The sequence below is a fragment of the Simochromis diagramma genome, unplaced genomic scaffold (genome assembly GCF_900408965.1).
Source record: "Simochromis diagramma unplaced genomic scaffold, fSimDia1.1 OVJJ01000514.1, whole genome shotgun sequence".
NCBI lineage: Eukaryota > Metazoa > Chordata > Actinopteri > Cichliformes > Cichlidae > Simochromis > Simochromis diagramma.
In genome coordinates, this window is record NW_024387346.1 from 333,173 (window position 1) to 476,546 (window position 143,374).

Sequence of the window (143,374 nt, forward strand, 5' to 3'; positions counted from 1 at the left end):
TTTTTTTTTTTTTTTTTTACTTTTTAACTTTCTATTTACTCAGGTTATCTTTGTCTAATGTTAAAATTTGGTTTTAACATTTAAGTTTGACAAAAGACTAAGAAATGAGACTGGTGAAAAATTTCACAGCACATTAAAAAATAAGGGAAAGTATAATAGGTTGATTTAGTGGATCTTTAGTTTAAAATCTTTTTTTACTTTAGTATTATGTTTTGTTTTTGTCTTTGAAGTCACTTAATATGCATGCACTGGACAGAAATGGCATTCCTGTAGAATGTCCATATAGTGAAAGCAGATACCAGAAGTTCAGATACAGGTCTGTTGACCACCAAATGTAAACAACAAGACTGAATAAAATCAAAGACAGAGCCAGATTTGTGAATGTTTAATACAATAATACAGAAAACGGCTGTACAGTATACAGTGCACACTCTCACACTTTCTCTCACACAAACTCACACTCAAAATCTCACCCACACACAGAGTCAAAGAGCACACAATAACTATAGCACACATTGCATTAACAAACACAGTGCTCACAGAATCTAAAGAGCTTTGACTTTCGGCCATTTTGGCTCCGGCCTTTGACTCATTGTCCATTGCTATAGAAACTGGTGTTTCTCTTGTCACCATGTTGATTCTATGGCACTTTTCTTTATTCACAGCCAGGTGGAGCAACAGGGGCCCAGCACAGGAACAACAAGAGCTGCCTGAACTCTGGGCTCCTGTCGATTTAAAGGTAAATCTTATTTATTTACTCATGATCACACTTCCTTGGACTCAGTGTTCATTATCATTTTCCATCAGAGTGCTCATCTCCACAATCTCTACAACGATGGAGAGTACAGTGTAATGCTATTCTATGGGTATATTGGCCCAGAATACGATAAGATGGCCCATGTTTTGTTTTTTAAAAAAAGGTCACATGTAAACATGTAAAGAAATTCACACCGATTCACTGCTGCTGCTCTGCTCTCTGTGCGTTCAAACTGCCACTGTGTTATGTTTGGATTTTTACTGCTATTAGCCATGGAATAGGTAAAGCCAGCTGAATGGCAGTCATAGCTTTTTAGCTCCCGTATGTAACATTTTTCAAGTGAAACAGACTCTTCAGTCAGGGCTCAGATACAGATTTGGGATCAACCGTTTATTACAATCAGTTGTAACACAGAACTGACTCTGATTTGATCCTACAGATGAGCTCTGATGTCTTTTTTGGAGATTGCAAAGTACTTGGTTAGGCTCAGCAGCCAGCAAATCCCTCATTAAATCTTTGTTAATCTTTAGTTACCAAGCCTCTTGCCTTGGAGCTAATCCTTTCTATTAGCTTTCTTATGTACAGCTCCCCCCTTCACCTTCAACCTAACCAGTAAACATTTAAAAAGATACTAATTAAATAAGCAAATTCAATATCAGCCTCATGTCAAAAGTGGAAAAGAAATAATAAATTACATGCTGTTTCCATGTAGTGTATTAATAGCATATTGTTTAATGTTAAACTAGAATTTGTTGAAATGTATACTGTCAAATGTGAAAGCAAGAACATGTGATATTTTAGATTATTCGAGTGTTGAGCAGCAGCTCATGACAGCTGTCAAACCATATTCTGTGATCTGTGAGATCTGTGAACTGCAGCAGAGCAGCAACTAGGTCACCTGCAGGTAATGTTCACTACATTGTGCACGCAAACATTAGTTATGCATATAATACAAAGTTTATTTAATTTGTATTACTTTGAGGAGGCATGTTAGACAGCAGCAGAAAAAGTCAGGGCGGGGTTAATGAATATTATGTCATAATATTCATCACGTTGTAATTGAGATTTGATAAGAAAATGAATTGAGTGATTCAGTTTCAATAAAATGCTCTTGAATCAAATACACCACTGATGGTGTAAACAAGCTGTGAATAACATCCACACTCTGTCCTTCTACACAATGGCTATATGGTTTTTTGCTTAGCTACATTTAACACTAAGCTAATTAAGCTTGTGGTATGATTTCTATAACCAAACTGAGCTTGACAAAACATAAATAACTGACATTTGAGATTACATTTTTATACTGTGCATTTAAAAAGCATCGTGACTGACAACACTTCCTGTCTCTGTCGCATGTTAGTATTTAGGACAAATATTACAGTGTAACCAGGACTGCAAATATTCACTATATCCAGGTCTGTAGATGCCTCCTTTTATGTTACGTTAAAAGACTGCATACAGGAGACCTCCATTTGGTATATATTGCTAACTTGTTAGCACTGTAAATTGACCAATGCAAGTAGGTCCATGGATTTTTTCCTTTGCAAATAAACTGAAAAATTTCATAACTTGTACATCACTTTCTACAATGTAACATTTGTAATGTCTTCTGTACAAAGTGCTGGGATATTTTACACACCTGGTAGTCTACAGCTTCTCTAATAGCCATCAGCTATGCTATCAGAATGCTAATATGCTGTCAGTGATAGTGGTAATATACATAAGTTTTGTTTGTGTAATGCTTAAGGTTTATGGCATTTATGGTTTATCTTAGTTTCGCTCTCTAACATTTGCTAATTAGCACTAAGCACAACTTGCAGAGGGGTACTGGGCATCAACCACCTGGCACACATTTTGGAAAGTTTCTCGGCCGATGCTAGTGCAAGACCAAAAGTTAGAGGTTCCAGTTTGCTGAATAACTGCTAACATTTTTGCCCCAAAAGCGTTAGTAATGGCCAGGTATGGTTTAGCCCCAAAAAATAGCCTAAGTCGTGCATGCCAGAAGAAATAATTCTGTATGGTATTAATAATCTCAGCATAGTCAATTATGCCAATATGCAATTGGCCCCATTTAGCTTGCTACTTAGGCGGTACGATAAACAACTGCTGCAACATCATCCAACATGTTTTTGTTTGACATCATGGGTAGAAGTGTGAGATAAAAAGGAGTAGGAACAAAGAACAGAGCAGCAATCACTTTTCACGCTCATATTATAAGTTTAAAACATCACACCTGTTGTTGTGCTCAGCTGCATTAACAAAACCTCGACAACTGCTTCTTAACAGCTCAGTTAATTATTATTCCTAACAGACATTCAGTCTCCCATCTCCCTGAATAGGGTTTTTAAGCCGCTCCTCACTCTTTGGTTTTGACCTGCCTGCCTCTGTTTTTATTTAAATGATGACATCTATTTCACAGACAGCATTCCTCTGAATCTCTAATAAAATCACAACACATTTTCACCACTGTTAATGGGCCATGAAGCTGCTAAGAAGCTGTTATCTAATGAATCTTTTCACTCTGAATATTTTCATGGTCAGTTGTAAAAAAAAATCCCCAAAAAAACAAAGGTCTAGTGGCCCTTTTCAAAGTCACTGAAGGACCACTTAGTCAGCTGCTGTGTTTAAACAGAGAGTGTGAACTCTGCACGGCAACGCCCTGTTGCCAGGGTCGTCTGCCACAGTCAAATACAGTGGTACGTTTGGCAGAGGGCAGTCAGGCGTTTTCAGGCACTTCATCATCTTCTTTCTCCTCCTCTGGGGCCTCCCCTGTAAAGGTTACCACAGCTAAAGGTGAGTTTGAGGGTTAAATGTCAGGAAGTTGTTACGTTTGTTGTCAAGTTCATACCATTCAACATTTGGTCTGGTGACTTGTCATGAGATTCACCAGGAGGTGAGCAGTCAGAGTTCTGTGGCTGATCGGCAGCGGGTCCATCAGGAGTACGATGGCTGGTTGAGGCATGTGATTGGAGGTCCACGCTTTCTTTTTCTTCTTGCGCCTTGCTGGCTAGCTCTGTTCACAATAGGCAAACACAGGAAAATACATAAATTTTCAACTGGGAAAAATTTTTTTTTCCATCAAATCTGGGGATCTTCTTCAAGCCTGGGCCCTTGATGGTTTGAGACTCTTAGCTGTTTCTAGGACTAGTGTTGGAGAAGTTTACACTCAGTTCAGTGTTTTTTGCATCTGATATTTGGTGGATATTTACATTAATGGCAAAGCTTGTGTGTAGATACATCACCACAACAACCTGACTCGCAGTTTCCAATATCAGAATCTATCTCAGAAGATGAGACACTTTCCCACTATATTACATTCCCAGTATATTAGATATGATATGTGGTGCTAAGCCAAAAATCACACCTAACTCAAATGTTGACTACCCTAAGGTAAACAGGTGGCACTTGCACAAAACTTTAGAAAAAGGTGAACAAATCTCAGTTCAACAATTTAACCTCTCACTGTATTGTGATCATGTCAACAAGGAAAAAATGACTTCGCAGTGGAAAAAAGCATATCGATTTTGTTGGGATATTTATCGGCAGCACCGTTATTAAATTTTTTTGTCTTACAAATTACAGCAGTCCACAGCTGAGTGTGTGAAACAAGCACAACAAGGCTAAAAGCACAAAGATGGTAGCTTATATTAAAATAAGGGTACAATTTTCTCAAGAGCATGTTTTATAAAATTGCAGACAAACATTTTCTCCAAAGAGTGTGAGATTATTATATTATCTTATGCCACGTTAGACCCCTAATTAAAGATTGTGAAATCATTATGTAGTTTTAGTTTGCATTATTCTCCTGACTTAGAAGAAGGTGATAATTATTACAGTTATTAAACTGATTTGTATTACATTAGACTGCTGATTTATTGTGAATGAATGATATTGTTTTATGATGCATTATACTGCTGAGGTATGAGTATTGTATGGAATAAAAGATTGTTGATTGAGCATTTATACACCGAGTATTGTCTTTCCTTCAGCCCAAAGATCAAAAGAATTGTGAGAATTGAACAATTGACATTTGTTACACTGAAAAACATCTCGTTTTTTGAGAAATCACTTATAGATTGTTGGATGCTTTGTCTTATAATGTCCAAAAGCGCAAAACAAAGTAATAACACTCCAAATAAAACAATTTTTTTCTAAATTTGGTTGTAGAAACTTTACCTCGAATGATTCTGAGTTTCTTGAATATTTGTTTGTGACTGTATGTGTACCGTGCACAGATAGTTCTTTCCATCTGTCCTTGTTGCTGGTAATGACACCAGAGAGGTGCAGCTTCAGTGCCAGCAGATCAATGGCTGTCAGGGAAAAGTCCATCTGTCCATCATCACTGTTCCCATGGCGAACACTACTGTGTCTCTGCACTGACTCCACGGTAACTGAACCGCTTCCTGTTAGACTGAAACAGAGAGAGAGGTGTAAAGCGATGAGAGGGACTGCCTTTTCCACCTTGGATGTATTAATGTATTAAGGAAAATTCCATATTGCATTGATTAAATAAAACCTGGTGAATGAGCAATACTTTTTTTCTACATGGCCAAAAACTTTACATTTCTATGAGAAAAACAATGTTACTTGATTTTGTGCAGTGATGACCTGCCCTCACACACCGATCAACATATGCTGTAGTCGAGGCATTTCCTGTGGACATTTAGCTGATTTAAGGTTGGGACTGTTACTGGTTGTTGTACCATCAAGTTATATTTTACCCTCTTTGCCCACTATGTGGTCTTGAAGAACACCAATTACTATTTGTGTCATGTATCTGTACATCGTGCTATGTACAGGTGTGCATCCATGTCCTGCATGCAGCTCTCTCCCTAGTTTCCTGTCAGTTCTCTGTACTAATAAAGATTGTATAATAAAGACAAAAATGGCAAAACAAAAGAAACCCAAATAAATCTTTTTTTTTTTTAAGAAAAGAATAAGTAGTTGTACAGTTGAATGATTAGACTGGGTTTCACAGTTTCTGGTCTAAGACCAGCCTATTTTCAATGATTTTTCATCCAAAATCATCAAGTATGAATAAAAATGACTTTATGCAGTGTTGTAAAAACAATTACAAGTTTGTACAACCAGCTTCTGCAGCAGTAACTTACAGTAATAATTATCTGTATGACTTTATCAGTTTCTCACATTGCTGTTAATGTATTTGAGTCCACTATACTTTATAACATTGCTTTAGTTGACTGAGGTTTGTGGGCATCTGTTTATGCACAGTGCCACCACAGATTTCAATCGGGCTGAGGTCTGGACTTCCAAAGACTTGTTCTGATGTGGATTAAGAGTTTCAGCTGTTATCAAGTCTGTTGCTTTTCTTTTGTTGTGGTTATTCACTGAGGAATCGTTCATGTTAAAAACCTTGTGTCTAATACACATGTTGAATAAGTCACTGAGCTTACAGCAGTAATAGCAGCAGTACCTGGATCTCCTGTTTCCAGTCTCTCTGGCCTTCCTGTCCTCTTCTATTAGAGGACCAATCACTTTCTCTGTCGTGTCAATCAGTACACTGAAGGTTGGCTCCACAATGAAGTCTATGAAACCTGAATCCCAAGAGAAATGTTAGGATAATAGAAGAAGAGAGAGCAAAATATATAACAAGCGCATCTGTTACGTGTCTGCAGGCTGCATGTTTTCTTTCCCTCTCCTTTTGTTTGCCACTCCCTTAGGTACGCAGACTGCAGGCTGATGTCTTTTTGTTAGAAACACTAGGTAAGTAGGTTGGTGCCACCCATGCAATTTTGAGCTTGTTTTGAGTTGAGGTTTAGGGTCTTTCCCCCCTGTTTTTGTTTTTCTAGGATAATAGCTCAGCTAAGTTTTGGTTTTGCCTTTTTGGTGGGTTTTTTGGCACAACCTAACTGTCCCTTTCTCCCCCACGTTTGTTGTTTGAATTTGGGTTATTTATTTTGTGAGAGCGCTGCCATTAAACTTTTTTTATAACACCTGTACCAGGTTTCCAGAGTCGTTGTGTCATCCCCTCCTGCCCTCGAGGAGACGTAACAGCATCATTACTAATAATAACTTAATACTGGTTCTTTTTCTTATAATAAATCACTACCAGATAGTAAACATGAGAATAAAGTTTCAACAGCTGTTTGCAAATCCAGCACAAGTTTATGAAGTCCTTTCTCATTGTGACTCTTACCTATCTGAGACTGGGCAATCATCGTAGCTTTACGGTCACAGAGAGGAGAAAACGGGAGCCCAAGTTCAACCTCTTTATCTCCCTGGAAACAATGTAGAAAGTGGGACAATATAACACTGTGTCTTCAAGTACTCAAGTTAACTTTATGGGATTTGCATTCAGTTTCTGCTTGAGCCTTAAACAATAAAACACAATGGAGACATCCTCCTCATGGAAATAAGCTAAAATATCTCCATCATTACAACATGGGCAATAGAGTCTTTCAGTGTTTCAGAGTGCTTCAGTGATAACACAAAAATGTATTCTTACTGATACAAGTTGACTGGAATTCGTTGGGTGGACTCAAAAAAGTTAAGTGTTGTATAACAAAACAAACAGCTCTGCAGCACCCAGGTCATCACCTGTAACTGCTACAGAGCTCATACAGTTTCTAGTAATAATGTCAATTATGTCGGCTATGACAACTGAAAAAGATTTTATTAATTCTAAATGGCTAATTAGGCTAACGTTGCCTTTATTTGTTAATGCAGCAACAATTAGCAAATTTTTCTTTACTGGTTGATTTATTTTTAACATGGCACCAAATTAATTTTGCAGTAGGCATTACAAAGAGAAGGGTATCACAATTCTGTGTTATTATATGGAGAAATCCTGTTTTAAAGAACCTTCTAAATTGTTGCTAAGCCATGATGGGACAGTGACAGTGACAGTGCCTGTGTTACACTGATTTTTAGTGTTTTGTTGATTTGATAGTTGATTTTAAAGTCCACGAGCATCCCCACAAATGAGAACCCTCACTGACAGATGTTTGTACCTGTCTAAAAAATTCCTCCATCAGACTGTGGGTCCAGCGGTAGTGCAGCGGCCATGCTTTGGCTGGATGGCTGATGTCTGCAGCATGAAGCATCAGAGACAAAACCTTCACTTTGTCTATACTGGAAAGGAAAAGGAAACAAAATCATTTCATTAATATCCATCAATCAAAAAGAAACTATATTACCTTGACTAAAAACTGAGCATCTACATTTTTGGACCTGTAGAAGATCAGCAAAAATGTCTTTTGAGAATGACTTGTGAAGGAAGGAAACTGCTCTGCTACAGCTTCCCATATGTTATGTGAACAGTGCTGTGCCTTTTTGTATTTTGATCATATTGTGCAGACTGTACAGTTCTGCCCGCTGCTGCAGCAACAAAAGAAGAACCAGCGTGTTGACAGGCTGATGACAGCGTCTTCCCCCAAAATCCATCCAAGCGTGAGCTGAGAATCACGACAGCTGCCAGCACCCCCTCCATACACACTCAGACACGCTTACACACAGAGACACACAGATACACATGGACACACCTCCGCAGGTCCAGCAGGACTGACAAACATAGAGGAGATACTGGACTCTGGTACTATTCCTGTGATAGCTCCTACAGGAACGCACAGGGCAATCTGGTCCAGCAGCCTGCAGGAGCTTATGTTGGGCCTTTTCACCACACTCCCACAGATGATCTGGTCGTCTCTGTCAGATAGACTAGCCTTGCACAGTCTGCCGGAAAATCTTTTATGAAACTGCAGAGGAATCTAATTTTACATGTTTGAGTGGGAAAAGTCATTTTTGTGTGAAGAATGAAAAGTATTTGTAGTTCAGAGTATCAGCGGGTTTAGAAATGGTAAATATTAGATTTTTAAGATGAAATTGAAGAACTCTATTTACATAAGAAAGCCAGAAAGACATGTTTTCACTTAGAGAATTTTATTTACCTAAAAGGTTCTTAGAAGTCTTACAAAGTTCAGGGTTAAATTAGCCACAGGCTCGATATAAAACAATGTGGCGACCTGAGACAATAGAAAGCGAACGACAACTTCAAGAGACAACGGCCGAAACAACCATCAGTGTACAAGAAGTGGGCCTACTGGAGAAAAACCTTTTCTACACCTCTATAGTGAGCCACTAAAGTGACTACCAGTGAGAGTGAAAAATATTGTTGACTGACATACATCAGCCGGAGCATCTGCAGGCGACCAGCTGTCAGCTTCAAAGCAATGTGCAACAAGCCTTACTTAATCTTTCTAATCTCCAGCTCAGGGCATAAATCTGGTCACAAAAGGAAATCTCTGAGAAAAAGATGAGTTCTCCTATTCACTTTATCAGTCTACAGTCTCAGCTTGATAGTTTAGCAACATATTGAATACAACATGATGTTCATTTTGTAAATTATCAACTTCATCAGAGGGGAAAGGGGGATGAAGGAGAGTATGCCTTACTTCCCAGTGTGACTTCCCAGTGATTGACTGGTAATAGCTACTACACCATGTGTGCCCAGTATGTCTTGGTTACTATGCTCAGCTGGAGGTTTTAAGACGGGACCTCACTAACAAATGGGTGACATGATGGTGGCACCTGTTTGCTAACACAGGAACTAATTTCATGCCATCGACACAGCACCATCTTAAACATAATTAGCTGCTACATCTGTTGCGGTGTTAGCTTTCACAGCTGTAAGCCGACCGTTATCGTGCGCTTTCCTCCACCAAACCTAAGCCAACAAATAAGTGATATTTTTCACGGCACGATTTTATAACTAAAGGCTTTCAGGTTTATCGTTTCTTCCAATGACAGACTGCAGACATTCTAAAGTGATATGAGCCAACATTATCTGGAGTCACCAATATGTTGTACAAACTAACCAAAAACATTATCTATAATATCTTATCTGCTAGCAGGACCCTCTCCTGAATCAATTTTATTGGCAATCAAGGCCTCAATTTTGCATGTGGTAGAAATTAAGGATCTGCAAATATCCTGTTTAATAGTACAATAAATTGACTTTTTCCAGTTTGCCAGTTACACAACATTTGTGGCCACAGCAGGACATGACGTTATTTTCATGTGGTGGAAATAAACTGATAGAATGAATCCGTTTCTTTTTACTTTTCCATCTGAACTGGAAAAGTTTGGTCACAATGATACATTTATGCAAAATAATATATTTATTTATTAAATAAAGTTGTGGAAAATATGAAAAGTACACAAAGGCATGGATACATTATGTTATGTTAACAAAACATAATGTATCATTGGCTATCACTGATCTAATGATAGCCAGTTACAAAGGTCAAAGGTCACTAATAATGGCTAGAGTTCTGACCTGTGTGTCTGTGTTAGGGCATTCCTCATGGTCTTGATCTGCTGGAAATGACAGGACATGTCTGTTGACATCACCATCTCTATCACCAGAGACCTCAGCTCCCTATGAAAAATAAATAAACAAACACATCCAGTAATCACCCATCAGGTCTCATCAAAGAGCCCACACCTCTGAAAGTTTGTCAACTTGACATTGTCGCGACGCTGTGGGAACTCAACTTCTTTTGGGTTCAAAAAACAAGTCAAGTAAATAATTAAAGTTTAGGATTAGGCATTGATTTTTGGTTAGGGTTGGGTAAACGGCTAGGGAAAGCATTATGTCAATGAGATGTCCCCACAAGGATATGAGTACACACAGTGTGTGCGTGTGTGTGCGTGTGTGTGTGTTCACATATATCATGCAAGGTTGGGGCACTAACCAGACTTCACACTAACACATGAGGATCTGTGTCATCATGTGATGAAAACTCTGTTTCTGAAAACAATACTAGCTGTATAGAAAACACTTTAACCAAGGAAACATATTTAAAATATTTTCAGTCACCTGATTTTTACAGAATCTGCTGGGAATTCTGTAAATGTCATCAGAACAGTAAGTATTTTAAAATAGCCCTTTCTTTGTCTCTTAGAGAATGAGTTCTGTACATCAACACAAAGGACACAAAGTGGAGTTTTGTATGTAGTTGTGATGTCAAAGCTCAGGGTAAGGGCATTTAGGTGCATTGAGATGGAAGCACAAACATCAAGAATTGGCAGTAAGGGCAAACCTCCAGTCATCTTTGTTCAGGTTGACCAGGATATTCATGTCTTCTTCGGCCATCAGCCTGTAGGCAGCGCTGACATGATAGTTCTCCAGCACTGACCTGTCATTGTACAGAATGGCCACTTCCGACCTGACAGACAGACACAACATCCAATCAGATATCTTCTGCAGTTTGTATACAGAAGCCGCAACATCAGCAGGTTTCCTGTTGTTCCCCTACTTAAGATTCACATCTATTCTTTTAATATTTTAAACCACACTTGCTGAAATTTTTGAAAAAAAAAAAAAAAAAGAAGGGTGGGGGGACTCCAGATGAATCCCACTGTGTTATTCCTAGCGCCTCCTTAAACCTGTCACCATGCTTTTGAATCAAGCATCTGGAACTCTGTTGGATGAATTCACAACTCACCCAATGAACTGGCAGATTCCCATTGTTTTATTATGTAAGATAGATGGTTTTCATGAGTCTTTAAACACAGGCCTAATTCATATGTTATGTACTACGTGACAAACTTTATATTGTTAACTTTATATTGTGTTTAGTGTTAAATGTCAAATATCAATTATCTTAAGTTAATTATCTTGAGAAAAACTGTCCCTGTCAAATCAGATCCCCTGATAACCTACATGAAGTGTTACCATCTACATTACCTGGTGTGGATGTGGAAGTTGTTGGTGGTTCCTGTGTGTTCAAAGTCGTGAATTGCTGCGGCAAAAACCATTGCAAGAATTTCCAACTCGCTCAGCCAGTGCTGCACACATACACACACATCATTAGTTAGCTTCTATAGACAACTGTCTTTGCAAGCCATGTGCAGGCAAGCACAGTTGCACAACAAGATTGTGACAAAATGATATCCACATAGGTGTTTTTGAAAATCTACTTGTCTTTGTGTGGGCTAATTTAAGGTTTGGACATCAGCAACGTTTTGGAAAATGAGGACATGCTGCGTGGTCCTAGGAAAGACTGTTTGAGGATTCAGCTTTTAAGAATCTGGTTTAGGTTAACAGCAGTGTAAAGGGATGCCAGAGGTTCCCCACAAAAAGATGTGCACGTGTGTGTGTGTGTTACCATCAGTCCAGTGTGTAGCATCAGGAAGTGGGCAGTCTGAGTGACATCAGCGGCATGAATAAGGTTGTGGTAGGGGTTCCTGTGTTTGCTGTAACCGTTCTCAAGCGCTTCAACAAACTGCACCAGAGCCTGCACAGGAATCTGAACACAAAACTGTAAGTTAGCACAAAGACTAAATGTACTTTCCCCAGTATTAAGTTCGCCCACCACCAGATTTGAACAAAATTAAACTGCGAGTACCCTGAACCTGTTGATGAGGTCATAGCGGGTCAGAAGGTCGTAGACTAGGAACTTGAGGGCGTGCTCTCCTGTGGCCTCGTGGAAGGCAAAGACATCAAAGGACCACTGATCCACCTCCTGAGAAATGCATCAACAAATACCATCTCACATGTAAGGTATGATTACAGCAGGGGGGTGTGACATAAAGCTGGTGAGACCTTAGTGAAATGAAGATTTCTGCCAGTAGAGGGCACTGTCCTGATAATGTCTGCTCAAACAGGAAGGATCTAAAACTCAGATTAATTTTCACATTTACTTACACAATTACATTTAAAGCCTCTCATTGGGTCGTGCTTTGCATCATGCAAGAAGCGTGGACTAGAATAATTCAATTTTTTTCTAAGTTTGTAGACAACAGGAAGTGCAGAGGAGGAAACATATATCATTAATGTACTAAACCTACATTGTCCTTCACCACAGTGTCTTGCCTTTCTCCACTTCCTTCATTTATTGTTTATCTCCTCTTTTCCTTCTCTGCTTCGTTTTTTTGTCTATATTTCATTTTCATGCCTTCCTTCCTAATAACCTCTTACTATCCAAAGCACTTCTGTTTCCTGCTTTCAGTCACTGTTTTTGGTTTTTCCACCCTTCTTTTCTTTATCTTACTTTCTTTTTTCCCTGGTAAGCTATCCAGGCTGTACCTCGCCTTTTGTCCTTTGACAGCTAGGACATAGGCTCCAACACCCTCCCCCAATCCTGACTTGGACAAGGGTTTAAAAAGGCTGGTTGGCTAGCTGGCGGGATTGGATGGATGTTTTATTAGCTCCTTTTATTTCCGCCTTCCCTTTACAGCTTTACCTTTTTCTTGTGCTTCCCCTCATACTCTTCCCAAATCCCACTTTTTCTTCTCTTCCAAATGTCCTCTCTCATCTCCTTTCATTGCTATATCTTTACTTCATTCCTTTCCTCCCAACCAGGTCCTCACTTCCTTCTCTGTCTCCTTTATCATTACCCCTCTCAGTCTCTCTCTAGCGTCTCCTTTCCTTTTTGCAATTCGTATTTCTTTCCTACTTCCTGTTCTTCCTCTTGTTTTCCTCTCACTTTCTTCCCCTTTTTGTCTATTTCTTATTTCCCATTCCCAAGTCCTCCCTGACTCATTCACTCATTCATTCCTCTTTTCTTTTCACATTGCCTCCTTTCCATTTCAACTACCTTACTTTTTTACCCTCCTTGTCATTCTCACGTTCCTCTTTTCATCATCCTGGATTGCTTTTCCCTGCGTTTCCTACCTTCTTACACACTTTCTTACCTCTTCCAGTCTTTTTGTCATTCTTTATTTTGTTTCATTTTTTGTTTTTCTCTCCCTTCATTTCCTTTTAAGGCTCTGAACTCAGAACTCTTACTGAAAAGGTTTTATTTTTTTTCAATTGCTAATCAAACGCAGGTTTAATACAATAAATTGTCACCTGCTGCCAGTGGGAACGCAGCAGTAATTTTTACCTTCAGAGCTGTCAAAGCTGTGGGAGGATAGGTCAGACCAGCCATGTTGGACGTCCGTCTGTACATCCTGTTGTCACACACACAGATAAAAATATCACGCACTAATTTCACACATTGATACAGGCAGTGGCATGCATATAAACACTCCCCGCACAGACCCCCTCCAGCCACCCTCCTCCACAGTTTGTGACCAGGATGGATTGTTTGTTGTCATGGTAACCGTATTCTAAACACACACACAGACACACTCAAACACTCACAGACACACAATGAGCGCTGCTTCGGTGCAGCAGATATTTTTTGATTTCATGCGTCATTAAGCTGCAGCAGATGAACTGATACCGTTCTATCACTGCGAGTCATTTACAATATAATAATAGTGGACTTCACAGTTTCCCTATATGATCTCCATCCCCAGCTCTCTTGCAGGCTAACATTGTTACACTTCATGTTGGACCCTTTAATCACATCTGCGGTGGAGTCAGCCGGATGTTCTGCCGTTTATTTTGAAGAAAATCTATGACTGTTCTCTGTTCTGTCTGCAGGTGTTCCAGATTTCTGCTGCAGATAAAAATAACTGAAATGACTAAACATCTGAAAGTGTTCATTTGAAACAATCATTTGACAGAATTCTGCGACGCCTCACTGCTTTTCTGAACATGTATAACAAGTTTTAAGATAAATTAACATATAGAGCACTAGGCTCAGAGATTAAGAGAAACCTCTGCATGTCAGTGAAGTGGCAGGAAATACATTTATGACGTTACTGTAAAGATAAGATACAGTTACATTAAAAAGTATACTTTTCATGTTGTTTATGGCTCTTCAACATCATATAAAAACAATTCACATATCCAAGAAAACTGCAGGTGCTGGACTATGGAAGAAAAATGTCAATAGCAATAAAAGGCTAAAGTCTGCACAGCACTGTTTTCTCAGCAGTCTTTTATCAATAAAGGTCTGTCATGGTAAGCTTGGGTTCCTGTTTTTAGTTCATTTAAGGGCTGAAAAATGAAGTAAATTCAACATGTCATAAAATGCAGATCTTCTAAATAACCAAAAGTGAGTCAATCCTCATAGACTCACATGTTTAGCTGTAATTGCAAGCACTCTGAAACCCTGCACTGTAACCTATGGCATAACTTGGCATGCACCTCCCTAGAAATGTAACTAAATATTGTGATTGGCCTGTTCAAATTCCTAATGTGCATTTCCTGCTACTTTTTCACAGAAGTTTGTTAATTTATCAGTGACAGAATAAAAATCATTGACTAAATATTGTCATGATCTGAGTGATGTCTGGTGTTTTTCTGTTTGGGTCCTGTGTTCTCCTGTGTCCACCTATGTGCCCTGATTGCTCACCTCCTTCTCTCATCTTCAATCTAACATCTCTGGAAAGAGATGTTAGGGATTATGTAGCCAACTGTTCCATCTCTGCACGCAGTCAGAGTAACTCCCAGCAACCCTCAGGTTTACTCAAACCGCTAGCTACACCTCACAGGCCCTGGTCCCAAGTTACTTTGGACTTCATTACCAGGCTACCCATCTCCTCTCCATAATAGGCCGGTTCTCAAAGTTCGCTCATTTTGTTGCTCTTCAGAAATTACCCACTGCTACCAAAACCACCCAACTGCTTATTGATCATGTTTCAGGCTCCATGGCATTCCGCTGAAGATCGTTTTGGACAGGGGTCCTCAGTTCACCTCCCAGGTCTGGAAGATCTTCACTGCAGTGGGAGCCAACGTCAGCCTCAGTTCCAGGTTTCACCTGCGGACCGACGGTCTGACCAAGAGGCTCAATCAAGAGTTGGAATTGGCTCCGTTTTATTATGACACAAAACTCAGCCATCTGGTCCTCACAGTTCCCATGAGTAGAGTACAGAACAACTCACTCACCTTATCTGCTACTGTCTCTCACCTTTCAACGTATCCTTAGGTTACCACCTGCCTGTCTGTAGAAGCAGATCTCACTGTTCCTTCCATCTAGCACCACCTGCAGATAGCGCATTTAGGCCCAGAGGCCGTACTCCGAACAGTCGATCAGCACTGCCACTATGCAGATTGCCTCCAAACACCCACTCTCAGATATGAACTAGGACAAAAGGTTTGATTAGCCACTAAAGATATTCATCTTAAGGCCATCTCTTGCAAGCTCGCTCCCTGTTTTATTGGATGATATGAGATCGAGATTGTCATCAGCCTTTCAGTGGTTAAACTCAAGCTTCAAGCATCCATGCACATCCATCCCACATTCCACATCTCCCAGGTCATGCCCGTCAACTACAGTCCATTGTGGCTTTTGTTCTCCTGCCAAGCCTCTGATTAAACTTACCCGCAGTGCAATCTCCTAGGGGTAGGCAACTCCAGGCCTCAAGTGCCGGTGTCCTGCAGGTTTTAGATGTGTCCTTGATGCAACACAGCTGATTTAAATGGCTAAATGACCTCCTCAACATGTCTTGAAGTTCTCCTGGTAATGAACTAATCATTTGATTAAGTTAACCCAGGGTGATATCTAAAACCTGCAGGACACCGGCACTCGAGGCCTGAAGTTGCCTACCCCTGCCCTAGACGCTGGCTCATGGTAAAATCCACCAAGTCCTCTTGCAAACTCTTTCCCCAGAAATGCAACTACTCACTGTTCTCAATTGCCTGACCTCCTGCTCACATCATAAACTTGTCTTGTAAAGTATGTGCACACCAATGTGCTGCGCTTTTGTGAAAAATTCATCTGACAGACTTGGAACTACAAGCACACTTGTTGCCAAATAATGATCTGAATGGTCAGATCTGTCAATGCTGGCTGTGTGGCAGGCAGGAGTAGGACCTAAACGCAGGACTCAAACACAAAGGGATAACTAAAAGAGGCAGCTTTTATGTGTTGTATCAAAATACTCAGATACTAAATTCACAAAAACAAAACCTAACGCTAGAAAATGAAAACACGAAACTGGAAGAAAACTCGAGGAAGTGATGGACACGAGGAGCCCAGGAGAACACACAGCAACATGGACAACACAACAACAAGTAGAGGAAGACAGGGGACTTAAATGCACAAAGACTAATGAGGGGCTAGGAAACAGGAGGAAACATGGCTGGTAGTAATCAGGCACAATGAGACAGGGAGAAGGGAAACTGAACTCACTGAACACAGGACGAGAGACTGTCAAAATAAAACAGGAAAGACACTGAGACGCAGACTAAGAGACAAGGGCTTGACACTGGGACCAGGGGAGAAACAGAAGCAGAGAACAAGACAGAATGAGGACACAGAGAGGATGAGAGATATGACGGACTGGGGAGAACACAGACAAGACCAAGATGACCACAGCATGAAAGGGAGGAGACTAAATGAACACAAATCTAAGAACTAGAAATAGAAATGACAAAACTAGGAAGATATGTAATATTTGAATGTAATATGTCCAAATGTTACACACTGAAAGTGTTAAATTTTGAGGAAGAAAACAAAGAAAGAAAGATTCTGGGTTCATCCAAGTCTCACAAGAAGGCAGCAAGAGGGAGAATTTAATTAATGGTTTGATCCAGGATTTGAAGCTGTATCACCACCGCATTCACACATATTTCAGGATGTGAGTGGGGAAGTTTGAACTCTTGTTGGCAGAGTTGGAAACAACTTCTGAGGAGGCAGAGAAATCATTTCAGAGAGCCGACTGGCCAGAGTAGTGTCTAGCTGTGTTTCTGGGGTTAGTATTATTTTACTATTACCATATAATTGTACCTGTGCCTACTTTGAGCGACGAGCACACTTGTTACCACATACAGTGGTCTGATTGGGTCAGATCTGTTATTTTGGAGCTGAGAAATAGCAAGAATCAAGCTTGGTTTGAAAAAATAAATGCTAAAATACTCTATATTCAGTGAAATGATACGGTCAGTGTGAAAGGTTGCAGTAAGTACAGGTGAGTACAAAAAATATTTTCATGCACAAAATATTTGTGCAAAAGTACAAAAGTCTTTAGAGTCAAACAGCAGGATAAATTGTCATCTGACTGTTTTATCTTCCTTTACCACCTTACTGTTTTTCTTCTCAGATTGCTCTTTCCCTGCCTTTGGTACCTGTCTACTTTTCTACAGCCTTTTTTCAATTTTTCTTTTGTTTTTGTTTTTTTCTCAATTTCTGTTTAAGGTTCTGAGCTGTGAAAAAAAATGAGCTCTGACTGAAAAGGTTTTTATTTGTTTTAACTTCTGATCAAATGTCGGTTTAATACAATAAAATGTCACCTCCTGCCAGCGAGACAGCCGCAATCGTTTCTACCTTCAGGGTCAGAATATTCCAGAAAACTCTCTCCAAGTGCTGGACTACAAAAGAAAAATGTCAATAGCAAGAGAAAGGCAAAGTGTGCATAGTCCTGTGCTCCTACAATTATTAATAATTACCTGTCATGATAAGCTGTTTTTAGTTCATTTAGCTCTATGGATAGTTTCCGCCTGCACAATATTATGGTCCCCATTAGAGTCACACAGCAGGATAAAATGGGGTATGCTTTACTGTGTGATTGACGAGTTGCTGCAGTATGAGGGTGAGTGTAGAATTCCTCAGTTTCTAAGTCAGACCCAACATTTATGAAATGTAATCATATGAATGCCTCAACATTGAATCTGGTCCACATGTACCTGCAAGAGCATTCACAAGGTCCAGCTGTGGAACTGGATTTGAGTCACAGTCAGTGCTGGAACTCATCCCCTGGTGTTCAGGACCTATAAACCAAACTAGGAAAGCCACTTCACTTTGGAGCTGGCTTTGTGTGCAAAAAGATGATCAGGTTCTAGCGAGGGGCGAGTGCAACTAGAAGATCAGTATTGTCTACAGTGTGGTTGTATGTTGAAGTCTTAACCCTCTCGAGGCAGGCATTGCCGATTTGCAACAATTAAAAACTAACAACCTGATTACCCCACATACATATTTTATGAGGTTTTTTTTACTCAGAAGTACCACTGCAGGACTGCAGAAAAAGTTTAATTTGAGCCTGAGAGGGTTAAGAGTAAAGTAAGGTCATTTTAAAAAACAAGCAAACACACAAAAACACCCAAAGTGGAGAGTATAGTTATCGGAAGTTCATTTGTGGAGTGTGGCATACTGTTCATAGTAATTCTTTTTCTGGAAATCAGGGAGGAGGTAAGGGTGGACTGATGGGTCAACCAAACGTGAAAGCCTGAGTCCCTCGCACTTCACGTTGCTAATGGTGAATTTTAATGGCAGCATTGACATTCCAGACTCTTTTCACATTGCTAGTCTCTTCCTGAGTAAGTATAAAACTTATAGTTATTTACAATTCAACATTCATTTTTGACTCTGAATTGACTCACTCCTCCCCTGTGACCCTAAATTGGATAAGTGGATGAAAACCGATGAATGAATGGGTGGATTGTGGGTTATTATGCTTACATAAAACTGGAATATCAATATATCAGTTGAGAAGTTGCAGCAAATTATTAATATTGTAAAGGTTTGTGAATTGTCCTGCAGGACTCAGTTCATGTTTATAACATGTTTTTTTGTTTGTTTGTTTTTTGTAACAGTCTTATTATATAAGGATATAATGGGCGATGTCAAAGTTACTTCATTATTTTCTAGGTCAGAGCACCTGGGAGGACATAAAGGAAGAAAGTGAGTCAGTATATAAATTCGTTCCAAGCTCTGCAGCCATTTTAATCCTTGAATAGGTCTGTTAACAGCTAATGGAGTGTGAAGCAGAGGTACTTAGAGTTTTCTGCAGTTTTATACACACTGAACAATGATTTAAAATGAGATTTACAAAGCTTAACTAATGCCTGCTATGTTTAATGGCCATTAGCAGCAGTTAGAGTGAGAATCTCATTGCTGGTGCAGTTGCGAAGACACTTTCTCTATTCATGAGCATTTATTTTGAATTCACAAAACCTGAATGCAGGCTTTTGGAGAAATTATGGGACTGAAACAATTTGTGAATTTCTTTTCTTCACACTACCACTCCATGCAGTATTTCTAGCATGCTTATTAGTGAATACAAGCTTTCTGTTTAGCTGATCAGAGCAACATTTACCTCTCTACAAATATCCCAGCCTGCACTGCATGAACAATGCTCCTGAATCTTGGCTTCTCTTCAGGGCGACGCTTGGCCACACCCATCTTCCTGCTGAAGGTGCACGCCAGCCAGTCACGCACCTCGCTTGGTACCGACTCTGCCTGCAAGTCACTGAGCTCATCTTCAGTGTCCAGCAGGCGCCTGCAGAGAGAAACAGTCACATTTTTGGCAACTGCTGATAAAGCTTTATTTTCTATACAGCCATTCATTCAACAGCCTGCTCAGGCTCACCTGGTCTCATCGGTGTAAACAGCATCCAGCATGGCAGCTGCAAGCTCCAAGTGCCTCCGGAGTTCCTGCAGGTCCACCATACCACGGTCCATCTGCTCCAAGACCGCCTTCAGCCTGACAGCACAAACAAATATACAGTGCATTACACTAATTGAGCAAACAGTAGAAAAACAAGTAAATGATGCAAAGTTATTCAGAAGTTGGACGCCCAGTGTTAAAGGGCTAGGTAACATTTAAAATCCTGTCAGGACCACTTTATTTGAAAGGAGATTGTTGTCTATATCTGCAGTAACTCATATTTGTCTGTACAGTTCTGTTCTGTATGTCCATGTGCATACACTGAAAGCTAAGAGGTAAAAAGAATGCAACAAAGGCCCCTAACACAGCAGAGCAGGCATCGGTTAGAAAACATATGGCATTAATTAACGGCATGTAACGCTTTAGCTGGAGGGAATCTGGGTTGCGAAGCAGCTTGCAGAGGCAGCAGTATCTGTATGGAAGGTGAAGCATCTTAAATATGAGTGAGTAGAATAAATTGAAGAATGTCAGCCTGGGCATCAGCTGATCTGATGGAACTGCAGGCTGAGCTTTACTGTCCAGCCTGACAGAACTAATGTTATGCTCAATTTTCTGTTAGATGCAGTTTAGTCACAAACACAACAAGCACTTTTAATTCGGTTATATGGCATTGATTTTATACTTTAATATAGTCAGGTATCTTCTTTTTCTTCATGGCTGCTGTGGATATCATTCCTCATATTTACAGCATATTTACATTTCTAAACATTCCGGAACTTTGGCACATTCCGGAATTCCGAACATTCCGGAACTTTGGCACATTCCGGAATTCCGAACATTCCGGAACTATGTAGTTTGTGCTGCAGAACTGTCAAAGTACTCTTGCCTCTTTTCAAGTATTTTTGCTTTTTTGTTTCCCTCAGTGTCAACTTGAGTTATTTTTATCACTGTGGAGCTAAATTTATCAGCTAGGAGGTCGTTTTCGGTATGTCTGTTCTCAGCTGAAATCAGAAATTATGTGTCATCATGACTCTTTTTTTTTTTTAAATTACCCGATCATTCAGGCCTAGTTCCACAGTGTCTCAGTGAAAGGTGTGGTACTTCTCTTTGTTCAGGGTGCAGATGTCCAGCTGCAATTACCATGTTTCTCTATATGTTTGATTCTGGAATTGTTTCCCCTTCTCCTCCCTGAGTCTGGTTCTACTAGTGATTTCTTATTATCAGGATGTCCTGAAAACTCCCTGAAAAGAACTTAAGTTAATCCAAAATGCTGCAGCAAGAGTACTGACAGGGACTAGAAAGAGAGAGCAGATTTCTTCTATATTGGCTTCTCTTCATAGGCTCCCTATTAAATCCAGAATCAAATTGAAAATCCTGTTCAAGGTCTTAAATAATCAGGCCCCATCTTATCTTAATGACCTTATAGTACCATATCACCCCATTACAGCACTTCACTCTCGCACTGCAGGCCTACTTGTTGTTCCTAGAGTATTTATAAGTAGTATGCAAGGCAGAGCCTCTAGCTTTCAGGCCCCTCTTTTGTGGAAACAGCTTGGGAGTTTGGATTCAGGAGACAGACACTATCTCTACTTTTAAGATTTGGTTTAAAAAAATGTTGATATGTCCTTTTTGATAAAGTTTATAGTTATTGTTGGACCAGGTGACCCTAAATCCTCCCTTAGTTATGCTACAATAAGTTTAGGCTGCTGAGGGATTCCTGTGAAGCACTGAGCGTTTCTTCTTCAGAATCAGAATCAGAATACTTTATTAATCCCGAAGGAAATTATAGGTTACAGCAGGCAGCACACTAATGGCGCATGCACACTTACAAAGTGCTTCATTCACCTTTTTCACTCACCATGTGTTTTATATATGAAGGGCCAGGAGTGACAATAGTCTGTATTTGATTATCAGTTAGTATTAATCTCTGGTTTCTTCCACAGCATATCTTTAATCATCACCCCCAATTGGTTGCAGCAGATGGCCGCCCCTCCTTGAGCCTGGGTCTGCCGGAGGTTTCTTTCTGTTAAAAGGGAATTTTTCCTTCCTGCTGTCACCAAGGGCATGAACATAGCGGGCTGTGTGATAGTTAGGGTTCTTTCTAAAACTATAGGATCTTAACCTTACAATATAAAGCCCCTGGAGGTGATTGTAGTTGTAAATTGGTGTCATTTAAACAAAACTTAATCAAAATGAATTGAACTGTATGCCATAAATCAGGGTGAATTTTGTTTGTGGTGTCAGATATGTAGTTCCTACATTATAACAGTATTGTGAATGATACAGAATGACTATCGCTAATAAACTGTCTGTTAACGTGAAGTGCATCACTCAAAACCCGTGTAACGCTCCGTCTGCTTTACTATACTAAATACTGTACTTCACTGGATTTAAATGTACATATAATGTAAATGTGTATGATATCCTGCACCTCACGACATCAGTGATATGCTTTTAGTCTGCCTGCAGTCTTCACACACCTGCTACTGTAACTGGTGGATTTTCATTCTTAGCACCCACACAGCTGCTGTCCTGTTCACACCACAGAACCAGAACATGAAAATCTGCTTCCTCCAGATGGACACATGACACGCTGCCTCCTGTCAGTCAGCTGACACCCACAGAAAACGACTGGAGTCTCCTCCAGGAAATAAACACGCTGCCTTGTAGAGTGCATCTTCCTTGCGTCTTTGCCAGCCAACAGCGCCCTTATGCCAGTTTGAAAAGTTCTCAGATGGGATGACCTATGACTTACTTTTAAATGATGAAATCAGATTAAGTTACATATCACAAACTAATGGCTTCATTGAAACAGAATTTGTGCAAACTGTTTGAAAGTCATTAGAGGTTAATTATAAGCATTTAAAAGCACTTATAAGCCCTCCAGGCTTCATGAAAGACAATTAGTGCTCTTGTTTGGATGTTGTCTGCCTTTTCTTCTATTTTCTGTCAAGAGAAGTGGTTCAGTAATGTTGACGTCCTGTCTCTGGGGAGGCCAATCCATGACTGATACGGTTCTAATGTGTGGTTTTCTATCCAGTTATGCTTTTACTCCACTGGCAGTAGTTGATACTAATCATCAAGTTTTCCAGATGGTATTGCCTGGTGGATCAAAATCTACTATTCTGCATTCATAATTCCAGGTTTTGACAGCCACCCTTCCACTGAGATCTGATGAGCCTTTGGCAATCAGTAGATCAACTGAAAGGCCAGGCCAGATGCATCTGTCGGGTCCTGTATTAGGTCTTTGCCCAAGGACATGACTCTCAGATACAGTTCATTTGCTGTAGATTTGCTGTAGTTTTTTAGGCCTGCTACTTCAAATCAAATCAAATCAAATCAATTTATTTATATAGCACTTTTCACAGAATAAAAACCACAAAGTGCTTCACAGTAATATAAAACAGAAATACATAAAATACATTAATAATCAAACATACAGCACAAATCTAATTAAAAGCCAATCTAAATAAATGAGTCTTAAGCTGCTTTTTAAAAGAATAAATACAATCAAGGCAACATAATGATGGAGGGAGAGCATTCCACAACCTGGGGGCCACCGCTCTAAAAGATCTATCACCTGGTCTTAAAACGAGTTTGTGGGACTAACAACACCTTTGATTAGATGATCTCAGACTGCGAGAGGGAACGTGGGGTTCTAAAAGATCAGAAATGTAGGCAGGGGCATCACAATTCAAAGCTTTAAAAGTCAGTATCAAGATTTTAAAATGAATTCTAAAATGTACTGGAAGCCAGTGTAATGAACGTAACACTGGTGTAATGTGCTCTCTTTTTCGTGTCTTAGTTAAAAGCCTTGCAGCAGCATTCTGGACTAACTGGAGACGGTCAAGATTCCTTTTGCTCAAACAAAGAAAAAGACTGTTACAATAATCTAAGCGAGATGAAGTAAAAGCATGAATAACCATTTCTAACTCAGATTTAGACAGCAAAGTTCGCAGTTTGGAGATGTTTCTTAGCTGAAAAAGGCCATTCCTAATCAAGTGGCGACAGTGTTGTTCTAGGGACATGGCAGAATCAAAGATCACACCAAGGTACCTGAGGCTCAGGATGACAGATGAGCCAAGAGAACCAGGATGCTGTTTGATACTTATTCTTTTGTCCTCCACTTGTACAAGTTTACAGCAAATAGCTCTCTGGGAATCGTCATGTTGGTAAACAAATACTATTTTATACCTGTCAAATTATTATTATTATTATTCACATTTTTCATACATTCAATTAAAGAAATGAGAAGAAATTACATGTTTTTCCCCATCTACAAACAATGTGATCACTTGATTTAAATTGGTTCTTTACTGAGACACTGGTTCATTCCTTGAGGTAGGTTTCTTATTTAAGCTTGAATGACTTGACTTTTAAATTTTTTGCAGGGTGGTATTTGTATTTTTACTGAGGTAAACGATCTAAAAGAAATTCTAAAAAGTTCGTCCAGATAACCTAAAAGAGGTATTACGGCCAGCAAGAATGTTTAATCTGGAAGGATGGATGGAAATGTTGGTCATCTTTAACTGCAGTATAAAGTGATATTTTTTATGTAGCAGACTGTCGACAGGGTGATTTAAAGACTCTGCTGTGTCCAAGCCTTTTAACATTGCCATGGTGACCTACCACCACCCTGTAAACTGGATGAAATTTGTTTTAGTTGCCATGGTAACAGCTGAAGTCAGAGTAGGAGATGGTGAGAAAGATAACTTCAAGACTAGAGAGATTGTGATTCAGGTGCGTCATTTTCAGGTGTCAACAAAACACCATCTGTTTTCTTTTTTAATAACTTGAAATATTCCATGTTATTATTAGTTATTAGTAGTAGTAGCTGCTGAGTTTTACAAATGTCACTGTAGGTTAGAGGTTTCTAATGCAGTGCGTTTAAAGCTGTTTCAGTAAAAGACACAACCCCAACCACAAAGGTGAAGTCCCTGTATTCAGTAAGACTTGAAAATAGCCGGAGGCCTTTCTGTGTGGAGTTTGCATGTTCTCCCCATGTTTTCCATGGGTTCTCTCCAGGTACTCTGGCTTCCTCCCACAGATAAAAGACAGGTTAGGTTAGGTTAACTGGTGATTTCTAAATTGCTCATGCGAATGGTTGTCTGTCCCTCTGTGTTAGGCCTGTGTCACAGTGGCAATCTTTTTAGGATGTACCCCCCCTCTCGGCCTATGGTAGTTGGAATAGGCTCCAGCTTCCCAGCAACCCTGATAAGGATAAGCGGAATAAAATGGATGGATGGAGCAAAGCAGCCATAGGGTTGTTTTCCAAGTGACATCTATTTAACTGGACAAATGGAAGACACCCCCTGCTGGTAATTAGAAAGAATGACTTCAAGAGTTCTGGATCCAAGATGTCTATGGCTACGTTCACACTGCAGGTGTTAATGCTCAATTCCGATTTTTTGATCAAATCCGATTTTTTTGTCTGCTTGTTCACACTACAAATAAAATAGTGTGAACGCTCAAAGCGGCCCGCATGCGCAAAAGATGTCACACACAACGCGCTCTGTTTAGACCCAGAGCAAACAATATTTGACTGATGGCCCTTAATATAAAGACTTCGGACTTTACGTTTCCCAATTTTTGCTTTAAGTTATTTTGTTATTTACATAATAATGTAAATAACCTAATAATTATCCTTATTGCTGTTTTAGAGGAGCGGTGCTTCAAAGGATAGTTGCAGATTTCTGTCAGAATCTGCAGATTATACAGTACAAATAAAATGTTCACGTTTCTCCAACGTTGTCTTCCCAACAGTTTCACTGACATCTACGCTGGATGGCCAGGAAGCGTTCGCGATGTCTTATCGGGCGCTTCTCCGGCGCTGATAATTGGCGTCTGTCTTGTGTCAGTGACGTAAAAGACGGATTTAATGCGACATGACAGCAGTCGCTTTCTAAAACATCGGATATGTATTGGATTCAGTACCACATACAAAAGTGACCCAGATCAGATTTGAAAATATCGGATTTGTGCCGTTCACACTGTCACACTATGATCGGATATGGGTCGCATAGGGTCAAAAAAATCGGATTTGACGCGCTTTCGCCTGCAGTGTGAATGTAGCCTAAGTTTACAGTCTACAGTCACAAAGCTAAAAGCAATATCCCCTGAGAACACACACATTTACAGTCAGATTTGTTTTAAAATTACACAAAATACGTAAAGAAATAGGGAGGGTCTTTTTAAAGAGCTGAAACATGTTTTAGTGTTGCACGTCAAACAAGGCCTCCCTCTGGGAGTGTATCTGTTTTAGACAAAGACAAAGTTATTTTTTCTTTTAAATTTCAGGGTAAAGCAAGTAGTACCTTTTATGTGTCGATGATGGTTTCCACAATTCTAAAATAACATGCTAATTCATTTTCATATTTTTATGATGCATAATGAGCTCAGTGTGCTTTTATGGTGAAAAAAATCTTTGTGCACTTAATTATCAAAGACTTACTCAAAACAACTGCAGAAAGGATTTAATCATGAATCGGAAAATATAGACTGCCAGTCAAAAGTTTGGAAACATCTTCTCATTTAATATTTTTTCTTTATTTTTTACTACTTTCAACATACATAGATACATACTGAAGAAGAAGAAGGAGAGTGATGGAGTGCTGCGCCAGATAGCTTGGCTTTCACAGTCATCTGACCTAAAGCAAAGGGTGGCTATTTTGAAGAATCTAAAATATAAAACTTGTTTTGAGTTAATTCACACACATTCATAGTCCTGATGCCTTCAATGAGAATCTACAATCTAAATAGTCGTGAAAATAAAGAAAAACCTATAAAATAGAAGATGTGTCCAAGCTTTTGACTGGTAGTGTAAGTTTCATAGACCAAAAGACCAAGGGAATGTTATTAAATATCTACACTTTTCACTTCTACACTTTTATAAAGAAGAAAAAAGCAAAAACATCTGCAGTTTAGAGAAGCTGATTTTTTTTCTCTATTTTGTATTTTTAATTTTTCATTCATGCTTGTCAGTTGTCACAATGATTTTCCGCTAAACAAATACACAAGAATACAACTAATTGTTTCAACTCTCCATAAAAACAATTGTGCGTGTATGTGTGTGCCAGTGCGTGCCTTACCTTTGCGATGTACTTTTATATTTCTGCCTGTAAACAAACAAGAACAAACAAGAGTTAATCAAATTGGCCACTCACATGGTGAGTTTCAGGCTAGGTTAGAAGGCACACCTTGAAACAAACATGCAGACTAACAAAGATATTTCTTCTCTGAATAAAGTCTTATCTTCATCAACAAAAACACATCTTCACATTGGAACTAATAAATAAACCATAGAGTATTCAGAAGCTTGAATAAATGTCTATATTGGTATATACAGATATATTTCATTTGTACTGAACTACTCATTAAATTAACAACATGATGTATTTTAAAAGACTTTTTACGAGACCAGATTGCTCCTATAGTGGCCATCAGAAGGTACTTAAGGTACTTTGGCACATTGGATTCACGTTTTAGACCTTGATGGCACGTCCATCATTTATATACAGTTTATGAGTGCACACCAAAGCTACCTGCACTAATGTCAGTGGGTTAGGTGGAAATGCTGCTTGGATTTACTGAAGTGAGTCAGGGGGCTGCATTACAGAGAGCAAACTCAAACACTGCATGCGAAAAGCAAACTGTCATTTCCATTAACCTCGAGACAGATGAGAATGACATGCAACCACGGGAGCGTTACACAACAAAAATGGCAACTGCTGTTGCCTCGAAAGGCTTAGAAGACACATAAAGCTAAACCATACATACATGATACATGGCCAACATACTCAAAAACTGTTTGTCCTCTGTGTTAAGTCTTTTAAAATGTCCCTCATTCCAATAAAATCTGAAAAGTCTGAAAGAGACCGGTTAGTAAATCATGTTTTCTACCCATTTTGTGTGCAAGGGTGGCTCAGACAAGCACTCCAAAGCACTGGAGCAGAGGTTTTCGTTCTGGGAATTGAGCCGTCCCAGCAGGGTGTCAAAGAGTTGAACATGGAGAGCGGAGGTGAAAGGAACCCATGAATGCTGGGTATTTTGTGGAGATTGGTGGCTGATTTGGTTGCTTTTCAACACTGTCAGAGGTTCCAGCAACAGCAGTGGCTCATGGAGGTAATTTAGGTACTTTAAACCCGTTAGTAGCAGATTGCAGCAATTTGCATCAAACATGGAGCTTCCTATGAGTCATAACACAGCCAAATATGAACACATAGATATGATACACCTCCTTTTAGATTCAGTGTACGAAGGATAGTAGCATATTCTGCAGGCATCATAAATGAATATGTCATCTTGATAAGCAGCCTGTGAATCCTCACATTTCTATGTTTCCTTTTGTAATAGGCACATGCCAAAGAAGAACAGCAGATAGACTGCTAACAATGAAAAAAACTACAGCAGTTTAAGTGAATGACTGACTCTGTGTTACAACACAATTCATGTTTATATCACCAAAAAAACCCAAATTATTAGAACCCTACACAAAGAATAATCATGACTTAAAAGGGATTCAGGGGTTTACTGTCAGCTTTTTCTGTCCTACATCAACCAGGGATCGCACATACCCTATCAAGTTGTTTTTTCTTTGAATATATTTCTAGTGTCACACTCCATTTCAGACTCCATTTTTCTCATTCATTTCTCTGAGCGTGATGGCTGACAATGATGTCACTGCCTCCAGCTCAACATTTGAATTCACTGAGGTTGATTCCTGTCTTACGCCAAAGGGGGCGGGAATATTTTCCCAAAAAGTTGCATCAATAAAGTGGTTGGAAGCTTCTAAATGTGCTAGTGCAGACAACCTTTCCCTTTCCCTCTAAAACACAGATGCCTCATAGTAAGGTCCAATCTGGGGAAGCAGCACCTGTTAAATGATTTATTGTTAATTTTGTGAAACTGTGAAGCACATGATTACATTTTACCGCTGTTATGTGGTGAAGGATGCAAAGCAAGGCCAGTCCATGCAGACTGTTCTCTGATAAAGACAGAGGCCAAATTAATGAACAGGGTGCCTAAATATAACTTTGTACTGACAAATGATTTGCTGGATGAAATATTAGTCTGCAGATATTTGTAGCGATGAAAGGTTAAAGAATCTAACATTCCAATCGTGATATTGGGCGTGCAGGTTAAAGCTGTGTCACATGTAAAGAAACATATGATATGTTGTATGTGTGTTTGGGATGGATTTTCAAGTAAATGACCAAATTCCTATAAATGCTGACATCTGACAGATACACACATTTCTGGCAATAATGAAAAAGCTCTCTTACAACTAATGTGTCATGTATGGAAGATCACCTTTGTTACATTTTCACCACACAAGGTCAATGATGTATAGGAGACAAATTTTAAGTTTTTTTGCTGCCTAAATTAAACCAAGTACGTGTTGCTGACTAAAGCACACGGAGCAGGGAGAGAAACCAGAACACAAGCAGTATTTGACATGATGGGATGGAAACACATATTAAATAAATATTGACTTTTTAAAAAGAAGTTTAAGGTTCCTTTTCTTTCTTTTTCGCCTCTCTTAGCTATTTTGCTGTTTGTTTGTTGTCATTTTTCTGCTTATTTTGTGTCTTTTTGCAGTCATTTTGTGTCTCATTTTTTATTATATATCTCTTTGTGCTCGGTTCCCTTCTCTTTAAAGTTTGTCTTTGATGTCTCGTGAGTCTGCAGATATTTTTTGCCACCATTTTAACCCTCTCAGGCTCAAATTAAACTTTTTGTTACTAATGCACAACCAAGTCCTGCAGTGGTACTTCTGAGTAAAAGAAAACTCATAAAATATGTATGTGGGGTAATCAGGTTGTTAGTTTTTAACTGTTGCAAATCGGCAACGCCTGCCTTGAGAGGGTTAAGTCATATTACATATTTGTGTCTCCTTCAAAGAATTATTTTGTGTCTTTATGATGTTGTTTTTTGCCACTTTTTAGTCATTTCTATTGCTTTTTAGTCATTTTATGTCTCCTAGAAGTTGTTTTGTGCTACTTTGCAGTAAATTTTTGTCCCTTTGTAGACATTTTATGTCTTTTTGAAGTGTTTTTGTGTCACTTTTTAGTTTTTTCCCACTATACATTGGACGTTGGATAGACATGCAGATCTGATCTATATTGGGTCCATTGGTCCATAGCCAATTCCGTCCAAACTAAGTCCACAATTTGGGCGTCCAGCCATGACCCACTTTGGCCATCAATATGACATTCAATGTTTGAACTTTGGACTGAGGACATCTATAACAGGTACAGGAAATTTACATGGTTAATAAATCTAAAGGTGTCCATACATCCTTCATCTGCTGATCAGAAGGTTTGTGGTTCGATCCCTGGCTCCCCCAGTCTGCATGCCAAATATCCTTGGGCTTTTTACACAACATCACTCTTTCCAAATCAGGCCAAAGAGGTGGTACTGGTGAAGTAGTAAGATTTTAATGTTAATTTACATGTTTTCTCACCTTTGATAAATATGCCCAAATCCAATTTGGAAAGTGTTACCACTTCATTACATGTTATGAGGTCAGAAAAAAGGGGACAAAATAGACCTGATTTTGCTACTATTAAAACCATGCAAAACAAAGTCAATGTCACCAAAATGCAAGCATTAAATCATGCGTCACCGAACCTAAACACCTATTGGAATGTAAATTTGAACAGCAGATTACCCCACAAGTAGATGACGACGATCTAAACGCTCCATTTGGTCTGAAATTAGCCAGTCACAGCTCTGGAATCTGACCCCAGCAACTAATCACAGCTCTGACACGTCTCAGCTTTGAAATGCGACTGTAGAGACCTGTTATTTCATGGTCGAATGGTAATTGTACGCCGGCCTGCGTGGGCGGATCAGAGCTGAATTACAAAGCTGTATAAGGCACGCTGATCAGTGCCAGGTCGCTGCATTGTTTTCTTAGTCAGAGAAAACTCTCCAGCACGCGGCAGCAGCAATAGTGACAGGTGAGGACAGAGAGTTTCTGGAGAATGACTCACCCCCCTATCATGACTTTTACAGGGTGACGCCTTCAGCGAAAGAATTTGCATTTTGCGTCTTTACCTCTTTTTTTTTCTTTGTCCTTGTACCAATTGTTTTGTGATTTCACCTACACATTTTCTTCTCTGCATCATTAACACTGAGCTTGTGGAATGTATTTTATTTTGTGCACTGTTCTGTTTGCAATGCATCACTGCAGGGTGTGTGTGTGTGTGTGTGTGTGTGTGTGTGTGTGTGTGTGTGTGTGTGTGTGTGTGTGCGTGTGTGTGTTTGATGGTTAACTCCATCTAACCCGCCCACGTCTAGACCAAGTGTCCTGGAGAAAAAAGCTGAACCTCCATTAAATTGAAGCAGTGCACACACACTACACAGTATCAGCCTTTTGTTGTTTAGTTTCTTAACCACCTCATCAGGGTGGCTTCAGATTGGTCCTAAATTTAATTTTTGAAGCATGACAACAAGCCAGACATGCAAAAACCATTATAAAGATTAGTTTTTGCTTAATCTGACCTGGACAGTCTGGTACTTCTTTTAATACATCCTCAGATGGCAGAACGTTTTTTTCATAGCTGAGCTTTCTCAGCTGATTTCTGCTCTTTAATGTGTCCAAAAAAAAGTTATTTTTTGCTTTTGTTTTTACACTTTACACTTCCTCTGTAATTCCACTCAGCTTCTCACCAAAGCCTACTGATAATAAAAATTATGCATCTCAATGTGTAAAAAAGAAAGAAAAAAAAACAAAAGTAAATGAAAAGCTGTTCTATTCTCTTTTTGTCCTTTTCTAGTTTACTGCATCGAAATGTTCTGCTGTTACCACGGAAACTGGGGGAAATTTTCAAAAATAAACGAATAAATAAATATCTCCACACTTTTTTGTTTTCTTGTCAAACAGCTTTAAGCTCTGTGATTAATTTATGGATGAACTTTATGTCTGCCAGGAAGAAATAATATTGTAATGAACACAAAGACACAATCGCTCACACAAAGAAACAGCTGGTTTTGTGACCACTTGAATGGGTCTTAATCTTGTATTCATTCATGCTTGCTCTATTTAATTTAGACAAAGTTCATGATAATTTGTACATTTCAGAAACTTGCTTTAACAGGTGTCACAGGTTATAATAGAGAAGTCAATGTCACAAGGCCCTTCTAAATACAGAGTCCCCAAACTTAGGGAGGGTTGTGCCTGGAAAGGTCAACAGTGGCAGGCAGAATGTCTATAAATGGAACAGCAGCTCTGCTCTGCTCTGATGATAGCGATACAAATGTACCTGGCAGTAACATGATGAAGTAACCTTAATACTTTTTTTTTAATCAAACAAAAATTTGCAGTCTATGAAAAAGAAATGTAACAACAAGGCTTCTCTTTATTTTATTTTTTTCTTTTCATTTTTGGTAACTGCACATATGAAGACTCAAAGTCAGAACGACTATATTCAAAAACAGATTGTCTTTTCGTTTGTTTATATTCGGTTGCATGGCTCTTGTCTGAGAACCTCACCACCCTTTCTATAGCATATGGATTGCAGGTAAGCTTGGCTTTGTGGTCTGTCTGAACTAAGTCAAACTTAATTTAATTCTATTCTATTTATATATATATGCAACATGCTTTATATTGTAAGATAAAGAGAAAACCCCAACAATCACATGACCCCCTATGAGCAAGCACTTAGTGACAGTGGGAGGAAAAATTCCATTTTAGCAGGAAGAAAACCTCCAGGAGAATCAGACTTAGTGAGGGGCATCCATCTGCCATGACTGTTTAGGGCTGAGGGGAGGGAGACAGGAGGTTCAGAGATACTGTTATTCAGGGAGGAATGTGATGTGAATGTCCATAGAGTTTTTCACAACCTCTCAGCCCATACTTATTGAGATATTTCCATTTGTGGTGCACCACTCAACAGACTGAAACATATAATAATGATTATGCTAATTTCAATGGGGAAGCTCTATATCCACTCGTCTGCCTGCATCCCTCGGGGTTTGGCGCTGCTAGTCTATTCTTCACATTACTTCCACTTTCCTGTGGTGTCAAACTTAATTTTGTTGTCATCACTTTGGCCCAAACATTTTCTTGCTTGTCTTCTGCGAGCTCTGTCCTGTGTGCTTTAAATCTTACTACTTTTCTGCCTTTCAGATCCTCATTCGTGCAACCAGCCTCCTCCAAATCTCCACCTCATCCTCGCCAGAATAGAGATCCTCCAAGTCTTCACCTGCTTCACCTCGCTGCCATCCTTCCTACCAGCGTTGGACTCTGTTCTACTACAAAGACTGATCGGAGTCTAATTGCCAAACAATTATTAATCAAGCTCCATATTTCAATAAATCATTGAGAACTATTCATTCAAATGGTCTCTCCTTAGTCACTGCTACTTTGCAACCCAGAGTGTTACTTTATTTACAACTATGCCTCACAAGTTGTTAGGTCAGAGGTGCCAACAATTCTTGAGTGTGATTAGCATTCAGGTGCAGCAGGGGATCTATTTACTAGGTGCACAGGCACTGAGGGGGGACACACAGGCATGCAGAGCTTCTGCTTACGCACAAGCAGCATTACTGTCAAACTACAGATGCCTGTTGCCATTACTCACTACCCAAAATAAAACCAGCTTTGTTGTTTTATCTAAGACCTTTTCTCACTGAGCAGAAGAATCCTCCGGAAAACTAAACAAACCTCGGAGTGTGTTCACTCCCCGTGACGGAGTTCCCCTAACCTCGGAGTTCAGTCTTGTCAGGTTAGTAGACAAGCTGAATTCTGCATCTTTATTTTTACACCTCTAGCGTTTCTCATTCTCTCACTGTTGACAGAGAACACATTCACTTGCCAATGTTTATTAGAGGATTTGGCAAAAACGAAACACTTGTCTTGGCGTCAGTTTCTTCAACCAACACACCAACTTCTGCTGATAAATTTCTGTTTCTTTTTTTTTCTGTTATATTTTCCTCTGTTGCCAGCCGGTTACCAACACAAGATGCTGTATAGCAAGCAGGGTCTGTTAAACAGAGCAAGAGTAGCCAAGGGGCATAAATTAAATGTGTGTGTTTAATGGTAATGATGCCGTGCACATTTCATTTAACTGCTGATGAGAGATACAGTCAGTAAACCAAATACTGGTGGTGACCTGGTCTTCCATAAGATAGTGAATTAGAAGAAGTATCACAGACATACACAATACACTGGGAATCTTGTTATTAAATGTTTTTGTGAACAGAAGCTGATCAAATAAAGGAGAGTTTAACTTTAGCTGTCAAAAAAATACTATGGCAAACGTACTCTTAACACCATTAAATCTATTAATTTTATTTCTGGACATAATTTTCCCATTTGAAACAAACACTAACGGCAGATGAAAAGTCAGCTGTTTCAAAATATGCCAGTATGGCTTCACTAATGCTACGATAGCATTACAGAATGCTAAGTTAGCATTCTGTAACTATCACCATATGTGAGAAGCTGGAAAAACAGACCAGTCAAATGCATCAGTCTGTATTTGCCCATTAGCTATAATGGGCTGTTAAATTTTGAATGAAGCAGCTACCATGGTTATTATCAAAGGTGGAAAGTAACGAATTACATTTACCTGCGTTACTGTAATTGAGTAGTTTTTTTGTGTATTTGTACTTTTTAAAGTCATTTTTCAAGTCGGTAATTTTACTTTTACTTAAGTATATTTTTTAAAAAGTATTGTACTTCGCTACATTTTCAATCACACCCGTTACTGAGTAAATTAAAAGAACAAACAAAAAAAACCCAACATTGCGCTTCGGAAATACTGCAGGGAATGATGGGTAGTAGAACAAATTGGCGTTGGGTCACGATAAAGATGAGTCTGACATCGGTGGTACGGATCCAGCGAAAAAAGAAACCCTGTCGAATTCTGCTGACCCTGAACTCGAGGAAACCGATGTGAACCCCTGGCCGTATTTAAGGGACCATTTCAGCTTCAAGTGCAAGAAAGGCAACAGCTTTATTATGCAGTGTAAGCTGTGTTTGCCCAGAGAGACCGAGTTAGCAGCTTTTAAAAATTCCACATCAAACCTGCGCAAGCATGTAGAGGTAAGTTAAATGAAACCTGTACATTTATTTTAGCAAAAAGGCCGTGCTCAAGTTAATCACATTAAGACATAAGCTGTTATTGGGCACGTTGTTGTCCACGCAACTTAATTTTTTTACAGGATCGGTAAATTGCCAAAAGAAAATGTGTTTACTTACATTTTTCCTGTTTGTTAATAATAATAATTTATTTAAAAAAAAATAGTTAAATTAGACAGAAGACAGAAGCGGCTACTTTCTTACTTAACCCACATATGTTCACACTGCAGGCAAAAGAATAACGTGCTTTGTGCAGAGGTGTTTTTTTTCTGATCTCAAACTGATCTCCCTGTTGGAGCTCAGTCTGGGGGGAGTTATTTTTTTCTCCTTATCTTTCCTCATGTTGTGCATTTTCCATTGTTATGCCTCTCTGACCTGTCTTCCCCATGTGATGTTTGTGTACAGGGAGTGCAGAATTATTAGGCAAGTTGTATTTTTGAGGAATAAATTTATTATTGAACAACAACCATGTTCTCAATGAACCCAAAAAACTCATTAATATCAAAGCTGAATGTTTCTGGAAGTAGTTTTTAGTTTGTTTTTAGTTTGAGCTATTTTAGGGGGATATCTGTGTGTGCAGGTGACTATTACTGTGCATAATTATTAGGCAACTTAACAAAAAACAAATATATACCCATTTCAATTATTTATTTTTACCAGTGAAACCAATATAACATCTCCACATTCACAAATATACATTTCTGACATTCAAAAACAAAACAAAAACAAATCAGCGACCAATATAGCCACCTTTCTTTGCAAGGACACTCAAAATCCTGCCATCCATGGATTCTGTCAGTGTTTTGATCTGTTCACCATCAACATTGCGTGCAGCAGCAACCACAGCCTCCCAGACACTGTTCAGAGAGGTGTACTGTTTTCCCTCCTTGTAAATCTCACATTTGATGATGGACCACAGGTTCTCAATGGGGTTCAGATCAGGTGAACAAGGAGGCCATGTCATTAGTTTTTCTTCTTTTATACCCTTTCTTGCCAGCCACGCTGTGGAGTACTTGGACGCGTGTGATGGAGCATTGTCCTGCATGAAAATCATGTTTTTCTTGAAGGATGCAGACTTCTTCCTGTACCACTGCTTGAAGAAGGTGTCTTCCAGAAACTGGCAGTAGGACTGGGAGTTGAGCTTGACTCCATCCTCAACCCGAAAAGGCCCCACAAGCTCATCTTTGATGATACCAGCCCAAACCAGTACTCCACCTCCACCTTGCTGGCGTCTGAGTCGGACTGGAGCTCTCTGCCCTTTACCAATCCAGCCACGGGCCCATCCATCTGGCCCATCAAGACTCACTCTCATTTCATCAGTCCATAAAACCTTAGAAAAATCAGTCTTGAGATATTTCTTGGCCCAGTCTTGACGTTTCAGCTTGTGTGTCTTGTTCAGTGGTGGTCGTCTTTCAGCCTTTCTTACCTTGGCCATGTCTCTGAGTATTGCACACCTTGTGCTTTTGGGCACTCCAGTGATGTTGCAGCTCTGAAATATGGCCAAACTGGTGGCAAGTGGCATCTTGGCAGCTGCACGCTTGACTTTTCTCAGTTCATGGGCAGTTATTTTGCGCCTTGGTTTTTCCACACGCTTCTTGCGACCCTGTTGACTATTTTGAATGAAACGCTTGATTGTTCGATGATCACGCTTCAGAAGCTTTGCAATTTTGAGACTGCTGCATCCCTCTGCAAGATATCTCACTATTTTTGACTTTTCTGAGCCTGTCAAGTCCTTCTTTTGACCCATTTTGCCAAAGGAAAGGACGTTGCCTAATAATTATGCACACCTGATATAGGGTGTTGATGTCATTAGACCACACCCCTTCTCATTACCGAGATGCACATCACCTAATATGCTTAATTGGTAGTAGGCTTTCGAGCCTATACAGCTTGGAGTAAGACAACATGCATGAAGAGGATGATGTGGACAAAATACTCATTTGCCTAATAATTCTGCACTCCCTGTATGTATGGTCAGAAGGGTAAGTCGGCGCTGGCAAAGGTCGGCAGCCTTAACCCAATTTCCTTCGGGGTCAACCTTCAGGATCAATAAAGTTTTATTGAATTGAATTGAATTGCTCCTCAAAATTAACAGAGCAGGGCCAAGTTTAAAAAATTAAAACACATTTTTATAGCAGCTGCCGTACAGCTCAATTCAGTACTTGTTCTCTTATTTGACAGTTTAGAACACATTCTCATGTAAAAGAATTATATGGTTTTGACAGTTTGGTTGGTTTGGTGACCATTATCCATTTTGATGTATAGACTTGCAGTTTAACTGCCACTGAGCTTTAATTTGTAAAGTTTTTCTTTTAATTAAAAAACAACTACTTTGAGATTTATCCCATTGTCTTTTTTGCACTACTCAGAAGAGGCTGTCCTCCTGCTGACAAAAAAGTAACTATGTAACTTTTACTCTGAGTACATTTTTAGACAGGTAATTTTACTTTTACTTGAGTAAAATTTCAGCAAAGTAATAGTACTTTTACTTGAGTAAAATATTTTAGTACTCTTTCCACCTCTGGTTATTATGTAATGTCCTCTTTGCTGGGTTTGAATGATGACATATTACAATGTATTTCCTTGATATATATTCAGTGTTGGGAAGGTTACTTTTAAATGTATTCCACTACAGATTACAGAATACATGCCCCAAAATGTATTCTGTAACGTATTCCGTTACGTTACTCAATGAGAGTAGCGTATTCTGAATACTTTGGATTACTTAATATATTATCATGCTTTTTACAACTACGTGAATGCACTATTGCTGTGATTTATGACTATTACTGAAGGTCCGCGGCTCCGAACCGTAGTAAAGGGACCTCTGGCTAATATGTCGGGCTCCGAGTTGGGCTCGTAGCCGAAAAATAGCTTTACTTCGTTGTCTGGGTCAACTTTGCTAGCGAGAGACAGACAGAGGTGTTGAAAGGCTGCTCCAACGGAACTTATTGTTTCGGAGGAAAACACGAACACAGCGTACAGTCGAGTCTTAATAGCTTACTTACAACTGGGCTCGTCAGGCACTCTTCTTGGCTGCAGTGGTTATTATTATATTTACATGCTTCCAGCTCCCGTTTTTCCTCGATGACAACTCGTACCTTTCCACTCGCCTTTTTCTCCCTCCTCGCGCTCACAGACACATAACGGGTATGGCAGTCCATTCTCCCTGCAACACGGACTACACTGCCCATGATGCTACATTCTTTAGAGCTATGCCTGTAGCATTCTGCCTATTAGCTTAGCACAACAACAACAAAAAGCCGCTCTCTCACCCAGGAAACACGCAGAGAAGGAGCGTCACCCTGTAACCATGGCAACCGCAACGCTGCTGCCTGGAACAACAGAACGTAGCTGTCAAACAAAACCCAAACAGTCCTGACCCGCGACAATATGAAACAGGAAAGTACTGCCGTGTAATCCATTTATTTCAACAAAGTAACTGTATTCTGAATACCACCTTTTTAAACGGTAACTGTAACGGAATACAGTTACTCATATTTTGTATTTTAAATACCCGTTACTCCCCGACACTGTATATATTTTCCTTTTTTGTTGTTAAATGTTTTTTGTCTAATCTAATTTGCGAACAGAATGGAAAAGTCAGAAAGAAACAGACCTAAGTGTAAAATGTTCTTGTTTTTTACCTTGTGTTCCTTACAATTTCAAAATTGTTAGATTACTATTTATTAAACTGAAGATGTCAAACAGTGTCTGTTAATGTGAGGTTTTGTGATTTAATAATGATTCAAATGTCATCTGTGCAATATTTCACCACTGTATATGTATAAAATGTGTATATATTCTGTTTTCAAATTCAAATTCAAATTCAAATTCAAATTTTATTTGTCACGTACACAGTCATACACAGTACGATATGTAGTGAAATGCTTGGACAACTGCTCGTGACCTAAAGAAAACAAAAAAGGAAAAGGCTATGAATAAGATAGGAAATAAATATGAAAAATTAAAAAGGGTAAATTTAACTAGGAAGGAATAAAATATAGATTAAGGTTAAAAATGAATGACTGTACACACAAATTAGAATGAAGGGTAAATTTAACTGGGAGAATAAGATAAAATATATAAATTAAAGTTGAAAATAAAATAACTGTACAACAAAATACACAATATATGTTTTCTTCTTTATATAATCTCTTGATAATAATCTCTATTGTTACTGTTCTATATATTTATTCTGTTGAATAGATGTAGCAAATTCCTTGGCACCACGTTATCTTATCTTATCTTTTAAATGCTCACTTGTAGCATGTTCGTAAATGATTCAACTTTTGATCAAAGCACCACTGCTCAGTCACAATCCACGCTGTTACTGCCAGAGGCTAAAGACAGAAGAGTCACCAGCATTGCTCAGGGGGGCAGGACGCTGCTGGTGGAACAGACAGTCCATCTCCCTGGTCGATGTGCTATTTATTTGCTGAAATTATTTAATAAACTACATTTTCCAGACATACATAGGTATTTGCACGCAGTGAAGTTAAGACAACCAATGCAGGAAATATTAGGAAGTCTGGTTGTTCTTGATTGCATCACTGCTTGGATGTTTTTGTGGATACTTGGATCATAAGTTAGCTAGCTTTTCCTAACAAATCCCTATTTTAATTTCCAAACCTCTTTGACAAATATCAGAAAGCCTCTGGGAAAAAAAACAAACTGACATTTTCAGTTTTAGTAATTCTTAGAAAGAATGACCATGGCTGTGCTTCAGGAAGTATAGCTGGTCATCTATTAATCAGTTCAATCCCTGACTGCTCCAGTCTGCAAGTCAAAGTGCACTTGGGCAAGATACTGAACCCTGAGTTGCATCCGCTGTGTTCACTGGGGTTGAATGTGTGTGAATGTTAGATAGAAAGCACTTAGACATAGAAAAAAGTGATTTTGTGTGTGACTGGGTGAGAGAGACATGTGTGTGCTTTGAGTGCTCAGGTACTATATAAGAAAATTTCCATTTACCATTTAGACTAAAGGAAGATCTGAAACTGAAATGATTTAGAATTTTAACTAGCTTAAGGTGGAAAAAGTGACCTGGTTGAAAAAGATCTGACTGCCTGTCATGGGCATGTCATGCAACCAAGACAAAGAGACAAACCACTTCAATCAGACATACAGACTTGTCACAACAGGGAGATGTAAAGGTATGCTTTAATACAACGGGTCCATCAATTCTTTTCCTACTGTGACAAGTCAGCATCTCTGCTGGGAAACAGATTTGTTGACTAAAACATCAGTGTATGCTTTAGAGTACCACACTGACCTTATACATGACCAGTTTAAACAAAAAAAAAAACAGAGCTATCATTTCCTCATTCCTCCTTATTTCTTATTTATTCCTCCTTGGGGACCTATGTTATTGGAATGAAACCTCACAGAGGATAGCACAACGCACCTGGGTTTTTTTTTCCACTTGTAGCCATGCCATGCCATTCTGGAGATACAGCAGCTTTTAAAACATATGCATTAGTACTCTTTTTAGTCTATACTATTACTTTAAATGTGTAAAAAGTTCTTAGATTTAAGTGGACCAAACCAGACGAAGAGCTATAACTAAACTGAACACAGCACTGTCCAGATATTTTGTATGTGACAAATGTTTCTGGTGAAACTGCAGTCGAAGACTGAACGTGTGAGCTGCGAGTCACTGAAAAAATCAAGAAGAACACTTGTCTTAGACACATTTATGTGCTGCTTTCTTCCTTTAAAGACGGCAGGCAAACAAACACAAAAGACTGGGAAGGTTATGTAAAAAAAAAACACCCAAACTAATTCTTGACGGAGCATGTCACAACTAAACTGCGAAGAATTTGACGACTTCTTTTGTAATCTGCAGTCAATAAATCATTAAGTTTCTGAAGCTTGAGGAGTTTCTGTGTGGGAGTTACAAAATTGGAAAGTAATGCTGAATGGATGTGAATACTTATGATTTTTTGGCCATCTATCCAACTAAAAACACATTTTGGATGAATTAAGCAGAAAATTATGTCCTTCTGTGTTTTTGGAAAAGGTGGGAGCAGCATACTTCAGGCTGAAGAGGAGCAGGATTATCCAGAGCATGCATCAGAGCCTGATCTGACGGTACGATTATGCATCAGTGGTAACAGTCACGGATATTTGGATGTCTGCGAAGGCACCATGAATGCTGATCAAGACACGTTCAAGGTAAAAAGAAAGTAAACACATATCAAGAAAACAATAAAAATAATCTGGTCTCCAGCAGATCTTAAAATTAGGCAAATAAAACCCCAGATGAGCTACAAAACATGACAGTAGTTTGCTGGTCTGGAGCATCGGGGCAGAACACAGCATATCAGCATAAACAGCTCGTACCACTGGTCAAGCAAGGTGGTGGTGGTGGTGCAGCTACAGGACCTGAGCACTTTACAGTTACTGAGTCAGTTACTCTATAAACTCCTCTGTTTACCAAAGTATTCTAGAGTCAAATGTGAGGTCCTCGGTCCAACAGCTAAGACTTGTCCTACACTGGATCATGCTGCGTGACAATCATCCCATACACAGCAGCAAATGTACAATAAAATGACTGAAAACGAAAAGCATCAAAGTGTTGCAAAGACTCGGTCAAAGTCCAGAACTCAGCCTGATTGAAATCCTGCAGCTGAAGCGTTAAGCTTTGATTATACTTTCCGCATCCGTGAGCCTACAAGGGTCCGTTCAGGTCAGAGTGACGGAAATTCCATCATCAGATAATCAGTTTGAAGGTCTGTGCCAATGTCTGAATGCCTGCCACTGTTTTTGAGACCATGTGTACCCATCCACATAGACTTTACAATACAGTGCGACAACTGCACATGGGCCTGTGGAGGCAGACTTCAAAAAAAGTATAACAGCAATGGCTACTCAGCCACCGTCTGCAGAAGGGTTATAATCAAAACTGTGCCGGCAAACTTCAGTGAACTGAAAGAGTATGGTAAAGAAGAGTAATTCTAAAAGCTACTGAATTTTGGCTTTTGTTAAAACAGCAGCGACACTGTGTGACATGTTTTGTGCTGCTGTTCATTTGAGCTTGAATTTACCTCATTTTAACATCTAGTAAGAAGTAGAAAATTTATCTTATGTTGTAATACATAAAACAGACTGACAGATAACTGCCAACTCTTATGTTCATACCAAGGGGTGCAATTTACAGTCACCAGTTAGCCTAACATGCTTGTCTATGTACTCTAGGAGGAAAAGCCACATAGGGAGAACATACAAACTCATCACAGCTCAACAGGAGGCTCAAACCAGCAACTTCCTGTTGTGAGTTGCAGTTCTTGCCATAGCAAAGATGTGTTTAAACACATAACTTTTTTTATATATTACAATAATAAAAATGTTTATTGTGTGTTATATGGACGATTTACACATCTAAAACAAAAGTGTACATATTTCAATTTGGCAACTTTAAACAGCAGTCACTTAAAATCCTTACTTGGACTACTAGGATTCATTGCTTCATGCCTACAGGGCATTCACTGGTTTGAAATGCTCAGTTTAGGAGCATTTCAAAGTGTGCTGTCAGATTTGTCAAAGAAAGGAGTGATGATGAGCGTAGTGTGATGAATGAGGCTGTAATTCACAGACTGAAGCATCAACAGGACATTCAAACATTTTGTGTTCGCATGCCCTGCCTTCATCTCTGTCTCTGTTTTCGTCCATCTCCCTGCTGATGTGTCTTTCTTTGCTGAGAGTTTGCTGCATCGCAACGCTCAGTTGTTACCATGGCAACAATGGAGAATCAAAAAAAACACACTGGGCTCTTTTTTTGTTGTTGTTGTTGCTGCTTTTGATTTGTTTTGTGTGTGTGTGTGTGTGTGATCGCCTCAAATTCAAACAGATGTGGCGAGGCTGTTCCGCTGCAGCGTAGGAGTCAGCTGCTAAGAAAGAATCTGACAGACAGACAGACGAGAAGCTGTGACTTCATCACACACACACACACACACACGCGCTCTCTCTCCCGTGTTAAGTGATGTTGCACGCCCACCGTTCCCCGCTCATTTTCTGTCATTTGTCTTCCCCTCCATCGTCGGTCCGTGCCAGCATCACCAAGGCAACCGGTCAACCGCACTGATGCCGTCCCCGAGGCTGTCAGTCTTACAGCAGCTCACGGATCCTCACAGCATGATCACCAATTATCGATAGTGCTATTGCATCAACACACTGACATTACATCATCAGCCAGCTGACTGCGTGATCTGTGTTTACTCACATTCCTCTGAGCCGGATCAGGACCTGGTTGTTGTGATTCTGCTCCAGAGCGTCCCCAAAGTCCTGCACCTCCTCAGACTGCTGTTGCTCCTTCTGCTCTTCCTCAGTCCGTGACATCTCCTCACGCTGCACCTCCTCCTGCTCCTCCTCCTCCTCCTCCTCCTGCTCTCGAGGTTGCTGCTGTTGCTGCAGCTCCTCAGTCTGCTTTACCTCCTCCTCCTTTTGTTGTAACACCTCACTTTGCTGCACCTCCTTTTCTTGTTGCATCTCCTCAGTCTCTTCCTCCTCCTCCTTTTCAAGGTGCTGTAGCTCACTTTCCTGCACCCCTTTGATCTCTACCTCCTCCTCCTCCTCCTCCTCCTCCTGCTCTTCTTCCTGTACCTGCTCCTCTTGATGGCCCTGTTCCCCTTCTGGCTTTAGCATCTGCTCAGACAGCCCATCCTCCTGCTGCTTCAGAACCTCCTCCACCTTCTCTTGTATTTCCCACTCATGCGCTGCAACCTCCTCTTGTTCTAGCTCTTCCTCCTGCCCATACACATCTTCAGTATCTCCATCCTGTTGCTGCACTTTCTCTTCCTCCAGGTCTTCCTCCAGCGGATGGACCTCCTCCTGCTCCTTCTCTCCCTCTACCTCCTGGTCCTTCACTTCATCTTCCATCTCATGTTCTCCCTCCTGTTGCTGCAACTCCTGCTCCTCAGCCTCCAGCAACTTCTCAGGCAGCTGCGCCTCCTCCGCGTCCTCGTTCATCTCGGTTTGTGGCAGAGCTCACCGAGCAGAGTTCAGTCTCTGTGAAGTGTCCGGACGTCTCTCAGTCCGACAGAGTCGTGAAAACATCAACACTGATCGGAGCCTTCAGTTCAGCGAAACTTCATCCAACTTTCTGTGGTGTCACCTGATGAGCCCGGCCAGTCCAGATCGCTGATTTCGGACTGATTGGTAAGGGAAGTGGAGGGGTTAAAGGTCACGAGAATTTGGAAGGAGACAAAAAAGGGAGCATAAAAACAACAAAACACGTCTCACAGAGATCTCGGAGCGCAGTGCCAGCTCTGTGCGCCGACACTGCAGTGACAAAATGATCCCACTGAATGTCCCAGAGCATCGCCGTAGCAACGCAAGGAGGAAGCCGACCAGCAATAAAGATGGGATAGAGTGAGGGAGAGAGAGAGAGAGAGAGGAGTGATGGAGGAGTACAAAAGAGAAGCAGAGAACATTGCAGTGCGTTTCCGTGGTAACCCAACAACGGTTGCCAAGAGTGATGGAATTCTGCAGCCGACAGACTGCCCTCCTCCTCCTCCTCCTTCTCCTCCACCTCACCCCCTCCCAAATTCAAATGCACATAACTTTATGCTCTATTCAGATACAAACAGCAAAGAGGCACATTAATCTGTCCTCCCCTCACTCACCCGCAGTGCCTGCCAGAAAGACTGTACAGTGAGATGTATGTGTGTGTGTGTGTGTGTGTTGTTGTTGTTTTTTTGAAACAGTGATGATGTAATGGTCCTGAAAATGAGAGTCACAAATCCTCTCCAGTCAAGTGGTACAATCTCACAGTCGGTGTAAAGTGCTAATGGCTCCCTCTAGAGGCTGAAAAGATTATTACAGCCATAATTTCCTCATGGATGTAAGATTTTAAAGCTTTAAAAACAGCAATCTTTCCTCTGTCTTTAGCCACACAAATGTAAGGACATGTTTCTGAGTGGCCCTTAAGCTATGGGTCCAGTATATATAATATCTCTAACAGAGGTTCCCAAACAGTTTCCTGGAGGAGGAGGAGGCCAAAATCCAATGGCCAGATGTGACATGGGATTTTGCAATAACTGTATAGCATTAGTGTAATTAGATCAAATATTATGAATTCACGTTTAATTTGTTATCCACATCAATTTTCCTAAAAAAGTGTTCCAGTGGCAATTTGGTGGGAATTATGTGATCACGATAGATCAAAGTTTCTGGTCATGGTCAAATAATTGGCAAAATACCCTCATATAATGTGACATAATTAACCATATAATCAAGCAGAAGTCTAGCCACAATGGTAAATGGACTGCTTTTCTACTCTACTATACAACATGCCACATTCACCCAATCACACAAGCACTGACTCTAAACTGAGTGCTTTTCTGACGACATTCACACACATTCACTGATGTTTCTTGCACAAGGAGGAGCCAGAGGATCGAACTACCAACCTTCCGATCAGTAGGTGACCTGCTCTACCTCCTGAGCTACAGCCACCCCAATCAAGTTGGAAATTTCACCAACCCTTATGGCTGCTTCTTGGTCTTAACGTGCCAAGCAAGTTAAAGAGCTACTTAGAAAGCAAACATTGATCACCTCAATTGAGCACTAGTCTCCACCACAGGCACCAAAACTGCTTGGTGGATTGTGTAATAGTGTGCAGCAGGGGTGGCAAAAATACAGAAATTCTGTACTTAAGTAGAAGTACAGATACCTATGTTAAAAATAAAGAAAGTAAAAAGTAGCTCCTTGAAGGACGTTTCTACCAGCTATTTTTGTGTAAAGCTAATTAATGTAATAATAAAATAATATTAGTAGATAGGAATACAAATTTTAATTTAAACAAATTTTTATTTCTAATTGTACTGAGCTTGAACTTGTTAAATAGAACATGAGCAAAGAAAAAGACGGAAAATAAAAGTAACTCTATTTTCTGTTGCCTACGCTGTAGAGAGTGACTTTGTGTCTACACAGCAAAATGACAGTGGGGGTGGAGGAACCCTAAAATCAGTTGTAATGGCTCATTATGGTGAAAAGAATCACAGCTCACGATCATTTCTATTCAGCACTCCAGTAGATTTTCTTAATGCACAGACTGAGATCAGCTGACCTGCTGCTGCTGCTGGTCTGAGGTTTACTGCTCTTTGTAGATTTACACTAAACTGAATTCAAGGAGATGTAAGTTATAAGTTGTCCACTAACAGAATATTTTTTTTAACATTATACTGAATAAAGCTGGTCTGAAGATGGAATTCAGTGAACGAATCTAAGCAACGTGATGTAACCTAACTCTGACCATGAAACCACAGCCACTGTGCACCAATTGCACACTTACTTTAAATCCATCACAGTACAGCAAACTAACCTGTTTATCCTGCACTAACCTGCAGAGTATTACTACCTTCATATAACACAGTCAGTCTACCTCAGTTTGATTTACAGCATGTTTCACAATATGAAAAAACTTAATGTGACACATACAGACCCAATATCTGATTTAAAAACATGAGGACTTACATGTAAGCTTTAAATTTCCAATTTATCAAGTCTTTCTCCTTCCTCTCCTGTCCTGTCTTTCTTATCTTTCTCCATCGCTGACTGAAATGAGCTCACTCTCTTTTCTCTCCCTGTGAAATGCATCAGCTGGACTTTTACCTAGCAACACACTGTATGACAACTGCACACAAATTTGTTTGTGTTTTTGCTGATGTTTGTTGAATTTAGAAATGCTGAATCTAAAATTACCTGCTACAAAATGTTATTCCCTTAATGTTTGCTCCTCTTCTGTAGCGCTAGCTAGATGCTGAAGTACTGTGACCTTCAGTCGTTTATGGGAATTTTTTACTATTCTTCCAGATGTTGGACGTGGACGAGAAGTCTCCACTCTAATTTATCCCAGAGATTTTCTTTCAGGTTGACGTCAGGACTCTGTGCAGGTTAATCTTCCACACCACGTCTTCTACACTAAATTCACTCTATGTCTTTATGACATAGAATTTAAAAAAATCATAAAGATATTTATTACATCTATTAATTTGAGTCTTTTAACATGGGAGTTTGTTGGGAATGGGTTTGGGTTAGGGTTAGGATGACAGTCTCAAGTGGCCAATAGAAGAACTGCAATAGCTATAGCTTTGTTTCTAGAGCCAGAATTTGTCACTGAAGTCACTATGTTTGTTAAGTAGGATTTCTTCTCCCCCAAATGTCTGCAACAGGTTCATTTTTCATCCCTGCATGCATCTTACACAGCAGCAACAACATTCTTACCAGGTGTTGTGGGTTTTCAAAATGCAGAGGTTGGTGGGTCCATAGACAGGGTTTTCAACACTGCACCCGCTCCTCATTTGATTCTGCAGCCGATTCACAGCTGAGTGACCTGATGAGGGGGAGAAAGGAAAAGTTTGCTTTAAAAGCCATTGGTGATATTGAAAATACTGAGTTTGACAGATTTTTTTATACTTTAAAAATGTGTTAAACAGAGAGTTTCTAAGTGGAATCCTGTTGTTTTAGAGTCTGTCCATGCTTGTGAGGTGAAGGGTAGGATTATAATAACCGTGTCCATGTTCTCCAAATGAGCTGCTCTTGTGGTTGTAAACAAGCCCTCAGGGTAACAGTTTTCCCTCTGATTGGCCAGCTGGCTAATTGACTGTTAATGGTTTCTTCACTATAAGCACCAACGCTAAACAGACAATTAAAGATGACCATGTGGGTGACTGGAGGTGTGTGTGTGTGTGTGTGTGTGTGTGTGTGTGTGTGTGTGTGTTGTGTGTTGTGTGTGTGTGTGTGTGTGTGGTGTGTGTGTGTTGTGTGTGTGTGTGTGTGTGTGTGTGGTGTGTGTGTGTGTGTGTGTGTTGTGTGTGTGTGTGTGTGTGTGTGTTGTGTGTGTGTTGTGTGTGTGTGTGTGTGTGTGTGTGTGTGTGTGTGTGTGTTTCAGTAATATATTCAGCTTTTTGTTTGTCAAAAGGCTTTTTAGGCAACAAGTAGCTCATGAACAGAGCTGAGCAACATGTTAATTAACTGTCAGACAGACACTTTGACAAATAAACCATCTGAATTTTATTAAGTGGACCTTAAAGGTCACTTTCAGATTTTAAAAATAGATTCTGTTTATCAAAACTTTATGTTTTTTATAAAAAAAAATATTTTAAGAAAGATAAAGCTGGAGCAAAGATGTGGAGTCACTAAAGGTTACACAAGATCTTTTTACAATCACATCAATATGTATTTGGACAATAAAGTAATTTTTATAGCTTTGCCTCTGTACATCACCACAAGGGATTTCAAATCAAACAATCAAGATGTGGCTGAAGCGCAGACTTCAGTTTTTCTGTCAGCAGCTTTTATAACAGTATTTTTATAACTGTTAGAATTACAGACATTTTATACAGAGTCCATTTTCAGAAGTTCAAAACCATTTAGACAACTAACTGATCTGCAGTTTAATTGCCAGATGAAGCATTTTTTCCAGTTATTCTATGTCAAACTAAGAAGATGAAAGCTGTTGATTCAAAATATTGAACTCTTATGTGGTATGCATTCACTGTAACTCTCATTGTGAGGTTCAAAGAAATGTCCATGCAAGTGGAAAAGACTGTTTAATAAATGCAAATACACCACTGATTACACTCAAGAACAAGAAACCCAGATTAGACCATATATATGTATATAATAGGTGGATGGAATGGTTCCTATATAGTGCTTTCTACTCGAGCACACAAGAACATGTCATTCACACATTTATACAAGAGCTTTCTATCTGGCATTCCCACTCACTCATGAACACATCGGGATCAACTCAGTGTTCAGTACCTTGCCCAAGGATACTTTGGCATGCAGAATGAAGCAGTCAGGGATCAAACCACAAGCCTTTAACCTCTGCTCTACCTCCTGAGCCACAGCCATAGGAAGTGTGGAGAAGGAAAGAAAATAATCTGAAATATAACACATCATCTGTAAAACATGAGGCAGACAAGGTTATAATATGGACATGTATGCGGCTGCCAGTAGAATTTGATAACTTGCTGTTTGCTGATGATGTGATAGCTGTACTCTCTGCTGAGATTCAGCCAAATGCTGTAAACTGATCAGATGGCACTTCCCAGTAAAAATGGATGATGAGCCAAAGAAAACTGCAACATCACCCAAGACTCAACACAGGTGAACAGCTTTTCTTGAACACAAAACTAGATGCAGGGACCCACAAACAAGCAGCACCTGAAGATGGCTGCAGTAAAGGCCTAGCAGAGTATCTCAGAGGAAACACAGTATTTGGTTAGTTTGTCCAGATAATGTTGAGCCTCTAAAAAGGGGATTATGGGGATACATATAAAAATGGCAACAATTAATAAAATAAAATGTTAACACAATACTTTTGTTAATACCCTCGAATCAAAGCTGAAAGTCTGCACTTCAGTCACACTTTGATTCTTTGATTTAAAATCGACTGTGTTGGTCTACAGAGACAGACCAAACAACAATTGTCTCACTATCCAAAAACCTATGAACCCAACTGCACTGTGTTGTCTTGCCTTTGCTCTATTAGTTGAAAATTATGAGAGATAACTGATTTCATGTAGCACACTTAAGTTTGTTAGTAATTTTTAGTTCTTTTCTTTTTGAACATTATTTAGTTCAGTTCAATTCAGTGTTAGCACCAACTCACAACTAACGTTGCCTCAGTGTAACTGTAGGTTAAAGAGAAAACCCGGCAATCAGACAACCCAGCAAGCCGTTGGCAACAATGGGAAGGAAAAACAGCCTTTTAACAGGAAGAAAGCTCTGGCAGGAGAGGGCAGCTATCTTTTTAGCAGTTATCTTATAAAGTCACACCAAACATACAAAAGACTAAATATGACAAGTCTTACTAACACTCTGTTTTAAAGAAATACTTAAATATCAAGTTTATCTAATTACACTCAGCAGCATAGTTTGTGACCCAAACATTTTATCAGTAGTCTATCCAAAGAAGTCTATGTTTAAAGGATTTTCTGTTTGACATATAAAAGTTTTTCATACTCATCACATAGATAATTAAAAAGATCTATAATTTGGTTTTTTAAAGAGGATGGTATGGAGGAGGTATGGGGAACTAGAAAATGACTGTCTGACCTGAAACTTTCTGAACAAGCGAGCCATCACGAGGCATCACTGTCACTGCCGTCCTTCTGTCCAGGACCGAGCAGAAGGAGCCCATTGTCAGTAGTAACCACAGAAGCAGCAGGAGGAGGGAGGAGGCTCCAAACACACGGATGCTGTGTATATATTTTTACCTGTTGTAGATACATCTTCCTTTTGCTTTCATCCACATGCTGCTCAGTGTTGCTCTGTAGCTCTTCCCAGATGTTGTTAAGCTCACTGACTCTCTCGGGGAAGTGGAGATCGTTTACCCTTTCAAGCAAGTGGGTCCTTGGTGTGTGTGTGTGCTTATGTGTGCATGTTTTTGTATTACTCAAGCTCTGGGGGTATAAATCTGTATACACAGTGACAAGCTGGCGTCAGGTCAGGGCAGGCAAGGCAAGCAGTACTTGTCTAATGAAATCTAAAAATAAACATCGTTTAAGACATAAAATGAAACCAATCCCTCTCCTTTCATCTAAAACAGTGTTCTGTCATAAAAATTCTTAAAACTTCTTGAAGCCACTGAAAGCTGCATGTCATTGATTTGTCACTGTAACAAATTAGTTGCCTCTTACTTTATATCTTGGCCAACATGTATGACGTTGCGGAGTTAAGGGCTTTACACACAGGTCATGAAAAATACTTCAGACTCATATATTCTCTATGCAGCCATTCACAGTGACTATGTGAATTCACTCTACAAATTTGAGGCATTTTTTTTCTGAACCAAGTTCCATTTTCCAACTTCAGACAAATAAGACCACTGCATTTGGCAAAAAGTGCTTCTGTAGCTCAAAATACTCACCAGCGCTGAATATACAAATATACAAAATTCTCAGATGTTGTTCCCAAAGAATATACCCCACTGACAACCTGAAATATGTATGAAGGTAGCTTCAACTCCTGGATTAAACCATGAAATTCTTCTTGTTACAATCGGTTGGTGCAGACTGCACTTGGTCAATAATGGCTATTAGAGTCCAGTGTAAACAAGGTTTTTTGGTTTGGGAAACTAGGGAAACGCTTATTGACTGAGCAGATGTCACCTTGCATTTTGTTTTTATTGGCATCCTAAATATTTTAGAATTGAGTGCAAGGGACAACAGCTCCTTTGTGCACAGAATACTCCTATTCCACATGTTGTGTCTGGTAACAAAACCTTTGAAACATTGAAGGATGCTCCACACCTGAAGTATCCACATAAGATCAAAGACAATTTTAGACAACTTTTGCAATTAGACCACCTAAATGTTGACAGAAGTGGACTCACTGGTGGATTTTTCTCGATTTTCCACAGGTTGACGTTCAGAAATGTTGGGTGAAACTGACATTGTTTTGAGTTTCTTGTCATTTGCTGCCCTCTGCACTTTTATACACAACCTTCATTCTTGCTCTTTAACAATCCAAATTGTGAACACATGCAAAATAAATTTATTTAAATCTATCTCAACAGTATAGTGATAGTTGTTATTCATTAGATAGATAGATAATACAGGAATTATTAACAACAGCCACAAAACTTTTAAAATGAAAGCATTAAATATTTTAGCAGTATGGCCGCTAACTTTCCGCTCCTTACTTCAGATCAAACTGAGGTTATTATACTCGGCCCTGGAAATCTTAGAAATATGGTATCTAACCAGATTCGTACTCTGGATGGCATTACCTTGGCCTCCAGTAACACTGTGAGGAACCTTGAGTCATTTTTGACCAGGACATGTCCTTCAATGCATATATTAAACAAATATGTAAGACTGCGTTCTTCCATTTGGACAACATCTCTAAATTTAGAAATATCCTGTCTCAGAGTGACGCTGAAAAACTAGTTCATGCATTTATTACTTCCAGGCTGGACGACTGTAATTCATTATTATCAGGAAGTCCTAAAAACTCCCTGAAAAGCCTTCAGCTAATCCAAAATGCTGCAGCAAGAGTCCTGACAGGGACTAGAAAGAGAGAGCAGATTTCTCCTGTATTGGCTTCCCTACAGTGGCTTCCTGTTAAATACAGAATTGAATTCAAAGTCCTGCTCCTCACATACAAGGTCTCAAATATTTAGGCCCCATCTTATCTTAATAACCTTGTAGTACCATATCACCCTATTAGAGCACTTCGCTCTTGCACTGCAGGCCTACTTGTTGTTTCTAGAGTATTTAAAAGTAGAATGGGAGGCAGAGCCTTCAGTTTTCAGGCCCCTCTTCTGTGGAACCAGCTTCCAGTTTGGATTCGGGAGACAGACACTACTTTCAGTGTCGGGGAGTAACAGAATACATGTACCGCTGTTATGCAATTAAAATACAAAATATGAGTAACTGTATTCCGTTACAGTTACCGTTTAAAAAGGTGGTATTTAGAATACAGTTACTTTGTTGAGATAAATGGATTACACGGTGGTATTTTCCTGTTTCATATTGTCGCGGGTCAGGACTGTTTGGGTTTTGTTTGACAGCTACGTTCTGTTGTTCCAGGTGGTAGCATTACGGTTGCCATGGTTAAAGGGTGACGCGCGCTCTCTCTGCAACTTGCGTTTCCTGGGTGAGAGAGAGCGCGCGTCACCAGAATGCACCTGAATGTAGAATGCTACAGTCATAGCTCTAAAGAATGTAGCCTCATGGGCAGTGTAGTCCGTGCTGCAGGGAGAATGGACTGCCATACTCGTTATGTGTCTGTGAGCGCAAGGACGGAGAAAAAGGCGAGTGGAAAACTACAAGTTATCATTGAGTAGAAACGGGAGCTGGAAGCATGTAAATATAATAATAACCACTGCAGCCAAGAAGAGTGCCTGACGAGCCCAGTTGTAAGTAAGCTATTAAGACTCGACTGTACGCTGTGTTGGTGTTTTCCTCCGAAACAATAAGTTCCGTTGGAGCAGCCTTTCAACGCCTCTCTATCTGAAACTTGACCCAGACAACAAAGTAAAGCTAGTTTTCAGCTATGAGCCCGACACAGAACCGATGTATTAGCCAGAGGTCCCTTTACTATGGTTAGGAGTCGCGGACCTCCAGCAATAGTAATAAATCACACAGCAGTAGTACATTCATGTAGTTGTAAAAAGCATGATAATATATTAAGTAATCCAAAGTATTCAGAATACGTTATTCTCATTGCATAACGTAACGGAATACGTTACAAAATACATTTTGGGGCATGTATTCTGTAATCTGTTGAAGAAGTAACCTTCCCAACACTGACTACTTTTAAGATTAGGCTTTAAACTTTCCTTTTTGCTAAAGCATATACTCAGGGCTGGATCAGGTGACCCTGAATCCCCCTTTAGTTATGCTGCAGTAGACATAGGCTGCTGGGGGATTCCCATGATGAGTTTTTCCTTTCCAGTCATCTTTCTCACTCACTATGTATTAACAGACCTCTCTGCATTGAATCATACCTGTTATTAATCTCTGTCTCTCTTCCACAGCATGTCTTTATCCTGTCTTCCTTCTCTCACACCAACCGGTCCCAGCAGATGGCCCCGCCCCTCCCTGAGCCTGGTTCTGCTGGAGGTTTCTTCTTGTTAAAAGGGAGTTTTTCCTTCCCACTGTCGCCAAAGTGCTTGCTCATAGGGGGTCATATGATTGTTGGGTTTTTCTCTGTGTCTATTATTGTGCGATCTACTGTACAATATAAAGCGGCTTGAGGAGACTGTTGTTGTGATTTGTGATATATAAATAGAAGAAATAAAAAATAATAAATAATAAAATAAATGAATACTTGCCTTAAGGTTTGTGAAGCTTTGATGGTCATCAAAAACATATTCAACATTACAGAATGAACTGTTGTATGTTAAGCTACATTCAATGGATTTATTTCTAATTCTTCATTCTGATTAATATTACATTATGGATAGAAAATTTGGTAACTGCAATCAAAATAGTTTTTGAACCATGAGATTCCCAAAAGTTATTTTTCAGCTTTTTGTTGCCCCCCAACTTAACTTTTTTTCAGATGTCTTGATGCCATCAAATTTAAATTGAACCAATATTTTCATGAAATAGTAAAAATGTCTGAGTTTAAACATTTCGCATGTTTTCTGTGTTCTCCTGTGAATAAAGTATTGATTCTTGAGATTTGCATGTTATTGCATTCTGTTTTTGGTTATATTTTACACAATGAGGCAATTTTGGGGGGGATTCGGGTTGTAATAAAGTAAGAACTGAAGGAATTTTTACCCCTGAGCCATAAGAGGCTGAGGGGCTATTGTCATCAGGCAGGCATGTGGGCAGCATGGACACCTGAGTTTGTGAATGCAATAACTCAAGAACAGGGTGATGTAGAGTCCCAATCTTAGTGAGCTCAACCTCAAGGTCAGAGGTCAGGTTTTCTGGAAATCTTGTGAATGCCATAATTTGAGATTAAGGATTCAACTAGGAGGCTAAGGATTATGGCTAAGAAGTACAACTGCCAATTTGACCAGCTAACACTTACTAACACCGCTTCACTTGCAAGTAATTTCTCTGTTAGGAATCTTCCCACACAAATTTGACTGTTCAAAGGCACCACTACACTGTTTTGTGTTCTCATCCAGCAGCTGCAGTCTCTCCACTGTGTGTGCACAAACAGGTAGTTTTGTAACTACTAAAGAGCCATAGGGAAAAAGGAGGTCTGACATCAGAATGTTTTTTTAGCTGTGAAAGTTTTATAAATATTAGTGCAATACACATACAAGTCCAGCCTTCTTGAACTTCTTGTGTTTTGGTGTGATTTTGTATTATTGTTTATGTTTTAGGCTCATTAGTAGTCTTAAGTTTAATCTGTTTTGAGTTTCATATATTCGTGTGTCTCTGTCCTCTGTGTCCCTCTCTGTATGTTTGTGTTTATCTGTACGTGGGTGTCCTTGTGTCTTGTTTCCCTTTTCTGTTCCCATGTGCCCCTTCCTCGTGTTCATTCCATGTCTCTCCTGTCTGTCATGTTTATCCATATTTCCCCAGCCCATCATGTCTCTCTCCCTCTCTCTCTCTCTGTCTCTCTCTCTGTCTCTCTCTCTATGTCTCGTGTCCCTTAACTGTTTCCCCGTCCCACTCGTTGTCTCCTTCCGTTATCTCCCTAGTCCATCTTGTTTCTGAGTGTTTGCCTCCCAGCTTCCGTGTCATCTGTCTAGTGTGCGCCATGTTCAGTTTCGTTTCCCCGTCTCGTTAGTTAGATCACGTTCAGCTGTGTTCCCTCCTGTGGTTTGTTCCCTCGTTTGCCCTTGTGTGTATTTATGTCTGCAATCTCCCTCGTACCCAGCTGTGTGCTCTGTTAATTGGTTTAGTTTCCTGTATTCTCTAGTTCAGTTTTGTTTTCTACAGGTATGACAAAAAAATTGTTACTGTTGCTTCCATATTCAAAGCCATAACTGCAAAAAAGTTACAACAAGCATTTCTGTTTCAGTCATTGACATCTGTATTCACTTATTTATTTATTTTCAATTCTGGTTAGAAATAACACTCTGGAGTTTGTGGCTGCCCACCACTCCGAAACAATAAGGATGGGTCAAAATGAATTTCCCCCAGAGATACAAATCTAAATGACAGCATTCAAGCACAAAGACATCGCCCTCAAAAATAAAACACAAAGACGTAAATCATGCCTCAATGAAGAGGAAAGAGAGAAAACATGCTGGAAATTTTGATGAATAATGAGTTTATAAGTTTAATTGGATGGTACCTCTGTATAAGCCACCCCTCTTCTCCTTAAAAAAAACAGACCATACATTGTAATTATCCCAAATATATTTTTATACTAAAGTATTTTAATTAAAGTAACATTTTGTCTTTGTACTTCAGGACCCATTCATTGCTGGTGTTTTGTAATTCCGCAGTTGTTCCAGGAAGCCGGGGTTTGGTGAGGAGGTGGGCCGAGCTGATTTGACCAATGAGAGGGCAGCATCAAAAGACTGGCCATCGCATGACATCAGGTAGCCAGTGACCACAGCGGGTGCACGTGACACCCCAGCGTTGCAGTGGACCAACACCACGCCTTTCTAATGGAGATACGCACAAAAATAATAATATTAAAACCACATCATTTATAAAAGATCAATATTCCATTCTTTGCCACTTGGGGCAAAATATCCTAATAAGGTCATGTTGTGTGTTTCATATTTCGTAACAGTCCTCATCCATAGGCATGTGGGGTGATGAAGGCACAGCTCCTGTTTGACACTCTTTCATCTTTGCCCACAGCTTGGTAAAGTTTAGCTTCTAAAAACTACTTGATTAGTATAATTGTGAAAAAGTAGTTCTCATAATCCCTAGGTAACAGACAGACCTTTACAGGCCAACATCCACATGTTGTTGCTGTCTACTTTCACTTGGGACAGTGAAACAATCTTTATTGTGTGTTCCTCTTTCAACTTTGTGGTGTTGTTGGTTCTTTGCCCCTACCACAAAGAACATTATAGACTATTTATAAAAGATCAATATTACATTCGTCCTTTCATTTTCTTCAGCTTATTAAGGCCAGCGAGGTGTTACCAAGCCAGCCGATAGATGTAATCTCTCCAACATCTTCTGGGTTTACCCCAGGCCCTGCTCCTGGTGGAACACACTTGAAAAAAGTCACACAGGAGTGGTCCAGGAGGGGTCCCAAATCACTCAATCAGGACAAGATCAAGCTTGAGGTCTAAAAAAATAAAACCGGTGTAAAATTGTCTTATGCTGTAATGCTTTTACCTTTGGAAGTGAAGTCACACCTGAGTTGAGCACTTTCTAGTAGCAGTAGGAGAAATAGGCTTTGTTTGGGCCATTGCCCCAACACTAATAATGCCTGTAGTGCAACCCAGTGTGTGATTTTTCCCTTAATCCTTAGTTTGTATGTTTGTTTGTCTGTTGCACTTAAAAACACCAGTGAATCATGTTCACAGACAGATCCCTGGTCAGTTTTCTCCTTATAACTTCTTCTAAAAGCTTTTGTATTGTAAACTTGGACATGGTGGCAACAAAAAGGGCCATGATAACAGTTTCATTACCACAGACCCCCGTCTTGTTTCATGATCTCATGTTCTTAAAGTATTTAATGTAACATGCTGTAAACTAAAGTGAGATATAATTTTTCTGTCATTAACTTTAATGAACAGAATTTAAATTTTATGTCATTGTTTTTTTTTATTTAAATCTACTCATTTGAAAGAAAGAACTTAATCTTGGCAAACCCAATTCTTTGCATTAGAGACAAGAAAATTAATATTAAATTATATTCACTGACAGAATATAATTCTAATTAAACATCTCTCTCTGCCTGTTCTTTCGCTGTTTTGTTGTTGTTGTTGTTTTTAATAATATTTAATTTTGACTTTTCCTGATTGACCACATTCAAAACAGCGGATCAGAGCCTTTGCTTTGACGTCAGGATGTCCAGGCTGATCTTCACGCTCCAACGAGCGCTTTAGTTAATAGGCTTGTTTGTTTGTTTGTGTCTTTGGATGCACATTAGCTTCTCTTTTGCAGTCTGTATCTTCCTTCTCATGAAAGGTGTACACCATAAGCTGTGTCTCAGTTACCAGGCTGAGCACTCACTGGCCAAATCAGCTGATTTGACCAACGTGCAGAGAAACAATAAGAGCTATGGAGAAAAAGTTGCAGTTCTCCATTAAGACTATTTGAGTTTTTTTTTACACATTCAACAATGTTGTAAAAAGCTGACCTCTTTATCAACCAAATTTGAACAAAGATTTCTAAACAGGTACAAAATTACAATCTAAATCTAATCTAAATCATCAGAATATGTGATGTTTTATATTGTCTCCAAATTATTAGCAATCAGGGGAGAAAGAAAGTACTCACTCTGGCATGCAAAAAAAAATATTTTCTTTCTCCGGGTTGGGGGTTTGGGATCATCATAGATGATGAATTTGAGACAATTTTGAAAAGGAATTTCTCAGAAAATAAAGGTCATAATGCAAACTCTAAAGTAAAGTTGGTATCAATTAAGTTACATTAATTTATATATTTGTCCTGCAGTCATGAACCCCGTCACATGATGCCTTTGTGGCTGTTGCTGTCGTCATGACAGCGTCCATAATCGAGCGTCATTACCAGCCAGATGGCCCACCGAGTAATTTGAGTCTGCATTTCAAAGTAAAAGCATCAGTTTGATTATCAGAGCTGGAATTACCACACACAGAAACATATCATTATGAGGATACGCATACACACAGGCACGCGCACACACACATAGACTTCCTGTAATCAAACACCTCTAATGACTTTGTAATGACTCTATGGGTGTGTATGTGTGAGTGTGTGTGTGGGGTGTCATGTTAAGGTGAGTCGTGAGCTTCGCTGCTAAAAGCTTGTATGACACTGAGATCTGATCTGAGAGCAGTTGAATAAAACATGACCAAAACTAACCATCTATTATTTAAAACCAAGGATGAGGCGACAAGGAGAGGAAACACAACGAGGTGACAAGGAGAGGAAGAAGTGTTGAAACATTTGTAGCATGTTAATGCATCCCTCAGTTTAAAACCCTTACATGCTTGTTGCCATAAGCTAGTTAGTTTGCTAAGTACTTCATTCGGCAAAAATACCCAGCTCTGCTGTTAATATTGCTTAATAGACAATTAATATAAATATTCATATTAATGTGTAGACCATGCCTATTCATCAATATTTCTTTTTAAAATGTATTTCTCTCTATTTAATCATCTGTAATAGTTTTCAAAACATGCAGTGTAAAAGCCACAGACAGACAGCATGTAGTTAGCAATGAGATCACATGTTAGTTATGTCCTTTAGCATTTATGTTTATCATACTAGCAGCCATTCCCAAAGTCAAGAGAGCTGCAGCCCCCTTAAAAAACAGAAACTCCCATGGGGCCCATGCAATCTTAAATCTTGCTAATGCTACCCAGTCATATGAAAAGTGTTAAGGCCAATGTGTGACCCAGCTGGGAGAAATTATAGGAGAAATAAATTTCAGAATAGAAATAAATGTAATCAACATTACTAATCACCTCTTAATACTAGTTTTAATTCACCTTTTATATAGATACATTTATTTATGGATTTATCCTTTAGATAAATCCACATGTAACTTAACATTAACATTAATAATAAACACATGCATAAGAAATTATGTCACCTCAGTCTGAGCCTGCTGGATGAAGTCACAGCATTCCTGGAGGTGAGGGAGGAGATCGGTGTCGGGGTGATCCAGAATACTGACAGTCTTATAGACGAACAGGTCCGGGAAGACATTCTCCACCCCAAAGGCCACATTCAGGATGTGAGACACCTGAGGAGGATAACGTTTCACTATCACTATACTGATATTCATAAAATGAAGCTTACCTATGACTACACAGTCAGAGAAACAGGAACAGAAACATAATTTTGCTTTGATAGTAGTGACTGAAACGAACTCCTTGCCTGTAGGAAAAGAAGCTCACCTTGTGTTTTCTCAGCGTGCCAAAGTCATGTGCAGCATCCTGAGAACCTGCACACACACATACATAAAACTAGTTAGTGTGTAGTTTGACTCTGCTGTGTGTATGCCCCAGCATCTACTGCAGGTCATGGGGTCACCAATGGTCTCCCACTAAATCAGTGCGCTCCGGGGTCACGTCTCCTCCCGTCCCTCGCATGTAGGGGCTCATGTTACGAGCTCAGTGGTTATCGGCACTGCTGGGCTGAAGGGGGCATCCAGGACAGGACAGGGAGACACAGGGAGAGGAGATGGGCTCATCTGCTTATTTTTTTGTACTTCCTAAATTCATATCTAGGTGTTTGTTCTGCAAGTGCTAAAAACTAATAATAAATATTGAGGATATTTGTATTTATACATTGTAATTTTCAGTCAAAGCAAAGCCTCTAAAAGGGGAGCACTTCCCCCTACTACCTTTGTATTTTTTTCCAAATTATTTGGCCTTTGTGTTGTTCCAGTCTCCAGGAGTTCCTATGTGGATTGAGTCTTTCTTGGTGTCTGTTATTGTAATCCAAAATTGGCTCTACAATGTTGAATCAGGGCTCGCTGGAGGCCACATTATCCATTACCAGACTTTTGTCTTTCATGTGGCTGAAGCTCTTTATGACTCAGGTATAGTTGTATAGGAACAGCTTAAATTAGCTGCTGTTTCTGTCCTCTAAACCTCTCTCTGTGTGTAGAGTCACTGATGGTTGATTCATCTAAAATTGTTTTGTTTTTTTAATTTCCTCACTTTTTTTGGCACAAGCTGAATAATCACATGTTTCCAAAGAGACACAAAATCTCTGTCTGTTTCCATATCCTCCAAACACATCCTCCTCTATCACCATGTTTTCCACTCACCTCAGCTTTTCACTTGGCTGTCCAACAGAGGAAAATGCCAGTAAAATGCTGAACCCCTTTTAACCAAATGAAATCACAGCCTAGTGGTTGACAGTGGTCATGCTCTTCAATATTTCCAGGTATTCAGATAAGCGTTATTTGTTTGGGTTACTCACCCAGTAGAAGGAAGGGCTTGACAATGCCAACCTGCAGGTCCCAGGAAGTGTCAGGGACATATCCCAGCATCTTCTCTGAAGGGGGGGCAGGGTCTTCGACCACAGTGATTGTTGAACCCTTCCAAGTCTCGATAATGCGACGGCCACTCAGTGAGGTCACACGGGTGCACTGCTTCCTCAGCCGCGTCCGAGAAAAATTGTGGATCTCCTCGGTCAAGGACTGCATGCTCAGACTGACCTGGACTGCACCTGAAAGATAAATGTAAATGAATATTTCAAATAACTCCATGTCATCTGTTTAGAGAACCGGATGTGTACGAACGGGCTTACAGTTTCCTGCGATCTGAGGCAAGCTGTCATGTAAAATTCCTGCATCATTTTAGAAGAGTAGAAAGCACATTTTTCCAAGCCATTTAAAGGGTTTACATCTTTGATGACACGGAATGGGAGCGCAGATCAAGATCAGAAAGTACTGACACAGACTAGCTGAATAAGAAAGGACCTCCCCTTAAGTTTGCTCGTGTCTTTTGAGCTAAGGACCATAAATAAGCTCTTTGAATTTTAATTTTTAATGAATGTAACACTGTGGCTTAACAAGAAACCCCTGGATCACTTACAAGTGGTCTTAATAGCTGCTGTAAAGCTTTTTAATTAGGTCCTCTATGAGGTTTCATGTGACACTGATCTTGATTTCTTTTCTGTCTCCCCATCAGGTTCAGAACTCAGTCTATGATCATGCTGACGGAGCACTGCACAATCATGCAATGATTCCCCAATACTCTTACATCACCACCAGTTTCTGATGTTTACTGAATAGAAAGAAGCAGCTGTTTTACAGTTCATGTTTCATTTTATTTATTTTGTCTTCTAAATTATTTTATTTGGTTCATTATTTTGTCCATTTTGATCCTTATGCCCCAGAAAGGTCCAGTTTAAATTCAGTTGTGTACTTAAAACTCTGGACCATTTTGGTTCACATTGACATCATTGACTCTGGCTGTGATTGGATGGACCATCAAGATGGCGCCGTTGAGTTCGGCTGCCGTCCTGGTAGCTCCGCGGCGACTGTGTTTTTATTTTGTTTTATTCATGTTATACACTTTTACATTTTTATATATGATTCTTACTCCTGTTTTTTTGTTTTTTGTTTTTTTTTTCTTTTTTCTCTTAGTTTAGGTAAAAGTTTTTCTAGTATGTTTCTCACAGTCGGGGGGAGTATTTTTTAGCCAGGAAAAACATTTCACTGTATGTTGTACTAGCTATAACTACATGTGACAAATAAATAAAGAATGAAGAATCTTTGGATTTCAGGTTAACAATACTTTCACCAACTCACTTTGACTGTGTGGTGTGCCTCAAGGCTTTGTTATGGGTCCTATTTTGCTTCCTCTTCAGCACATAATTTGCAGAGGTACAGTTTGAGAGGTGTTATCACGTCTGTTTCACTTTCCAAATATGGCTAAACTATCTTTTCTATGCTGTCAAAAATCAGAAAGCTAGTAATTTCCTTTTTGTGTCCTTATGTGTGACCTTGCTGGTTTTGTCATTGCATCCTGTTCCATTTATCTTCACATGTTGAAGATGATTCATTTGAAAGCCTGATACTCAGCCTTATCCACCCTAAAACCAGTTTTATTTGTTATCATCTATCGTCCACCTGGGCCTTACACTGAGTTTCTGTCTGATATCTCAGACTTTTTATCTGATTTAGTTCTCAGCTCAGATAAAATAATTATTGTGGGTGATTTTAACATCCATGTAGATGCTAAAAATGACAGCCTCAACATGGCATTTAATCTGTTATTAGACTCAATTGGCTTCTCTCAAAATATAAAAGAACCCACCCACCACTTTAATCACATTCTAGAACTTGTTTTAACATATGGCATAGAAACTGAACATTTAACAGTGTTTCCTGAAAACCCTCTCCTGTCTGATCATTTCCTGATAACATTTAACTTTGCTTTAAAAGAAAGCCCTCCGCAAAGCCAGAACATCTTACAATTCATCACTGATTGAAGAAAATAAGAACAACCCCAGGTTTCTCTTCAGCACTGTAGCCAGGCTGACAAAAAGTCAGAGCTCTTTTGAGCCAACCATCCCTTGAACTAGTAATGACTTCATGAACTTCTTTACAAATAACAATTTAACCATTAGAGAAAAAGTTATTCATAATCATCTCAGAGATGTAACATTATCTACAGCTACTTTCAGTACCATTGGTATTCATTTAGGCTCTTTTTCTCCAATCGATCTTTCTGAGTTAACTTCAGTAATCACTTCCTGCAAACCATCAACGTGTCTTTTAGACCCCATTTCTACAAAACTGCTCAAAGAAGTCCTGCCATTAATTAATGCTTCAATTTTAAATATGATCAACCTATCTCTAATAATCGGCTATGTACCACAGGCCTTCAAGCTGGCTGTAGTTAAACCTTTACTCAAAAAGCATCTCTAGACCCAGCAGTCTTAGCTAATTACAGGCCAATCTCCAACCTTCCTTTCATATCAAAAATCCTTGAAAGAGTAGTTGTCAAACAGCTAACAGATCATCTGCAGAGGAATGGTTTATTTGAAGAGTTTCAGTCAGGTTTCAGAGCTCATCACAGCACAAAAACAGCTTTAGTGAAGGTTACAAATGACCTTCTTATGGCCTCTGACAGTGAACTCATCTCTGTGCTTGTCCTGCTAGACCTTAGTGCAGCGTTCGATACTGTCGACCATAATATCCTATTAGAGCGATTAGAACATGCTGTAGGTATTACAGGTACTGCACTGCAGTGCTTTGTATCATATCTATCTAATAGACTCCAGTTTCTACATGTAAATGGAGAGTCCTCTTCACACACTGAGGTTAATTATGGAGTTCCACAGGGTTCAGTGCTGGGACCAATTCTGTTCACATTATACATGCTTCCCTTAGGCAGTATCATCAGAAGACATAGCATAAATTTTCACTGCTATGCAGATGATACTCAACTTTATCTATCCATGAAGCCAGATAACATACATCAATTAGTTAAACTCAGGGGAGAACCCACCCATATGGAAAAGATATATATAAATCTTATAAAGTTTGTATCTGTCTTGTGTGAAACTTGTATGAAAAGCATATAAGAGTGAAAACAGATATAAGATCCCTTGAAAAATTATATAATGAAACTTGTATGTTTTGGATACTTACTAAAACAATATATGAAAGTAATGAGAAAGTGGCCACTTTCATGAGTTAAATCATATAAGTTTTTACTATTTCTTTTCCATATGGGCACGCAAACTCGACACAGAAAGACCCTGGCCTGATGGTGGAATTGAACTCAGGACCTTCTTGCCTCACAGCAAGGCACTGTTGCTTACTGACCTTATAGTACCATATCACTCCATTAGAGCACTTTGCTTTCTGACTGCTGGGTTAGTTTTTCTTCCTAGAGAGTATTTAAAAGTAGAATGGGAGGCAGAGCCTTCAATTTTCAGGCCCCTCTTCTGTGGAACCAGCTTCCAGTTTGGATTCGGGAGACAGACACTATCTCTACTTTTAAGATTAGGCTTAAAACTTTCCTTTTTGCTAAAGCATATAGTTAGGGCTGGATCAAGTAACACTGAATCCTCCCTTAGTTATGCTGCAAAAGGTATAGGCTGCTGGGGGATTCCCATGATGCACTATTAGTATTAGTATTTCTTCCCCAGTCACCTTTCTCGCTCACTATGTGTTAATAGACCCCTCTGCACTGAATCAAACTTGTTATTAATCTCTGTCTCTCTTCCACAGCATGTCTTTTCATCTTGTCTTCCTTCTCTTAGGCCAACCGGTCCCAGCAGATGCCCGCCCCTCCCTGAGCCTGGTTCTGCTGGACATTTCTTCCTGTTAAAAGGGAGTTTTTCCTTCTCACTATTGCCAAAGTGCTTACTCATAGGGGGTCATATGATTGTTGGGTTTTTGATTTATTATTGTAGGGTCTGCCTTACAATTTAAAGCACATTGAATGCGACAGTTGTTGTGATTTGGCGCTGTATAAATAAAATTGAATTGAATTGAATTGAATTTGCGTCTTGATGCATGCTCAATCATCCAGGTAATTAGATCTCCAAAAGTTGATTCTGGACGTAGCGTTTGTGGAAGAAACATTTCTTCCACAAAACGCTACGTCCAAACGAACAGAATCATCTTTTGGAGAATTGAATTTTCACACATTAAATGGAAAATTCTTGTGATAACTTTTAGAATTAAGTGTGGCTGGACAGTTATTAGAGAGCTACTTCTAACATCATGTCTCCATCAGGACGTCGGGGCTATCATATCAAAATCTGCCAGTTGCTCTGCAGCCTAGACTCAAAGTTGTGACTGTGGCTTTGAAGTCCCTGAACTTTGTAAACCCAACTATGACTTTAGAATCACCATTTGCATTTCTGCATGACTTCTGATCTAAAAAAAAAAAAAAAAATGCCCCGGATAGAACATATCATCTAACAGGAGCTGGTCAAAAATTTTGGTTAAGAAATAAATTTCCCTATCAGGCTGAACAAAAAAATGTTAGTTATCTTTTAAAGAGGATCCATTTCTTAATTTCCAGCTTTATTTTTAAAAACAGCCTGAGCTATGTGTCTGAGAAGACCAGGCAGGTCATGCAGACCTATTCTCACTCACATAAATGAGAGTGCTCAGATCCATCTGTGCTGTTACCTCACAGGGACTACCTGCCCTTACCCTGACATCTTCATAAGCAAAATAACACATCTAATTTAAATATGCAAATTATTATCTAATTCAAATCATTTTTAAAAATCAACTATTTAGGTTCTGTCCACCTTGTTTTATTAGGTAGCTTAAATTTGTTTTGGATAACCTGACCTAATCATAATGTTAATTTCCTCACCTTGGAACAACAACCAGCACATACATGCTCTGTAATAACATGCACTATCTTTATACAGTACCTGTTTCCTGTGATTGTTGTAATTCAGTTCAGCTTGTATTAGTTTTTCTCAGGGAAGTCTAGCTTAAATGCCAGAAACCAGAGAAGGCGAAGGATCCGGTTCAGTTTGCAGAAGAAAAACAGATGCGTCCCTTCGTCATCTTTTTTTCACAGTAGACATGCAGTGTGGTTCAGATGCCTAATACCGACTAAACTTGGTTGCCGTTAGGTCAGGAACTCTGCTGGAGGTGAGCTGCTGCTGTGTAACATGAAACCTGCTGCCTGTCTGAATTTCACCTGTGCACTTTAACAATGACACATTTACCAAGTGCATAACAAACAAACAAACAAACAAACAAACAAAAAAACTTAGACTTTAGCGCAATCCTTTTCATTTTTCCTATGTACTAAATGAATAAATCCTCTTTCCTGTTTTGTTGCCTCACTTTAATATAGAGCACATGCAGCTAAAGCACAATGGCAAAATATATGCTTTTCTATATGATTATATGATAAAATTACAGAAGTAATGTCAGAATATTTTCAAGGAAATTAGTAAAGAAGGACTGGTTGTGTTGGTGTTGGATGTTGTTTCTTACTTTTTCACTAGAGGGAGCCACATATTTGCTTTTCTTAAGCAGCATTAATGAAAAACTACTTCAAATCTGTTGCAGCGCCCAACGAACTGTTAAAATAAAGAGCTACAGTTAGAATGAATTATCAAATGAATAATACATAAAACACAAGTCTTTCAAGGCTTAGTATTTTATTTTATTTTATTTTATTTATTTATTTATTTTTGCCTGTCCCGTTTGGCTCTTTTGCCATCAGAATTATTGTCTAAAGGCGAAGAAAGATGCCCAACGGATTTACTTTACCAAATGGACCATCCCAGCCTTGCCGTAATGGTCTATTTGATTCACCTTTTATTGTTTATTGTATTTTATTTTCACTTGTTAAATACGGGACAGACTTGACTGGGGGAAAGAAAGGGGAGAAAGAAAGAGGGAAAGAAAAACAGCGGGGAAGAGGGACGGGGATAAAGGGCAAAAAACAAAAAACCAACAAAATAAGCAGACATAAAATACATATATCAATCACCTGGATCACCTGTTGAGAAAGAAAAAAGAAAACAAGCATTTAACAAGGGATAAACAACATCATGATGATATATGGGAATATAACAGTAAATACTAAATATTAAACATTATTGTGCAGCACGTAAGATCGACAGTGCACAGTGTGCTTTGAGGTAGGAGCCAAAAAGGGTGTAGTTTGTGTGTGTGATCACCCGTGTGTACACCTGTGAGCATGAACGAGCTTGTTTTTAAAAGGTTCCTACATGTAATGATCTGCTAGAGGGTGTGGGGAACCACTGCCCCGTCCTCCAGGGCATGAAGCAGGTATGGAGGAGATCAAAACTCCAGACATCCAGAGGCCCCCAGAACACAAGAGACCAAGGAAGACCAACAGAGGGGCAGCTGTGCCACTGTCCCAGAAAGAGCTGAGGAGAGTCCCAGATGAGGGGTCACTCAGCAGCCACGGAGCAGAAGCCAGGGGGGGTTGCAGTGACGCGCCCGTGAGCTCCACCGGCAGCCAGCTGTGCCAGAGTGACCGAGCCCCAGGCCGAGAGGCCGAGGGCACCCCACCCCTGAAGTGGCCCAAGCGAGCCCCAGGCTCCAGGCCCCGATAAGCGGCCGCCAAGGAGTGAGCCAGTGTGTACCTGGACGCCCACCCCCGGACACAAAGAACCACCAATGCACCGATGTCTGAGGGCGTCTGCCACTGGCAGGGGAAGTGGTGGTGGGGGGAGATAGGCCTCCATACCTTGGAGGGCCTGAGATGTCCCCAGAGAGGTGGCATCTGATACCCAACCTGACATATAGACACAGACATACAGGCACACACAGATACAAACATCCATTCCCACCCTCATGCTCTCATATGCACTTACTCCACACTCAACCAACGTGGAGACAGACATAAAGAGACGCTGTACACACGATCACACTCCCCAAGCGTACTCTATACCCCAGGTCTAGGTACCCTTGCCCCTGGAGGGGGAAACTTCACCCAGACCCAGGTAGTGTTACCCTTTTCCCTGGGGTGGAGAGAAGCAGACTGCCCCGACTCGGCAGCAGCAGGGAGGCCCCACATTCCAGACCCCAATCGGACGGCCAACTCCTCCTCCCAGACCCCCCCGCTCCAGCAGGCTGCAGAGAACGGGGGGGTGGGGGGGTGGGGGGGGTGTGAAGACTCCAAACCTCCCTCTGCCCACTCATGTGTAGTGTTGATGCATGTGTGTTCTACGGTGCATTTAAAACCCAGGAGGGCATGGAGCTACCTGCCAGAGAGCAGCAGGTAAGCGCATAGCCCCTCCTGATAGCCCTCAATGTCTACGTGTATTTAAAATTGAGAGGTGGGCAACAACGCCAGGGGTGAGGTTGTACACCCTGATGGTCTTTTGGATTCCGTGTAGCGTGCCCACCCCCAAGATCCTATATGTATGTGTAATGAGAGTGTGAGTAATGTGAATGTCTAAGTTGTGGGATAAAATTGAGGCACAGGCAGCCAGAAGGGGACAGAGGGGGGGGGGATGCCTCCCCTGCACCCTGGTGACACACCTTTACCCCAAGGCCCTGCATGTGTGGGTGGTTGTGGTGGAGCAGGAAGAGGGAGGCAGCTGGAGATGGGGAGGGAAGGAAGGGAGGGGTAAGTGACCCCTCCCTGGGGCCAGCTCCCCCGCTGACCCCAGTAGGCACCCCCATACTCTGCAACCCACCAGGGAAAGGGGGCCCAGGCCCATCCGGACCGGGGCCCAGTTCAGCAGCGCTGCCTGGCCCCACAGAGCCCGGGACAGCCCACCCGACCCCACCACAGAGAAAACTGCACCCACTCCGTCATCCACTCATCTTCCAGACTACATAAAACAATAGATGACCAGGCTGAGATCTTCCTCCACCTCTCCTATATCTCCCCCTCCTGCAGAGTGAGTTCCTGAAGAGAGGAGACCTCCTGGCTTAGCATTTTTATGTTAATTATAGTGATGTGACAGAGCACATATTACACTATGATGGAAATAATATAGCTCCTGTCCGTCTCCAGCTCATTGTTGTCTTGCTTCACACAGCATGGCCTTGCATATTATAAAGACATCAGAATGCTTCTGATGTGTGGCAGCTGAACATACAAAACTCTGTCTGTGTACATTTTATCAAATTGTAGGCAGGTGTGTCAGTAAATCAACAATCTGACATTCACACGCACAGATGTGGCTTTTAAACTATTTCCATACTAAAATAACCTAAATCGGTGATGTCAAAGTCATTTTACATCACGGGCCACAAACAGCCCACTCTGATCTGCAGACATATCCCTGAAACAGAAGAAAAGTGTACAAAAGAAGTGTCGTTTCAATAAAATGTCTCTTTTTTATAACATGATAAAGAAATGGTGCTGTAGTACATTTAGATGTGTCAGATAAACTGTCACCTAAATTCTTTGGACTTACATTGTCCGAAAATAAATGTTTCAAATTACAGAGAAAGTTCTGGTATTTTTTAATGGTAATTATAAAATGGAAAGATGTAAATTTTTATTTATTTTACCATGAAAACGTTTTTTTGTTTTTTTTTTAACTGATATTTCTACAGTAGATGGTGGACAAAACAGAAACTCTCCTGTCACTTTGCTGTTAATTGTTTATTCATTACTGTAATATGAATGGCTGTGGGGGAGATCTTTACCTATAGGACATCTCTAAAGTATATAAAAGTACGGATAAAATCCCAAAATGTGTGCCCTCCTTCACACTGGACCACACTCTGGACCTCATGTTTGACATTAAACTGCTTTTTCAGCTTATCTACCAGCCATAAAGAAGGTTTTTGGCTCTTTGGTGTTGCCTACACTTTCCAGCGAAAGAGACAGTTTACTGCAACTTTACTCTGGTGTTAGTCTGTCATCTGTTAGCCGACTGCAGCTGGTCCAAAACGCTGCAGCACGGTTACTAACTTGCACACGCAAGCGAGACCACATATCTCCCATACTGTCATCCTTTCACTGGCTGCCAGTTAGTTTTCAAATTAATTTTAAGATTTTATTATTTGTTTTTAAGGCGTTGCATGAGTTAGCACGCTCATACCTTTCTGATGTTTTAAATTCGTATACTCCTGCAAGATCACTGAGGTCTGCGGATCGAATGCTCTTGGCTGTCCCGAGGTCCAGATTAAAGTAGAGAGGAGATCGGGCCTTTGCTGTGACTGCTTCTAAATTGTGGAACAAACTGCCCCTTCACATCAGGACCTCCCCAACATTGGACACTTTCAAAACCTGTCTGAAAACCTACTTTTATTTTGTGGCATGGATGTTTTTATATTTTTGATTGTCTTAAATGTACAGCACTTCGGTCAACAGTTGTAGTTTTAAATGTGCTATATAAATAAATTTGACTTTGACTACAATCTCACTGATAGATGAAACTGCATTGTGGGTAATGTAGGCAATGCTGTCGACAAGGAAGAAGATCATATGAAAGCAAAAAGGACACTTTTTCTGATTCTGCTGCAGTTACTTTTTAAAACTATCCATCATGAAACTGACAGTGTCACGGGAGTGCGATGTGAAATCAGTTCTCCTTTAACGCCCCCGTGACTTCTCCTTAAACACCACCCTCAGGGCAATACTCACGTTTTTAGCTCCAATTTCAGGCTCTGTAGCAAAATCAGTAATCATTGCAGATTACTTTCAGTCCTTGTACCGTGTGTGTGTGTGTGTGTGTGTGTGTGTGTGTGTGTGTGTGTGTGTGTGTGTGTGTGTGTGTGTGTGTGTGTGTGTGTGGACAGCTGCAGTCTTATTTTTGTTGGAAAAGATTCTGGTAGTTTCCAAGAATATGTCCACATACGGAGAGAAAGAGTTTTCTTTTGGCTGAAATTTTCATTCCCTCAGCACACATGTTAGTGTGGCTATCTTTGTGAGGACCATCAGTGACAGCAGCGCATTCCCACGCACCTAAACCTCATTCTAACCTGAACCCCTTTGGAGGTCTGTCCCAAAACTTACACTGGATCCCACAAGGACAGAGGTGCAAACACACATTCACGCAACGGAGTCAGGTTGCGGGTTTGTTTTGCTTCTCAGACAGTGGAGAGGAGAGAAAATGAGCAGGGTTTTTTCACTTTCACTGGAATGTGCATTCACTGTGCAAGAAACAGTTAATGTGTGTGTGTGTGTGTGTGTGTGTGTGTGTGTGTGTGTGTGTGTGTGTGTGTGTGTGTGTGTGTGTGTGCGTGTGTGTGTTCATTCCTCTGATAAGATTTTCCTGCCAAATGCGAGAGGGGTTTTACGTCAGAAAAAAAAACACACTTGGGAGAGAAAGCAAAAGAAGGAAGCAATAGTGAGAGGAGGGTGGAAAGGAAGAAGGGAGGAAGGAAGGAATGAAGGAAGGATAGAAGGGAAAGTGCTGACTCAGTTATCTGCTTGTTGATCCATGAGTCACAAAACCCAGAGAGACCATGTCCGTGTGTGTGTGTCTGTGTGTGTGTGTGCGTGTGTGTGAGTGCTGGCTGTAACTCAACCCTAACATGGGAAGCTCCTCCAACATCTGACAACCATTACTGCTGTCAACACATGCACACACACACACACTGCTGTAGTTTGCTGCGTCATTTTCAGCTTTATTGGACCAATAACAGAGCTGTTAATGCAACAAGCCTGCGGAGGTCAAAGGTCGACGGCCAGTGAACCACTGAACCAGTTACAGGTCCCCAGTACTTGCTGTTAGCAGGTCGTATCAAGTGCCTGATTGTCTTTGCAACAACTGTAAGAGCACAGTGTAAGACTACAACCACGTGAAAGAATGTGAAATTTTGTTTTTTTTTTTTTTTTTGCTAATTTCAGGTGTGGGTCCTACTTTTGCTCTCTGTTTCCTTTAGTTATTCCACAGGGAATCCCTATTTTTATTGGAAGCTTCTCTGTATTGTTGTTATTGTTTTCCCACACACTTCATTAACTCGCAGTACCAACCGTAGCTCCCCCAGGGCTGAAAAAAAGGTGCAGTGACCCGGGTGGTTCCTCAAACGACCACCTGGGTCTGGCTCCAAAAGCAAATCAGTCCCCAAAATCTCAAACTTTATAGCAGGCTGTTTGCAGGTCTCTATAGCTAACTTTCTCCTTCATAATAACTGTATAGGTTTTTTTCCTTTGGGATGTGGCCACTTTGCTTGACTTTGGTGCTGTCTGACAAATAATATGGCCTTTGGTACTACTTAACAGTGTCCATAGAGTCATAGAGCTTTCTAACTCAACCTGGTAGCCTTTAGAGTATAACGTAGCACTCCACCCTCTGATCTACAACAAATGAGGCGATGTCACAGTTTAGCTCACACCAAAGAGCTGGATCAAACTCTATTCAGCTTTTCATTGTAAACATTTTGAATTTTCATAAAGATTATGCTTCTGTGCCCATGCACTGGTAACGGTCTGTTCTGCATATGCAGATACAGAATCTGTTTTACAGAGACTTCTTCCAGTGGACAATTTGTAATCTAGTCTTGATCAATTGTAGACTTTGTGATAAGATGTGTCTGTGTTTGTACTTTAAATGCATATTTTTTATTTTTAATCATTTCAGCTTCTATTTCCCTTTACCTCAGAGGAAAACATTTTTTCTTCGCCTACATGATAGCTTTTGTCACAGGTTACTTTTCAAAAGAGAGCACTTTGAGACTTCTAAACTCCAAACATAGCAGGAAATGTAATGCCTGGGTTCAGAAAGTTATATCAGTATAGATTAGTTTGTGAAATTGTCTTTGTTTGTTCTTGTTTGAATTTGATATTGTTATAAATGACACTATTCAAATGTCTTGAGGCATTGCAGCAGTTTATTGAAGCATATGCAAACATACATGAACAGACAGTATGACAAAAATAAAGTTTGTTCATTTTTAACTATCCTAAAAGTCAACATTTGGTATGACCGCCTTTATTCTCTGACATAGCCTGAACTCTCTTCAGCAGCTTTCATTTCTTTAAGTAGTCTTTAGCACTGGTTCTCCAGGTTTCTTGAAAGACTTTCAAAGCTCTTCTTTGGACGTTTCCTGCCTTTTGTTAAGTTCTGTGAAGATGATCCACCACTGCTTCAATGATGTTGAGGTCTGGGTCCTGATAGCGTTCTGTTGTGTCTCTCTATTCCAATGTACCTTTACTATATTTACAGAGTGTTTGAGAAATGTGTATTTAAACAAGGTTTTACTGCAGTGTGTTTGGGGTCACTGACATGTTGAAAGGTGAAGCCACTGCCATCCACATGCTACATGGCATGTTGGATCAAAATCTGCATTCATAATATCATCAGTTATGACAACACTATCAGCTGTAATGCAGTCCAAACCATGACAGAGCCTCCACCGTGTTTTACTGACAGCTGCACGCTGTATGCGTCCTCCCTACATACTGATAGCAATCTGAAGCACAAAATCCAAAGTTGGCGCTACCGTCTGAAAATGGTCAGGTACAAGGATTTTCCCATTTGTTACGGACATCACTTTCTGCAGTAGATGGCGTTGATAACACTTCAAGTGTTTTCTAATATTAAAAAAAAGACAGATTTTACTTTTCTCACGCTCTTACCTTCTCTTAAGAAGTAAGAGGTCTAGCCACTGATTTCGTAAAATGTAATGACACACACACACACACACACAGATCTACGAGCTTTTCACGGCTTTACTCGTGTTGATTTTTCATCTAAAAGGAATCTATCTTTTAGTATGGAGGATAAGAAGGGGGAAAGGAGAGGAGGAGAGGTGAGACGAGTCCAGGAGGGGAGCTGGAGAGAGAAGGAGGGATAGAGGAAGAGGAGGAGGTTGAAGTGTGCATAAGAAAGCAGCTCCTCCCTCCCGCTGTCTGCGGACCGGACGGCAGCAGCAGAAAAGCACCAATCAGCAGGAAAATCGCGTCTAATTTGGGATTTAACTCGAAGTGAATGAGCGAGTCTTCACCGGAGCACGGACCTGCGCTGCCCTCACTTCACTGTGCCCCCATACCCTCTGTGAACCGACCGACATGCTCTCTCTGGGGACTCGCCGTGTCTCTGCTGGCCGTGTCCTGCGCGCTGTGGCCGGCTGCGGTCCGGGCGGCGTCCTGCGAGACGGTGCGGATCCCGCTGTGCCGGTCCATGCCCTGGAACATGACCAAGATGCCGAACCATCTCCACCACAGCACGCAGGACAACGCGGTGCTGGCCATCGAGCAGTTTGAGGGGCTGCTGGGTGAGTTACTGCCCCTCAGTGCCCTAATAAACTTTTTTTAATTGGGCAGTTAATTAAGTCATTGAAGAACCTGGTGTGTAATTAACTGACCGTAGAAGCAATCGCACAGTGATTTTTCAGGTTCTCATGAAAACATGTAAACGTTTTCCCCACAACTTTATTTTTAACTTGCTGTTCACGATTTTTGATTTTTGAAGTCGCTAATAAGCAGTTAAAGCGCTATTTTAGGGCACACAGATTAGTTAACAAGTCGGGCAAAGGCTGAAACAGCCTGGGATGACCTTTTTATCATCTGCACGTTGCCTTGACATTAACATAAACACCTGACCAATCATAACATCTCTGTAATGTTATTTGGCACATAACTCAGAAATGATTAAATTAAAGTAAAGAGGCTTTAATGTACATACAGAAAGTGGAGTGAAGAACAGACACTTGAATAGGTCACTTCTCTAAAATTACCAAGTGTTTTTTCCAGGGCCGTAATCATCATATATATTTGAGGGGACATATGCCCCCAATCAGATATATTCAAATTTCCAACCTTCCAATGTACTTATGGAAACCATAAAAATAGTTTTTCTTCTGTGCAATAACAGATGATCACATCCCAAAATACTGATTAGTGAATGTTATCATGAACTAAATTGATGTCTTTATAATAATAATAATAATGATTATTATTATTATTATTATTATTATTATTATTATTATTATTATTATTATATGCACAGCAGTGGGTAGGTATAATCAGTGTCAAATACTTTACTTTGCTTTATTTACCTTCTTTCTTCTTAAATATGCATGTAATTGGGATTCAGTAATATTTTTATATCAGCTGTTGACCACCTGACCCTCAGACTTAGATCTCTCACCCCCAGATGTTGACTAGTAATAAATGCTAATCAAATATAAACTAATAAAATACTAACTACTGCCAAGTATTTCCAGCAGATCTGCAGGAAAAATGTCAGGACGTTTTGTGGTGGAGCAGGGCTGGATCTGGTCTGATCACTGAAACCATCGCTTCACTTAGAGATTATGGAAACCTTTTTCTGCCTTTCTTTTTTGGCTGCTGTAGCAGTACTCTGTAATGGAGCAACCATATTTTGAACAGTTGGTCAGTGACAACCCACTTTCTGGTCTGACTGTAGCACTAATCCAAGACAGCACACATCAGAATTATAGCTGGCTACAGGAGGAGGAACCTGAGCATTTTCAGCCTCTTGGGTTCACATGAATTTGGTTACAAGAGCGTTCAAGATTCTGAAATGATCTCCGAGCTGTGGACGTTGTCCAGGAAAAACAGGAATTTCAATTGTTTCGCTGCAAGGGATGACATTCCATTTTTTTCTAATTAGCCAGCCAGTTGACCGTGAAGAATCATAGCATGAGTTGGTTTGAATACTGGAAATTGAATTCCTGGTATTTCCCAAAAAATTCTTGACAAAAATCTGTTTCCATTTTCTGGGGAAAATACCTGCGGTATAATAAAGTTTGAAAATGAGCCCGTTTGGCATCATTTTTAACTGGTTGAGAAGCTTGTAGTACAAAAGACTGATTTTTAAACCAGTGCATTAGTGTTCAAACTTGTGTACATGTATCTGGCATTTCTGATGGAAACATCTTTGTAATTATGTATTATTTGCAGTTTTGAATAAGATGGTAGTCTAAATATTTTTATTCAACCAACAATACACCTGAGGCAAAAGTCATTTTTCTAGTAAAGCTGTCAAACACTCATGGTTTTAACTAATCAGTCGGCTAAATTCATCTTTTTCTGTCTTTCTTCCATATTCAGGGTATATAACCGAATGACCAAGGAGCACAAACAAAACAACACAACCACACTCATTCAATAGTGCAAAAACAATTCGTCTCTTTCCATTTTCTGTTTTATAACACTGTGAACAAAATGTCGGTCCATTTGCTTTGTAGGAAGAAACAAGACTTGTGAACATGTCACTTTAGACTGTGGGAACTTTTGATGGCCATGTTAGTTGTCTGGTAGTAAATTGTAGGCAAAAATAAAAAATCAATCAGGAACATAATCAGTGGAGTAATTGACAGCAAGTTCTGACCCTGCTTAACCCTGCCGGGAGGCTTTCACTTTTCAAAAGTTTTAGCTTTGGCAGGCCGTGGAGTCAGCACAGTTAGCAGGTAAGCTGACCTTAATGCCAGCAGACATCAGCTGGTCACCTATTGCATCCAATTGGCAAATTTTAGTCTTTAGACCTCTGACCTCATGTTTCTAAATATTAGAAGTATGGCCGTCTGTACCGACAACACTCATTTACACATAGTTTTGAAAGTGCTGCTTTTTCTGAGCAGAAATCTTTTTTCAGAACTAGAAATAATGAGAACCTTGGAAAATGGCACAGAAGTTATTATTCATTTATTCATTTATTTTAAATGACCACCTTCTCTTCATTTTAAGAGTGGCTTGTTGAGCTATAAATCCTGAGCGAAACTGTAAAAACTGTAGGATTATGGGAGTTGTTTTTTGTTTTGTTTTTTTAAGATAAAGGGGTCTGTTAATTTTACTTAGATATAATAGGATGTATTCTTCCATTGAAGGGGACTGATATGCTCCTTTGTTATTATTTCCAGACTCCATGAGAGTAGCTTTGTGCGGCTCAAAGTACAAAATAATCCTTATTCATTTTACACTTGAATGTCGGTGCAGTGCTTAAGTTCACGTAAAAACGCGCCCTACTAGCTTGCATGCCTTTAAGGCTACTACTACTGCTACTGCTGCTACTACTACTAATGATAATAATAATGATAACTGGAATAATTTAGCCACACATAATAACAGTTCAACTCCAAATCTAAAAGTCTCCCATCAGGGAGACTGTTTGCCTGATAAGTTAGCCCCACAGTGGAAATAAATAGGATTGGTTCCTTTTGCATATTAAAGAAAAAGTTATTCTTGATTCTTTGTCTTTTGAAATTGCCATGGTGCAATGCACAGTCTCACTACTTATTTCACTCATATATATTCTAGCAAGTCAGGTTAACAAAAAACTTTATTTTTATTGCAGGTGATTTTACATTGGTTTTGCATTATATGATTTAAAAGTAGTTCAACCACATGAAATGTTACAGTTTTACTGTAGCTGCTAATCAAGGCTAGTTAGCTTCTTTAAAAAATAGCTTTAACTTTTTTCCCCTCATTATGATTTTATTTTCACTACCATTTGATGTATGTGGTAATTCAGTTAAGTAAAAGTTTCTAATCCATCAGACCGATAAAATTAGGCAAATTAGATTTAGATAGTCTTTTCTCCTTCCACTCAAGTGGAATAGGTCATTATAGAGGACAGTAGAAGTAGAATCGCCTCAGTCAAAATGCATGAAATTTACATTTATTAAGTAAACTGTAACAGGAACTGCCTCGGAGCATATCTGCGGATATCAAATATTACTATCTCTCTGTAGGATTTGGCAAGTAACATTGCTTTTCAATCCTGCACGTTCTCTACACATGCCATCACTGTCTGGTTAAAAATAAACTAACTAAACTAAATATGAGTTCTGATTAAAGGTTTGGGCAGGCTGCCACAGTTAGGTTTGGTTTGGTTACTTTGGCTGATCTCCTCCATCCATACTAACAGCAGTTTGAACCATAAATTCCAAACTTTCAGAGGGTACCTCTCTCCTGACCTACTCCTTACATATTAACTCCATAATTAAAATGTTTTGCTTCAAAGAGTCTTCATTACTCTACTATACCTGTTGCCACTGATTTCCAGTCCAGGCCTTGGGTAATTTTCCGTGCCTCAGTTTTGTTTTGTTTTTTGCCCTGTTCCCTTTCCTTAAGGATGGGTTCTTGACAGCCACCCTTCTACTGAGACCGTTTCTGATGATGCCTCAAAGAGCCAAACAGTAGATCAGAGGCCCCCAATCCCAGTCCACGAGGGCCGGTGTCCCTGCAAGTTTTAGATGTGTCCTTGATCCATCACAGCTGATTTAAATGGATAAATTACCTTCTCAACATGTGTTGAAGTTCTCCAGAGGCCTAGTAATGAACTAATCATGTGATTCAGGTGTGTTGACCCAGGGTGAGATCTAAAACCTCCAGGGACACCGGCCCTCGTGGACTGGGATTGGGGACCCCTGCAGTAGATGGATCAGTGGAAGGGCCAGATGCAGCTCTCAGGTTCTGTGTCAGGCTGGATTTCTTTTATTATTTATTTAAGAGATACTGTGTGTAAAATGTCACCACTAGATGTCAGTATATTGCAGTCAACTGAATTCTGTTTCAAGCGCTTAATTGAAGCTAAGGTAGCGGCTGTGGGACAGACAACTCGTGTGAGTGGTTGAGGATTTCCTGACCTTTTCTGTTAGTAAACGCTGCTTTCTTGCTGCTGTTAGTTGCTGTTAGCCTGTTGGATCCTTGCACACTTGGCGAATACACTGTCATCACATGAGAATCCATTGAAATAACTGTGACAACATCAGAATAAATAAACCCGTTTATGCACATTTTCATGTGTTAGAGCCCCAACCACTGTGTAGGTAATGAGACATGAGGTAAGGAGGTGGAAAGAGGATAGAGCAGTGGTGGAAGAGAAAAAGGTAGCGCATATATATATATATATATATATATATATATATATATATATATATATATATATATATATATATATATATATATATATAATTGGTGTGTTAGCATACTAAAATTTGCTAACTTAAAATGGTGAATAAGATACTTTAAAATAGGGCTGTATAATAACGTCCTTGTTGTAAAAGCCAACCTTTTTCTTACTTCAAACCAGCAGTTTGACTTAAATTCTTTTATCCATTTCTACAACCATATTTTGAATTCTTTGCTAATGTAGATTTAAATTTGAAATATGTATAGGTGTTCATTCTTATTTTTTCTCTAATCGGATCATTTCTCCCAGTCGTTTAACTTGTAATAAGCGACCGTTTCACATTTCCATGTGAGACAAGCATTGATAACTGCATTTGTGGTCACATTCATCAGTAATCTTCACTATTTGAGGTTTCTGCAGTCTCATTTCCTGCCATATTAGTTCATAATTTATCCATGTCTGTCTTCAATAAATACATTTAGGTGCTGGCTGAACTTTGAGCTTGGCTGAGGTGGGCGGAATGAAGATTTTAAAAAGTGGTTAAAAAGGACTCTGCTTTAACCAGAAAAATGTCCTAATGAAAGAGCTCTGGGCCAAAAACCAGGAAGCAGTTTGAGGTCACAAGTTCAAGCTATTTCTTTGACTTCACTGTGAAGTGGTACAGCCAAACCTCAGACCCACTCTGCAATAAAAGCACTGATCCATCCTCTACCCAGTGCTACACTCTTTCTGGTCTCATCCTGTTTGAAACATGCAGCAGGATGGCAGATGGTAAAAGTCCAGTGTTTGTTCAGCCAGGGGTCCCTGAATGCACCATGTCTTCACTGACATGAAGAAGACATGAGTCTATCTAGAGAGCTCAAATTAAGTGAGCTGAGACTGAACAACCGTCCTTAAATATTTCTACAACAAGTGTGGATATGAAAGCTTCTTGGTCATAGCATGTAACGTCCCATATGGAAAAGAAATAGTAAAAACTTATAAGTGATTACTCATGGAAGTGGCCACTTTCTCATTACTTTCATATATTGTTTTAGTAAGTATCCAAAACATACAAGTTTCATTATATAATTTTTCAAGGGATCTTATATCTGTTTTCACTCTTATATGCTTTTCATACAAGTTTCACACAAGACAGATACAAACTTTATAAGATTTATATATATCTTTTCCATATGGGGTAATTCTGAAATACCATTTAAAAGGTGAAGAATTCCCAGTGGATGAGCACTTGGTGACAACCTCTCTGTCTTCCTTTTCTCACCCCAACCGGTCGTGCCCAGGGCTGGACTGGGACAAAAATCGGCCCGGGCATTTTGACTAGAGACCGGCCCACCAGGTATTATAGGAAAAGTCATAAAGCCTTTGAATGAAAACAAACGCTGTTGTGACAGTGATGTACAATCTTGTTGGTATATGTATGATTTCTATACATTTTACGTCAGATAAAAACTTTGGTTGAAAGATTCAGATAATTATTTAATAAAAGCTAGAAATTTTAAATGAGAAGAACAAAGAAAAGTATTTCTTTGTGCCCCCCTTTCCCTGTTAATGCTCTACCTGACCCCTGGCAAAACTTTCCTAGATCCGCCCCTGCACAGTTACCAGCTGTCAGCTACTTAGAAAAAGGATCCTGGTGTTATTTGTCTCTCAGAAACAGTTCATAACTTCCCTTCAACTCATTCATGTCACCTAAAAGGTAAACCTGTTTGTCCATCACCTGTTCAGCTCTGATGATTCAGTGAGGACATCTCCTGGTTTCATCTTCATGTTTCCATCTCACCACATATCCAAACCGACATCATGACCAGCAGCTTTTACAGCTGTGGCTCCAGCAAACATCAGCTGATACTAGAAAGTAATATTAAATAAATTCTAACAACAGCTGATCAAGCTTAAACATGCTGCTGTTGTTTAACGCGACATCCGCTGGTTTCCTCTTTCTGGCGCAAAGTGGGCGATAAACAAACAAGAAAAAAGCCGATCAGCTGATCATTGATCAGTTTCATGATTGAAGCAGCAAAAGGAGGGGGAGAGGATGAGAGCAGAAGAAACAGCTGTACAGCGTAAAGACGCAGAATAACTCCAGCTTTGTGTCTTTTTCCATTCTAGCTGAAGTCCGGGACAAACTGTGCTCCTTTTCAGCTCAATACGAAACGCGTAATAATTTCTCTGAATGCGGGACGATTCCGTTTTTTACAGGACAGTTGGCAACTCTACTAACTAACCTTATGAATAAAATAAAGTTCACTGTCAGTAACATCATAGCACCCACCCAGCTGTATAGAAACTCCATCATGCTAGCTAGTAGTACGAGTTATTGTACTAACTGACTCACTATTAGTGAAAAGTGTGGACGGTCACTTTATTAATGGGTCTGTTTGAAATGGAGCAGCGAGCTTTTGGATGCCCTCGTCTTTCTCCAGAGTAGGAGTCACAGGAGCTTCCAGTCAGCATCACCAATGACTTGTGTTGCTACCACATGGATTTAAAAAGAAAATAAAAAAGATATTTCCAGGATGGACACAATTTGCTAAAAAAAATGTCTGTTTTTTTTAAATGCTTGCAGGTGTTCACAACATATTTTCCTAAGTGCTCCAATTTGTCCTCATTATTTATTTATTTATTTATTTATTTATTTATTTATTTTAACCATATAAGATATTGTGTAACTTTCTTGAGTAACATTGCATATTTACATGTGGGCTGTAATCCATAAATATTGTGACTAAAGCTGCCTCTAGCAAAACATCTGTATTTAGAGCTATTTGCAGCTATTTTTATTGCAAAAAGACATCTTTCCACCGATTCTGCCTTTATATACGAATCCATGGAAAAATGTCTTTATACCGCTTGATTGCTTGGATGCTCAAAAGTAACAAAAGTATTGAGTTTATGGAGGGAGGGTGTTGGATGTACATGGAACTCCTATACACAGAGTGAGAGTGGGGAACTACACTGACCTTATTTTACCTGGAAAAATCTCAAGTTCTACTTAAAACAGTACAATACAATAAGAGTTCACACCAGGTGTACATGATACACCTGGTGTGGGCGGGGGAGTGACTCCAGGGCGGGTGGACTAAATTCAATAGCTGCCACCCCACTGATTTCTATTTTGTCATTTCAGCTGCTCATCATTTATGCTCTCTAATGAAATTGCACATATAACCTGTGTTTCCCTTCTTCAAGGTACTGGTTGCAGTCCGGATTTGCTCTTTTTCCTATGTGCCATGTACGCGCCAATCTGTACTATTGACTTCCAGCATGAGCCAATCAAGCCCTGTAAGGCAGTGTGCGAGCGGGCGAAGCTCGGCTGTGAGCCGGTGATGAAGCGTTACAACCACAGCTGGCCCGACAACCTGGCCTGCAGCGAGCTGCCACTCTATGACCGTGGAGTCTGCATCTCTCCTGAGGCCATCGTCAAGGCAGACGGACCAGGTACACTCATTCGTTTGTATTATTGCTGTTATATGTGTGGCTGCCAATTTTGACCCGAGACAGCCTAATTCTGGAAATTGTTCTTATGTTTCTGTTTTGTTTTGTATTTTTGTTTTTTTTTTGTTTTTGTTTCACCATCACAAAATGATGTTGACGTTGACAAAGATTATTAAAAAATCTTTTAAAAAAAGCACAAAATCCAAAGAGGGGGGGAAAAATATTAAGCGAGTAATCACCATTTTTATAACTAATAAGACCTATTTCCAATGCTAATGTTCATGCTGGTACTTGAAGGATGTCCTTCATTTAAAAGTGCAAGAGACAGTAAAAGGATGGTAACAGGAAGCTGTTCAGTGACTCTGGCTGACGTGCAGAAACATTAAAAACATCATAAACAACATAAAAAAAAAACTTTAAAATCAGCTCCTTTTTAGAGGTCCTGAATGAAGGTGTGAGTGAGCATGACCAAATGATTGATTCAAATTTAAAATGTAATCTTTATTAAGCTTTTTGGACAGTTAACATCAGCTTGTGAATAAAAAGTTCATAAGATGATTATTTGAAGCCAGACACTGTTTAATTCATGTATTTGACCACTGAAGTAAAATGTAGCAGGCTCTAACCTCTTACTAATACCACATACCAGTGTCTGTCAGCATGACCAAAGACTGTGAAAGATGGATGTAGCTACAGTAACATGAGCCCCTGATTGCTTCTGCCATTGCCTTTTTGGTATTTTGAGACCAGATGTGATAAGAAAGGGGTGACTTTGATAATCCTGCCTTTCCAACACTTAGAATGACCAAAATTACAAAGTGGACATGACGTTTTATTCGATATCACTCAGAATGAGAGACTCAAACCATAAACTCAGAAAAGTGTTCATACAGGTCAGGGCTGATGCCAATTTTCCTGCAGATTTCTAAAACGCCGACCCTTGTAGAAAAGAAGACAGATTTAAATTGCTTTGCATTGGTTTCTATTTTTCAGACCTGAAAGCTATGTCCATCTTTCATAGTGTCTGTAGTAATGAAAGGACTATCTGCATTGGAAGGTTAGCCTTTTCACCAAAGATATTCCGAGTGTCTCCTCAGAATACAGATATTGCTTCACTATTGAGATTTTTCTGAATCAAAAAGAGCAAATTTTTTTCTTTGTGAAGACAAAGAGGGAGCTTGTTCACGTGATGGCCCTTCATTGCTATTAAACACAAACGTTTTTCAGTCTCACTGATTTGTAGCATTTGAGTTTAATTTAAAACATTGAGTTTTCATTATTTAACATAGTTTCAGGATATTTTTAGGAATTCTGTCAATTTCAACACAACTTTTGATTTTGAATGTGTAATTAAGTAACAAAATGACTCTGCAGATTAGTGACATAAGTGCCATAAAGAGCAGCCATGTTCCATGACCAGCAGATGTGGCTGGTTCTGCTGGAGGTTTCTTCCTGATAAAAGGGAGTTTTGTCTTCTACTGTCACCAAAGTGTTTGTTCATAAGGGGTTCATCTGATTGTTGGGGTTTCTCCATGTTATTGTAGGTTTACAATAGTACAATATATATACATTGGCAATAACCATAGCAAAGGTGATCCACAAAAATTATACCATGTATGATATCTTTAAGAGTGAATTATGACAACATGAAAATGACTCGTACTCCAGTTCTTGCATAGTAAAACCAGTGACATCTTAAATGGTATGAACTGCACTCTTTCTTTTTTTTTTCCCCCCGAGAGTCTCAACATGGAGGCTAACTCCGACGAGGATCGCTCACTGCAATTTTTAGTATATATCAGTGTTTTCTATCATGCTATACTACTCTCAGCAGTTTGTTTCTGCTCCCTCTCAGATAACATGAGTCATTCCCTGTCCAACTTCACTCCCACAGACTTTCTCAAAGAGCTCCTTGATACAGGAGGCCCACTCATTTTACACTCAATAAAACCCTCACTGTCCTCTGCTCCTTCAAACAGATCCAGGACCAGCAAGTCCAGAAAAAACCTTCATCTCAATCCCCTTGACCTCCATAACGATACACCCACATATCTCTGTTCTGCCCCAGCTTGGCTTGGCTCAGCGGGGCTTTGGGATTTTCCCTTGGTGTAATTTGTTGGTTTGCTGAGGTTCTGTCGGGGTGAATCATTTAAGTCATTCCAGTGATTTTCTGTGGGACTCTGGTCTGCATGTTGCTTTACAGAAGTATGTCTACAACTAGAAGCAGCTGCAGTTTGTCAGTGTATTGAAATACCAGCTCACAACCCCAGTTACCTTTGCACGCCTAGAGGTACATGGATGCATGAGAACAGAGACTTGTACCATAAAGCTAATTCCCAGGTCATTATCAGTGTATTATGCTTTTCCCGTGATTGGATGCCACCCCACATAGCTCTTTTCCCTATCCTCTATTGATTTTTCAGTAGAGCTGCACATAAAGTGGTGTGGAAAGGTATTTGCCCCCTTCCAGATTTTTTTTGTATGTTTGTCACACTTAAATGTTTCAGATCATCAAACACATTTAGATATTAGACAATGGTGACACAAGAAAGCACAAAATGCAGTTTCTAAATTAAGGTGTTTATTATTAATGTGAAAAAGTGTGCAGCAGCAACTCATCCAAGAGGTCACAGAAGACCCCAGAACAGCATCCAAAGACCTGCAGGCCTCACTTGTCTCAGTAAATGTCAGCGTTCATGATTCCACCATAAGATACAGACTGGGCAAAAATTGCCTGTGTGGGAGAGTTCCAAGACCAAAGCCACTGCTGAGCAAAGGAGTTTGTCTCAGCTATGCCAGAAAACATCTTGAGAAATTCCTCTGTGGACTGACGAGACAAAAGTTGAACTTTTTGGAAGGTGTCTGTCCCATTACATCTGGTGTAAAAAAAGTAACACAGCATTTCAGAAAAGGAACAACATACCAACAGTAAAATTTGGTGGTCATGGTGTGATGGTCTGAGGCTGTTTTGCTGCCTCAGGACTTGGTAGACTTGTTGTGGTAAATAAAACAATGCCGTTTACCAAAACATCCTAAAGGAGCAGCAGGTCCACCTCTGAATGGCTTAAGAAACACAAAACTAAGATTATGGAGTGGCCTAGTCAATGTCTTGACCTGAATCTGATTGAGATTCTGTGACGTGACCTTAAAAAGGTGGTTCATATAGACTTATATAGATGTAGCACAGCAGCCGCCAGGGTGGCATACTTCCTGTGCAGAACTGTAAACTGTAAAAAATTGGTAACTGCAATACATATCTCTGTATTGGCAGTTGTCTGGCCAATCTGGCTAAGGCATTCAGGCAGTTTTTAAGTCTGATCTCTTTAAGTTCACCTCTTCCAGAGCAGTTAAATGCCACACCACAGGCTAATGTGCTAATCTGCCATAATGATCTAGTTTTTACAATATCAGGGGGAAAAGGAGAAAAAAAATGACTGGCCTATTAACCTTGTTGGGTTTGTTTGTTTGTTTGTTTGGGGGGGGGTGCAGAAACCCTGCAGATAGAAAGTTATTGTAGCATCTCGGGTCTGTATTAAGAACCTGGCTTATCGATACAGATGCCAAGGCTACAGCCTGTTTTTACAGAGCAACTTTGGAAGTTTCTGAAAAATTGACGTTTTCCACAGTTGCTCTTTCTGACATTAAATTAATGAGATAGATGAATGAAATGGATGAAAATATTCAGTTTGGTTTATAGAAGGGTGCTGCCTGTATGTACCTTGCAGGAGGCAGCATTTATTAATAAAAAATGATTATAATAATAAAGAAATCCAAAGTCCCACATATCTCCAAAGTTAATTTTCCCTCCTTCTGGACTTTTTCCCACAACCTCCAGGACAGTCTAACCATCCATTTTGCCCAGGTCCAGATCACAATGGTAACAGTGATCACAAGCTTCTTGTTGAAAATATTTTTCTGGTCAGGTGGGACGCAAATTTCCAGCCTCTTCTTCCAGTTGAATATCACTACAAAACCCCCTACTTGAAGCAACCTCTACTGGCTCCTTTCTGTGTAAAGGGAGGAAGTTTCGCTTTACACATGTAACAGATGTCTGACTCAAAGGGTAAGCAATACAAACTGAGGGCTATTCACTTTAGTCGACGGTGCCTTGGCTAAAAGGTTAAGGCTTGAGGATATATGCAATGCTGTTGGTATTCATACACTATAAATAATTTGGTGCTCTTGGAACTTTTATTGCAACTGACTAATCACATTGTGGTGATGTCATAGCTTTGCAACTAGGCAAAAAAGACCAAAATCTACTCCCACAACAGCTTCAGAAAGTCGATGAGAGCCGATAATGTGCAACAAAGTCGGTGTAGGAAGCGGACTGAGATGGACATTCAAACTGCAGTTCATGTCATGTGACAACCAATGGGGTAATGATGACTTAGGTTTGGGTATAAAGTTGTCATCGTCATAATAATAGTTGTTGTTATTTTCATTATTTTTACAATTTCTATTTTTTTTCAGTTTCATAAAAATATACTTTTGTGAAAAGGTTCATTTTTATCCAAACTGTCTTTCAGTGCTTTCTCAAAAGCTTTTGAAAGTAAACTTCCCCTGTTGGTTCTGAAGCAACATTAACAAAATTATGATGCTTCTAAAACACACACACAAAAGGAAAAACTCCCTTTTAACAGAAAGAAACCTCTCTGTTAGGCAGATTGAGGCTCAGGCCTTTCATTTCTGACTGCCATCTTTCTGATCCATAGATCCATACCACCAGGACCCAACCAGGTGTAACCCAGGTAAGGCTAAACCTTAACATTTCCATTTTCTTAACATGGTCTGTATGTAAAATATCTTCCAGGGCCTAAAAAGCAAAGCCTTAAGCCTACAGGATGGTCAGTAGTGGGCAACACCTGAGGGTTGCAAAAAAAACCCAAAACTTCTAGTCTTATGAAATCTGTGAAAATGACCCTTACATCTGTAAACACTTGGGTTTTGGGGCTCACAGTCTCATTCTGGGTCATTATTGAATAAAATCTTTACTAAATGTTATAAAAAAAAAAGTTTCATTCATCATGTCAGGATTACATCCAGCATTATCCAGGATATGATCATTAGTCAATGACTGGTTGTGTTAAAGAGTTCAGCTGTCACCCTCGATTTCTGTCTGATCCACCCCTCGTTCATCACATCAAGTTTCAAAACCTCAAGTTGGCTAAAGTAGAAAATAAAACTGACCTTGAGGCCTCACAACCAGATTACACCAAACGGTGATGAATTGGCGTGCGTGCGTGCGTGCGTGCGTGCGTGTGTGTGTGTGTGTGTGTGTTTATTTGGATGTGGAAACGACTGCATTTTTTTTCTGACCACTGGACTACCCGATGTTAGTAGTTGTCAAACGTTTTCTGCCGCACCTCAGAAGCTGGAAAGTCTGACACACCAATTTTAAAATTAGTTCAACATGGGTAAAAGGTCAGCACAATGGGATCTAGATCTCTGTGTCCCACCCCAAAAGTTTGAAAACCACTGGTATGAATTAACTATGAACCTGTTAAAATACTTTACTAAAAAGCGTGTCTTTCCTGGGTTTGATTCCCCTGACAGAATCCAGTCCAGACTTCCCAATGGACTCAAGCAACCTTCACTGCAGAGGACCAGATGGAGGTAACTTCTGTCTAATGTCCGACCTTTGGTGTAGTTTACATCATTCTACACCAGTGGTATTGATAATATTTATATTTGGCCCTGAGTGTAGCTTAATAGTTACAGTCAGACCACATTTGGCCAATTGGAAGTATAAAAATTGGTAACATGAGGCAACAGCTATGCTGGGTGCTGTCCAAATGGCCACAAAAGTAAACAAATTTGAATGTGTCATATCAGTCCATGTTTTAAGAACAACCAAATTCATAGATGCCCTCAGACAAGCAACAATCTTGAGTGGATTTAAACTTGCAACGATGATCTTTCTTGGCTCACTCAAATGTGGCATTGCAAATTTAACTGGGAAATGTGGATTTTTAAGATGGAGCTTGGAAGAAACTTTCCTTTGTCAGTGCTTATTTGAAAAGTTGTAATTTGTGTGTCCATAGATAGATGCAGATGTAAGTCAGTCAGAATGAATATGAGAACCTATGAGAAGAACAACTACAACTATGGTGAGTCATCTGAAGTTTTTGTTTAAAGTATTATTTTTATTTTATTTTTTACACTTAATGTAAATGCATAATTTATTTGAGGTCACATTTTCACATATATGTGTGTATAATTTTACTGAGATACAAGTCAGATCGGATGCTCTGAGATGATTTTGGGATCTTGTTTTTCATGTTTAGTACCTGGAAAAGCCTATATTATGGAGAGAGAGTGTCATTTGTTGTTTAGCTTTCATCAGGTGGCTAATCTTGTATCATATTTGATGCTCAGATGCTATTGGTGACACTAATAATGAACCAGTGTCTTTAAAGTAATGTGATCTGAGTAATCCCATTGTTCCTTTTCACAAGTCTGTAAAATCAGTACTTGACTTGCTTTATACCTTAACCGCAAGAAGGTTTTTAACAACCTCGTACACAGATATTTTCTCCCTGAATATAAAAGTAAAACAATTCTGTGCTCCAACTAGAAATAAATTGGAGACAAATGCTTGAGGCCAGAAAGGCTTTTCCTGATGAATACAGCACGCAGGCTTGATTTGGCAAATCCAGCAGAGATTTCCATGTGGTCCTCACTAATGCTTTTGGCCACAAAATCCATTTGGGAAAGCTTTTAGATTTTTATTTTTTTCCAAGCAATCATTAAACAAGAGCCCACTTTCAAAATCGTCCGATATAATTGAAACAGAGGAGTTTAGTAAACCTGGTAGCATGCCAGAGTGCACAAGGTGGTCTTTATAAATCTTACTGCTTGCATTCTCCCTTTGCTAATTAACACTGATTCTGATATTACACTGGAATCCAACCTGCCGTGCTGGTTCTGCTTACTTCTCATCCATCTGTGTAGCTTCCATTTCCTCGTTTAGTGGCCTTTTTCTTCTTCTTCTTCTTCTTCTTTTTTTTTGCTTTACAGTGATGTCTGTTTTTCTGCATTAGTTGCATTCTTTGGTATGTTAACCCTGAGACTTCTGCATAGGTTTGGTTTTGTTAAGATGACAGTTTAGTAAATTCCGTGCTTTGGGCTGGTGCTGCTGGATGATTAATATATACATTTTTTATTTTACTTTTGAAGTGACGGGTTTGTAATCAGTAAGTCTAATAAACACGTTTTAATTGTGAAAAATAGGCCACAGGGCTTTTTGGAGGATCAGTTTCTTGACTGTCTCCCTATTAGCCTCATGTGTCAGCGCCTGAGATTTTCTAATGTGAGCATGTCAAGTCTTTTTTTTTTTTTAAAAAAATAATAAAATGCACAACAGAAAAGTTGGGAACTTATATATCATCAACATGCAAACACCACATATGTTGCATACTACATGCCAGTTGGAGTCCTGGTCATGTTAGCCCCTGATATATAATATTAAATGTGTCTTTAATAGCTTTGTAACGTTTAGGTCAACTTACCCAAGTCATAGCTAGCTGTCTAACTGCCCTGAGCTGGTTATTTGTTTAGAAAGTGCATATATCAGTTTTATATCTTTTGATTTGTACCATTATATGACTGTCTCCACTTGCATTTTGCTGGTGATAATGTTAGCAAAAATGATACAGTTAGCTAGCTAGCTATAACTTAGCCGGATTTGTACAGTGTAGCTATATTCCAATGTAAGATGGGTTGCAGTTGCTTTGATGCTAGTATTACAGTAGCTAACATTAGCCAACATTAGGCAGAAAAACGATAGCTCAGCATTAGCATTGATATCCAAAGTCAAACTACCCTCCATGACTCAAGTTCCCTGCAGTTTAATTTTTTTTTTCAGGCAGACAGGCTTCATTAGTCAGTGTTTGAGTTTCTTGCTTGCTGACTTGGACAAATTGCTCAATGCCATTAGCTTCCTTACCCACGCTGTGCTGTCCAGTAAAGTTTTCACTTGTAAAATGTGGTATGCATGTGTTTAATAAGGTCTGGTACCAGGCCAAGAAAAAATTAAATAATGATTCACACTTAAACCAGGAATTTAAAAAAACATAACAAAAGGGTGTGTTTTTATGGGTTGGTGCGCATTGGTAAGAGGAATTTCTGAATATCTCATATTCAGTTTCCATGCTGGTGCCTTTGTTCTGCAGTGATCAGAGCAAGGGTCAAGGACGTGAGGAATCGCGGTCTGGAGCCCACTGCTGTGGTGGACGTGAAGGAGGTGATCAAGTCTTCTCTGGTCAACATTCCCAAGATGACGCTGACACTCTACTACTCATCCTCCTGCCTGTGTCCTAAGCTGACTCCTGGAGAAGATTACATCATTATGGGCTACGAGGACGGTGAAACCTCAAAGTATGGGCAGCGGAAGATATAACTGATAATATATATAGTTATTGACAAGAAGAAGTTGGTAAGATAGAAGTCCAGAACTTGTTGAGACTGGGCCCGTGCTTTATCTAGAGAAAAATCTCACTCGTAGAACCAGTATGCTGTCAGACTTTCTGAGACAGCTTCCGATTGCCCCTTTGCTCTGCAGGGTGCTATTGTGATAAATTACTGATCACAGCCAAATGTTACTTTTTTCCTTTTTTTCAAAAAAGTCATATTTTAGTTTCTTCTTTTGCTAGCTGTTAAACTATGCCAAACATTGTTAAAATTTTGTCTTTGCAGGTTGCTCCTGATTGACAGGTCCATTGCTCAGAAGTGGAAGGATAGAATTGGCAGGAAGGTCAAGGTGCGTAGTTAAATATACCTGATTTTGGTTCTGGGTTAAAATAGAAAGTCTCTAGTGCTGACTGGCTTCAGACCCTTTGCTCTCAACTCTTTTCTTTTTTTTTTTCCCATCTTCTGCCAACTATGAGCAAATTACTACTCAGGCAAAACTGAGTCAGCAATTTAAAATAAATTATCAGTTTTCTTTGGAACAGGCTTGCAGCTCTTGTTTTCTCACACTCTGAAGATTTGGCATTGTGACTGTGGTGAAACACGCGCCCATCATTGTCATTGCACATGGCAGCATGCACCGAAACTGCTCAGCGCACTGTAGTGTTGTTAATGTTTGAAATGTACCAGAGCAGGAGCATCGGGATTCCCCAGAGACTTAGAGGGAGATTTCAACAGTTGGAAAAACTGAACAGCTCTGCTGAAACCTTTTTAAAAAGAAAGATTCATGTTTTGCTTTGTTTTCTGTTTTTACTACCTTTTTTGTTTTCTTTGAACGTGTATCATTTAGGGGAAGATTGCAGCAAGTCAGTCGCCATAGGCTTGAGCATAAATGATTACAATGCTGTCACACTTTGCGATCAGTGACTAATACATTGATTGTAGTACCCTCTCTAGAAAAGTAACATTGACAGCGATAGTGATCAATCCAATGGTGAAGAGCAGCAACCAAGGATCTTTATTAGGGATTGTATTTTTAGTTGCTCATTGTCTGATGGGGCTGATCATCTTTCACTTTTCTGTCTTTCCTTCTGTCCAGAGATGGAACCAGATGCTGCACAGGAAAATTCAGAGTCGCCACTGAGATCTTCCGACTTTGTGTGCGTGTGACCGTGTGTGTGTAGATATTGCACTATTACAGGCTGTTGTAGCTGAATGTAGTTCATCTCTTCATCTGCCACTGTTTGAAGTCAGTTTTGTCATTTACTTCCTTTGCACAAACATCAATTAGTGTGTGTGTGTGTTCGTGTGTGTGTGTATACGTGTGTGTGTGTGTGTGTATACGTGTGTGTGTGTGTGTGTGTGTGTGTGTGTGTGTGTGTGTGTGTGTGTGTGTGTGTGTGTGTGTGTGTACGTGTGTGTGTGTGTGTGTGTGTGTGTGTGTACACCTAAAGCACTCAGTTAAGAGGGAGGAGCTTAAAATTGCGTGCAGCCATGTACTTTTATTTTTTACTTTTTCCCCCTGCGGTGGCTGTGTTGGCTACACAGCTCTTCTTCATGGTTACAGTTTTTATTAATCCTGGATGTTGGCCATGTTACCATGGTGATGGGATGGACGACATTTGAATGATACAAAAGCCATTTGGACTTGGACATTTTGAATACATCTGTAGCCATGACCTGCCTTCCACTGAGCTCCTAAGAAAATGAAACGTGGATATCTGTGCTTTGTTCAGACAGCAGTGTGAGTAGAAAGCAGCAGAAACTTGTTTTCCTGAATATCATTAGATCCAGTTATCGATGGATTACTGAATGGGCCTCATGAGCACAGGTCACAGCCTTCTGTTTTGACAAATTCCAACTTTATAATCTGCAAAGAGCTTCAAAACAGTCACATAGATGTGTAAAAAGACAGTAAATGACTGCAAAGATATGGATAACAAGTTGAAGACTAACAACCATATAAAGAGATACAAATTATCAAAACTCTGTGTGGCACTGTTTTAAATAAAAGAAAAGCCCTTTTTAAAATTGCCTGTAAAATTCACATTTTGCAAATTTGTTAGACATGAATAACACATTTTTAAACATGTTGTAAAGCTTTTTATAACCTTTTTTTTAAAGCAGTTGTACGTAAAGAATAAAACCAAAAATCTTACTGCTTTGATATGGCATTCAGTATTATGATTTCTTGTTGGCTGATAGTTTACGTGGGCATTATGGGGGTGGGGGGCAGATGTAGGACATCAGTTCCATTATGCTTTTGTTTAACAAATGTTTATTCTCCCCTCAAATCTGACCAACAAACATATTCTAACATGAATTTACTGTTTTGGTACCTGTTAAAAATTAGTACTATATTTGTGCGACCCACACCGTGACCAATAAAGACTTTTTTTTTTTTTTTTCTAAGTAAAATGTTAAATAGAAGAGGAATGTGACCGTAACTTAAAGAGGGAGTTCACCCCAAAATAAAATGTAATCCACCATATCACCGTGCATGAGGATGCCTGCGTCTGCTCGTGACAGGATGTAAACGCTGATGGCGTCACCCTCGTCTGAACTGTAGTGTTGGTAGTGTCAATGTTTCTATGGCTGATATATCCAAAACTGGACGTTCTGCACCAAAAATATTCATACATTTACATACACATCTCAGTACATGTGAAAGCCAACTGTGGGCCATAAAACCTTTTTTTTTATATTTGCAAGGGGTCTTTCATCATTTGACTAAAAAAATTATGAATATGTCATAAATTCATAAAATGACAGTCGCGAGTCAGAAAACACACACGGTGGCAGACAAAAAGTCCTTAAATGTGTGCTTGTTACATTTCTCTTAAATTCGGTAATATTAATCTGTGTTACATGGATCCTGTATTGGTACGTATCTCTTGTGGAGCACAAAAGTCCCACCAACATTATGTCCAAACCTATTTATGAAGGGCAGCCAATCAGAAGAAGGTGATCTTGAATGGCAAGCGAAGGGAGCTAAAATAGACTGCACCAAGGCCAAGAAAAATAAGGATCATCTTGAGCTGAGAATCATCCAAAGCTAACTGAGTAGAATCCAAAAATATAATAAAAAAAAAAAAAAATCATGTTGGAAATGTTAGAAAACTGAATGGTTAACCAGTTTTAACAGTTCTCATTTAAAATTGTAGGTAGATATTAAAAAAGGGACTTTGTAACACGTTATTTTTGTTGCGACTAAACTCTAGGCTTTTATTGGAGTTATCTGTGGACGCAGCCATTGACTTTGTGCAAGAGGCAAAGTAAAAATGTATTCCCATTATGATATTCACGTACTATATACTGACACGTAGCACACATGAAGTGCATTACCTTGACAGAATGTGCTGTTGGGTTGGCCACAAAATCTGGGGAATGGATATAATGATGATGAAGCATATAAAATAATGGCTTTTGCACAGATTGACAATAAAAATACTGTTGGTCGTGTGACCAAGGTAAGTTGGCGTCATTTGCCTTAAGCATTCCCTTTTGTGTGTGTGTTTTGTGGTTTTCTTCTCAGAGGAATGGCAGGCTTTGCAGACTTTGGCAGACTTTTCCTTGGATGTCAATCTCTTACATCTGAAAAATGTATGAGCATCACCTCTACTTTTAAAGTCATTTGAAAAACTTTTTTTGTTGTTGTTGTCACAGCAGCCATCCAAACTGTTACCATTTCCACCTGTGCTGTCCCTACTCTGACAGATGTGATCAGTGAGCAAAGTCTTTTTCTTTTCTTTTCTTTTTTTAATTGAACTGCAATTTGCTGCTGCTGCTGTCTGAACACAGCCTCAGATAAACAGTATTCTCATTATCGCACAGTAACTCTGTTCATGTAAACACACTAACACTCAGTGCCACACTACTCTGTACTAACACCCTGATATGTTGAATTCTGGACTTCTCGTAGCAGTGTGAACCATTAAACATTTAGACAAGATAAGCTGGAGTGTGTCTGTTTTTGGGGTTTTTTGTTTTGTTTTAAAAATCGGCCTTAAAATTGAGGCTGATTCATACCATAAAGGCTCATACAGGGCTTCACCACCTTGAACTACACCAGATTAAAAGCAATAAAGCTGAACTCTCAGAATTTCAGTGTTTCTCATTGATGGGAGTAAAGTTTAACAAAGCAGACCAGTAGCCGCATGAACTAGCCACTGTGTGTGCGTGTGTGTGTGCGTGTGTGTGTTTGTACTGCTTCCAGTAGTTCCTGAGTACTAATTTCCAGCAGTGTTTTCTCAGCTGCAGTTTCCATGAGAGGGAAGAGAAAATGTTTTCATGGATTTACTGCCATTACACCTCCTTATCCTCCTCCACTTTAGTCCTCCACGCTCTTGTCCTCTCTGGTCTGTGCTCCGTGTTGACTTCAGCTGACTGCCTGACTGAAAACACACCTGGTGCTGGGATAAGGTGTAGTCTGTTTCTGGAGGCTGAGTGGTTCTATTCATGTTCCTGAGTGCTGACACAGCAGAGAGTTTGACACCGGCCGACCTTGTTGACAGAAGTTAAAGCTGCTTTAAATCCTTTTTTTTTTTTCCCCCAACATCTGTTCATCAAGTTCTTAAACACTCATTGAAATAAAACTAAAAAGCACAAGTAGAAATGTTTCTTTGGCTTTTCTCGTGTGTCGTCACATCTGGTGCTGTCAAATATTTGGTTGTATTTCAGTCCGTTTTGTAAGAGCACTTGACAACGTTTCAGTGCTAGCTTGGTCAATTTTCTCGTCAATGTTTTAACCCCTTTTTCATCTTTTTTCTATGCAACATGAATCTGATGTAGTCTGGTATATTGCCATATCCTAGGGTGTTTTTGTCCTAGCTTTTCCTATAGCTTCACTGATACTGATACAATATTATCAACATTCAATATAATATAGTATTTATAATATTTATATAGTGCCAAATCACAAAAGTTGTTGCCTCGAGGTGATTGGTATGGTAAGGTAAAGACTCTACAGTAATACTAAGAAAACCCCAATAATTATATTATGAGCAAGAATTTGGTGACAGTGGGAAGGAAAAACTACCCTCTAACAGGAAGAAACCTCAAGCTCAGGGAGGGGTGGCCATCTACTGGGACCGTTCGGGGTCTGGTTGTAAGGTAAAGACCCAACAATAATGGGTTAGGGTTTTATCAGATTCTCTGATGCACGGTGTCAAATATGAGGCCCGGTGGCCCGAATCGACCCAGCAAAGACTCCAATCCGGCCCGCTAGACAGCTTTGGAAAATATGATGGAGGACATACATTTTTGGACTTTAAGTTATATTATCAGACATTTTACAGCTTTTTTCTGCAAATAAAGACCCCCCCCCCCCCCCACAGCCATTCATATTACACCGAAACTGTAATAGACAGAAAATAATAGACAAACCAGTAAATGTCAGAAAAGTTCCTGTTTTTTGCTTTCTAATTTAGATATTCAGTTCAGTTCAATCAACAAAAATTTTGTTTTGAAACTACAGGACAGTCTGGACAGTGAGCAACCAGAACTTTGTCATTTTACAAATTATCATGTAAAAAGACTGAGACGTGCTGTAGAAATTGCTTTTCTCTGTTTTATATTAGGATATCTCAGGGATTCAATATGTTAATTAAAGATTTTTATGATGACAGAAAGAACAGTTTCACTCGCCCGGCCCCCATTAAGATCAAAGTGGGCTGAATGTGGCCCACATACAGTTTGACATCCCTGCTTAATGAGTCTCTGTAGCAGGTGTAATCCAATATTTTGGTTATGTTGTTTCACATGTTTGTCAGAATTACTCTGATGTCTTAGCCAGGGTTTAATCTATATATCTCTATCTATAAATCAATTTAATAATTTTGTAATATGTTAGCAGTTTTATATGTTATCACCTTACATTTTAGCTCTAGTTTTTGGACTCGTGGTTTGAAACCATAGTCACCTAGCAGAGATTGATATCCCATTGATATCCTGACCTAGGTTTCTAGGCCAGGGCTTGGTATTAGTGTTTTGGGGGGTTTAAGCCCTAGTTTGGTCAGTTATGACATAATGTTTAGTCCTTTTTTCTGTTTTGCTGCCTTTATTACTTTTTCTTTCAATATTTTCCAATCTAATGTTTTTCTAATATAATTCAAACCCTGATTTGAGCCAGTATCCACTGATGCTTTGTCGCCAGTTCAGTCTGGTATTTGCCATATTTTGGTCTTCTAACCTTTTGATGTTCCAGTCCTGATTCAGATTAGTTTTTTTTTTTTTTTTTAGCCCTAGTGTGTTTCCATCTTGTGATGTTTTGGCATAGTTGGCTAAATATCTGTTTGTTAGCCACCTTCTCTGAATTTTTTTTGGCCACTATTTCTTGTTGGTGTTGGGGCACTAGTTTTAACAGGGTTTCATCCAGTACCAGTGCTTCAGTTATAGTTCATTCCAGTATTATACATATCCCTCATTTGGTCTGATATATGCCTTGTTTTTTGTGTCCAATCCTTTTTTCCTGTGTTTTAGATCATGATGTTGTCTTAAATTTAGTGGTCTTGGAGTTGTACTAATAGGGATTTCAGGGTCTTGTTTAACACTTGGTGGTGTTAAAGGTTAAATAAAATTTCTCCAGTGTTAACAACATCAACAAATGATTATGGAAATGTGGAATCTTTTTTTCTCTTAATGATGTTATTTAATGCTAAAGTTAAACAGCTTAAACGTACACAGAGCTACTCTGGCAGGATTTTCTCTTGTGTGTTAATCATTGTGATAAGGCATGTAAAAGTTTGTTCTATGCAGCACACAGCGTCACAGGAAGCGGTGCTCTCCAACTCAAATATGGCCAGCCAAATCTCCAAGCGTCCAACACGGAAAGTAATCTGACATCATCATCAAAACACACACGCACAGGACTACCAGGTCGGTTCCCACAATAACTCAGCGAGTGTTTGTCCAACTTGTTGCTCCATTTCACATAATGAAACAATAGAATGCACACGCAGTAAGTGATTCCAGTGGTTTATGGAGCAGTGCTGCGTCAATGCTGACCTCCAACTGCCCACAAAACGGAGAGAGAGAAAGAGGTAAAGGGGGGGACTACATAGAAATGTCCTCCTCTAATAATGTTCAAGTGGAAAGTATCTAAGGTCATTTAGGTAATTACAGTAATAGAGAACATTTTAACTATTGGTCTTTTCCAGACTGTGAGAATTTCTATGTCTGATGGTTACACTTGTATGTAATTATATACAGATTTATATAGAGAGGGACGTGATGCTGTCCAACAGTATAATGTGTAAGGTTTGTGTAACAGGTGAATTACTACCTGAAACACAAACGCCTAGCATTACATTTTTTATAGGTGTCACTGATCACATGGACACATAAAGTAATTTAATTTTCATGTCCCCCATAAAATGAACCACGCTAACCTCAGTGATCCTCTCACGTTTCATCTACCGCATAGGGTAAGTAGCAACCAGGTCCTGCTAATCAAACCAACTCTATAAAATCAGAAGTTTTGGCAGTTTGTAGGTGTGCAGCATTCTCAGGTGTCTTAACACATTTTCAGCATTCAGCGAAAACAAACACCTCATAGGAGCTGTCAGTGGCGATGGTGAAGGGGTGATGATTTGGGCTTGTTTTGCAGCTGCAGGGCTTGGACACCATGCAGTCACTGAGTTGACCATGAACCAAACCAAAACCAAAGTGTTCTAGAGTCAAATGTGCGGCCATCTGTCTGACAGCTAAACTTGGCCCATATGAGGTAATGCAACAGGTCAGTTATCCCAATCACATCTCAAATCTACAACACAATTGCTGAAAAATCAATGAATCGAGGTGTTGCAGTGGCCCAGTCAAAGTCCAGAGCTCAAATACTGTAGTGGGACCTTGTAAAGAAGAGCGGGCCAAAATTCCTCCTCAACAATGAGAGACCGATAAAGTCCTACAGAAGCAATTACTTCAACTTACTTATAATTACTGCTAAAGGTGGTTCTACAAACAATTGAATCATGGCATGCGCTTTCACAGGGCCGCACAGAGCCCTGGGAAAATATTTTTTTCACAGGACTATGTTTGACCTTTTTTCTGTTTTCGACACCAACTGGATGGATTACTGCGAAATTCGCATTCCCGCTAGGATGAGATTAATTGTTGGTTATGCCCAAGATGTGATTTGTTGCCAAACAAATAGGTTATCAGCAAAATCAAGAATAATCTTCACGAATCACATGGATTTAGATGGGTGTAGCTACTGTGACGTCACTGGTTTGTGAACTCCTTGAGAAGAAAGTTTTCACTGTCATCACATCACAGTGTTGGCGTTTTCAAACTGGAACCAGCAAGCACGTTTGTTAGCTAACAACTTAAAAATCATGAGTCATTAGCCAAGACGTATATCCAGTTAATCCTGCTTTCTGACTCTTAGAATGACCAAAATGTATAAAATGGAAATAATGTTATATTAGGTATGAACCAAAATGAGTGAGCCCATCAGAAAAGTGCTTACTGCAGTCAGAGCTGAGAGCCCTTTCCCCAAAGACTTCTACAGGGTTTTTCATGCAACAGGTATCACCCCCTGGTGGCCATTAAAAGGCATTACCTGAATTGGCTTTGCTTCTCAGAGCCAGAGGCTACATTCATCTTTTACACTATGGTGCAAATTAGCCAGATATAAGCATCACTGCTGCTTAGTAGATTTTTACTTTTGAGGTAGACTCTCACCTACTGCTACAGAAGACAAAGAAGAGTTTCTCATTATCATCAAGAAATCTTTAATGTGAACCTGGCCAGAGTTTCCCAGTGTGATCATCAGAGACAGATTCGATGAAAATTATATGCACAGAAACATTAATATCACCACCTTTTTCTGTCTTACCGAAGGCATGGATGAACTTTAGGCTTCAGTTCACAAGGTTAGCAGACCAGCTGCTATCTACAGCTTAATTTATTGAGTATAGTATAGTCAGTGTCGGGAAGGTTACTTTTAAAATGTATTCCATTACAGATTACAGAATACATGCCCCAAAATGTATTCTGTAACGTATTCTGAATACTTTGGATTACTTAATATATTATCATGCTGTTTACAACTATGTGAATGTACTATTGCTGTGATTTATTACTGTTACTGAAGGTCCGCGGCTCCGAACCATAGTAAAGGGACCTCTGACTAATACGGCGGGTTCCGAGTTGGGCTCATAGCCGAAAAATAGCTTTACTTTGTTGTCTGGGTCAACTTTGCTTGCAAGAGACAGAGAGAGGCGTTGAAAGGCTGCTCCAACGGAACTTATTGTTTCGGAGGAAAACACGAACACAGTGTACAGTCGAGTTTTAATAGCTTACTTACAACTGGGCTCCTCAGGCACTCTTCTTGGCTGCAGTGGTTATTATTATATTTACATGCTTCCAGCTCCCGTTTCTGCTCGATGACAACTCGTAGTTTTCCACTCGCCTTTTTCTCCCTCCTCGCGTTCACGGACACATAACGGGTATGGCAGTCCATTCTCCCTGCAGCACGGACTACACTGTCCCCTGTAGCATTCTGCCTATTAGCTTAGCACAACAACAACAACAAAAAGGGCTCTCTCACCCAGGAAACACGCAGAGAGAGAGCGTCACCCTGTAACCATGGCAACCGTAACACTGCCACCTGGAACAACAGAACGTAGCTGTCAAACAAAACCCAAAACCTGACCCGCGACAATATGAAACAGGAAAGTACCGCCGTGTAATCCATTTATTTCAACAAAGTAACTGTATTCTAAATACCACCTTTTTAAACGGCAACTGTAACGGAATACAATTACTCATATTTTGTATTTTAAATACATAACGGCGGTACATGTATTCCGTTACTCCCCAACACTGAGTATAGTAGATGAGTTTTCTTCAGACCACATAATACAGAACCGTGACACAATGTAATGTTCTCATGGTAATGTAATGTGACTCAGGTCCGTTGTGGATAAGCCCGTGTTCCAAAAGTTGAATCAGTGCACAGGTTCTGTTTCCTGATCAACTCTTTTCTGGGGAAGTCACTGCACAGAGAAGCAACAGTGACACCTGCTGCCCTTCTTAAGATACACAGCCATTACAAACCATTAAAAAGCTCCAAATTATTTCAATACAGTTTGTTGTTTTTGTTTTGTCTTTTTATTTGTGTAAAATTTCCAAGAGCATAAGATAAATGCATCAGTTTTATTTGTTTGTTTTTTCTGTGGGAATACATATTACATATAACAAGTAATTAATGATCTAATTAACTTTTAACGCATTAACAGTATAAAGTTTTTTTTTTTACTGAGGATTTCAGCGGGCACCCAATCCTTGATATATTCTGAGCTCTTTTCAGAGACTTTATAAACCCTGTCTGCACGTATTTATCTTGTCAATCCAACTTTTCTTAAGCTCCTGTCTCCTGCAGTTTTCAGCCAGATGACACAGTGAGTGAACAGTGAGTGAACAGTGACACCTGCTGGTCAAAGTGTGAATAACTAAGAAAACATCTACAGCTGTGTGTTTACGTTCTGGGGTCCATACAGAGCATTGAGGTGGACGATCATGTTTTCAGCGGGGCTATTGCCACCTCATGTCCCTCTGGATGCACCCCTATCCAATCCCCAAAAACTCAGTTTGACACACAGAAATGCAACAGTGTTGAGAAACCATGAGATTGAAATGCTTGGCACTTTTGCTTGAGAAAAAAACAAAGTAATTGAAAGAGTTAATACTTTGTGATTATTTCTTTTTTCTGAATCTTGTCAACATCTTTGTATACTTTGAATTTAACCTGCAGCGATGGTTGTAAAACTCACAGGGATGCACACACATCTAACAGAAACAAACCGTTTTATTCTCAAACAGTTTTTACATGAGCAATAAAATACAACACTATGTCAACATTTGGATCGGCGAGTGTGTGTGTGTATGTGTCAGTAACATGATCAATACACAGTGTCCCAAAGTTTTACTTCATAGAGTAAATAGAAACAATGGAGACAATTATAAACCAAACATAAACAAGGCAGAAGTGTTCAGTACATTCAGCACAGCAGGTAACAGTCGGTCCCAGTGTTCCAGCTGTAGCTTCTATAAAGGAGTGTTGACCGATTGATCATCTTGCTGGGCCAATCAAATTCACTTCTGTCTCTACCTGACCAATCAGGTGGCTCATCTTCCTCACAGTACCACCCGCTTCCATCACAGCTCATCCTACAACATACAAACGTGTCAGACTCCAGTTCAGCGGCTGGGTTGATTTGTGCTTGAAGTTAACCGGCACTTACCTTTGGCTTATTGTGTAACCGTGGCAACAGCTGTTGTAGCCACTGTCTGACGGTGTCAGCGATCACGTTAGCTTCTCGGCTATTGATATGCTCCCCACTCTGTTCATGCTGTCAGAACACACACATACACACACATTATAATCTTTTCCACTATTAAGTCGATCCATCACTGATTCTTTCCCATCAAATCTGATGATGAAGGCTGTGCTTTTTGCTTTTCTTTTGTTTTATAAAAGTAAACTAAGCTCTTTTTTTGGTGATGAATATAAAACATTAGATTATAAACCCTGCTTTTACTTTTTTAAATGGTATTTGATGGACAAAATGTTAGAATGGGGAAAAATAAGGAGTTGATTCCTAATTAACAAAAATATTTGGGAGAAGACAGATTCACCAAAACAAAATAAAAACAAACATAAAAAACTGAGGCATGGAGAAAAACATGGCAAGCAACACAACTTTTACAAAATAAAAAGAGGCTACAGCCATGAAGTCTAATCCTAGAACATTCTTACTCTGAAGTGACAGTGCTAGTCACGGTGTGTGTGTGTGTGTGTGTGTGTGTGCGTGTGTGTGTGCTTACCCTCTTTTTTCCCAGATATGGGTAAAATCTGACAGTTGGGTAGGCGGTGATTCCAGCTAACTGACAGGTCTGATAATGAGCCTGACAGTCAACTTTCCCTGCCCGGACCTCGCCTTTAAGCATCTGTCAATCGCACACACACAAAAAGCATGACTGCAGGACTCTTGACTACAAGAAAACCATACTTTTAAGAAACTCTTAATTTGTGCTTCGTCCCACAGTCTGTTGGAGAAGTTTACTTTCGGTTTGTCTCATCAGTCACTGCAGAAAAAAAGCAACAAGATTCATGCAGAGAAGCAAAGTTTTCACACCCGAGCTAGGACCTCAAACTCCGGGGCAAAGTGTTGACAGGGTCCGCACCAGGGGGCATAAAAGTCCAGGACCCAGTGATCCCGACCTGACAGAACCAGAGATCTGAAGGTCTCTGGAGTAAGGTCCACAGAGGCTCTGGGTAAAAAACTGTACACACAAGAGAATAACTCAACTATTAACACTGTACACGTCCCATTTCACTGGTTCTTTTACTGCAGAAAGAAAAAGAAAAACCCTAAAGAAATACAGAAAGACAAGAAAAGGCAACTTGCATCTCACCTCAGTGCCCATGTTCTCAGTGAATGGGCATCTCTGTGCCAACCATTATAACTCCTACAGAGACAGGCAGGCGAAAAGGAAATCAGTAATCAATAATCTAAGTAAAAAGAAGATGTAAGAAGGTAAAACAAATAATTCTGAACATCTGAGATGTTGTGATGAAACTCATATCCATATTCTCGTCTCCTGGGAATATTCATTTCCCAACATCGGAGCATGTAAAGTGAGTTACATACGTATAGCGATCTGGCTGCCGGCTGTTTCCAGGGTACAGGCGGATTTCTGGGTATGCTCTCACACTCTGGCTCTGACAGAACGACTGAAAGCGCTGACAGTCGACCGAACCGACCAGGATCTGACCTGAAAGCAGCTGGATGGAAACCAAGACGGCGTCAGGTTAGAGGCTGCTCTCTCCCTCTGATAGCTGAGTCCTGACCCTCTGTTTTCATCTGCTGATTTCTGTCACTTGCTTTAGGTTCATAAACAAAATCCCAATGTTCCTGGTTTTCTTCACAAATTCACTGTTTTGTGGAGTTGTGCAGATTCAGTCATTTTTAAAAGTTTTAATTTTAAAACTGACATCGAAACTGAATTTCTTTCCTTTAAGGTTCATATATTTTTGGACCAGGGCACAATTTGGCTATTTTAACTGTTTAATAAATCGCATTCAAGCTTATGTTATACAATAAATATGGGTTTAAAGGAAAGAATCTCAGCTTAGTTTTTAGAAATATGCCATTAACTGTCAAGGACAGGTCATGCTGCAGAAACAAATCTATCAAAGAGAGAGCAGGAAAATTATGAATGGCAAATTGAGACCTTTGTACATTCTGAAAACAAAATACAAAAAGTGTCTACTAAGGTTCATCTAAAGCATACAACAGCAGAACAAGCTGGAGGCCGTGTCATGGCTCGAGCTTCCAGTGGCTCAGGGTTACTGAAGTTTACTGATCAGGTGACAGTAGAGTGAAGCAGCTAGATGACCTTTAAAGTTTATACAGCTCTCCTTCTTGTGTTCTTTCAGTTTGTGTCTATGGTCTATATATGGCACATGTAAAGTGAGTTATACCCGGGCCATGCGTCTCCATTCAGGCATCAGAGCCTGACAGGGACCACACCAGGGAGCGTAGAAATCTACCGCCCAGATCTGTCCTTCATCTCGACCTGCAGCAGAGAAACAGACCACTGTGTTAGCCTCTATGGTGCTTTAAACTGAAAGATGGGAATGGGTAGTTTTCATAAAACAGCAATTGCAGCTGTCAAGTTCTTTTACAACAGTGCTGTTCAAAGTCTTTGCAACTAGCCCTTTGTGCAAGAAGCAGTTTATCGGTTCAGGGGGTTAGGAAGCTCATCTTGTAACCGGAAGGCTGCCGGTTCAATCCCCAGCTCTGTCTGTCTTGGTCGTTGTGTCCTTGGGCAAGACACTTCACCTACCGCCTACTGGTGATGGCCAGAGGGGCCGATGGTGCGACATGGCAGTCTTGCTTCTGTCAGTCTGCCCCAGTGGTTTGCCTCCACCAGTGTGTGAATGTGAGAGTGAATGAATAGTGGAATTGTAAAGCACTTTGAGGGTCTCGAAAAGCGCTATATAAATGCAATCCATTATTGTCAGGAGCAGCTTTTACCTTTAACTTTCTCTGTGAAGCTTGAAGGATCCAAAATCAGGACAGATGGATTAACCAGGTCCTGCAGAGATAGAAATAAGCTCTTTGTGATCTCACTGTCTTTTAAATACTCCACTTTGAGACCAAAGGCAACCAAAGGAAAACAGCAATGAAAAAAAATTATACTATGCATCAAATGTTATTTTGTAATAATATTGACAGTGGTGATGAGCCCTTTAGCTGCAATGATTCACTGAGTAATAAAAAAAAATTGATCATAAAAAAAATTCTCAACACAAACTTTGCTTCGATGCTTTGGTTAACGCACGGCTCTGTATTGCACTGATGTGTTAAACGATGTAAACGTGAGCGCTTAACACAGGTGTGACTAAAACAAACCTTCAGAATGTGTTTAGGAGCAGCGTGTGAATAAAAAGTCAGACAACATTCAGCCCACGCAGGCTTCAGTTTTAAACAAAAACACTGATAACACAACAGCAGCAATGATGATGATGCTGGCAGTTTAACGTGGACCCGGAGTCTGTTTACACACCACAAAGAGCAAAGAGACGGAGCCGTTACCGAGACACTGAGCTCAGGTAGAATGAAAGAAAAAAGTTTCTAGTGACGTAAACAGCAGGGCTGTTCCTGTGATCACCAATAGTAAAAGGCATTAATCTTTAGTGGGGGAAAGCGAGCGGGAGTCCTTCATCAAAACACCCGATCATCAAACTCTGACGTAAAGAAAAGCAAAGTTTGTAGCTGCTCCGTCCACCGCCGTTTGTTTTACACAGAAAAATCTGCAGTAAATCTCCAGAAGTTGTATTAAAATGTTCAGATGAACCGTTAACTTCGTCCGAACCCGTGTTCAGCTCTCTGAAGGCTGACAGCAGCCGTCCTATTTTAGATGGAAGCAATACCTGCAGTAAACAGGGATCAGTCTAAAGGGGGACATGGGGTGTAAAAAACCATATAAACGTCAAGTGCTTTCATAAAACATTTCAGATTAAAGTGAAATAATATAAAATATTGTATTAATTAAATTGCACTAATATTTAAATATATAAAAATAAAAGCTTTTTTTCACAAGCCAATAAAAATGTGTTTAATATATATATATTTGCATTTAAGAAAGCGTTTTCTTAAAAAAAAATGAAATTAATATGGTATGCAAATACAGCTAAAGGGTTTAGCTGGGTTTCTTCTTTTACATGCAGTGAAACTTTAAAATATTGCAATTTCCAAAATGGAAACCAATGAGCAGTTCATTCTGAAAGACCTGTAATCTCTTTTGAGTTTTTATTATTGCTCATAAATGAAACTCAAGTATTTCTTATCCGATTACTTGATTAGATTACTGATTCATTTGAAAAAGATTACTCATTACAGCTGGAGCTGTAAATTTCTTAAAGGTACATTTTGACCAAACGGTGTACAGATGACAAAAATCCAGGCAAAGAGGAGCCATTTCAGTTGTATTTGATGTAGTACCTGTATAAACTCCAGGATGCCATCAGCTGAATGATGGCCTTCATATTCATGCACAGAAGAACCATTAAAGATGACTGTGGTGGGATAAGCCTGAATATTATACTGAAAAAAGAGAAAAGTAAATTACTAATTGGTCGGCACATTTTAGCCTTAAGCTTAAAAATCAACAATATACACGGATGTGTGTGTGCTTACTCTAGAACAGAGGTTGTGATGGATGGTACAGTCCAAAGTGCCAAACTTCATCTGCCCAGCTAGCTGGATTGACGCTTTTCGCAGTTCTGGCAGTAAAGCTCGACACGGGGGGCACCACTGCAAGCAAGAGCCAAATGTTTGTGAGGTTAATAAGTAGCAACGACAACTCTGAATTCTTACCCAATGTTCAAATCTGAGCTACCAAGGATTTAGGCTGTAAAACTGATTTGAAGTCCCATTTTCTCACTTTTGGTTTTTAATGTTTTTACTACGGTTGACAAAGCTTGATTAATTAACCCTTGTTCACACAGCGGTCTCAGTGTTTCAGGGTCTTTCTTGCCTCTTACAAGCTCACAATGCTCCCAACAAAGTGGTCCATATCTGCCTCGGAGTCAGTGACTGTTTGTGTTGTAGGTGTAGCACCACCACCAGCCCTGAAGTTAAACAAGGACTCTGACTGGCTGCATCATCAGTGCCAAAAACATTTGGCGCAACCAGCAGATTACTCTTGTGCTACGTTTGTTCCCTTAGCTCATAGCTCAGTCACACTAGAATAAAAATAGTATTAAACTGTCAAACCCTGCAATTATAAAATAAATAAAAAATAACAGTGATTGCATTGAATATTGTTTGCAACTGAAGAATGCACAAATAGCTCGCCTGGTGGGAGACGTGTCTCCAAACGATCCCAGTCCAGCTCAGACTGGATGCAGTCACGTGAAGCTACATCAGGGTCAAAAGCTATTTCAAAGTGAAATTCTGATATTTTTTATATTTAAAAAATAAAAAAATACAATTTTTTTCTTTAATAATTATTTTATTTTAAATAAATTACTTGTTTTCATTCATTTCTTTTTTTGGGCTTCAAATTTATTTTTTTTCACTTTCAGACTCTTGATCCTGATTTTGTGTTGTGACAGATTTCCAAAGCTTTGCAAATAACTCCGTCTAAAAGACAATGCAATCAATGTGAGTCAATCTGGACTGATAAGAGTAACGTGCCTCATCGATTGGCTTTTATCAATGTTTTACAGTCAATTGTCACATTATCACAGCTGTGTGTAACTTCTCAATCGCATTCAGCCAAATGCTCCCTGTTTCTCATGAAAACACGACAAAATATCAACGCTTAGAAGAAAGAGAACAGTATGGATATATTTTACAATTTATTTACTGGTTGTTCCAAAGTGGTTTACACTTTGTATTTTAGTCACTGAAGCAACTTTAGGTTTAGTCTACTATAATCTCGTAATATTTGATCAACTAAAACTAAAAGATTTAGATGCAACAACTACAAACTCTTTTGTAGTGAATCAAATGTAAATAAATAAATAAATAAATAAAGGAAGAGTTTGTTGTTCACTTTTGAGGTCACAGCTTAATAAATCATTTTAACCACTAAAATAACCACCTACTTGAAAATCTGCCACCAAAAGATAAAGCACAACATCATAATTGTGATTAAAGTAGTCAAATACAAACCGGAGCGAAGAAGTCGACGAGCCACGGCTCCTTTCTGTCTGAAGGAAAGTTGTCCGGCCCCAGAGTGGTGACAAAAGCTCGAACGCTGTCCCTCGCAAAACCCACAATATTGTACAACACATCTTTGCCTACACAAAACACACGAGTTAATGCAGATGAGCAAACCTTCTCTGAACGGATTAACTTAATAAGCCATTGTTCAACCAACCTTAGCAAACTGGCTCCTCAAATAATAACATGAGCCCTTTTTTGGAACTCCTCTATCCTTGTAACCTTGTAACAAACTGCTAGTTGGACAAGACGTACATGTCCTCCTCAAACATGCAGAGATATTCAAACTAATTTAAACAAATAAAATGCAAGTGGAGAGCAACATGTATGGGCTCAAAATGTGGTCATAAATATTTTGTACTTGTAAAAAAGATTTGTATGTGTAAAAAAGATTTGTGTGTGGACTTAGCCCAAAAAAACCCCTTGCCAGGTTCAAGTACGAATTTTGACCCTATGTTTTCGTCCTTGAAGCTGAGTTGGTCAAGTCATGTCAAATCACAAATTAAACAATCTAATCAGAGAACAGATTGGGGTGGGCTGTCGGAGGGGCGCTTTTTTTGAACTGCAGGTCCTTGAAGGGTAATCTCTATATAAATATCCGAAGCGTTAGGGTCCCCTAACTTTCAGCAGCTGTTGAAAGGATAAAGTTTGTGGTATGTCAGTGGGTAGAAATACGCATATTACTTTAGGATAGTTAACACAACGCAGGGAGGACCAGGGCCAGTGGCTGTGAGTCACAGCGCGCAGCATAAAAGGCCTTTCAACTGGAAGCAGAGGTGCGGCTAAGGCTAACTGCTAACTAAAAGCAAAGGATCCAGAAGTTGTGGCTGGCTGCTGAGCTCTGTGGGTTTTGCAGCAGCTCTACCTGTACTAGATGGCAACCTGCTCCTTTCGTTTTGATCCTGACTTTAGTCCTCTACAAAGTTTCTGAGGGGGTTTTTTTTGCTAGGTCTTCAAATTGTTCAATAAAACATGGATGCTAATTCTAACAAGAAAGCTTTGTAATGAAGACTGTCATTTCCAAAACCAAAAACTTTTTTGCCCCCCGCGGTCCGCAGCGCTGTTGAAAAGAATGTGGAAGTCTCCCTTATTAAACACGTATCCTTGACCAAACAAAATCACCAAACTCGGACGACCCACAGAACTGTTTCCTTCGGGGTGAGGGAAGGAAGCGCTGGGTTGGCATGAAAAGGGCAGTTTAGTCCCTTCAAAGACCTGCAGTTTCACAAAAAGCAGCCCCTCGCCAGCCAAACCCATCTGTTCTCTGATTGGATTGTTACATTTGTGATTGACCGACATTCACCAATCAGAGGAAAGGAAGAAAAATAGGGTCAAAAGTCGTAGTATGCCACTTGCAGGGGTTTTTTGGGCTAAGTCAACACACAAATCGTTTTTTACGGCACACACAAAGCTTTTTTACGGACACCCCAATCTTTATTGACACATAAAAATCTGTTTTCAAGTACAAAATATTTATGACCACATTTTGAGCCCATAAACATGGGAATACATCAGAAGTACAATGCAAATGTAGTACTGACCATGGTGGATCTCAAAGTCGTGGATTCCCAGTCCTTTAAAGACAGCCATACAGGGTTTATGAATGTAAAGAGACTGACACAGCTCTGAGTCCGCTATACAGTCCACTCTGCCAACCTGGAAGGACAAACAGTCAGTCAGACATACAGGCAGGCAGATACATGCAGAGACACGCACAGACAGTCAGATAGACAGATACCTGTATGTGGTCATTTCGGAGGAAAGCTTGTAGCTTCTTGTACTCGTTGGAGGCAGAGTTTTTGTTACCAAATGTAAAACTGATTAACCAGCGATGATGGGCCAATTTACTCTGGACGAAACAAGTTACACTGCATCAGAACAATTTTACATTGTACTTCTGTATTATATTGAATTGCGCTGTAATACAATACAAGTAATTGTATTATGCACAGATGGACTGTGCATCTGGAGTCAGAATACCTGGAAACTGTCGCTGGTGAGAAGTTCCAAATCAGGTAGATAGTTGATGACCTGATTATAAATTTCTTTACTGTCCAGAGTATTCAGCCACTGAAACACATACACATAGAGTCAGTATTCCAGTACTATACACAGTATTAGCACAGACAGTAGTGTGTTCTTCGTCTTACAAGTACACTGCCTGGTTCATTCAAAGCACTTCCAGGTGGGAATAAAGCAGTTGCTCCACTGGTCACCTGAAACACAACAGAAAGATTAGCCAAGCAGGCGATACTGCTGGAAATAACTAAATCAGTCTAAAGTCAGTTCTAAGCAGAGCACTATGTGTTGACAAAATATCGTCCTCCCTCCTGGCTGTAGCTCAGGGGGTATTGCAGGTCATCTACTAATTTACTAATTGGAAGGTTTGTTCCCTAGTTGCTCCAGTCTGCATGTCAAACTATTCTTGGGTAAAATACTGAACACCACGTTGTTGTCTCATTGGAGTGTGAATGTGTGAAAAAAGGGTGAACGAGGCATGCTGTATAAAGTGCTTTGAGTGCTGAGGTAAAGTAGAAAAGCACTATGTAGAAACCATTTACCCCCATCTTTGCAGATGATACTCTCACTTACATTGTATATAACCCAACTACACAGATATCTCATGTAAGTACCATTACTATAGTACTTCTGACCCTTACCTGGAAACTTGCACAGATCTGTTCATCTGCTGTGCAGTCCATCCATCCCACCTTAACCAGACCATCCTACATTCAGACACAAACACTTAGCAGTTATAAAGGCGCTGTAGTATTTATTACAACACATACATCAGCATCACAGCTACTAATAAACTTGTCATGATAGAACTACAAATAAAAGTTAACATTACACAATGTACGTTACAAATGAAACATAACTTGAGGATAGTGAGCGACCTTTATAGGATTCAATCAAATTGCCTAGACGACACTAACTGATAGGTCTGTCGGTCACACACAGACATCGTTTACAAGGCTGTTCCTCGCAGCTATTAGATTGGAATGACAAGCTGGAAATCCAAAGTACGTCCTCACTTCAACAGGTTAGAGGACAAATGCATGAAGATGACACACAACCCCTCAGAGAAAACATTTGCCTGTCATTCATCGGCCCCAAATAAAGCTTATCATTTGAAAAATATAAAGAGCCACACAGCAACACTGTGGTTAGACACACGGTCTCTTTGGTGACACATTCACATAAGTAGAATTTAGCATTTAAGCCTTTTTTTTTTGTCTTTGTCTTTCATGTAGGACAGTGTTAACATTATTAGTGACATATATCCTCAAGGCCCTTTCACATAGGACGCGACATGCGCTGCGCTGACCGCTAACTAGAGCGAAGGACCCAAATTTTGTGCTGTGCTGACCGTTGTGCTCTGCCTGTACATCTTTTTTTTTGCAGCCGTTTTACGTGTAGTAAGATGCCCCTGCTCCCTGTCATTTCAAAATATCTCTCTCTCTGACTTTTCTCTCTTCTCAAGTACTTTAGAGGAAAAAAATGACCTCTTCAAGTGTTTGAAAATTTCTAAATCCATCCAGGGCCAATTTAACCTATCCCATAAAACACACCTGCTGTGTGTCTGTGATATCACATCTCTAAAGCAGTTTTGTTCTGTTCTTCACACAGCTTCAAATGACATAAAATCTGAATGATCGTTAGAAGCAGAGCATGTGGTCTGCACCGGGCCTTGTAATTTGACTAGATTCTCTCTGTGCCTGATTTACTGTCCTCCTTATCTGCTCCGTGCAGCTTGAAGCAACTTCCATAAAAAATATTTTATGTAAGTGATGTGGCGCACAAAGCAGATTCAGGGATTCTTCTGAATCACACTGCAGTGTGTCTGGTGGGATTTAAGCATTTCTCTGAGTGGGTATTTCAGGTGTAAGAGTCATGGGTCTGGGAGACTGAAAACCAAAGCTGCGTGCCCCTCCCTGCATGGCTTTATAAAATGCTCTACTGGCTCAAATCTTTAAAGTGAATTCATTTATTCAGCAGACACAGCATGTCTCTGTGATAAACAGCTGTAAAAACATTACTGCTGTTGTCTCACCAACATTCCTGCCAGCTTCTGTCTCGTTCTTGGCTCCAGGCAATCTGAAAAAGAGACAAACACCATTTATTTTAAACAACAAGCTTGATAACACCAGTACACTCTGTGTGTCCACGTATCAGAGCACGTGGTTATGTAGACTGATTTGTGACACATCTGCCTGTCTTTTCATAAAGAGTCTTGTATGTGTGTGTATGTGTGTGTTAACATGCAAAAAAAAAGCTGACTGTGCACATGTGTTACCTCCACTGTCAGAGCAGAAGGTGATCAGCCAGCCAAGCCCTGACGAGAACGCGCTCTCTATCTCGCTGAACACGTTACCTGGAAAAAAACATTAGCGGTAAGAATAGGATGAGGAATAAACTCGAACAACAGAAAAACTCTCCACAGACTGTATTTCAGTGAAAGTTTAGCCAGACTGCTCGCTAACACAAAGTTAGCTCATCTCAGTGTGGTCGCGGGTTGTAGTTCACCTTGCCAGAGCTGAGTGATGGTTGTAGTGATGAACTGCATGGAGAAGCGAACCAGGTTGTCTCTATTGCGCTCCCAATTGAATTTCTCTGGTCTCTACAGAAATGCAAAGAATTGATAAGAAATTATAAGAAACAAAACATGGAACATGTTAAATAAAGCTTTCAAACAATGAGCGCAAACTTTTATGTCTGGGTTTTACTTTGTGAATGTGTGAATGCACAAACTCATCAGCGGAAAAGTGACATTACAATGCACCAACTAAACATGTGCCTCAAGCAGCAAACATCAAAGAGGTTTAACAGAAATAACCACTCGGCTGTCGGGTCTCCATCTGTCTGTCTCCGCATCCACAACAGAGTGCAATCAAAGCTATACACGGTTCTCCAACAGCATCAAATGTACCCTTGAGTGAGAACGTACTCACTGATTTTCCTTAACATGCACTTTTTGTTTAGTGTAAACAAACAAAGGAGGCAAAGGATAAATAAGCTGTCTGCCTATCATAGGAAAAGTTCAATTATGGACTAACACTGGTAACTGTATACAACTGGTTTCAAGCTTTTGTCATTACTTTGATGAGTCTGTTAAACTCATTTATCGACGTTAGATTGAAACTTTTACTTGGTGCCTGCTCAGGTTTGTAGTGTTCAGGTGCTTGAGCTAACTCAGTATGTGCATGTACTACATTCATTTTTCAAAGTTGAGCTATATCCATTTTTGCTACAAAAAGCAGCAAACACACCTGTCCTGATCTGTATATGTACAGGCTGGGGTAGCTGTTGATGCCCTTCCTCCTGCAGAGATGATTGTTGTCTCCACAGTTCACCGCTCCAATCCTGATCACACCATCCATCTCCTTGGCAAAATCCCTCCACTGTGACATGCAAAGGTCAAAGCAAACAGACACGTACATATTTTAGTAACTCACTCTGTCTGACACAGAGTCTAACTCTGTCTATGTGATTATTATCAAGTTACAACTTGAGCAAGAAACTAACAAAACCAGGAATGTTTTTCTAACAGATGCATATATAACACAGAAGAAAACAAAATCATAAAAGGGTGCAAGACTGAGGATGTGTGTTTAGTGTGTTTCTTGTGTAGTGTTACCGTCGGAGCCAGCTGGTGACAGTGGGAGCATCGTGGGAAATAGAAGTTGATGAACCAGATTTCTCCAGAGTTCACTGCTGCTTCTGAAGCAGACACACAGACACGTCAGTCACTACCTGTTTACGCTCTTGTTTCTCACACGGTGTTTGTGTCGTGGTGCCTTTGAAATCCTTTTACTGTTGCTCCCACTGATAAGAGTGGGGTAAAACTACAGTTTGGAGAAAGCTGCACAGCTGTTCTGCTTTATGCTAAGGTCTGAAGACTTACAGGAAAAAAGGTTTACGGCACATATATACACACAAAAAAAAACAGACAGCAAATAGCAGTTACTCTGGAGTTGGACCAGCCATTCCCAAACTTCAACGTTTGAATTGTACCCTGCAGCTCACCCAAAACTAAAATCAAACAAGAAAACCATTAAACATTCCCTTTGTGTTTTCACTTTGATTTGCTGCTGACAGGTTTACTTCCAGCTTAGGCTCTTTGTGTCTGATGACAAGATATGAAATAAGTTCAGGATAAAAAACATTTTAGAACCAATCCAGCATGCGAGACAAACAACTGAGAGCCTCTTCACTCATGAGCAGAGAGTTTGAAATCAGAAGAAGACAAAGACATCCGTCATGAAAGAATGGAACCTGATGTCTATGTGACAGTGGGTAGGACTATTACAATTACAATGTGTGGAACCGCACATAGTAATTACAAGTGTATAAATGTGCGTCTGGGATGTCAAACATAAGACTGAGGGGCGAGAGCTACAGATTAGATTTTGGACTTTGTACTGTGTTTTGTCTTTCAGACAAAATAATTTTTCTTCAGTCCTCTCAGACTGCTCATTGTGGATAACTAAATGTGAAGATTTGAGAATGTGCTAAAATGTTTTTATACAAGAACAAACAAACAGTTTGTTTGTTTGGTGGGTTGATTGGTTGTTTGGGGCCATTGCACTGTTTTTCTGTTCCAGCACAATTAAGATTAGCTCAGGCTCTGTATGACAATGAACTAAAATGTGTTTGACACCTCTGAAGTTAATTATGCAATGTATGATGTCTGTCATTAAACAAGAACAACATCTGCATGGAACTCCATATGACTGACCGAGTGACAAAAACTGAAAATAAAACAGTAGTCAGGAGGTGTGAAAATAAAGAAGAGATTGCACTAATGACATAAAGACAACTCCCATTATTTCTCCTCAAAAAGATTTCAAAAGCCAATCAAAATAAATTTGAGAAATCTTTAAATTTACATAGTTCTTACGTGTTGGCTTTTTCTGAAAGGAAAACATCAAACAATCGAAAAAGGATGAAGGTTTTTCTCATTTGTACACTAAAGCAAAAACAGAATATGTTTTATATCTTACCAAAGTCTCCACTGTCCAGCGTGATGATCTCCAAATCATCGTCATATATACCTGGACAGAAAGACGAACTTAAATACTGAACAACTCTTTGTTCACAGCAGAGCTAGCTATTCTTTTCTTTTTACAATATCCTCATAAAACGATTTCTATACAAACAATTGTAAAAACATTCAAGTGTTGTAACATCCCATTGGTTACTTACCAAAGTCATATCTGTAGTAGTTCCAGCTCTCATAGCGTCCGCCCTGCTGCTCGTCCAGCCCTTTTTCTCCATATTTATCATATTTCTTTCTCAGGTCTTCATCCTTCAGAACTTCATAGGCACGATTGACCTGCAGGAACTTCTCGTGGGCTGAGGGGTCACCCTGAAATAGTCAATAAGCATCAGTTTTGTCAGGGTTTCATAGAGACGTGACAGATTTCAGAGAATTACTGTGTCATTTTTTTGTGTTTCTAGATTGTGGTTTGTCTGCGTAACTTACAGGGTTTTTGTCAGGGTGCATGGTGAGCGCCAGCTGCTTAAAGGCCCGTCGTATCTCTTTGGTCGTCGCTTCCCTGCTGACTCCCAGCAATTCATAGTAGTCCTGGCCCTCTGCCCAAACTGCCACCAAAAGGACGGTGAGGAGCATCGGCAGCACCGTAAGCCAGGTGGACCGAGGGTGTTGGGCCCTTAGGGCAACCCTGTGCGCCATCGGGAATGTTCCTTCAATGAGTCAACAAGCAGCCGCAACTAAAGGAACTGGGGCAGAAAGACACAAAGATCAGTTCTAAATACCCTGTCCACCCAACCCTGTAGCCATTACCATCCCCTTGCCTCACTAATATCACAGTAAGTGAGGCAAACAGCTTCTTTCCACAGCAAGAAAAAAACAAATACAGTCACCACAGGAGAGCCAGCATGTCACCTTAGGAGTGTCGTTTACATATGTGGCCTGTTTGGATTGGCTTAAAGGATGGAAGCATTATCTCTACTTTTATATGGCCTCAGGCTTTGGAAGGACAAGTGGTCTGCAGATAAAAGAAAGAGGAGCATTTTTTTTACACCGTTGTCTTTTGCATTGCAGTTTCCTGCACCTTGAACTATTCAAACAGTTGCTTTGATATCCGCAGATTTCTTCCCTGTTTTCAGGGTCGCTCCAGGAGGATCGCCTACTTTTATGGTACAACAGTTTTCCTCGAGAAAAATGAACATACTACAACATATTTAATTTTACATCTTACACAAACAAAAAACACAAATTTAAATGAAAGCTGCATCTGCTTCCACGAAGCTGCCTTTTAATTAAATGGTAATTACATTTGATAAACGGTAGCTTTCAAAGTAAAAGCCTCTATTTCTCTATTCTTCAGCAGAAACAGAGCATCCATGTAGATTTGGGAACTGTTTACGAGATTAAGGGAGAAATAAATAGCAATAATAGCACTCAGATATTTTAATCAAAATTCCAGAAGATTCTGAAAAACAAGCCTAGTGAAAAATATTTTTCTTGATACAGTAGACGAAGCCAAAAAGGCGATACGTCAAAGTACATGCATCGTTAACACGCCTGTGGTTATTCCTGTTACAACTTGCTCAGCTAACTAGCTCGTTAGCTTCACTGCGACACGGAGCTGTTTGCTGTCTTATTGGTGAAGCAAAAGCCAATATTCATGTAATATTTAGCAGACATTTCAATATTAATTTTTAATGCGTCGGCTTTGTTACCTTTAAAGAGTCCCAACTTCCAAAAGTCTGGAGATGAAGATCCGCATCAGCGTCCGGCTCGGACCCGGCATCAAGTTGCACACAACAGCCCAAGCTGCTTCCGCTTACTGTGCTTCACAATAAAGGTCGTGCAGCTAAACGGTACACTCTGAGTCCCACACAGACAAAACTAAAACTTTATGTATGTTCAGAAAGCCACTCGCTAATCTAATTTCATTGTGCTATTCTGTTAATGATGGCCTGTTCCACCCACCAGCTAGCGTTATAATTTTATTTTGATAACAGAACTCTAGCCACCGGATACGTCTTGGTTGTCTGTAGAACAAGGTGACAAATATTTAACAGTATTTGCCACATATTGATGACGTTCACGCAAATGGTGTGTTCGTTCGTCGGTGGATGTGCGATCCCAATGCTTCCAAAACTTTTCCATGGAATTTCAGTGTCCGGAAAAGAATTATGAAATAAAAATTTCTTATGCATAATTAAAATAAAGTAATCAAATGGGGGAAATATAACTTCAATTAAAAAAACGTTGATTTAGTTACTAGATCAATGCATTTTAGTTATTCTTGAACTTTTGGTTAATTGATCAGCAATCCAACCTTCTAATATTTCACAACATATTTGTTTTCTAGCATTACTTGTGTTTATAACACTATATGTAAACGACCTGTAAGGATTGTTTTGTTTGTTCTTTCTACTAGTGCTTTTCTTTTCATGGATTTTTCGTGGATGCAATTACTCCATCAGTCAGTACAGGTCCCGAAGAGGTTATTAATGTGATGCTAAAATGCTGATGTTTAAATGAAGCTATTAAAAAGTTCATTTACGTTAGACTTTTCAGGTACTTAGGTTGTAGTGATTTCATTAAAAATCCTCGTTTGGCCAAACCAAGGGGTTAATAATGCTACAAAAATCTTATTTTTTAAAGCAGTTCCCTTAAGAACTGGCCACACTGGATCATCTTTGTTTGTTTATCATTCAACACTGATTCCCCGTCAAATAGCAGATTGTATCACAGGAATAAAGTCTGTAGTGGTCAAGAGTTTTCTCCTGTGACTATGTACAGAAACATCCTTTTTCCACAGAGCTTGGTTGCCAGGTTTTCCCTCGTTTAATGTGACTGGGTCAGATTTTACCCAGAATGTGAAACATCTAAAATAGGAATTACAACTAGAGCACTTACAGCATGAAGCAAAAGAAAAAAGTGTAGTACAGTCTACAGTATATAGATTTTATTGAGTCCCTTAAATGTTTTCGGTTAAGCCAAAAATAAACAGATTGAAGAATCATTAAAAACAAATCCCTTGTATGCGTGTTGATAAAAAAAAAAAATTAAGTGTAAGAAAATAAAAGCCCTCAGATATTTTCTTTTCTTTGTACGTTCATTTCATTCATTAGAAAAATATAAATGAACGACGTTACGCAGGGCCATTGAACGCGTCATCACATTGACGCTTTCTAAATTCGCCGGAAGTAAGCTGTAGTACTTCCAGTTTAGCGTCAGCCTTTTCCCAGTGCCTCTGAACTCCAGAAACACCCCGTGGCGGACTGAAAGAGTAGACTTTAAATCGGTCAGCTGTAACAGTTTAGATCCTTAAAACAGCACTGACTCCTAGTCGCGTTTACGGTGCAGTAACAGTGAGATATTGTGACACATCATTTAGCTTTGTTAGCCGCGTTAGCCGGCTGCCATCCTTTTTTCCGAGCGTCACTTCCTACTTTTGAAAATCGCGGCCAGAAAGGAAAGAAACAGAGATGGAGTTACAAGGTAAGGGGAACTTTTAGAAATCTTAATCCGTTGCGTTCTGATTGATGGTATTAGCTATTCGGCATTTATGGCTTTATTAGGCAAGCATGTCATATGTCATCTGTCAACTCTGTGTTGGGGCAGCGGTGCTTATTTTCTTGCTTTAGAAGAAGAAGGTAGAAGGTAAAGCACTACAAAAAAGCCCATGTGTCGACCACAAGTGGCTATATTTTAGTATTTCTTTAGATAGATAGATGAATACTTTAATCATTAGTTAAGATTTTTATAAATTGCGGATGTCCTAAGACAAGAGAATAAGTTTAAAAAAAATATGCTCATGGCTCACAATAAAGTTCACACCATGAGAACATTCGTTTTTTCAGTAACTAAGATTCCTCTACACAAAGCATTATTCAAATAAACATACACCAATTTGCGTTCATCTCCAGATTTAACATTGATAATAAACACCTAGATTTGGGGCATTTGTTCCCACTTGTCAGAGTGAAGACATGCTGTCAGAAGCTTCATAATAATATACTAGCATCTAAGCTCTAAAGCTGTATTTCTATTAATGGCTGTTTTGGACCGTCTGTCATTAAATTATCCCTGTCTCTCAGTGGGTTCAGAGCCGATGACCTTGGGCTCTCCTACCTCTCCTAAGCCAACCTCTGGGGCTCAGTTTCTGCCCGGTTTCCTGATGGGTGACCTGCCAGCTCCAGCAAGCCCACAGCCTCGCTCTTTTAGCCTGGCCTCACCACTTGTGGATAGCACAAGCACACTTCGAGGTGAGTGGAAGAAGAGACATACCTGATTGTTGTCTAAAGCTTATATTTTAGATTATTTAGATTCATTAGTGACTCATATTCATACTTAACTTATTTTAAATGGAGGAGGAGGAGGTGGTGGTGGAGGTTCTGCCATGCAGCCTGTTGTCCCCACACCCAAAGACAAGAGTGGAGCCCCACCTGTTCGCAGTATCCATGACGACCTGGTTACTGTAGCGACACCTCTTGCTGCACACAGACAGGTGGGTAAGCATGCACGGTAAAGTGAGTTAAACCGCCTATTTTCACATGAAAGCTGCCACCTCCTGGTTTTGTAACCAAGACAATAGCAGGGATAGCAGGGGGGGTTGGAGAGGGAGACTGAATTAAGAAATGCAAATGGGTGAAGGCTCTGCCATCAGACGCTCCCCAATGAACCCCGACCCCAGGTCAGACACAGTCACCTTGTGTCCAGTGACACAAGTGCCATTCTTCTTCACAGAGGTGTCTTTTGAATCACATTTAGTTAAGCACCTAACCCAGGACTAGTTTGGGACAGAACTCCTGGGATCTTTCACAAACAGCAACGCCTCTACCCTCAGTAAGGTGGTGAAACATGGAGGCCTTATAGCGTTTCATGGTGACTTAATTTCTGTACATCATCATGCATGGTCAATATAATTTTCATATGTTCACAGATGTTCAGGAATAGATACAGGTGGTTGAATGGCACACACTTGATTCCTGAGCAGGTGATCATGTGCATGATGAAAGTAAACATAAAGTAGGCAAACCAAAAAAAAACACAGCGTGACAAGGCTCATTACAGGCCAGATGACTGGCTAGTGCTTGTGTTTGATGAAAGTTCACGATGACATGTGAAAAAGGCTTTTTAAAAACATGTTCCTCCGTCTGATTAACTCTCTACAGTCGTTCCCAGTCATGCAGTCTCCTCTGTCAGCACGTCAGGCCTCCACTCCAGGAACAGGTACACACTGACACTGCTGACTACTCTGTTCGTAGTGACTTTACAACAACTTCTAACAGTAATGCTTGTGTTATGCGTCGCAATGGCTAGAAGTCATCAAGGATAATTTTTTTTGTAGAAACATTTAAAAACAATGGCTTCCTGTAAAATGTAAATAAATAAAAAGAGCAGCTGGTGACAGAAGTCATTGTAGCTAGTGAAGTGAGGGATTAGCCGGCTAAGTCAACAATCAAACTTTTGACGGGAGCAGAAATATGAAGTTGGTTAGACTAATTATTTCTGTCACTTGTAGCACTGGTTCACTGCTCAGTTATGGAGTGACAGATCTATATCCAGAGCAGCCCAAAATCCTCTCACTCATCACGCTTATGCCCTTAGTGGATGTTGTAAATGGGAGAAGTGGAATTCCTGGTGGTACTTTTATCTAGACAGTTGATGGTCAGTGGCATTGCAAAAGCATATTCGGTTTTATAAAGGGAAGCAGAGTGTTGGTCGTAGCACTAATTAGAAAATGTTATTCTTTTCTTACTTTTTGACTAGCCTAGATTTAGATTGCATTTTGATCACAGTGACACTAAGGGGAAATGGTGGTATGAGACTGTGGCACAACCATAATTATTGCGACAGTGTGCAACAAATATGAGGCCATGTTTTCTTTAGGCTGGTTGCTTCAAAGATGGGTGGCGGGGCTGGGATGTTTCGCAGTCAGTTGCTGGCTTCAAAGCAACTTTGTTGCATCAAGATGGCAAAACGGATGAAGTCTGTCTGTGATCATTTTTTCTGTGTTAATAGACAAGACAAATAGTAACGTGGCTGCTGGATGGTGATAAGACTGCAAAACAGACACTTTGCAACTTTTCTTTTATGTGGGAATATAACTAGAACGTGATTTTTTAACTCGCTAGACAGCCACGTTTAGTATTTTTCCTCTCTATCTTCTAGTTTACAAGGTTTCCATCCTACTTTCATTCTACTGTTACTGAACCATTAGGAGAATTGGTAGCTAGTAGCTTACCTGCATTCTTTCATTGTTTGTTGCTGTAAAACCTGATAACACGTGCAGCTGCAGATACTGACACATCAGTGCACAAAGCTTTGTTTGTGTTGGCACTGAAAAGGTTTATTCTTTTGCTCACGGTGAGGTTTATGGGGATTAACTGGGTAACATATCTGTCCCGACAGGCATGCAGCAGATGTGTCTGTCTCCAGCTCAGGTGGACCCCTTCTACACTCAGGGAGAGTCTTTGTCATCTGACGACCAGCTGGACCAGACCTGGGTCACAGTGTTTGGGTATTTATGCTCACACTTCATCACACTTCAGTTTAAATGCACTCTGTGTACATTAAGGGTATGTCTGTGTGTTTTAGCTTCCCTCCAGCCTCGGCTTCCTACATCCTGCTCCAGTTCGCTCAATACGGAAACATCCTCAAACACACGGTGAGACACTCGCACATCATTATCAGACTGCAGGATATTTGTGTCTGATCAAATGGGCACTATATCATATAGTGTTTGCATATTAACTATATACCGTTAATATATCCAAAATGCGTCACGCTGTAGTGGCTCGAGAATGACCTGCCTGTCCCTCCGGATCGCAGCAGACCTCCAGAGCAGAACAAGGTCACCATCACTAGCTGCAGAGCAGGAGGCCACATGACTGCAGGGCACAGTACATAAGAGAGAGAGCAGAATAACATGTTTGCTTCCTGACATTTCTGGTGTTTAACTGAATCCATTATACCTGCTAGCAGTGAAATACAGTTAAGTCCATAAGTATATGGACGGTGACACTTTTTTATCGTTTTGCATCTGAATACAGTCACAGTGGACTTTAAATCAAACAGTCGAGATGGGACCAAAATCCATGGTCACATCTTGTGGACCTAACTGTATTTTCAGTGCCAGTGACTGCAGCACAGGCCCCAACTACCAACCAACACTTGTTGAGCTAAAAACATCTGTTTCAATGACGTCAGTCCACAGGACATGTTTCCAAAATGCGTCACGCCTCTGGATGTTTATTTCTAAACTTTAGGCATTCAAATTCATGCTCAGGATGCAGGAAAGGTTTCCTACTGAGCATCGTTGAAGGTCATGCCTGAATCTTTTTAAGTCACTGCGGTTTTTCTTGACCTCTTAGCCACCACAGGCCCTGATGGCTGCCATTTCCTACAGACGGATGAAACGTCTATCAAAAGCATTTTATGACTGCTGGTTTTGCATCGCTTCTTAATCACTTTCCTAGTATTGGCTCTGAACAAGCACCAACAGACTAAGTGAAGTCTGACATTGTAGCAGAAAGTTTCTGATGGTTCAGATCTTTCGGTTGTTGAGATCTTTCAAAGTTGAGTCAGTGACCAAAGTGTAAAAGTTGATTGTTACCGGTGAGAGTTGATCCACACGGCTTACAAATCATCTGTGAAATGATTGCACCTGTTTGCAATCACAGTATTGGTATTTGGAAATCAGGTGCAATGAGTGAGTCTGACTGTGAAACCACATACTGTTTAAAACTGCTTCATTGTTGGCTTCACTTTTAAGACCTGGAAGCTGCATCTGTCTGTTATGCTGTCTGTGGTCTAGAGCGGACAGTCAGTGTATTTGAACACCTTGAAATCAGAGCACAGACAGGCTGTTGGAGCCCTGAGTCAGTGTTGGATGGTGTTTGTGATTTAGAGCCCAGAAGAGTCGCAGCCCAACCAGAGAAGCAACTGGAGTTTGAGGTGTATTGCTGTGAACTAACTTAACATATTGATGATGTGTTGACAGATGGCGTCTCCTGGTAACTGGATGCACCTTCAGTATCAGTCCAGACTTCAGGCCAGGAAAGCGCTGTCCAAAGATGGAAAGGTGTTCGGTGACTCCATCATGGTGGGAGTCAAACCCTGCATAGACAAGGTTGGGTTCCTGCTGCTCCCTGCTCCTGTCTGATCTTCTCTCTGAGCTGTGATCGATTGTCCACACTAAGTTAAACTGAGTTTGAAGGAGCAATGAAGTTCATTTATCTGTCTCTCAGAGCGTGATGGACAGCACTGAGGCTGTCTCTACTCCTGTCTCCTCCTCCTTCTCCTCCTCCGCGCTCCCTACCACCCCTCGCTCTGCAATCAGACCACTCAGCGCCACCTACAGGAACTCAGGCAGTGACTACCAGGTGAACTGTTACCCAAGGGTTTAGTCTGGTCAACTTTAAAAGAGTTGACCTCTTGTTTTTCTTCGACTATAAATGCATGTGTGTCTGTGTTTAGGTGGTAGCAGACAAACAGACACCCAGGAAGGATGACAGCTTTGTTTCCAAGGCGATGGAGTACATGTTTGGCTGGTGACGCTGCATAAAAGGATGCCTGCAGTTTCAGGAGAGAGAGGGCAAGTGGTGGGAAGAGAGATGAACTGATTCACTACACTGCGTGTGTGTGTGTGTGTGTGTGTGTGTGTGTGTGTGTGTGTGTGTGTGTGTGTGTGTGTGTGTGTGTGTGTGTGTGTGTGTGTGTGTGTGTGTGCTAAAATGTAGGATCTTTTCTTGCTGTCTTCTTTTATAATCAGTGTTTCAATGTTTTTTAATCTTTGTCTCAATAAAAATGTTTTGTTTTGTTTTTTAACTCATTGAAATCGTTTTCATTCAGAGATGTTCTTCCAGCAGCCAAGGAGTGGGCTGTTCACCACAGTCACATTGTCAAGTAGATAAGGATTTTTGGCTGTATTAAACGGTATGAAGGATGTGGCCATCATGGTATCACCTGCTGTATGATGAAGACCTGTTATGACAAACAAGGGGTCGATATCACACACACGTATTGTCACTGTTCCTATTTATGTTCCTTTTTAATCTGAAACTAGTGATTGAGCTGTTACAACGAGAAGTCTGCAGGCAGTTAAAAAGAATCCAGTTTTAAGATACATCTATGCTGTCTCCCCTTTTCAGATCTGCCAGGTATATTTATCTTATGCCATCTGTGGACAAGCATAGCAAAAAAAAGGAAGTGTTCAGAGCAGTCTGAATCTAAGCTTTAGCCTCACGGTGATTACATCTACACACACTGATCACCATTATTTAAAACTTTTGCCATATTTGAGCAGAAAATTTTTTTTTTTTTTTTTAAAAACCATAATAGATTAACTTTAACACATCTTCCAATTGTTGCCAGAATGCATTCAAGAAAACTCACTTCTCTAATTAGGATATTTAATGTCCACTTTGCTAAAGTGCATAGCAAAAACTGCAGACATTGGGAAACTGTCGTCAGGCTTCTCTGCAGTGCCCCCTGGTGTCTGGAGATTAATCATTACAGTTTGTTTACATGGTAAACTTGACCTGTAACATCTGCGTCATGCCAGCAAAAATTATCAGCAAAAAAAAAAAGCTCCAAATATGTTAAAGTAAAAGTTTAGCTGTGTTATTCTTTTCAAGCAACTGTGCAGCAATACTAAGTATTAAGTAAAATACTAAGTAAGACTTCATAGTTAATCTAAGGAGCTGGAAAGAAAAGTGTCTGGACTTCTTTAAGTTGCTTGAAGACGTTTCACCTCTCATCCGAGAAGCTTCTTCTGTTCTAAGGTCAAATGGTGGAGAGTCCCAGATTTAAACCCAGTGGGAGTTTCCCCCCCAAAGAGGGACAAAGGAACCCCCTGATGATCCTCTACCTAATCACATGAGCCAAGGTGTGAAAACGGGTGTGGGTCACAATCAGCCAGGGTTTCGAGTGAAACCTGGCCTTCATAGTTACATAGAAACCTTCATAGTTAATGCCCTACACTTTCATGCTGGCAGATATATTCAGGAATGGACATAAATATAGTAAAGGCCGTCGGTGTCTTCCTCAGTTTTAGCTAATAGCAATAGCATTGGGATGTTTCCATGAGAGGTTTTAAATAATATTTTTTTAATGATGTGTAAATAAGCTCCAAAAAGCGCTGCTGCAGAAAGAGGTGGGGCTTTTTGCTTAAATACATTTAAAGTATTTAGGTTAACAATAAATTTCAACTTCGGGCATCTGACAAGGATGCCTCCTGGGTGAAGTTTTCCGGGCGTGTCCCACCGGGAGGAGGCCCAGGGGCAGATTATATCTCTCGGCTGGCCTGGGAACGCCTTGGTGTTCCCCCGGACAAGCTGGAGGAGGTGGCTCTGGGGAGAGGGAGGTCTGGGCTTCTCTGCTTGGGCTGCTGCCCCGCGACCCGGCCCCGGATAAGCGAAAGAAAATGGATGGAGAAATTTCAACTTGGTGTAAAATAATCAGCTCCTGCCACCCCAAAGAGTCTGCAGTAGAGTGGCCTTTGTAACTCCGGCTCATGTAACAGAATTTGTCCAGCAGATGGAGTCACAAATTCCACCAGACAAGCCTCAAACCTGCCAGCTTGAGGAATAAAACGACCGCTGATACTCCACATGTTTGGATTACTTTAACTGGGACAAGTAAATCCCGCAGAATTAAAATGATTCCAAGAACAGGAAAAGAACTGCCGAGAGTGAAGCTACACAAAGAATTCAATGGTCCTCTGTGGCACCCACACCCTGACCACTTTTGTATCAAGTTAAGCTGCATTTTTTAGTAGGCAGGAGCTCTTCTGTGCTCTCCCGGTGTGTTCGCAAATACACGCCACATGAGTAATAGAGGATGACTAATGCTGAGGCATGGAGCAGAGAGGTGCAAACATAGCATGAGCTGATGTTCCTGTTTAAAGAGCAGTGGTGCAGGAAGTACTAGGATCCCATGCTGAAGTCGAAGAAGAAGCTCCAACTCTGTGCTGTCTATTTTAGCAGGTGAATCAGGCGGCAAGAGAGTCTGTAACGTAACGGAAACGCATACGAAAACAACAATTACACAATTCTTTATGATGTAATGTTGAAGATTGATGTGCAGCTGTAAAGAGCGTTATGTGTCAGGTCTAGAGCAAAGGGCTAAGACATTTTTAATGCTTCTGAATTGTGTGATGGGCCTGGGTTGGTGATAGGGCATAAAATGGATTTTTATTATTTATGAGAAATTGTAAATAAATACTGTTTTTATTTTCTAGCCATATTGTTGCTCTTTATGTGCACTTTGCAACAAGAGCTACAATTTTAATTTTAATCTTCTTCTATTTTCCCCTGTTAAAATGAATGCGATGATGATTATGAAATAAATGTGGGTTTTATATCTTATAAGTGTTTAAAAAACGGACTGCCCTTCATATCCCTGGCAGTGGTTTAGTCCAATGCCTATCACTCTTTAACTCCTTCACTTCGAAAAGGTACAAAGAATGTGTGATAAACTCTTCTTTACTTCTGCTGCTTAACAGAATCAATCATATTTGATGCTGTAATGAGACTGTGGCTTAGTCTTGTGCTTCAGTGCAGCTACTATTAAAACAGACTACTGCTCAAACAGCTTTCAAATGGCCATAGTCCCTGTGCCACCTGAAAGCACAAGTAAAGAACAAGTTACCAAACCACTGCCTTGGCTTAGTGGTGTGAAAGAGACTGTGAATTATACTTTCTCGTTGTGGCATCTTGGTAAAAGGTAAAAAAGGAAGGGTTCCCTCACTATCAGCTTCATTTATGGCATGTCATCTTGGAAAAACCTCTTACCACTTGAACTTTGTTCTAGTAGCCACTTACCTGTGGCACACCTTATCCCAGCAGCATATGGTCTATTAAGGTTTCCTTCACTCTAACTAGTACATGAGCACTGAGAAGGAGGGATAAATAACAAGACCTGGCCAAACAGCCTGCCCTGAGTGCAGACAGAAGGCACGCTGCTAGGCTAACAACAGATAGGGGGTTAAGAGTAGAACAGAAGGGGCAGTCTTTGACTCAGCTTATACTTGACCTTATTCTGAGTTTACAAAAGGCTTTTGATACCATAAGATAAAGTGAGATTTACCCACCCTAGATGCAATGTTTCAATCCAATGTTGAAATTCTGATTCTAGAAATTGTGGAAAAATGTTGCGCAGACTTCTCCGATCTATCTAATTCTCTTTTAGCTCCATGTGAGCACTGTAGTTGAGTATGTGTCGTCTGTCCACTGTCACTGTGGTGAAGAGGACGCTGGGTGGAAACTTGCACTGGAAGTTGCTGTATATTTGCCTGGATCAGTGCTCACATTATTCAAATTATACTGACATTTTGTTTATCCAAAGCAGAAACTTATACTTGCTGTTTAATTTTGGCTGTCATTTAATTCAGTTTATCACAACAGCAGTTGCCTCAAGGAACTTTATATTGTGAGGTAAAGACCCTAGAATAATACAAAGAAAACCCCAACAATCAAAGGACGCCAAGTGAGCAAGCACTTAGTGACAGTGGGAAGGAAAAACTCTCTTTAACGGGAAGAAACTTCGGGTAGAGCAAGGTTCAGAGAGGGGCGGACATGTTGGAGGTGTTCTGTCACCAAACACCCTTCCAAACTTAGAAATTCATCAACATATCTGACTTACTTTGCATTTTGATTTTTCTCACTACCCAAAAAAGCCAGACAGGCTAGCATTTGTTCAGCAGGCAAAACAAACCAATCCAGTCACGTATAGGTACACAGTCTAGCTCAATATACCCAGTATTGTCCCATTTGATGTTCTGACCACTCTCCAGTGCTTGTTTATTTTTAAAGATAAATGTAAAGAACAAAAAATACAAATAACACTAATGTAAACCCCAAACTCCAGATTCAAGGCCGCAAATCCATCTGTGTCATTTTTTAAGAAGCTAAAAACCAGCTTCTGAGCCAAAGACCCTGCATCAGTTTGGAGAGGCCTGCAGCACATCACCAGCTACAGGAGTCCATCCCCCCACCCTGAAGAGAATCCCAAACTGCCTGACAACTTTAACACCGTCTACTGCAGATTTGAAAGACCATCACTCACACCTCCCATCTGCTCACCCTCAACTCACACCTAAACAAAAGGACTACCTGCAGCCCTCACCCCCCTCCCCTCTGACCCAGAGACAGAAGACCAGGAAGACTGGTGTGTGCCTCTGGTGCTGGAAGGTCTGTGCAGAGCAACTGGTCCCCATCTTCACCCGAATCTTTAACAGACCTCTGGAGCTGTGTTAGGTGCCCTCTTGCTTCAAATGCTCCACCATCAACGCTGCCTGAGGGAAGCAAAGGACACCTACAGGAGGAAGGTGGAGCAGAAGTTGGAGAGGAACAATATGAGGGAGGTCTGGAATGGTGTGAAAACCATCACAGGCCACAACACCAAGAAAAGCACAGTGGGGGGGGGGGGGGGGGGGGGGGGGCTGTGGAGAAGGCAAACGAACTCAACAACTTCTTCAACAGGTTTGACCAGCCCACAACCCCCCCACCCTCACCCTCACCTTTACTACAGAGCCCTCTCCCTACTCTCCTACCTCCCTCGCTTCCCCCCCTCCCTGACACTATGACATCCCCCCCTCCTCCTTCTCCAACCCCTCTCTAAACAGCACGACAGCCTCTCTCCCCCCCTTCCAATCATCTCCCAGTGTCACAGTGGATCAGGTCAGGAGACAACTGAGGAAGCTTCGCCCCAGAAAGGCAGCAGGCCCAGACAAGGTGTGTCCGAGGATGCTAAAGGCGTGTGCTGCTGAACTTGGGGAGCCGCTACAACGAGTCTTCAACCTCAGTCTGCGACTGGGGAGAGTGCCCGCCCTATGGAAGACATCCTGCATCGTCCCGGTCCCCAAAAAGAACCGGCCCAATGAGCTGAATGACTTCCGACCGGTGGCACTGACGTCACATCTTATGAAGACTCTAGAGCGGCTCTTCCTCAACCTCCTCCTACCACAGGTACAACATGCCCAGGACCCACTACAGTTCGCCTACAAGGCAGATGTCGGTGTGGAGGATGCCATCCTGTACCTTCTACACAGAGCCCACTCACACATGGACAAGGGAAAAGGCACGGTCAGGATCCTGTTTCTTGACTTTTCCAGTGCCTTTAATACAATCCAGCCCTGTCTGCTCCAGGAGAAACTAAACAGGATGCAGGTGGACCCCTGCCCGGTGGCTTGGATCTCCGACTACCTCACCGACAGGCCACAGTACGTCAGGCTGAAGGACATCACGTCGGACACTGTGGTCAGCAGCACAGGAGCACCACAGGGAACTGTGCTGTCCCCTCTTCTCTTCACCCTGTACACCTCTGACTTCTGCTATAACTCTGAATTATGCCACATTCAGAAGTTTGCAGACGACACAGCCATCATGGGGTGTATCTGGGATGACCAGGAAGAGGAGTACAGAAGTCTGGTGAGGAACTTTGTCACATGGAGTCACACAAACCACCTGCAACTCAACACTTCAAAGACCAAGGAACTGGTTGTGGATTTCGGGAGGTCCAGACCAGGTCCACTGCCAGTTCAGATAGAGGGAGAGGAGGTGGAGGTGGTCAACACATACAAGTACCTCGGGCTGTGGGTGGACAACAAACTGGACTGGTCATGCAACACGCAGAACCTGTATAAAAAAGGCCAAAGCCGACTGTACTTCCTCAGGAGGCTGAGGTCTTTTAACATCTGCAGGAAGCTCCTGAGGATGTTTTACCAGTCAGTGGTCGCAGGAGTCCTTTTCTATGGCGTGGTGTGCTGGGGGAGCAGCACAGCAAAGAGGGACTCATCCAGACTGGAGAAACTAATCAGGAAGGCTGGCTCTGTGGTCGGCATGAAGCTGGACACTCTGGTGACAGTGGCAGAGAAGAGGACCTTAAAGAAACTGATGGACATTATGAACAATGCCGGGCATCCTCTGCACACGGCCGTAAACAATCAGAGGAGCCTATTCAGCGACAGGCTGCTTCTCCCAAAGTCAAAAACCAACAGACTTAAAAACTCCTTTGTCCCACACGCCATCAGACTGTTTAACTCCTCACTGGAGGGGAGAGGGAGGAGAAACAGGGGGACAAGGGAGGGCGGGAACAACTGAGTTGTAGGGGCTTTTCTACACGGTGCAATATTTGCAATATTTGTTTTGTTTTTGTCTCTTTCTTATATTTGACTGTGCAATAATCACTGTGCAATATACTCACTCAAATGAGCAATCCTATTTATCCATATTGTATATTCTGTATCTAGATATGTGTATATGTGTATATATGGTGTATTTATGCTTATATCCTTACTCTCATTCCCCTTAATGTATCTGTAACATGCAACTTCTTTCGGTGCTTTGCTACTGGAAACTGAATTTCCCGGAGGTACCCACCCGAGGGATTAATAAAGTTTCATCCCATCTCTCTCTCATCATCCTGGTCTCAAAGAAGTCCACCATTGCAGGGTTAATTGAGTACAGGCCTGTTGTGGTCATGAAGTCCTTTGAAGGACTGGTGTTGAAACAGGACATCACAGACCCCCTGCTGGACCCCCTACAGTTTGCCCCCTACATCCTGCACCACCTTGATCAACCTGGGATGTACGCCAGGATACTGTTCGTGGACTTGAGCTTGGCCTTCAACACTGTAATCCTAGACATCCTCCACCGAAAGTTCAACCAGCTTACTGTGCCCGCCTCCAGCTGTCAGTAGATCCCAGCTTCCTGACGGACAGGCAGCAACAAGTGGCCATCAGCACTAGCCTCCCCCAGGGGTTTGTGTCCTCCCCGCCGTTCTTCTTCTCTTACACTAACGACTGTACCTTAGGAGAATAATCTGTGAAACACCTGAAGTTTGCGGATGACACCAAGGTCATTGGTCTGATCCAGAACAATGACGAGTACGCGTACAGATGGGAGATGGACCACTTGGTCCACTGATGCAGTCAGAACCACCTAGAGCGGAATTTGTTAAAGACGGTGGAAATGACATTGGACTATCAGAGAAATCCCCCCACCCTCTCCCCCTCACATTCCTAAACAACACATGCCCCCAATGTGGCTCACTTCAGATTCCTATGATGTAACTTTTCACGCAATCTGAAATGGTCCACCTTATGGACTCTACAGAAGGAGGCCCAGCAGAGGTTGTATTTCTTGTGGCAACTCAGGAAACCTGCCAAAGGAATTGCTGGTGCCATGATCCACTCTGTTCTCTGCACATCAATCACTCTGTGGTTTGGTTCAGCCACAAAGCAATACAGGGCCAGATTTCAACGGTCAATCTGGTCTGCAGAGAGGATCACCAGTGCTGATCTTCCCTCCATCCATGACATGCACAGGTCCTGGGTTAGGAAACGGGTAGAAAACATCTCTGCAGACCCCTCACATCCTGGACAATGACTGTACAAACTGCAGGCACTACAGAGCGCTGTTTACTCAAACCGGCAAAGAGAGACTTTATTCCCCCTGTCTGTCACTCTGTTGAACACTGTAAAATAACCCACTGTTGTATCATTTAAGTCATATGCACATTGCACTACCCAGATTTACACTTTTTCCTTAACAATTATTTTTTGCATGAAGAGAACAGTGTGAAGTGGAGTGAAATTCCTTGTTTGTGTGCACAAACTTGGCTAAATACAGATGATTCTGATAGCGGGATATAACATCTGTCTTACAGATGTTTAGGTTTCAGTCATATTTTTCTTTCTTTCTTAATTTTTTTCAAGGCAAAATGCAGTCGATTTGCTCGGTGGCAGTACACAAACTAGGGGTTGAGTTTCATGTTTCCCTGGCTAAACCAATCAGAGATTAAAGGAAACATCGCGATATTTGCTTTGTAGCCCGCCGACCTGAGGTGGCAAAAGCGATATCTCGCGCTACCTCAACCTTCGGTGTCTCATTCCACCACGGTCAAGCCTACCGGGAGGGGGTTTTTGCTGAACAGCTCCGCAACGATCATTTCAATCGGAAACTTGATCAGCATTTATATTTATAACAAATAACGTCTTTTTATTTATTTAAAGTAAATATAATCTTCAAGGGAACTTTATAGATAACTGTCGATTCAAGTTCGTAATTTGTACAGAAAAAAAAGCTTTAACGTTACGGGAATAGCCGGCTGTGCTAACAAAGAAAATCCTTTCTCTTCAGAAATAATCCCCCACTACTCTCTTTAGTTATGAGTCATGTGGTCGTTGATAATCCACACGGTCTAGATCAGCAGGTAAGAAACTATTTTGTTCTTCTGTTGTTCTCCTAGAAATTTTGGAATTTTCCATTACGCACATGTAGTTTCGAGGAGAAATTGAGCGCTTCGTTAGCCCACTTCCTAGCCTGGTGCTAGGCTAACGCTGCGGCTGCTAAAATGGAGGTGACGACGTTTGTGATGGCGACGCTTGCCGATGCGTTGTGATGGCTAATTGGCACTAACAAGCTCGGACACTTCAAGTTTTTACCTTAAAATACGACAAGCTGTCGCCCCAAGCCATGTTAAGTACAGCAAGTGAACAGACTCTGGTGAAAACGTACTGTAACCAATGGAAATATACAGGGTTGGCTAACATTTACCACCCGGCCGGTATCCAACCGCGTTAGCCCGGCTAGAGTGAGGCCTTCTGAACCTGAAACGTGGCGCAGGAAAAAATGTTGGCACAGTTTTTCAGCGACAGTTATTTCTGAAATGTAATCCTCTAAATTTTTTAAGTCGCTTGGAATATATATTTAGGAGTCGAAATTGAGCGAAATTAAGAGGGCATATTTTTATTTCCGGTATATATAGTTTTATTTTTACTGTTAGGCCTAACTTCAATGATCGTAAATTCTAACCTCGGTTATTTAGAAATCCACTTGAAGCTGTCCCGCTTCAAAAAAGCGGCTAACCAGTGTTTCCGGTCAAGTAATGGTTTTCAAATATAGCAGTTGTGTGTTCTAGTTCGTTTTTTACCTTTCTTTATGTTTATTTTTTCTTTGTAATTTATAGCTTGCTGCCCTAGACTTGAACTCGGCTGACGGACAAGGTGGAGGAACTGGCAGTAAGTAATAAAGCAGATTTTACTTGTCAGTGGTAAATGTAAATCGATAACGCTGCTTTATCAGCGTAAGCCTTGTGTAACGTTGTTTAAAGTGTGGTACAACTTTCATGGAATTCTTTGGCACTCGAGACAAAGGGGGGGAAAAAAACTTGTTCATAATAAAACTTTTTAAAACCTGCTTGGTGGATTAAGCCCTAAGCATTATTTAAATCTACAGTTGTACCCATAATCACTAATATTGCCAGATTTCATACATTTTGGTAAACTTTTTTTTCCCCCCCCTCTATCCAGGACGTTACATTCCACCTCACTTGAGGAACAAAGATGCTCCCAAAAATGGTAAGTTTAACACTTACCTGCCGATCTGCTGTTAGCCCATCAACACCAGTTTGTCTTTTTTGTTGATGATAAATGCCCATCAGAGCATGGTAAAAGCAAGCACAATTGAGGGGGGAAAATGAGGCTCTAAGAAGATGCATCTTATAATCTCGACTAAAACATTCGTACCAAAAAATTGGTAGTTGTGCAGTGTTTGCAGCATTTTAGAGCATACAAAATGAGGGAACATTTGTCCTAGGCAGAGATTGAGGACAACGTAATGTCAATTGGGCTTTCTGCATCTTTGCATGAGAACTTATTTTGGCACTGCAAAAGTAGGGCAAGTGGTATTGTATTACAGCTCTGGCTTTGTATTTTCACCCTAGACTGCTCATAAGTAGGAGAATATGACAATTTTCAAAAGTTTTGATTTGGTTCGAGTAATTTCATGCGCAATTTTTCTGACTCGTATTCTTTGGTTGGTACAGTGTATCGCATGTGAACAAAGAGGAGTGCTAGCTATTGGCTGCTCTGATAAAGGGGAATGTGGAGGGAGGGTGGGTTTGTGTGTGTGGGGGTGTTTTATTGATTTATTTTAAAAAAAAAAAAAACTGAGGTAATATTTTGGTTTTGTAGCCAGGGTGAGGTGGCTGAGGAGGTTTTTTTTATTTTATTTTTTATATATATTATTATAATTTCCTTCTGTACATATTTGCTCTGCTAAAGGCCTTAAATCCACATACGTCATGCCTGGCATAGTAAGTCAAAAACTGACATTAAAACTTTAAAAAAGGGCAACATTTGGAATCATACTCCTGTGTCATTGCACACTTGACGTTTTTTCTCGTTGTACTGTTTTCTTATTCCACAGCAGGAAATGCTTATTCCGCTGGTAGACAGTGCGGTTATTCAGTGGCACCAGTAAATTTCTGTAAGTCCCTTCTGTCTGCTTTTGCTGAGGGCAACTTGCATTTTTTTTTAAAGATGCATGAAATAGCCATTTTTTTTTGTACACACCAGCAAAGCCAGTGTGAAGGGAGGGTCAGGTTAGATCCATACACTCCACTTAGGGCTGTTCGATATAACGATATATATCTGATGACGATATAAAAAACGTCTATAGTTTCATTTTACGCTATCGTTTGTTTCGTGGTGTCGCAAAATAAACTGTTTACGGCAATATTTTTTCATCGTTTTGATGGTCACTGTAGTGACTGTATTAACTTCTTAAAGTTCTCTCTTTCTCTTATGTTTAATATAACCACACTACAGACTGACAAGCGCCTGTTATTATGCATTGTGGTTAGCAACAACGACGGTAAAACATCGCGTGTCCGCTTGTTTATGTTCCACATAAACCTTTCACAATAAAGCTCAAGCTCCTGTTGAGACTTTTCAAAAATAAACTGAATCACGTGAAAGAGCAGATTATTTACGGATGAGAAGTAAAAAAGAGCCGCCAGGTGCTAATAGATAAACCTTAGCCTCAAACGTTAGAACAGGCTTTTCCCCGCAGCACGCCGTGTAATAAATACTCACAAAGAAAACGGCGGCCGTTACAACTTATGTCTAAAAATGTATAGTTTCATACATCGGTTAAAACACTCGACTCCAGCTACATGATGCGCAGCTGGAAACACTTCCCGCAAGTCGAGATTCACAGAATTTACAGAAAATGTTACATTTTTGTGATTTATATCGTTATCGGGACGACGGAATTTTTATATCGGGATATGAGATTTTGGTCATATCACACAGCCCTAACTCCACTGTAAAAGTATAATGAGTTCATGTTTAATTGATGTGCTTCTCTATGCTGGAATGCTTGCAGTTGAAATTGGTTGGAGTTTTGAGGGGGGGGGGGAGAGGAATCTAAGCATCACCCTGTTGGTTCGTTGCTTTTCTTCACTGTAGTTAGTTAAAATATATTAGATTTATTAGAACTATATTCCCACTGTATAATAAAGCCAATATTTTACCTGCTGTGTGCCCCAAGTTTCTTCTAAGCCGTGCCCCCAACCATGGCAGGCAGTGTGTCAGCAAAGACACAGAAATAACTATACTTCAGGATGGGATGACTGTCAGACTGGTAACTATAAGCGTGAAGTCAAGCCCAACACTCATACTGCATGAGCCAGTACTCATGAGTCTTTTTATAGCCTGCTTCCCCTACCTTTGCTCAGGTTACCCAAGACTGGCCTCTCAAGAGCTTGCCTTTTACCATGCCTACAGTGGGGATTGGCGAAACCAATGTGGTATACTTTGACCTCTACCTGCATGCCATGCAGAGTTTCTTAGTGTATATAGCTTAGTCAGTGTGCCCTTGCTTTGTTGTGGTCACTTGGAGGAAAAAAGCAGCACAAATCTGGGCCTAACACTGCATTTTTTTCAAAGCTTGCAAACAGAGTTGCTGATGATGCATTTTTATTTTATTTTTTTAAGTGCATTGCATCACTAGTGTGGCTGTTTTACTAATAACAAGACGATATCAACTTTTGTGTTGTCCAGTCATATATACGTTACACCATGTTAGCCTCAGTCATTAAGTCAAAGTAGGACTTTTGTGGTCAAGTTATTTGAACACTGAGGTATTATTGGGATTCACAATATTTATTAGCTGGAGCCTCTCAGTTGCAGTTCTGGGTTCTTTTTTTGACTTCACAGCTTTTTATCTGCTTACATTTTATGTTTTTAAAAGGATTGGCCATTGAATACAGCACTGATTAACCTGGTTGCACGCACACTTGTGTTCCAGCTGATAACCTCAGGTGATTTCCTTGGTTATTTTACGTGGTGTAAAGTCAGTGTCCAGTGCAATCTGCAGTTGACCGTTAGAACAGAAATCTGCATACAAACACCTCCTTGGCACATGATTGAATCATGATCTGTGTGTGTGTGTGTGTGTGTGTTTGTCTTAAACTCATGTTTTGTAAGTAGACTGATTACCAGTTGTCCTTCGTGGCCTTTTTTTGTTTTTCATTTAAATGAAAATAGTTGACTGGGGGCATCATTGTTTGGCTTTTTAGAGTCTATTTAATCTCTCCAGTTGGTAATGGAGCAGAATTAATTCTTCATAGCCTGGACAGCATGGCAGCCAAACTTCCATTCAGTGTAAATCTGTGTTCTATAAACAAAAAGAAATCTGTGAGCATGTGGTCTACAAGCATCTCCAGAACATGCCATACATTTGCTGTTGAATGTTTTTTTTTTTTTTTTTTTCTTTGTGGCATGATCAAAATGGGGCAGAAGGACACATAGACTGTGCTGTTTTCTGTAAGTTGTCCAGAATCACCAGATGAATTATAACTCGTACTTGTATGGTAAAACCTTATACCTTTGTGTGTATTGTATGCTTTAATGACAGCCAAGTATTCAGTCATGGATGTTTAACTTTTTGTAATCCTTAGTTATGTTTTGTGGATTCCCTTTTTCTTAAAGTGCTGTGTTCAGTTTTATGGGAAACATTGGCTGGGGATTTTGACTTGAATTTTAAATAGTTTGAATAACATACTCTAGTTGTAGCTTGCATTGTTTGCGTAAGTATTTATGGATGAATTTGTGAATTTTCTCTTTGGTTTATGTAGGTTATTGGTTTGAAGTCCACTGGACTCTGTCTTAGAACCGTGGCTCAGGGGGTTGGAAATCGCATCTGTAACCGGAAGGTCGCCGGTTCGATCCCCGGGCTCTCTGTCCTGGTCGTTGTGTCCTTGGGCAAGACACTTTACCCTACTTGCCTACTGGTGTTGGCCAGAGGGGCCGATGGCGCGATATGGCAGCCTCGCTTCTGTCAGTCTGCCCCAGGGCAGCTGTGGCTACAACTGTAGCTTGCCTCCACCAGTGTATGAATGTGAGAGTGAATGAATAGTGGTATTGTAAAGCGCTTTGGGTGCCTTGAAAAGCGCTATATAAATCCAATCCATTATTATTATTATTATTATTATCAGGTTCTAACATTGCTGCACTCTGTGCTTTACCACATGTATTTTTGGGTCTGATGCCACTCTGAGTCACTAAAATCTCTCAAATCCTGGACCCTGCAATACAAAGCTACAACATACCTGGAATATCTGTTATTTGGCTTCAATATCTCTAACATCAGCAAACGGGCTAAGTAGTGGTTAGATGGTTAACAATTCAGTAAATCAACTCCGTGCTCATTATTCTAGCTATGCACAAGTTTACACATGACAAGTTGAACTTGTGGCAATGGAAGCATCTGGTCAACATTTGCAGGTCTGTATGCAGCAGAAGATCAGATGTGAAAGGAAATTACAAGGGTAATATTTGATACGTTTTTGTTCTTTCAGCTGCAGCCTAGAGGTGCCTTTTGGTACAGAATTCAAACGTAGGCTGAGTCTGCTTGCAAAGTTGATATGTCGGCAAATACAAAGATCATATATTAATGTTTGAAATAATTTTGTGTGTGTGTGTGTGGTGGGGTTGGGGGGTCTTGGGTCAAAAAATTGAGTAATCTATTTATCAGTACAAAGATTTTCAGTGCTTTAAATGGACAAAAGGATTATGTTTAGTTCAGAACAGGCGGGGTTACCATGGTGATGTACCCTTGTAAGAAGTGAAGAGCCAAAGTAATACTCAAAACCCAGATAAAATCAAGATAAGTCTTGCTTCATAGTACAAGTGTTACGTGCAATGTGTCATACTCAATTTAAAATTGGCTTATGTATGTTAAAGTCAAGTCGGAACATGTTTTTGTAAATATGCAAGATTAAAGTTTGCAGAGTTGGTTGTCTGTCTAAAATGTACGTTAAAATGGCAAATATTCAGCTTGTGTAAAAAAAAAAAAAAAAAAAAAAAAAAAATTATATTTTTTGTTCTGTTGACAAAATATTTTTTTCTCTTTAGTGACTCAGATCTGTATCAAGACAGAATTTACTGGTTCACTCCCCACAGACAGATTGGCCAGTGCTTGTGAATCTTTGGGGTTGTTTGTATGTGTTTAAATCTGCCGCAGTGGTGGAAATGAAAAGCCCCAGGGCAGGTTTAATTAGACCTTTAGGCTGAACGTTTTTGTTTGTTTGTTTTCCCTCCCCTAAAGCCAAACTACTTGAAGAATAGGTCTTTGTGGTTGGTCTGCCCCTTGATACTGCTGTGGCATAGATTGATCTTTTCAGCATGCCTCAGTATGGCAGCACTAACTACCATTGTCCCCCTCCACCAGCCTCATCCTCAGCCCACACTGGTAACAGTGTGGCCACCGATGGGAATGATGACACAGCCAGTGTCCAAAGCTGGGCAGATCGTTGTGGTAAATGTCCCATATAGGAAGAAACGAGGTTCAGCTGGTCTTTGTAGAACAACTTGTGTGTAACCAAATAAAATAAGGGCAACACCTCAGTAGTCACTACTTTTAAACTTTTTTTTTTTTAATTTAATGTAAACACCATTGACTTGTCCACAGCTATTCCTTTGTACAGATCAAGTACATGGTTATGCAACTTAGATAATATGAATATGTGACACTAATGGTGGTGATGCTTTACTTGAGACATGAGTCCCAGGTTTTAGTGTAATTGAGTTGCTTGTATCCACTGTCAGTAATTCAGATTAAAAATAGGTCAACTAGTAATGAGAGGCTCATGGATAGACATCACTGAGCGCAGACGTGTGTACTGGCTTACTGACACAAATAAGTAACATGCCGCTTTCTGCTTTTCCTAACAACTCTTATTTAATATATTTTTATTTATTTTTTCAATTTTTCTTTTTCCGCCCAATAAAGATTCACCTGGATGGGATTCCGGACGCACCAATGGCTTTGTGAATGGTTACCACGACAACCGCACAAACGGGGGCTTTGGAGGGCGTGGACCCCCTCGCAATGATAGAGGTGGGCGTGGTGCCTACCGTGGTAACAGGGGTGGAGGTTCGTTTAATCAGCCATTGCAAAATGCAGGTGGGAAAAACCTGTTGTCCTTAAAAATGTCCAGCTGTAGCCCTAGTCGTAGTGTAGTTTTTCCATTGTAAAGTCTACCCTCCCCCACCCCTTATCTTTAATACAGTATATTTACTCTGTATAAACTGGAAGTTGTTATTTGCAATATTAACTTTGCACTTTGTTAGAGTAACTAGATTTTTAACATTTAATGGTATTTTTGCTTTAGGGGAAACACAAGTGTGTTCTGCTGTTGGTAAGAAGGGTGTCGGTTGTAACCGCTCTTTTGCCCGCTCCAAAAAAGGTACAAATATTGCCACTGACCAATATATTTTTATTACAGGGTTTGGCAATTACGAAAACAAAGAAGCTGGCTGGGGAGGACCTCCCAGGGATGCGGCCTACAACAGCTTTGGGGGACGTTCTGATAGGTCCAAGTCTGCCTTCTTCAACGACCGCGGGGCAGGCTCAAGAGGAAGGTGGGTGTCATTGCGTTCAGTAATGTACTGTTTATAATTTTGGTATTTTAACATGTCCTGAGAGCAAAGTCTTGTATTGCCTGATAGTATTTGCATTTGTTCATTTTTATGTGAAATTGTTTCTCCATCTGGTAATTAACCCAACCAGTCTGGCTTCACTGATTGTTTAAACCAATTAGTGAAGCGTTGACCTCACTAATTGGTTTACTGTTAGAACAGCAGAGAGATTAGCAGAAATGTTTTTGATTGTACCATACAATCCCAGCGTGGCTATTATTGCAGAGAGTATGGAAAAATAGTGCTGAGAGTTTGGAAAAAGAACTGTCGGTTATAGCTTGTTTTTATCTAATTTCAAAGTCGCGTGACAATTTAGTTCATTTAAATAACCTTTGTGTGCACAGATACGAGCGTGGAGGTTTTGCTGGTGGAGGAAATAGCCGCTGGGCAGAGGAGTCCAGAGATGATGACTGGTCCAAGCCCACTGCTCCTAATGAGCGTCTGGAACAGTAAGACAGATTCCGTTCACCTATAGCAAACTAACAGCCGTGGTTATCCAAAACCTAAACTTTTCTGTATTGTCTTCTAGCGAGCTTTTCTCTGGAAGCAACACCGGCATAAACTTTGAGAAATATGATGATATTCCAGTGGAAGCTACTGGAAGCAGTTGCCCACCCCACATTGAAAGCGTAAGTGATTTAGTTTCATAGTTTTGTTTAAAAAAAATAAATAAATAAAAATGGCTTGTTTATATGTTTATATATGGCATACTTTATTCTTTTGTAGTTCCATGATGTGGAAATGGGCGAGATTATCATGGGGAACATTAACCTGAGTCGCTACACTCGCCCCACCCCTGTCCAGAAGTATGCTATCCCAATCATCAAGTCCAAGAGAGACCTGATGGCCTGTGCCCAGACTGGTTAGTATCTCTACATATTCTGCGTTCACTTGACTACCAGCGAAAACTGGTAACCATGAACTTTGTTTCTGTTGTAATATTTAAATAACCCTAGAGAGGGCTTGTTTTTTGTGTCCGTAGTTTGATGTTAGTACGCCAAAATAACACTGTATGACCCTTGCTGTGTTTCAGGCTCTGGTAAGACTGCTGCTTTCTTACTGCCAGTGTTGAGTCAGATCTACACGGAAGGGCCAGGAGACGCTCTGCAGGCTGCCAAGAACAGTGGACAGGTACTATGGACAGAAACGGCACAATAACTGAACGAAACAAACATCTGGCTTTTTCTCATAAACATGTTTTGTCTTCTCAGGAGAATGGAAGGTATGGACGCCGTAAGCAGTACCCAATCTCCCTTGTCCTGGCTCCCACCAGAGAACTCGCATTGCAGATCTATGATGAGGCGAGGAAGGTGAGCTAGAAACATCTGGCATCATCTTGGTCTGCCAAAATATTGACTCGCCAAGCTGAATTGTTTCCTTCCTCCTTTAGTTTGCCTACCGCTCAAGGGTGCGTCCCTGCGTTGTGTACGGTGGTGCTGATATTGGCCAGCAGATCAGGGACTTGGAGAGAGGCTGTCACCTGCTGGTGGCCACACCTGGACGTCTGGTCGACATGATGGAGCGGGGCAAGATCGGGCTGGATTACTGCCAGTGAGTATTACACAGAACAATTTTGGGTTTCATGGGAAGAAATGTTGCTTTAATGGAAATGTCTGACTCCCTTATTTATAATTGCTAATTATTAAATGTACTCACAGCTACCTGGTTGTGGATGAGGCTGATCGCATGTTGGACATGGGTTTTGAGCCACAGATCAGACGTATTGTGGAACAAGACACAATGCCACCAAAAGGCATCCGCCGGACTATGATGTTCAGTGCTACCTTTCCCAAAGAGATCCAGGTACGTTGGCCTGCTGGCCGGTATACAAAACCATATTTCATATATGTGCAATATAAATATTTGCATACTCATATTTGAACTTGCTTATTGTAGATCCTGGCTCGTGACTTCCTGGAGGACTACATTTTCCTTGCCGTGGGGCGTGTTGGTTCCACTTCAGAAAACATCACCCAAAAGGTGGTCTGGGTAGAGGAGACAGACAAGAGGTCCTTCCTCCTTGATTTGCTCAATGCCACTGGTGAGATTGCACATGCACTTCTTTTATTTTTATTTTTTTCCCCCTCCCATAAAGGGCTTTGGGCTCTAACCCTTCATCCTGTTTGTCTGCCCCATACCGAGCTAATATTGACTTTGCTACATTTCTAACAATCTGTCATTATATCAAAAAGTGAAATGTAAAAATGATCTGATGCAATTTGGTGAGCAGGCACTAAAACCACTTGAACGTGTTTTTAAGGGGTTAGCTTCTCACAATGATCTAAAGCTGTTGTAGCCTTGCGTTTACTGGCCGGTTTGGTTTTATCTTAGTTATTCCCAGTGAGGTTCAGGAAAATGTGACAGAAGCCCCAGAGAAAACGGGTAAGTGTTAACATACCATAACTTTACTTTGACACGCAAGAAACATCACATCCCACAGTTCATCCCGTTCCCTCTGCTCTGCTGCAGCTGACATGCTACCTCAGTTTAGTTTTGTTTTTGTCTTTCAAATTTCATTTCCAATAAGTGGTAACACTTGCCAAGCAGTGCATAGGCTGATTTAAAACTCCCCTGTGAAATGTTAGACAGTGTAGTGTTTTAGTGTGTGTTTAGTTTTGGAACTAAGGTCAGCTGGCTCTTTCTGAAAGTCGGAAGGCTGTGACAAATTTAATGGCGCTGATCTGTGAAGTCAGTGAACAGTGTGTCTGTTAATCTTGGTTAGAGCTCCTAAGTGGCTATAATAGATGACAGTGAATAGGACCAGGTTAGGGTTTAATGGTGAATGAGCCATCACTCTATTATGTCTAGGCACCAAAGCAACATGCCACCTCCATGGTGACTTAATGCTACCACCAAATGGTGAACATGGTACCACGTTAACCATTCAGTTGGATTTGGCTGATCTGTTTTATTTGAAGGTACTTGCAAGTTTTGAGGAATGTTGTTTGTTGTTGGCAAAACTATTGCAGGGTTAGCTGTGAATAATGCAAAACGTGGAATGGCCTGTCTTACCCCAATACCTCTGTCATGTTGATTATCTTGAGCTTTTATTCTGATGGCCATTAATGCCCAATATCTGATGCCAAATATATAAACAAATTACTCCAGATGTAGTAATTTTTTTTTAAAGTCATTGAAATAATTATTCAGAGAAACCAAAGCCATTGTTATCAATTAATGGTTGTCAGTAAATTTAAAGCTTTTTTTTTTTTTTTTTTTTTTTTTAAATGCACCACTTGTCTCCATTTCTAAGTTGTCATTTTGGTATTTGATTGTTTTCTTTTCTTTCTTTTTTTTTTTTTTTTTTTTTTTTTTTTTTTTTTTGTGCGTCATGGTCTTGCAACTGCCAGCTGTTTCTGATAGTGTTTTGAAGTTTTGCGTTTTTTTTTTTTTTTGTTTGTTTGTTTTTTTGTTTTTGTTTTTTTTTTTTAAATTTTCAAATTCATGTGTAGCTTTGCATAAAGTAATTATTATTTTTCTCTTATGCTTTTTGTCCTGCTCCTCTTTTTTTGTCTTCTTAATTTCTTGCTGCTCAGGTAAAGACTCCCTGACTCTGGTGTTTGTGGAAACAAAGAAAGGAGCCGATGCACTGGAGGACTTCCTTTACCGCGAGGGTTATGCATGCACCAGCATCCACGGAGATCGATCCCAGAGAGACAGAGAGGAGGCTCTGCATCAGTTCCGGTCTGGACGCTGCCCCATCCTGGTGGCTACAGCTGTAAGTATTCTGACAAGTTCTTAATCTTCAAGGTTGGGGAGGGAACTGTGGCACACACTGAACCAACAAACTTTGCTACTAATGGCCAATAAGAATGTGAAATATAACATGTGGCATTTTTACAGATGCTTAATGTTAAACTTTTTTTTTTTCCATTGTCCTTTGCAGGTGGCTGCTAGAGGTCTGGACATCAGCAATGTGAAGCACGTTATCAACTTTGATTTGCCCAGTGACATTGAAGAATACGTTCACCGTATCGGCCGTACGGGACGTGTGGGCAACCTCGGTATGAACTGATTTTTAAAGAATATTTGCTCCTTGTTGGTGTACAGTCTTTTGACTGTGTAATCTGACCTTTTTGTGCAGGTCTGGCCACGTCGTTCTTTAACGACAAAAACAGCAACATAACCAAAGATTTGCTGGACATTCTGGTTGAGGCCAAGCAGGAGGTTCCCTCCTGGCTTGAGAGCCTGGCCTATGAGCACCAGCACAAGAGCAACAATCGTGGGCG

The 143,374-nt window shown here is 40.3% G+C and overlaps 6 protein-coding genes and 1 long non-coding RNA gene across 18 annotated transcripts in view; 4 read left to right on the forward strand and 3 right to left on the reverse strand.

The window, feature by feature from the left end:
* Positions 1-370: 370 nt before the first annotated feature.
* On the reverse strand, positions 371-43,902 carry pde1a (phosphodiesterase 1A, calmodulin-dependent). 2 transcript variants are annotated; one of them, XM_040006802.1, is made up of 16 exons: positions 43,255-43,902; positions 27,031-27,057; positions 19,925-20,038; positions 19,652-19,834; positions 13,609-13,675; positions 12,130-12,246; positions 11,890-12,030; positions 11,469-11,569; positions 10,822-10,947; positions 10,056-10,157; positions 7,732-7,852; positions 6,918-6,999; positions 6,195-6,315; positions 4,987-5,171; positions 3,609-3,773; positions 371-3,529 (listed from the first exon to the last, which is right to left on the reverse strand). In XM_040006802.1, exons 1-16 carry the CDS (start codon positions 43,674-43,676, stop codon positions 3,477-3,479), a joined length of 2,127 nt encoding a protein of 708 aa, XP_039862736.1. In that variant the 5' UTR covers positions 43,677-43,902; the 3' UTR covers positions 371-3,476. The 2 variants fall into 2 exon arrangements, with proteins under 2 accessions (XP_039862736.1, XP_039862737.1); XM_040006803.1 differs by lacking the exon at positions 43,255-43,902 and adding an exon at positions 30,612-30,892.
* On the forward strand, positions 31,060-41,716 carry LOC120718319. Its single transcript, XR_005692446.1, has 3 exons — positions 31,060-32,466; positions 33,075-33,672; positions 41,053-41,716. It is a non-coding gene; the product is annotated as an uncharacterized LOC120718319 (long non-coding RNA).
* A 10,827-nt stretch (positions 43,903-54,729) lies between the features above and the next one.
* dusp19a (dual specificity phosphatase 19a) lies at positions 54,730-60,757 on the reverse strand. The gene is made up of 4 exons (XM_040006712.1): positions 60,512-60,757; positions 59,479-59,525; positions 59,172-59,324; positions 54,730-56,070 (listed from the first exon to the last, which is right to left on the reverse strand). The coding sequence occupies exons 1-4, from the start codon at positions 60,735-60,737 to the stop codon at positions 55,870-55,872; spliced, it is 627 nt and encodes a 208-aa protein (XP_039862646.1). The 5' UTR covers positions 60,738-60,757; the 3' UTR covers positions 54,730-55,869.
* A 12,529-nt stretch (positions 60,758-73,286) lies between these two features.
* On the forward strand, positions 73,287-94,094 carry frzb (frizzled related protein). Its single transcript, XM_040006798.1, has 8 exons — positions 73,287-73,691; positions 81,488-81,736; positions 86,449-86,484; positions 87,290-87,349; positions 87,778-87,843; positions 89,908-90,112; positions 90,431-90,494; positions 91,242-94,094. The coding sequence occupies exons 1-8, from the start codon at positions 73,406-73,408 to the stop codon at positions 91,284-91,286; spliced, it is 1,011 nt and encodes a 336-aa protein (XP_039862732.1). The 5' UTR covers positions 73,287-73,405; the 3' UTR covers positions 91,287-94,094.
* A 6,840-nt stretch (positions 94,095-100,934) lies between these two features.
* Positions 100,935-116,225, reverse strand: dnajc10 (DnaJ (Hsp40) homolog, subfamily C, member 10). 2 transcript variants are annotated; one of them, XM_040006855.1, is made up of 26 exons: positions 116,095-116,193; positions 115,295-115,397; positions 114,872-115,128; positions 114,592-114,754; positions 114,390-114,440; positions 113,024-113,106; positions 112,656-112,787; positions 111,913-112,006; positions 111,683-111,760; positions 111,440-111,483; positions 110,046-110,111; positions 109,536-109,601; positions 109,366-109,455; positions 109,124-109,234; positions 108,927-109,041; positions 107,335-107,462; positions 105,853-105,969; positions 105,658-105,759; positions 104,188-104,248; positions 103,632-103,726; positions 102,799-102,932; positions 102,563-102,616; positions 102,283-102,430; positions 101,972-102,094; positions 101,389-101,496; positions 100,935-101,314 (listed from the first exon to the last, which is right to left on the reverse strand). In XM_040006855.1, the coding sequence occupies exons 3-26, from the start codon at positions 115,079-115,081 to the stop codon at positions 101,303-101,305; spliced, it is 2,385 nt and encodes a 794-aa protein (XP_039862789.1). In that variant the 5' UTR covers positions 115,082-115,128; positions 115,295-115,397; positions 116,095-116,193; the 3' UTR covers positions 100,935-101,302. The 2 variants fall into 2 exon arrangements, with proteins under 2 accessions (XP_039862789.1, XP_039862788.1); XM_040006854.1 differs by lacking the exon at positions 115,295-115,397 and having other exon boundaries at positions 116,095-116,225.
* A 1,344-nt stretch (positions 116,226-117,569) lies between these two features.
* nup35 (nucleoporin 35) lies at positions 117,570-123,692 on the forward strand. 3 transcript variants are annotated; one of them, XR_005692458.1, is made up of 10 exons: positions 117,571-117,868; positions 118,468-118,635; positions 118,741-118,877; positions 119,545-119,602; positions 120,785-120,893; positions 120,971-121,040; positions 122,376-122,504; positions 122,623-122,757; positions 122,852-123,016; positions 123,088-123,691. XR_005692458.1 is itself a non-coding variant. In XM_040006873.1 (9 exons), exons 1-9 carry the CDS (start codon positions 117,856-117,858, stop codon positions 122,927-122,929), a joined length of 894 nt encoding a protein of 297 aa, XP_039862807.1. In that variant the 5' UTR covers positions 117,570-117,855; the 3' UTR covers positions 122,930-123,692. The 3 variants fall into 3 exon arrangements, 2 of the variants coding, with proteins under 2 accessions (XP_039862807.1, XP_039862806.1); XM_040006873.1 differs by having other exon boundaries at positions 117,570-117,868; positions 118,744-118,877; positions 122,852-123,692; XM_040006872.1 differs by having other exon boundaries at positions 122,852-123,691.
* Positions 123,693-131,252: 7,560 nt separating this feature from the next.
* The window catches only part of ddx3xa (DEAD-box helicase 3 X-linked a), a 13,599-nt gene continuing 1,477 nt past the window's right edge, over positions 131,253-143,374 (forward strand). Inside the window, exons 1-20 of one of the 8 annotated variants that reach the window (XM_040006721.1) lie at positions 131,253-131,590; positions 132,347-132,398; positions 132,690-132,737; positions 133,588-133,647; positions 134,713-134,805; positions 134,900-134,971; positions 138,457-138,630; positions 138,953-139,088; positions 139,490-139,594; positions 139,675-139,774; positions 139,872-140,007; positions 140,179-140,276; positions 140,357-140,455; positions 140,536-140,696; positions 140,804-140,948; positions 141,042-141,186; positions 141,477-141,527; positions 142,682-142,863; positions 143,032-143,149; positions 143,230-143,374. The exon at positions 143,230-143,374 is cut by the window's right edge and continues 9 nt beyond it. In XM_040006721.1, coding sequence (XP_039862655.1) covers positions 131,546-131,590; positions 132,347-132,398; positions 132,690-132,737; positions 133,588-133,647; positions 134,713-134,805; positions 134,900-134,971; positions 138,457-138,630; positions 138,953-139,088; positions 139,490-139,594; positions 139,675-139,774; positions 139,872-140,007; positions 140,179-140,276; positions 140,357-140,455; positions 140,536-140,696; positions 140,804-140,948; positions 141,042-141,186; positions 141,477-141,527; positions 142,682-142,863; positions 143,032-143,149; positions 143,230-143,374 — 2,165 coding nt within the window. In that variant the 5' untranslated portion in view covers positions 131,253-131,545. The remainder of the gene's footprint in view (positions 131,591-132,346; positions 132,399-132,689; positions 132,738-133,587; positions 133,648-134,712; positions 134,806-134,899; positions 134,972-138,456; positions 138,631-138,952; positions 139,089-139,489; positions 139,595-139,674; positions 139,775-139,871; positions 140,008-140,178; positions 140,277-140,356; positions 140,456-140,535; positions 140,697-140,803; positions 140,949-141,041; positions 141,187-141,476; positions 141,528-142,681; positions 142,864-143,031; positions 143,150-143,229) is intronic. The other 7 variants (XM_040006723.1, XM_040006722.1, XM_040006724.1 and 4 more) reach the window with 7 other exon arrangements.

Coding starts and splice junctions, on each gene's coding strand:
- dusp19a (XM_040006712.1), bottom strand. CDS start 60,737: ATGCAGTCCTTGACCGAGGAGATCCACAATTTTTCTCGGACGCGGCTG. Junction 59,325..59,478: donor GCACGCTGAGAAAACACAAG/GTGAGCTTCTTT, acceptor TATCCTCCTCAG/GTGTCTCACATCCTGAATGT. Junction 56,071..59,171: donor TCCAGCAGGCTCAGACTGAG/GTGACATAATTT, acceptor TATCTCCATTAG/AAAGGCGTGGTGTTGGTCCA.
- nup35 (XM_040006872.1), top strand. Junction 122,505..122,622: donor TCAAACCCTGCATAGACAAG/GTTGGGTTCCTG, acceptor TCTGTCTCTCAG/AGCGTGATGGACAGCACTGA. Junction 122,758..122,851: donor ACTCAGGCAGTGACTACCAG/GTGAACTGTTAC, acceptor GTCTGTGTTTAG/GTGGTAGCAGACAAACAGAC.
- frzb (XM_040006798.1), top strand. CDS start 73,406: ATGAGCGAGTCTTCACCGGAGCACGGACCTGCGCTGCCCTCACTTCAC. Junction 86,485..87,289: donor CCCAACCAGGTGTAACCCAG/GTAAGGCTAAAC, acceptor TTCCCCTGACAG/AATCCAGTCCAGACTTCCCA. Junction 90,495..91,241: donor GAATTGGCAGGAAGGTCAAG/GTGCGTAGTTAA, acceptor CCTTCTGTCCAG/AGATGGAACCAGATGCTGCA.
- dnajc10 (XM_040006854.1), bottom strand. CDS start 115,081: ATGGCGCACAGGGTTGCCCTAAGGGCCCAACACCCTCGGTCCACCTGG. Junction 111,761..111,912: donor CATCACTCAGCTCTGGCAAG/GTGAACTACAAC, acceptor GTTTTTTTCCAG/GTAACGTGTTCAGCGAGATA. Junction 103,727..104,187: donor CTTCACAGAGAAAGTTAAAG/GTAAAAGCTGCT, acceptor TCTCTGCTGCAG/GTCGAGATGAAGGACAGATC.
- pde1a (XM_040006802.1), bottom strand. CDS start 43,676: ATGCTAAAGCCAGAAGGGGAACAGGGCCATCAAGAGGAGCAGGTACAG. Junction 13,676..19,651: donor GCTGGGATATTTGTAGAGAG/GTAAATGTTGCT, acceptor GTGTGACAACAG/GATGTACAGACGGACGTCCA. Junction 3,530..3,608: donor ACCAGACCAAATGTTGAATG/GTATGAACTTGA, acceptor TAACCTTTACAG/GGGAGGCCCCAGAGGAGGAG.